A 103,666-nucleotide genomic window follows, 5' to 3' on the forward strand; every position below is an offset into this window, starting at 1 on the left:
CTGTCCAGTTTTTCATTGTTTCTACAACACTACCTTGTAAAATGTATGACATCATAGAAATGCAAAAATAAGTTGTCACTTGTAGAGAAAGAGAGGGCTAAACTTAAATCTGACTAATTAGTTTATGAATGATGCTGAAGTAACATTGTGGGGGACATTGGTGTGTACAGAACCATAGATGCTTTCATCGAAATCTCATTTGTATTTCGATGAAAAGCATCTATAACTTTAATGTGCATCCACGTCAGCTGATGTCTTCGCAATGTTACTCCAGCACGACTCTTAGTCTATAATCTCAAAGTGACATTGGATGATCTCTAAGCTGGTTTAGCTTAGCTACCGTCTTAATGCTTGGACATGTGGCAAACATGCATGACGTCAATACGAAAATACCCTCAAGTAGGCAGTCTCCACTCCACGTAGGATACGCTCCCATTTCAAAGACTAACCTGATGGATCCACCACAGCCGTTGGATTCTGTAGACATTTTTCTTGGGATCATTTGCTTATCATTCTTTAACTTAAACGATCAAACAATTCCCAATCATCTAATTATATACGCTTTTGATATATAAAACCTCCTAAATGGATTCCATTCAGCAGTGAGAATGAACATGGATACATTAGAAATCAAAGCAAAATTGAATGGAGGAACCATTTATTTGTTTCAAGTTCAACCAAAATCAATTTTTTTAGGATAAGGTTTTGATTAAGATCCATAGTATAAAATAAATTAACCAAACATATTTTCCTTAAAAATATATACATGTGAGATTTCTAGGAAATTGGTTTGATTCTCTATAAGCATATCTCATTGAAAACCACCACATGTTCACCCCTCATTTTCCTTTTTAATCAAACCCCATTTGAGATTTGGGCTCTCTCTCTCTCTCTCTATCGAAAACATGAACCTGCCTTTGGACTATAATCTCTGTATGTCATCTAGGGCAAAGAGAGGCCAATTTGTAAACTCGAATAAAATATACACGTTGGTGGCACATGCAAGACTAACGTTGTTGCCAGGTACAAACAGCTAAAATGGTACGTGGCGTTCAAACTTGATTCAACCGTATCTATCGTCCTCATAAACCGAATCTAGTCGTTAGGGAACTGGTCAAATAGTAGAGAAACAAAGAGGAGAAGAATAAGGTCACCCACATTCAAGCTCAATGATTTGAAACACATCACCTCCTCTCACTGATGTTTTCTAAGCTTTTTAATTTATGTCTTTGTATTAAATTAATCTATATTTTTTAATAATAATTATCATTTGAGATCATTTATTTCTTATACAAAATAACTTATTTTATGTTCATTTGAAGGATCATTTGCCTTTTTTATCATGCTTTTCTTTTTTGCTATGGAAGCGGGGTTAGTGGTCAATAACTAATAGGTGAAGGTGGGTTTTGAACGTAAACATCTCCAACTGTGTGTCTCAAATTGAGATGGCAATTCCAAATTTTGAAATAACTTCCCAAAATTGTGCTCCAATCTCAAATGTTCTCTTAAGTATAGCATATGTTAAAACCGTTGCTATATTTGGCATGATTTTAGCACATCTCATAATTTACTAAAATGGCTTTTAGATTATAAAAGATGTCTTTTGAATTTTCTTTTGACCAAATTACCATCCAAACAAATAAAAAAAAATCTTTTTTATTATATATTTTTTTAATCAAATTGTCATCTAAAACATATCAATGGCTTTATTTTTATTTTTTTTAAAGAAGTATTGACATTTTTACACTTTATTATCTCAAAAAATATAATTGTTAAAGGTAAATTTAACTTCATCATTGGAGATGTTTTAAATTGTGGTATCAACACTCACAGATTTTAACCAACTTATCAAGATAGCTAAATCTAATGTTGCATGGGCAACATTCTAAGGGCAGTTCGGTTCGATTCAGTTTTGATTCTTATTTAGTGGAACTGACCTATGTTGGTCATGTTCCAATTTGGCGCCAAGTTATACTTGTAATACACATAAGAAAACTTGCACGCTGGCCTATAAATAGGCCCATGTACTTGAGGATACGTCTAGGCTTAGAAATAGGTGATTTTTATTCGGCTTGGCCAGGCTGATCATTAGACAGTCTGAGTTTGGCTAGGTGTTTTGCTCAATTAGAATCGGAGCATTTTCAGCCATTGACTTCCACATCTAGAACCCTGAAACCCTAGTTTTCCCATACAACTTAACTCTCTTGTAACCCTGAAATATCCCTATAGTATAAGGGTTTAATACTTTATGGTTGTACAATAAATCATAATCATGAATTTTTACAAAAATTCATAAAATTCTCGGGCTAGTTGATTAAATTGGCGAATCAATGACTTAATCGACAACTTATCGATTAATCATGAAATATGATAACATTTTTACCCTTCATTCACAAAATTATATTTTTTTCAACATTTAAATATCAAGAACAAGATATGATTTTTAGGGAGGTTGAAAATGATGGGTTTGGTTAAGAAACCCAAAGGGCTAAGATATGATTTTTAGGGAGGTTGAAAATGATGGGTTTGGTTAAGAAACCCAAAGGGCTTAGACCTAAAGCTTAGTTGGGTTGACACATTGCAGAGCAACTTTGAGGTCATAAGTTCAAGTCCAGTCTACCCATAAGAAAAGATCATTGGTATTCTCCAAAATTTTCCTCAAATTTTACCCTATTTATCAAAATTAACTGAATTAAAACCCCACCAAATAATCACTGAATCCAAACTTTGTTTCTAAGCAATAAATCCCTAGAGGTCAAATACGAGGGAGTAATATGTGTGAGGGGTATTTTTGATATTTTTTAAAATGGTGGCATGTACCATCTCAAATGTGAGGTCAAATAAGAGTTAATGTTTTAATGCGAGGACTAAGCACATTCCGAGATCTAGATTTTGCATGACTTGGAAACATTGTATGCGAGTCTCGAAGTAGGACTCAGGGTATACATGCCATGGTACCAAGATTGAGTTCAGAATGGGTTGGAGTGATTGGCAATGGTGCCAAGGGTATAAAACGCACGAAATCAATGTGTGAGTTGAGAAAAATCAAAATAGCAAAATGACAAGAGAAAAAAAAAAAAAAAACCAAGCACAAGCACAAGCACAAAGACAAGGATTTAAGTGGTGTGGCAGTGTGCCTAAGTCCACGGAACAAAACAAAAACAATTATTATTTTCTCATATGTTTTATAGTCCTAGAGATCTCTATTTATAAAATAGAGAGATACAAAAATATGTAAATATCCCCCAAATAAGAAACCCCCAAAACATAGAAAACTCTTAAGAAAATATTACACGATTATCATACTCTTTACCTCTACATGGCTACAACTCTGCGTAGCGCAACAGAATGCAAGACATTTACACAGCACGAGTGGAGGCTAAATCAAAGAGAGTAGTTACAGTATCTATCTTAAAGGTAAAACAAATTATAAATAGGGAGAAAAACAAAAAGAAGATCACATTCCTAATGCATTGTTGAGTGACTTAGCGAGAAAAAGTGTTTTTGTACGTATAGTACCCTAGGTACTCTGAGAACTCAAAATTACAGAGGCACCGAGATCAAAGTCATAATGCAAATCATGAGATACATTTCAAAATTTTGTAACTACAGTAAGTATACAATGTGAAAAGAGCCCATATTTGACGGACCCAAGCGTTGAATTTTTCATTATTAATTTTTTTTTTTCAACGGGCCAAAATTGTCAAATTAATGTAAGATGGTAGAAATTAAACAGCTCTAAGCTGTAAAATCTAGGGAACATTAAAAAATTCAACAACACTGGACTATCAAAATTCGGTTTCTAATATTCGTGGGCCTTGGCCCATAAAATTTTATTGTCGAATTTTCCAATTTTCACTTTGTGTATATAATGATCTCTTTTGGTAGGATTTCAGGTTTTTCCCCGGCCGTATCACATGAATTCAAAACATCTTCAATGAGATCTTTCAGACTATGATTAGTTAGTATCATATGCTTATTAGAGAGGATATGGGAGTTTTTAAAGGGCCAATAAGTCAAATTAGAGTGTTTGAAAGTCAAAGTGAACTTTCTAAAATGCCTGGGTAGTCCAAATGATGATCACATAGGCTTGTGGAAGTGATTATTATTTTATTATTGTTTTTAATTTTTTTGGGAAGTATCATGCCACAAGTTCTCATGGTGCCATGTGACCTATCCTTATAACTAGTTAAGGCATTTGAATCTCTCAAGTTTGGACAAATTAAACAAAGAGAAGTTATGGGTTTCACTAGAAGTCCAGTGACTTTTAGTAGAGACATAGCTTTAGATAGAATTGAATGGAGGAATATTATAATTCTTTCATCCGACCCTACACTTCTAGGATAAGAATGACGAGCTTTTAGAGTGGAAGAACTCTTTAAGAGTTTGTACCATCTTGATATTCCTTTTGGGCCACATGGCAGAATCTTAGTGCCCAATGACGAATATTTTGCCACCTGATTTGGTGATCCAATGAATAAAAATTATCAACCTATTGGTGATTCCGGGCCATTGGTTATGAGCATTATCGTCGTGGGATTGTAATTCACTCTTGACTACAATACTTTTTAGAAGTAGGCAATATCAAGTCAAGCCGTTGTGTGCCAGTAGCAAACTAGAGTTTTTTTTTTTTGACACTGAATGGCGAACTCCCCATGCTTCCTCCCTCTAGCTATCATTTCTCCCTTCGCTCCTAAGCATTTGTCGGCCCTGACTACACTTTCTAAGTACACAAACGTGAGGGGTCAGTGGAATTGCAAGAGTACGCCACTAGGCTCTTGATGAAATTGGGAATTGGTTTTCAAATGAGCTCTGGTACAGGATCCCAACTCTAAAGGTTACTTTGAGGTCTTAATTAAAAGGTTGAATTCTTAGAGTAGGACTTTGAGAGCATTGAGAGTTGATAACAAATCTTGGAAAGAACTCTAACGTTTGGCTGTTTGTGGGAATCAAGTCATTATAGGGTACCCATTGCGACGTGAGGGAAATAGTAACCACAGCTAGAGTGGTCTGGGTGGCAAGATTGGTCTGGCAACCTTGGCATGATCAACGAGGATAACTTGGGAGTATTAATTTATAGATATATATTGAATAAATGAGCATGGGATACATCAAAACAAATTTTGATGTATATTATTAAAATCTGAAAGTTGTATATCATGATCTATGAGAATATTTAGGATTCTTTAATTAGAAAATATATATATGGGTTGGGCTCCATACGATATCGATAAATCTGAAATGGGAGGGAATTTCGGGTATGTCTTCAGGCAGTCCCTACAATTCAAACAAACGATTACTCAAATTACATCAACCAAAAAAATAGAAGCATATTTAACAAAAATGATTTCTTCAACTAAGACTGATCGATTTAGGTAGTTGGTTAGTATGGGCACAGGTGGGATTGTAATTTGAATCCTTTTAAGTAGGAGTTGTAACTCCGCCAAATTTAAAAGTCACGGGGAGTTTAAGAGTTACAAAACTTTCAAGTTCATGATCTAAATGGCCAATTGTAGTTAAGTCCAAGAGTTATAACACCAACTCCATCTTCCAAACACATCCTTAATTATGCTTTTTGACTCATCCCTGGATCAACTACAATAGATCCCAAAAAATTAAAACTCTTACCCATTGCACCAACGGTTTAAACTAGAGATTCCCATGGAAGATGCTTTTAGGGCCCTAGATATGCAAAAAGAAATGAGGAAATACCTTTTATGACATTTTTATGGTGTGAAAGGGAGTAGGTCACTTTAGCTCTTTTTTTTCAAAGAAGGAATTAATGATAATTTGGAGTTTGGAAGTTGTGGATGCCATGAGTATGGATGTGGTTTTATATAAAATATGTGGAGAGAGAGATTGCTCAGAGGTTACCAAACTAAATAGAAGTGTAGAACCTCTTAAAATCTTATGGTTATGGGTCCCTCTTCTGATCATCATTTATACCTAAACCCACATTTTTATATTGTGCAGCACATCTATTTTTTAACATTGCCTTTCCTCCTTCAGGTTTGACCAATAAGTGGCTAAACCAATTAAGGAAACAATTCCAATACATAAAAAGACACATACGTGTGAGTTGCACCAATTCAAACAGTACTCAAATATTGAAAACAAATTGTAAAAGGAGCTGTGCAGCACTCACATCCTACAACACTTTCTATAGTAATGGTTGTGCAGAGAACCATCGATCTTTCGCGACTGTACAACTGTTGCATATCGAGGAAAAGCATGTCAACCTAATGCGGGAGGAATTTTGTACAAGGTCATTGTTTTCATTAAAAAATTAGGAAAATCACACAATTTGGTAAGAACCAATTATAAAATTATGATTGAAATTTACAATTAAGTTGAATATAATAATAATAATAATAATAATAATGAGATCTAGAAAACTGTGGTATTTGATGCCAATTTGATAATCCGTTTGAGCTTAATAATTCTTAATAAGATTTAAAATCTTACTAATTTAATAAAGAAAGTGTTTCTCTAATAATAATAATAACTACAACAACAACTGCACCATGAATTTAATTGACCTGATGTTGACGAGTGAGCTTCTAGGAAGCTAGCTATATATATATTTTTTTAAGCTCCTAATGATTCTACTTTTCTGAACTTTTTTTTTTTTTTTTTGGTTTAAAGTTCTAAACGCGTACATAAACCCTATTAGTTTGACGGCACTAAGATATTCAGCAAAACACTTCCTTCGTTGCAAGTACCGTCGACACTTGAAAACACCTTAAAAAGTCTTCTTTTCCATTAAAAAAATAAAAATAAAAATAGAGAGATGCTATTGTCACACCAACTTTTGCTAATGTCACTATAATTCATAAGTAAGAATTAGCACACATTTAGAGTGGCATTAGTAAAAGTTGGTGTGACAATAGAAATTATCTAAGAAAAACACTCTTATCCTAAACGTAGAGGAGGCCCACCCAAGCTAGTTGAGGAAGTGGGCCTCAGCCTTGCAAGGCTGGGAAGCTCAGAGATATACATATTAATAAAAGCACTCATACCTATCAGATCGTGCATGGATTCTACCATCCTCTCTCATGTCCCTTATGGTTTGTTGCATTTGGACCCTTCTTTTAAATTGGCTTGAAGTGAAGTTGGCATGCTCATTCTACTCATTCCAATGCCCTTTAAAATAAGAGTGCTGATATTCTACCTAGAAAGTCTTCACTCAATCAATACTCGGCTAACGTGTTACAAAAATGGAACCATAGATATATTTTCTCGAGATACACAAAAGAACATCTTTTATAAGAATTTGCATTTGTGTATCCCGATGAAATGGATCTATGATTCTATATTCGTAACACATCAGCCGAGTATTGAAAGAGTAAGGACTTTCTAGTAAGAAAATCATTATTCTTAAAATAACCTTAGAAACACCAAACCTCTCTCTCTCTCTCTACATGAAAAGGAGAGTCTATAGGAAACCAATGTTCCATGCACATGCTTCCCTCTTTCACAACTTCTCATTCAACAACACCACAGTGGGGTACACCATGATTATACAACATTTTATGTTTGTACTTTCAATGCTTTACAACCCCATAAGCCCAAGTCTTAACTATCAAACCCTAACCCTAAGTACACTAATCAGTACAAAAAAATCATTTAATTAATACTTAAAGATGCAATGATAAACGCTAGCTTTACTCCTTAACTATAATCCGACTTATGGTTTTTTATACTATACTTTTACTAGTGTACATTAGGGTTTTCATTGAATAACAAAAACAACAGTTGAAGCCATGATCATCATCATAATCATTCTTCCATGCTTATCTCAATTACTAGTGTTGTGATAGTTGTCTTCAATCTAGTAGGTGGTTAATCACCAAGAAGTACTATTTTTACCCATAATTTCAAGTCAAAACTGGGTGCAAATTATTTTAAATATTTCATGTTTTAGGTGTATACATAATGTTACTCCTATGATTATAGGGAAGTGACATTGAATATGAAAATTAGGGTTTCAGGATTCCATCTGAGAGGTACCTTCACATCATTTCCTGCTACTTCCATTCATGTTATCTTTAATTTAATAATCCTATTTTAAAACCCTCGACTTGCACTAAAGCATTCTTAACTGAGATTGTTATTGTTCTCCTTTGCCCATGCCTAGATCATCTCAAATTGTTTTTTTCTTATTTGTCTCCTATAGAAAATAATCCAAAGTCTCCTCAAATATGAATTCATGATTTTGCCTCTCTTAGGCTTACCAATTATTCATCTACTAAAACATTAACTTCTCATGATCCACGGTTCTTTTGGAAAAGTATCCTCCTCGACAATATTCTCGGATATTAATTTTGATCGAGGTGGATTTTTCTATAATTCTTGTTATATACTATTAATCAAATTGATTGTATTAGTTATTAATTTAATAAATATAATAATTCTACTCATCCCCAGGTTAGCCATATATTGATCATAATCCCAATGAAACATGTGTTATATATATATGGGAAATGTTCAGCATCCCACCATTTACCCAACATTGCCCAACATGTTTTTTCCTACATGGGTTAGAAGTTTTGGAATGGGTTAATTTTTGGAGAGAATGATCTCTACGGTTAAAAGATCATCCTCACCAAAAATCAGCCTATTCCAAAATTTCTAACCCATGTAAGACAAAACATGTTGGGGCCAATTGTTGGGTAAATGGTTGGGTGCTGAACGGGACCCTATATATATATCCACGATAGAGATTGATTTTTAGGACAAGTTCTTTATATATGATGATGATGAAAATAAGGGTAGAAAAAGAGTGTACCCATTGATCGTACAAAAGTTACCGTTTAAGTGTGGAAAAATAGTGTATCCATTAATCGTTCAAATGCAACCTTTAGATAAGACTAATTGGTTTTTGAAACTCAAAGTGGGGGATGTGGCGCAAGCTAGAGAAACGAATTATCATCCAAGTTGGGATTTAAGCTTGCCCTAGGATTTAATATATAACTTCGACCCTAGGATTTTCTAATTGAGAAAAAAAGCAAATATGAAAGAGAGGAGGCGGAGAAGGGGTTTTCCTTTTGTAACCTTTACTTGATATAGTGAAAAAGAATGATCTCCTCCAAGGACGGTGAACCTTGCAAAAATCTATGTTTGTGTTTCTTCTTTAAATTGCATAGTTTGCTCTCTTTTTTCTCTTGTAAACTTCTGCTGCAACAAGAATTTCATAAATAGAGATACTATCACATGATTTAAGATAGGGACGACTAGTTGCACACCAACCTTAAAAAATCCTTCTTTTTTTTTTCCGTTTGTATTTTTATAACCACTATTTTAATCTACTACTTGCACTCCAATGCCAAACCCTTTAGGGTTTAAGCTTTATTTTAACTTTTACTTTTGTATTTTTTGCTCATGTTCTACTTTAATCGTGTTTTGTAATTGATTTTGTTCGTGTTCTCTTTAGCTCCAACTTTATTAAGACACTATTTTCTAATCATTGCTTAAAATTTAATTTGAATCTATATATTTCAATAGAACATAACTTTGTGAACATGGTTCTAAGACAAAAAATATTTCCTACAAAAATTATTGAATTAACAATACATCAAAAATATTTAAAATGATCATTATAATTGTTAGAGATAGTTATTTGAAGTTATAATGATGTACAAAAGATATGCTAGAAGTCTGTGATATTGGACTAATTTTTAAAACGAATGGAACACGATCAATTTATATTTCTTTTTATTGTAATATCCCCGAAATACTCCATTAATGGTGTCAAAGACATGCAATTCCATTAAAAGAATGTGACCTTCATGATTGGAGTGCAATGGTCCCTATGTACTTCAATTTCTATTATCTTTTCTTCCTTGAACACATCATCAAATCTTTCATCTCCATTAATGGTGTCTTTGTACTAAGGGTTTTATTATCTCCCAAATAAACTAAACATGCATTTAAAAAAAAAATTAAAACATGCAAATTGGTCACTATATTTCTACAGGATTTGATAAATTTAATATTTATTTTTATCTAATCATTTGTTAAAATATTTTGGATGATTGAAATCATAAATAGTATAACATACTTGTGGACATAGTTATATTAAGAAAAAAATCCATAGTTCTATAAAGAAAAAGAACAAAAACTCCAACATTCATAAAAAAAAAAAGAACATTCAAGACGAAGTAAATGAGATTTAAAAAACAAAACCTTCACAAACCTCAAATCTGTAGAGTCTTGGTAAAAAAACAGCAAGGAGTTGCGCTACTACGTCTTTTGTAGTGATGAAAACAGTAACAAAGACGAAGAAGGTGTGAGCAGGAGAGATTGAGAGTTAGGATGAGAGAGTGAAATAGAGAAAGTGCAATATAAACAAAGAGAGAGTGCGAGAGGAAGATGGAATGAAACAGAGGGAGATGTACAGTGTAAGAGAGAGAGAGAGGAAATAAAATCAAACCTTGGCGCAAAAAAAAATGGTGATTCCTCGTCGATTTCGCAAAAAACGCCACTGATTTCATGTTTTTGGCAACGGTTTGCAACAAAATCGCCTCTAATAGACGATTAATTTCTTTGGCTGATTTACATATGAATTGGGTGATGTTAGCAAAAGTTGGTGTGGTGATAGAAACTTTCTTGTTTTACTCCATTTAAATGAGTTGAGATTCAACTCTATGTATCAACGGATGCTTATCAGATCGGATGCAGTAATATCCGAATCCGAATTCAGATTCGAATCTGACAGATATTCTAAAACTCTATCCAAATTCAAATCCGATTATCCTATCGGATATAAGATAATATCCTATCGAATTCGAATTATTTGTATATATATATATATATAAAAAATATAACTTTTCCTTATCCAATTAATTTTTCATTATTAAAAATAATATATATATATATATATTATTTATATAATAAATAAATAAAATAAAATAATATATATTATAGTATTTATATAAAAAATTAATAAAATAAAATAAAATATATTATATATTACTTCGAATCGGATATTATCAGATTCAAAATGTAATATCCGAATTTGAATTCGATATCAAAAAATTTTGGATAATATTCGATTTTTCGAATTTGAATTCGAATTTTCAACTATCCATTTACACCCCTAACTCTATGAACATCTAAACCGAGTCAGGTTTTCAAGTGTATTTAATCAACATGAAATTTTACACAATTTTAAAACTCGAGAGCTTGAATCGAATCTAATGTCCAACTAATTCAAAAGGATAAAAAAAATTTAAGTCTACTTAGATGAAATAAATAAATATATTTAGCATATAAGTATTTTTAAGATACATCTCCTAAAATATATCATATATAGTCAATTAAATTGGTTGAGTTTTTGACCCAATGTGATTCATTTCTTGGGATGATTCGGTCGAGATGAGGAGTTGAGTCAACATCTGTCGAGTTAACCGATGTTATATTATTTTTATGCATACAAAATTAATCGAATTAATTAATGACATTTTTATAAACACGCCGTTATTCGTATGGTATTACTAGCGGTTTAATAAAACAATGCCGTTGTTTCATGTGTATTGGCGGCACATAATAATCGACGTTATATCATTTTCATGCATTAAAAATTAATCGAATTAATTAACGACGTTTTTATAAATACACTGTTATTCGTATGGTATTACCAGTGGTTTAATAAACAATGCCGTTGTTTCATGTGTATTAGTGGCACATACTAATGGTATTTTTATAGAAATGCCATTATTTGTATGGTATCCCCAGCGGTTATATAGAAACTGCCGTTGTTCCTTATGTATTAACGGCACATAATAACCGCTGTTATTTCTATTAAATTTATTAATGGTTTTTCTACATAAACGCCGTTATTTCTATTGTATTCCCCGCTTTTATATAAAAACTGCCGTTGTTTCTTATGTATTAACGGCACTTATTAACTGCCGTTAAATCATTTGTGATGCATTTAAAAATTCATTAAGTTAATTAACAGCGTTTTTATAGAAACGTCGTTATTTCTATTGTATTCCCGGGTTTTATATAAAAATTGCCGTTGTTTCCTATGTATTAACGACACTTATTAACCGCCGTTAAATCATTTGTAATGTATTTAAAAATTCATCGAATTAATTAACGGCGTTTTTATAGAAACGCCGTTATTTCTATTGTATTTCCAGCGCTTTAATCAAAAACGCCGTTGTTGGTCAACAATTAGAGGCGATGTTTAGAAAACGCAGTTAACATTCCGTCGCAAAAAAATGCCATTTTTGTAGTGGCATAGTTGAGAAAGAAGAAAAAATTATATAGAACAGGAGTGCAACTTTTTTATTATTATTGTTGGAGTGTAATCATCTAAACGGAGTATAAAGGGGATTTTTTAAGTGATGGACTGCAATTTGTAATGGGTGGTGTGCAACTAGTTCGTCCCTTTAAGATATTGAAGTTTTTCTTGAGAAATAATTTAGTTATTCCGGTAATTGAAGTGTCTTTGGAAAATATCCTAATTAAGGTAGAGTTTGAGGCATGTGAGAAAAAAAATATTGATCAAACTAATGTGTCATAAATATTGAGAAGTAGGGTTTTTTCAAGAAATGTCCGACAATAAGTATCCATTCGGGAACAAAAAATATGGAATGATCACTTAACAAAAAAAATCCAAACTTGACCCAAAATCGAGTCAAATTGACTATGTTACCAGATTTGTTCTTATACTAAACCGTGAACTAATATGAAGTAAGTCAGATCGTGGTATGGTTCACATTAGGTTTGTAGATACATGGGCATCGAAACTTTTGAAGAGTTTGAACTCATCTACACAGGTTTGAGCCCGCTATTCAATTAAAGTATGAATGGATACTATAAAAGTTTTTTTTTTTTTTTTTTTTAAATTTATTTTTTGACTTGTGTATTTTTTGCATCTTTATTTTCTACACACTTGAATAAAATGATGTAAAATTATGCAATAAATGAGAAAATAATTTTTTAGTATTATTGGCCTTAAATATATCTATATTTTATTTTGAAAATTATTGTTTTGATACAAATTCTAGATTTTTCCTCATAAATTGAAAATATAGATTTTTGATAGTTTTAAGATTATTTTGAATTTTTAAATTTGTAAATAAAACTAAAAGAAAACAAGTAAATTATTTTTTGTTTGCAAAGTTATTCGAGTCAGATTTGAGCTCATCCACACGAGTTTAAGAGTCGTCACATTCAATTAAAGTGTGAATAGACACTATAAAAGTTTATTTAAAATCTATTTTTTGGCTTGTAGTAACTCACATATCCAAATGATAAAGAGAAATTGTCCATCTAGAAATCTAAGGTAAGGAGATTCGATTGAGAAATAAGGAAAGTGTTAGGCACCTTGACCCTTTCATCCTAAGATAGTTTACCAATATATGACCATAGGTGAAGATTATAAAATCTTTTTTGGATTTTTAAAATAAAGACAGTTATAGAGAAAATTAAGAGGTAACAAAATTATAATCTAATTTTAAAAAATTAAGAAACTAAACTAATGAGTAAGCTATAATAGAAATATTGCTAACTGGAATTTTTTATGAGTCTAGAATTTTGGTGGGAATCCACAAGAATTTCACTATCTTGGATCATAAGGCTTTTTTGAGGGTTATGTACTCACTTGGGAGGTGTCCATGAGTTAGACCCCACCTAGGAAAGACTGAGAACCTTATGCATGAGTTGTGTCCATTTTGAGATTGTTTTTTATTAGCTTAGAGAAGTAGGTAGATCTCCTCATATTTAACACTAGTTATTTTAGAGAAAATATTGTGATTTGTATGCACATAATATATGCATATAATGGACTTAGAAAATGAAGATTACCTCTAAGAAAGGATTACTCTCTAGTTCTTACGCCATTAAGAAAGAAAAATGAAAATCTTTATTCTACAAATTTAAACTTACAAGAAAAGTAAAGAACAACTAATCTAAGAATTTAAAGTTTGTAAAAAAAAAAAATAAAAAACTAATCTAGAAATTTAAAACTTGCTAGAAAGTAAATAAATAATTATTCTAATGCTCGCGAGAACTTATTGGAGACTTATAGGAAGAGATTATCTTTAAGAGGTTTTACTCTTACCTCCATGCCTCAAACTAAAGAAAATAAAGATCTACATCACCAAACACAAAGTAATCTTAAAGGTAAAGAGAGGGAATAGATAGAAGAGAGAGGTTTATAAGGGGAGTTACATAGAAAAATCAAAAAATTAAGCTATACTCCACCTTGGTCTCTTCTTCTTCTTATTCTTGGCTAAAGCTTCTTAGGTGTTTGGGAAGGAATTTGGACAGAGTTTGGGTAGGCTAGAGGGCTTTGAGAAAAAAATTGGATAGAATTTTGAATCACTTGAACTTCTTCTCTCATTTGCCTTGGATGAGAGTTCTATTTATAGGATTTTAGGAGATCCTTGAGGATAAACTTGTCCTAAATCATAAGGTTCACATGGTTCTTCACTCACCTATAAATCTAATCAAACATGATGATCAAGATGATAGGATAGTAAAAGGCCATAGTTTCTAAATAATTCTTTGAGGATGGTAGAAAGGTCTTAGGTCATTGACTTTGAAAACTATGTTAGATGATATGTAAATATGGATTGAGATTTTTGACATTAAAGTCATCTAGCCCAATTGAATCACTAATAACCTAGGGTTAAGAATGGCTTTGCTCACAAGTTCTAGAGAATTCTATGGGTTGGTAAAATTGTTACAAACCATTAGTCTAATTACAAAAAACCTTCTAGGATTGAGAATATACTTGGGGGATATAAGGATAATCTATCTATATTTAGTTCTAACAAGATGGGTTAAGGTAGTAATTACACTCATGTGAGGACCAATTTGACCAAAGGTCTTTGTTGGAAGAATAGATAAATTTACAAGAAGACCAAAGTTATAGGATTATTGAAGAGTTAGAAGATGGAAAAAAGAGTAAAGTGGAAGGATTTTCTTGAGGGAAAAGTCATTAAGGAAAAGGGATTAAAGGGTAATAATCCCTAACAAAATTTAAACACACATAGGTTTGTAATAGAATTGACCTTGAGTGAATCAAAGCCTAAACAAAAATTATGCATGGTCGTGGGTCACCTTTGGATTAGGCAAAACTAACTCCTGATCATGGGTCACCCTTGGCTAGGCCAAAAATAAACTTGATCAAGGTTGATATACGATTAGGCTTAAATCCAGAATCCTGGAAATGACCTTCAGGCTTTGTGGTTGTGGGAAAATGGAGTTTTTGAATCTTCTTGAAAATTACTTTGGGTTAAATCCTTTCTCGAAAGGTTTTTGGTGCTCTTGAACTCGACCTAGATAAAAATGGGGTTGTACACAGGGTTCTTAGAGTAAAATGAACCTATATTATCCAATTTGCAAAACCCTGTCATCTAGTTCAATGATTTTTTTTTCTTAAGTTTGACTAAACAAATAATGAAGATATAACTTATTTTTCAGAGAATTTGATTATCACTCTTCATCTTCCTTTTTCTTCTTGTGTGTGTGTATAAAAGAGAAGCAAATGAGCAAGATCACGATATGGTTCATACTTGGTCCATGGAATAGAATGAATCTGCATTAACCAATTTGCAAAACCCAATCATTCTAGTTCAATGAATTTTTATTAGATTCAGCTAACCAAATTTTGAAGATACAATGTATTTTTCAAAGAAATTCAATTATGCCTCTTCACGTTCCTTCTTCCTCTTGTATACGTATAAAAGAGAAGCAAATTTGAAATTTTTTATGTTTAACTCATAGAATGTTACATTTAAACATTATAGTTGTATTTGTAATTTGCATGCTTGGATCATATGCGTACGCGCAAGTGATTCAAAACTAGTGAACCGAAAAACAAATATCCCTACCAACCTCTACCAACCAAATTCATTTTGAAGTGGTGAATCATGAACTAGAATTCAAACCAAGCGAACCGGGAACTAGGTAACATAGAGTTAAATCCCTTGACCCATGTTAAAAGTGGATCTCATGTCATGATCCAATCCTGGTCAAATGGGTATGGATTGATTTGGATACATCATCCCTTAAACCCCACCGAAGTTATAACTAGAAGGTTTTAATTAGATTGGAAGAATATAGACTATAGAGTAGGAATGAGAGTTGAATATTGTTCATTCTAGAGAGGCCGTGTCGTCTATCACATGGCAGCGTGTGGTGTGCCAGATAGTTGACAGAATGGGCTTCTAGCCTTTGTGGACCTAAAATACGCCCTCTGTAGTCTCTCCCAAGTGTCAATCCCAACGTGACCTCCCTTTTGGGTGCATTGCTCTATACTCGTCGACACCTTCTTCTGTCACGTGGTGTTCAATGAAACAGACATTTTTTTTGGGCTCAAAATACGGTTGACTTTAGAAATGTAACTCAACAATCCAACCGTGAGGCTTATCCTTGGGATACGTTTCAATGAAATAAATGCGTTTTTTAAACGTTCAAGATTTATTATTTTTTCGTAAGTCAACGGAACTCGCCCTTTCGTTTTTTCTCCTCCCATTAACGAGGGGCTCTTAAAGTTTTGAGGGCCAGCGCGGCTAACCAACCTTCTTCAAGCTACTTCCAGAGTCAGATATGAGGTGTCGCTTTCTTATGTCGCTGTCTAACATTTCTCCTCTTGCATGGTTATTTACATCTCATGCTCATCATGTTCGATGCACCTTCCCGACTATGATAGGATTTGACTATGATGACCATATTGATTGCACACGTTCAATGATCTAGATCATTCATGATTTCAACCAATTTTTGTAAATAATTATAAGTTTGGTTTTTTTTTTATATCTAAATTATATTTTATAATTTCTGTTGATCATGAGCCGCTGGATCCTGGGCCCACATGCCAACCAATATTGGGATTTGATGAAGAAAATGAAAATAGTTTCTCTATTTAGGTACTATAAAGCTCAAAATTATTTATAAATTTTTTAGACCAAAAATCATTTGCTAGGGTCGTAGGAATCTGGGGGCCGTAAAGATGAGATGGTGGAGATCTATTTTATTTATTTATTTATTTATTTATGTTTATAATAACAAAAAAAGAAAAAGAAAAAAAGGAATATTCTAAAAATAAATAAATAAAACACCCTTCAATCTTTTGATATAATAAAAAAAAAAAAAAATTTATTATTGTTCCAAAATTGATAGAAGAATAAGTCTGCCAGTTAGACTTCCTCTCATCATTTGCGAAGGACCTTAATCTTCGTTAGTTCCTCGACTTATTTATACGTCTTCAACTCCCTCCCTCCTTTACTTCAAATCACATTGCCTTCTCTTCTCAACAGCTCTACTTTCCTTAAAACCAGTTTATTCAATTCAAACACAAACAACTCACTCAATCCTCTTTGATTTCTCTGCTTCTCCCTCTCTTTAATCTTCAAGGACACATACATTATTGCTTAAAATCACCTACTAACATTTATTGAAAAAATGTTTCAAAAACCTGATCAAGAAGACTTATTGTCAAACCGATGCGTGTGGGTTAATGGTCCGGTCATTGTAGGCGCTGGCCCATCCGGGCTAGCCGTTGGTGCTTGTCTCAAGGAACAAGGTGTACCCTTTGTAGTCCTTGAGCGCGCCGATTGCATTGCCTCTCTATGGCAAAAACGCACCTACGACCGTCTCAAGCTTCATCTCCCCAAGAAATTCTGCCAACTCCCTATAGTCCCATTCCCAGCGGATTATCCCGAGTACCCAACCAAGAACCAATTCATCAATTATCTTGAATTGTATGCAAAGAAATTTGAAATCAACCCACGATTCAACGAATGTGTGAAATCAGCTAAGTACGACAAGGCTAGCGCGTTGTGGCGTGTCAAGACTATATCAACTAGTGGTGGAAGCGATGAAGTGGAGTACATTTGTCGATGGCTTGTGGTGGCAACGGGGGAGAATGCCGAGGGTGTGGTGCCCGATATTGAAGGTTTATCGGAGTTCCAGGGGGGTGTTATGCACGCTTGTGACTATAAATCAGGTGAGGGTTATCAAGGAAAGCAAGTACTAGTAGTTGGCTGTGGAAATTCCGGGATGGAAGTTTGCCTTGATCTTTGTAACCACAATGCCATCCCATCCATGGTTGTTCGAAGCTCGGTGAGTCATTCCATAAGAGTACTCTTTAATTACTACTCTTGTTCAAGCACATTTAATTTTATAAGTTTTTTAAATGCTTTACTAATTATAATAAAATATAAATCTCGTCTCAAGGTAATATGTCAATTGTCAGAAAATTCAAATCGAGACATTTGAAAACATTCTGAAAAATTCTTAGACGGTACAAAACTTTAAACCATGGATTATAATATTAATACTACTAAGTAATACTCTTGTTCAAGCTTATATGCTTAACTTTATAAACATTTTACAATTTTTGGGTTATAACCGTATGAATTAATGATGGTTCAATCCACAGGTTCATGTGTTGCCAAGGGAAGTTTTTGGGAAATCGACAATTGAATTGGCTACTACGATAATGAAATGGTTACCACTTCAGCTAATAGATAAACTATTATTGATGATTGCCTGGTTGGTGCTAGGAAACATTGAGAAATATGGCATAAAACGACCATCAATGGGTCCTCTTCAGCTCAAAAACAAGCAAGGAAAAACACCTGTATTGGACATGGGTGCATTTGAGAAGATCAAATGTGGTAAGATTAAGGTGGTTCCTGGAATCAAGAGGTTCTCAAGAGATGGAGTAGAGCTTGTTAATGGCGAATTTCGTGGGGTTGATTCGGTTGTTTTCGCAACTGGGTATCGCAGCAATGTTCCTTCTTGGCTTCAGGTGAGGGGGGAGGTCTTCTACTTAAGCTTCTTTATTTATTTATTTATTTATTTATTTATTTATTTATTAATCTTTTTTTTTTTTTTAAATTGACATATTTGGAAATTGGGTTTCTCTTAGATTTCATTTATTTTTAACTTGATTTTGATACCTATACCTATGATCTCAGAAGAAGTCAAAAACTAAAGAGCTGGTTGGATGGATTTGTGTCTTTTTTCTTCATGACCTTTCTTGAGAAAATGGATACATCCCTTTGTCTTTTAAGAAAATAATGGAAAGAAACTTCTAGTGTGATTTAATTTTTTACATTTTTCTAAAAATTCAAAACAAAATATTAGAAACTGAGTGATTAATTAGATTCGTTTTTTTTTTACCTTAAAAAAATCGAATACACTGTTTACTTCTCTTTTCCCTTTTTCGAAGAAAGAAAGAGAAAAAGAAAAGAAACAGTCTTGGAAGTTTCTGTTATGATTTTAGTCTCTTTTCCATACATTTTCTTTTTCAAAAAATTGAAAAAAAAATAAAAATAGAAATGTAGAATAAGATGGCTAAATCTGTTTTGGGGTGTTTGGTTACGCAGGAAACTGAGTTCTTCACCAAGAAAGGATTTCCAAGGGATCCATTCCCAAATGGATGGAAAGGAAAAGAAGGTCTTTATGCAGTTGGGTTCGCAATGAAAGGGCTCTCTGGTGCTTCTTCAGATGCAATGAAAATAGCACAAGACATTGGCGAAGTTTGGAAAGAAGAAACACATCCATCCTCACCTTACCAGCGCAGATGTATTTCTCAATTCTGACCATGAATTGTGTATAGTTAGCAATTCACAACTGATCCAGACTGATTAGGTGTGCTCCCCAGATTACATTTTCGAATCTCAATAAAAGTGATTATATTTAACTACTGTCACGTCCAAGCTGGTTGGTAGGTGCTGCCCAAAGCAAAAATAAGGAAGAGAAAATATGGCACATAGACATCGGCCCTCTCCAAATAAATAAATAAATAATTGAGAACTTTATCTTTTGTTATTTTAGAAGAATATGACACGAGTTAATTTGTTTGTAGAAATTTTTATATAAGAGTTCAATAAAATATCAAGTTAAATTCAAATGAGTACCCCTCTCTCCCTCTCTCTCTCTCTCTCTCTCATATAATTTCATGTAGCACCGTACACACAAACACAATTGGATGCCACGTGCAGATATGGAGCACAAAATCATAAAAATTCAGCAAAACCCTTTTATCTTTTGATCAACACATTTAAAATTTGAGAGTTCACTAGTCATCTATTTTCAAACTTTGATTAAAAAAAAAACTCTTCCTGTGTGGTTGTGTACAGAACCATAGTTTTTTTTCTTGGAATACACAACTACACATCCCCATAAATATGCGCAATTGTGTATCCCAAGAAAAAAAAATCTGTGATTCTATGCACAGCCACATGAAGAAAATTTGGGGGAAGGGTGTCAAATTATCATTATTCTTTTAAAAAGTAACTAGAGTTTGATTGTGCCTAATGACATGGGTATCTCCATTGGGATTAAAGGGGGTAGAATAATAAAAATAATAAAGTTTGACAAGTATTATTAGAAAGGGGAGGAGATGAAGAAAAACAATATATGAAAGTTGTAAGGGGTATTATTCTTAGAAAGGACAATAGATGGTGAAAGGAAATAAAGTTGGAAAGGTATGCTTAAAAAATAAGAGAAAAAGTAATAAAGTGAAAAAAAATTCACCAATACTCACCAAAAGATTAAATCACGACCTCTCTTTATTATATAAATTGATATAAATTTGTGGCATCCAACAAAGATAATTGTCATTTTTTATTATGATATAAACTTGGATCAAGAATAGGCCCTTCTCTCATTATGAAAACAAAAAAATTAAAAAATTCTTGACTAAATTAGTCAAGACGTTTTTCCTTACTAACCCTACTTGTGGCATCTAAAAACATGATTGAATGTTACAAGGATATTGTATAGGGAAAATATAGAGTTAAATCTAGACCCTACTTGATCTAAGAATGACTTGAAGATCGAGTTGATCCGACACCACCTAGACCTCTGGGACTTGTGAAACTCAACAACTTCATTCGTCATAGTTTGACTGAGTAAGCAGAGTTTCTACTATTCTTCAATAAGGATGTGCATACCTGAGTGGCATAACAGGACAAGTTGTCATGTTGTATTTGAGTTTTGCTTTGGGAAAATATCTTGAACTTCAAGGAGAGATTGATCACATCAATTACAACTTAAAGAGATAGTTTCTTGTTTTATAGGATCTTTCATTTAACCACCCAAAGGATTTAGAAGGAGATTAATCAAAATCCTTACGAATAAGAAGAATGGATGATGTATTAGAATGGGCAACTAAGGAAAGAGGAGAATCTATTAATAGGGAGAGAGATCTTGAGGGAGAGTACATTTGGACCTTTTTGGAGAGTTCTTGTGAGAAAGAGTTTTATTTGTTATTCTCTACAACTTGAATGTCCGAGGGTATTTGGAAAGTACCACACTTGTGCCTCTTTGTGTTTGTGAGGAGGGAAGGGCCTTCATCAAGGATGTTTGAGTTGTTCGAGGCAAATTGGTAAAAAAGCTAACATAGCAGTCCACAAGGGCCCGTGACCCTTATTACCAGAACATGAAAAAGCCAATATTCGATGGTCTAAGGCCGTCGACTTTCATAAAATTTGATGGACAAGAGGTCGAATCAGTGTCGAATTTTTTGTTGTCAACAGGTTGAACCATCAAATTAATGGAGGATGGGAAAATTTTGACGGTTCTAAGCCGTCCAATCTGGGGAATATAAAGAATTACAGAAGCCCTGGACTGTCAAAATTCGATTTCTTAAATTCATGACCCTAACCCGTTGAATTTTCTTGTCAAATTTTCTAGTTTTCACGCAGTGTAAGATTTGAAATTTTACTAAGGTAATCATGCCAGCCTCACTCTTATAAAAATAAGTCTGCGTGCGAGTGATATTACATCAAATGGGACATGGTTTCCCTCCAGTAAGAACATGTGAGGTTGTGACGTGTTGTTAGCGGGTCACCCTCAAAAGAAACTTAGCCCCGAATACCCAAACAAGGGATCCTCCAATTCACTGATCCGTACAGTTCAATAGCCGAACATGAAGTTTTTTAGCCATTAGAGTTTCATCAAGAGATGGTCTTTAAATTAAACGGTCCAGATCATTCGCTTAGAGGGCCACAGCAATCATAAGGGGTGGTGGTACTGCCAATTTAGGAGGATAGACCTCAAATCTATCATAGAAAACCACTAGTTATTCCTTCCAGTTGTTTTATCAACTGAGCTGTGAGAATATTGCAGATAAAGACTATAACAACAGTAGTTTACTATAAGTGAGATTCACACACCATCAAACATATAATCCATGTTCCTTATATGATTGAAGAGTTTATATTTCCACATCAACTTCTTTGTATAATACACCAATCATGTATGATTTTAAAACTTGTCACTGATGGAGATGACTAGGGGGAGTCAAAAGGAGAATCTATGTAAATTAGGGCTGTCAACGGATGCTTATCAATTCGGATACAACAATATTTGAATCTGAATCCGAATTTTTTATCTGATATCCGAATTCGAATTCGAATCCGATGTATGTTTTAAAACTTTGTCTGAATTCGAATCCGATCGGATAATATCCAATTAGAATTCGAATAATTTGTACAAACACACACACACACACACACACACACACACACACATACACACACACACACACACACTACCACAATATTTCCTTATCCAACTGATTTTTCATTATTAAAAAAAAACCTATTATATATTATACTATTTGTATAATGAATGAATTAAATAATATATATTATATACTATCTCGAATCAGATATTATCGGATTCAAAATGTTAATATCCTAATCCGTATCTGATAAGGATTCGAATATATAAAACTATCCAAATCTGATATTCGATATCCAAGAAACTTTTGGATAATATTCGAATTTTCAATTATCCATTGCCACCCCTAATATAAATTTCCCAATCATATTGTTTTGTCCCACGTGATGCCTAAAATGTTGAAAATCTTAACTGAGTCTTTGAAAGCTCAGCTGAATTATCTAGTACGCCTTGTGATGTTCATAATATAAATAAGAATAACGATAAATGCACACGGTTTTGGTATGTGGTTGGGTCTGCGGTTGACGTGATAAGGGTACAGAATCACATATCTTTCTCTTGTGTATCCCGATGGAAAAAATCTATGATTCTATGCTCTTACCACATCAACAATGTACCCAACCGTGTGCATTCATCATGACTCTATAAATAAGGGCCGTTCTATTTGCCCTACCATTTATTCTCATGCACCCACTCACCCCTATATACCCAGAGAGAGAGAGAGAGAGAGAGAGAGAGACGGAACAAACTATAAACCTTCAATTTCTTCCTTGATCACCTCCCTCTTCATTGTTTGGTCTGTTATGGCAATAGTTAGTGTGTCACAATATAAGCTATCAAATTTAAATATAATAGCTTTTCTAGGCTTAACGTACAATCAGGCTGACATTTTGACCTAATATTGTCCTCTTCCACTTAGAAATGTTGCCTTAAATTTCTAAGAAATATATGGATGGCACCCACACGCTTTCAAAGCTTATAGCTGAATCCTCCAAACCCTGCCCTCCACAAAAATCCTCTCCTTCCAATTCTTGTGGATGAAAATCTAAGTTTCAGGTGGTTATCACATAAGTGCCTTGACTTTTTTGAGATACGAGTGAAAAGCATATACAGTTATGTTCATAGTTAATAAATTTGCAATTGATTCGTGAATTAGATGCGAATTAGACAAATAATACTCTTCCCGATTAAAATTGTTATTGATTTCAAAGATTCAGATTAATTCACGGATCTTTGAATCCCAACGAATAGATCGTAATTTGTACATATATTCCGTAAGTACTTTAATAAAATATTTCGTATTTTCCTGTTCTTAGTTCTCATTTCAAAACTTAAGAGAAGGAAAAAAAAAATCCTAAGTTGAAAATTGTTCCCACAAAAATAATTAATCTTGAATAACTTGGGGAACTTGCAGAATATATTGATGATGATCGTGAAGAGTTTAAAAGGAAAATGAAATTATATCTAATCGTGAATATATTCTTTTTGACGAGCTATTTGGTCCATCTATTTCGCATTAATAACTTTTAGAAACGACAAGAAATTTCTTTTTGAATTTAATTAGGTCATACGACATGATGATTTTGACATTAATTAGGATATTATATTTTATACTTTTCATTTACATTGATTATTAGATGGATTAAAAGTAAATCTTTAATTGTAAATATATATTTTATTGGATGAATGTGATTGTGAATTGTTTACTTAAGATATTTTTAATTTAAGTATTAATAATATTAGAATTTTAGGTCATATCATATGTTATATATATACGAATTTTTACAAGTTTTAAAAATTGTTAGATCCAAATTATTATCGAATTATCTTCGTATCGTATTTTTACCTTCCTAGGTTTTTTTTACCGAATTTTCGAATGAACTGGTGCATCGTTATTCCGAATGGTACCCAATTTATTGTCGTACTGTTTTTTTTCTCGTCCATCGAATTGCTAATTATGGTTATATTCACACCTCTTTGTTATTGCAGTGAGAAATGTTCTTTTAATTAATTACGTGCAGGTGGTAATGCTATTTGATTGCACTTCTTGTACTTTTTTCCATTAGAGAGCACTTTCACATGATGGATTATTGTTTGTTAACGTATTTTATTGATATTCTGGCTTATTCGTGAAGTTAGATGTGCAACCATGTGAAGTTGATTTTTTGAACTTCTAATTCCCACAATTAAGGGAATCTAAACACAATTAAAATGCAAGTTTCAATTTATGATTCCACCCACATTAAAATTTAGAGTCCTAATAATGTATCCTCTACGTGGCATACTCAATTGACTCCCTGACGTGACAAGTTCGAGAATCGTAGATTTGTATGCCTCAAGATAACGACTGCACTTCACCATAAAAAAATGTATACTGGGGGAACTATGTATCCCGAGGTGTACATATCTACAATTCCCGAACTTATCACGTCAGGGAGTCAATTGAGTATCCCACCTGGCAAGTCATATTATCACAACTTTATAATTTATTCTTAGCATATCTTTACAATTATAATGAGAGAAGGGGGAGTAGAAGTGATTCAACAACAAAAGTTGAGTGGCCATAAATGTCCCCACTATTATATTTGAATTTAATATAATCAGGGTTATTTTAATATAAAAAAAAGGGTATTGTTAACATGTTACATGTTAAAGTGCAATAAATAAACTTTGAAAATTGAATTTTGTATCAAAAATATTTGTTACCAAAATACTCTCAAATTCTAATTTCCAAAATACATTTATCGCACTTTAGGGCACAGGTTAATAAAATCTTAAATTAAAAAATAATAAGAAAATTGTAATTAACCTATTGTATAATCACCACATTGATTAGTTTTCAAAATTATAAAAGTATCCTTTTCTATTATGGAATCTTCGAAAACCCATTAATCAATATTTTAAATAATAAATAAGTCATGCCACCTTCTAGTTTGAATAATTAGAATTTATCATTATGGTTATATTCTCATTACTTTGTAACGTTTATAATTATCTCTGGTTAAATTTCAACTAGAAAGTGGCATGTGCAAACCCACATGTATCCAAAGTGTAAGAATTTGTTGTTAAGAAATTTCAGTGCCAAACTAATGAACCAATGGTATGACGTTACATTCATAGGAAAAACAAGTGTATATTGGTTGGTGGAGAGAAAATTTAGGAAGAAATTTTTTGAACAGCTAGAAGTTTAGATTTTAAGTATTTTTAATACATGTAGCAACATCCCAAAGGGATTTTGAATATTACACTGTAAAAAATGATATTTTTGACATTTTAAGAACTAATCAACATGATTCTAAGGCGGCAATTTTATTGACTTTTTACCAAGATGACTCTAATTATATATTAAGCTTAAATGTAAAGATGGAGACATTTGTGGAATCCAAAATTTGGTGTCGAACTACTTCTACTCCACCTTTTGTCGTTATCATGCTTGGTTTTTTTTTTAATACCAAAATAACCCTGATTATCTCTATCAAGTTTAAATGTTTAAATGTAAAAGTGAGGGCATTTCTATGATCCAAATTTTGGTGTCCTACCACTTCTCCTCCCTTCTCTCATTCTAATACTAAAGCTTTCAATAATTAATTTTTACTTATTTATTATATAAAATTATTTTATTAATCATTTTGACATAATCCAGTAGTTAGAAGTAATTTCTAACAAATAATGATCCATCTTTTTTCCACATAGCACAACACAACACTTCTTTTATCAAACAATAATTTACCAAATTAAATGTATTCTCTACTTTTATTTTCAACATTTTCTCTATTGTTACAAAATAAGCCCTTATCATTCCCCCTAAGTTATTTTTATTTTTATTATTATTATTATTATTATTTTTTTTTTAAGGTAATTTTCTCGAAGAAGTTCACTAAAGTTTGACCAATGATATTACCAGGTATATTTATATTATTGCTGGCTAACCCTATGTGTAATAAATGCGTTTCACCCACATTTCAGTCATTTCAACAAATTCATTTCATTGCATTTTGTCTGTGACACATTTATTCTATCTTGCTGTTTGAAGAATAAGCCTGGCAGTACATCCATATTCCATGGTTCTGAAAATGGACAAGTCACCTCGGAATAAAGTTGAGTCCACTCAACTTGATAGAATTTGAGGTGGCTTGGTATATAAACTCCAAAATAGTTTTTGTACCAAGTGAACATGGAACTCAATGACTTGACCCAGAAATTCACTGTGCCAGATTAGGAACATCAAATAGTTATGGGTTCAGTTTATGATATCATAGACATTTGCATATTTAATTAGTTCATGGTCGAGTCGACAGACGATTCATCAAAACATCCCATAACTATTTGATGTTCTAAAACATTGAAATACACGAACGTTTAATCAACAAACAAAGTAACATGGAAGGAAAACAAAATACTCGAAGAAAATTGGTGAAGTGAAGCAATAATGATAACTGTGGTGGATATTTTTTGTAAAGACCAAAGACCAACACGTGGCACGTTGAGATCTGTGCAACCCCACGAGTTCCAAGGATATTATATCTGAGTCCGAACGAATGAAGTCTCTTGAACTACTTAGATATAATCCATCAGCAAGCTTGGAGCTCAGATGGTCAGGGAAGATAAGATTTGAATGAGCAAGAGATAAAGTAAGATGAACCAAAATCCCTAAAAATCAAGGATAGGAGGAGATACGAATTTAATCTGGGTCCTATATAAACATGAAAATATTCCTATAAGGGTAAATCCCTAAAAGGAAGGAGTGAATGAGGACATAATCCTGATTAGCTACATTTCAAATCAAAGATAACCTTCTAAATTAGGTAAAAGGTGGAATTAGAAAGCGCAATCTAAGGGAATCTTATGGACCAATCTTTATAAATACAAGATAAAACAAATCACAAAAGGAACTTTCTTTTTCCCTTTACTATTACTCTGCAACTTTTTATATTGAACCTGACTAGAGCGTTAAAGAGGTTGTGTTGCAGGCACACTTAGAAACTCAAGAATTATAGATCTGAAGCAATTCACGAGAATATCGAGGCAATGCAAGTTTTTGTGTCTATGGTAGCAATCTAAGAAATCAAGTAAAAAAACAAAGAGAAGGGTACAAATTTTACGTGGTTCAGTTCAACAAGATTACCTGTCCTTGGATAATGATGGGAAGCTTTTATTATTTTTGTTAAAAACAGGTTTACAATCTCATTTCAACTTACAAAAATAAAAAATCCTTCTCCCTAAAGCAAGTTGGCTGTGAATTCATAGTATATTTAAACGACGAAAAAGTTGTGCGACAAAATACAAGTCACAATCAATACAACAATACCAACCCCATACGGAGGATTCAAACAATGAAAAAAATTCTTTCTTCACAATGGTCCATCTACATTCTCCACCACCAAGTATTCAATCTATCAGAACATGGATGTGAGTCCATCTCAATCTTAAAATGGGCCACACAACAACCTGCAACTCTTTTCCTTCAACATGTTTCAAGAAACGTTGGATGTCTGAACTTCCCACTACTTCCACCTTTGGAACATCTCTACAACTTTATTTCTCTGTCTTTTCTATTTGGACATTAACATGCTTTGGTACCTTAGAGCATCTATGGCGGCTTCTATGACCTTTTCCAACCTCATACCCATTCTTTCTCCTTCCATTACAAGTTCCCATGCCTTCATATAAAAAATGGTAGGAATAATATTTAAATTCAGATCATACTTTAAGATATTGGCAATAGTGATAGTTAATTAATTTTAGTAGGAATTGAGTTAAGGAATGGTAATTAGTAAATAAATTAAAATCATTTTTTTTTCTTTTAATTCAAATAGGAAGTATTTTAGTTGAAGTCTATATAAAAGATGAGTGGTAGGGATATATGTATTTAGCCTTGTGAGATGTTGAAAGATTAATTTGAAAGACCCGGGAATATGGAGACAAATTTAGTAGAATTCCATGGAGAGATCCTTAAGAGTCCAAGATGTTGTGGTTTGTGGAGTCCGAAAGAAAATTTTCAAGGGCATTTTTATAATTTCCCTAATATTATGTAAAACCTTATTCAAGTTTCTTGGGATATTTATATTTCTCATTTTTTTTTTCTTTTTTTCTTTTTTTTTTGAAAGCTTTTAATATGTAACTGCAAGTTTTCTCTTCATAGTGGAATCGATGTGATCCATAGATGTACCTCAATCTTGAGGGAACCACATAAAATTTATGTGTGTCTTTGTGTGATTGCATCTCGTCTTATGCTTGTTTTTCAATTCGTTTTCTTATTTCGATTGCACCTGATTTCTTAACACAAGAGTCCGATCAAACGATAACATCTTTGAAATGAATCATGTTCCCTTTTGGGGTGAATTTCTACTTAATTTTGTAATTTTTTCTTGGGGGTAATTTCATCTTGGTACGATTTGAGTAAACTCGTTTTAGGATTTTTTATGAATGACTTTTGATTTTTTATATGATTCTTTTTTCTAAGCAAAGGAATGTGCGTTGATGGAGGTGAAGGTGGGTTCACCGGGATTTAAACTTGAGTCATGAGATCAACTCTCCTCAAGCCTTTACCAATTAGATAGGTGGCACCTTCAATAAGATTTTATAAGACTATTTAATCGGGCTAATTAGAGCATTTACAACGGATCGAATAAGTGTAGTTTCCAGACTGGTTCAGGTACTGAAATAATATGCATTGGACCACAACTTGAACATATAGAAATAGTTCCCTTTTTTATGTTTTACCTCATAATAAAAGAATCTTATACCCATAATATGATTTCCAACCATAGATTTAGGTCAGATCTAACCCTAATATTAAGCCTAAACTCAAATCTGATTCTTATATTATAAAATGAATCCCCGTAACCTTACAAAGTTAGTAAGGATTTCACCCTTACTAAGGGTTTTTGGACTCACCTCTTGGCATTCATAAACATGATCTGATATTTTAAGAAATTTTTTTTATTTTTCACCATTGAATTTTATTTTTAAGTTAGAAAGTTATATGAAAACTCACTAGTTGTTCATTTTCAAAATCTTAGACATACTTCAAAAGAAATTAGTTTTTAAATTTTTATTATTATTTTGGATATGAGATTTTGAAAGAAACTTAAAGAAGTGTGATGTTAGATTTCTAAGCAAAACAACAGTAAGACTCAAAATCTTACTATGTTAGGTTTCCCTTATAAAATTAGGTGCTAATATCAGTTGAATCATAAACCCTATGAATGACAAACTCCAAACCCCACAACCCAAGCAAAAGATGATAATTGATCTTGGCTGTGTCATTTTCCTATATGCTTAGGGTCATAATTTGAGTAGGTAGATGGACACCTATAATGAACCACGTAGATGAAAGCGACCCAAATGGACCCTAACCCATTTGAGCCCACTTGAGATAATGACAATTATAACTCATGATCTCAAAGTCCTTGTTTGCTTGACACGCCAATGGACCCACCATTGATATTGATGAGTATCAGCTGACACTTAACGGACACGTGGTCAACACAGTATCGCTTGGAGGAGAAGGAAGAGAGGATTTAAATAGCAGAAGTTGACATCAAAATAGGGACCAGAAACTAACCAACTGAAGGTTCCCGAATAGAGATAGTCATCGGGTACCCGAATTCCCGAATAGATGTATTGAAACCCGATTAGTCATGTTAGGATTTAGGAATTCGGATCCATCATTGACATGGTTCTAAAAACTGGGTTTCTTTTTTGGATCAGTATCAGGGAGTCCGGTTCAACTCAACTTATTTGAAGATGAGTCAAGTAATAGATTGTTTCTACTTTACATTATAAGCTAGGGTTGCAGCCTAGGCGGGTTGGATGGTAAACCCAGGCTCAACCCAAGTCAACTCAATCTGACTAACGGGTCTGAGTTCACTAACCTAAGCTTAATCCAAACTTGATCTTCTACAATTGGGATGAGTTTAGGTTAACCAGAGTTAGGTAATTTTGGACGGATTGATCGGGTTAAGCTCACGGAACAATCCTAATTTCATGTTGATTAGAAATAAATTTATATATTAAGAAAGAAATACAAAATCAAAAATAAAACAACTAGTAAATAAAATTGCATATAACCTCCAAACCCATCATTGAGAAAATATTTAGACAAATCATATAAAACGAAAACCAACATTAATAAAATCCAATTGTCTAAAAGTCATGATAATAAGATGGAATAAAAAAGTTAAATAAAAATTTAAGATTAATATAGAAATATTTATATATTAGTGTACAGCATCAGGTTCGGGTTCGGGTTGTTCGAACCCTCAATCTGAATTGAGGTCAGGTTGAGATATTCTAACCTAGGCTAAACTCATTTTCTAAATAACTCGGCGCAAGCTCGCCCATCAATGGGTTTGAGCCCGGGTTGAGTTCGGGCCAACCCACCCGAGATGTGGCCTATTATAAAATTGAATTAATAGATTTTGTTTGTTTTTTTTTGTTTTTTTTTTTGTTTGGGCTTATAGTGGGTATCTCCACAATCCAGTAATCCCAGGGTCACACACACCACCCCCTGAATCCAATAGGGTTTTTCTTTGGGTTTACGATTGGAGTCTCACAGGAGGGACTGTAACCCCCTCTATCATCGTATGAGGGGACGAGCGGTTAGAGCTTCCTCTCCTTGCCTTATCGAAACATAGGGCCTCATTCTGAACCTTGTCTTATCCGAAGCCAATCGGGGACAGAGTGAGGGGCGTCAATCTCATTTTTCTTAGTTTTTAAGTGGAACATTTGTTAATTATGATGATATAATAAGTAGTCGATTAGGAGGACTGCTATGTCACTACAGTCTTAGCTGCCTCATGTGTCATTATTCATATTTTTTGTCCTGGGACATAGAAAAAAGATCTTTCGAAAAGTGATTGAATTAATAAAAGTTACCATTAAGAATTCTCTTGCTATGTCAATCACAATTTTTAAGTGAAAAATGGTCTGAATATGTTGGCTCGATCAAGGTTTTATAAAATACGTTCATTGTCATAGATCGGGATCACTAGCCCAAGTCATCTCAGCATTATTCATGAATGCATAATCGCCATTACCCTTGTAATATATAAGGAATGTTCTAACCGACACGTTGTTCCTACTTCATAATCTCATGTCGACGTATGGTCATAAAATAGTTTAATTTCTAATTGAATACATTGCTTCCACTCCCAACATAGCACCGCTTCCTAGTATGTACCCAAATTAGATTTTGACGAAAATGGGGCAATTTGATGTAGAGACACTAAATTCGATCATTGGTCCATGGATGAACAGTTGTACAAGTTTGAATTAGATTGAGAGTGGTCCAGTTCCAGTATGGATACTTGTCACAACGATCATGGTCCCAAATTCCAGAGAAGACTAGTGTTTCAGACTTACAACCTAGTGTTCATGAAGGTCCATGTGACCTTCCCATGGGATAGCCAATAAAAAGATTTGGCCCAATTCAATCTCAAGCTTGATATAGATTTGTGGAGTTGTCACTGTTCATTAATGATGATCTAAGGTCCAACTTCATTAATTATGATCCAAGGTCCACCCTTCCATTCCATTTCTCTCTCAAGGAATGATTGGTTGACCATATTTAGGCTCATCATTTATTCCTTAATTTTTCTTATTAGGTAGAAAAAAAATTCAAAAAATTAAAAGAAAAATATATCTATTTTGCAAAAAAAATTCACAAAAATGTCCATGTATCTGATTTTATAATTATTTGTTTTTATCAAGATGACTATTGGATCATTTACCCTTCATGTGAACTTATTGTCAACTCAAGGGTATAAGGTAAATTTATCAGATAAACATTTTCTTGAAAAAACCAAATATGAAATTGGGTATGTTGACATTTTCGTAAATATTAAAGAAAATTACCGATATAACTTCTACATTTTTTACATTTGAATCTATTTCTTCTTAATATAATAATAATGAAAGTTTGAAGTTTCAAAATTTTAAAAAGCATATTGCATACAACAAGACATTATTTTCAAAAAATAAATTAAAGATGTAATGCTTAGTAGTATTTCAACATATTAGGTTGCTACTTTGAAGTTTGAATTCGAGGGTATAAGTCCAGAAAAAAAGTAAATAAATAAAAAAAATTGTTCTGAAAATAATATACGGCACTGAAACTGGAATCTTTTCATGGATCTTTGAAGATTGGAAAGATGTAAAACCCATCAACATCGATGCTAGTAGAACAATCACGATGATATTCATGTCTTAAATCCCTAAGGTGGTAGATAGAAATCTAAAGACATTTCTTGCAACTTCTAATTAAGATTATTATGAAACTTTGTTGCATATGACTAACCCATCCCAATCAACTTTCCCTTTGTTTATCATTCATCACAATCATCTCATTATTGCATATAATATTTGAACACGTTATGACAAAATTTGCACATTATTTGACAAACAAACAAAGTCCTCTACCTAAGCTTTGGAAGGAAGTCAGGAACATTAGACAGGCGGGATTGCGAGTGATAATCACCACACCATATCACATTTTAATGCTCAGGATCGTGTGTAAATAGATATTGTTGTGGAGTATAGCTCAAAGTGGGTCTAAAGTTTATATGTGCAGAAATTATTCAAGACATTTTAAGGAGAACGGGCAATCCAAAAAATTTTCTTTTTTTTAGGCAAATCTATTTATGCAGATTGGTAAAATGTGGGGTGAAAATTTCATCTTCTAAACCTCAAAAGAACTCCTATCTATCCTAGCTTGTAAGATTTTGAATCTTACTAAGGATCGTTGAGCTCACTTGTGGCATCTGAAAACATGATCCGATGCCACAAGGATGTAGAGGATAAAATTCTATTAATCTAAAAAAAATGTTATTTATTAGAAATAATGTCTATTGTTTTATGTTTTTTCTATTATTTTTATGTAAGGGCATTTACATCCATTCACACTTTTATTAATATATATATTTCCTTAGCACTCATTATGAGGCTGGAGAATCACTTTCTACAATTCTTCTTGGTATCAGAGCCACTAGAGGACCCATCATCCCCCCATTTTTGGTTCCCTCTTCGATTTTCCTTAAACCTAGAAGTCTCCTCTCTCATTTTTTCTTCTCCTCTCAACATCTCTATATCTTTAGACCTAGTAACCTAGGTACAGCTTCGTTAGAAAGTCTCCCTTCGAGAGCTTCTTTTTGCTTTTGATTCTTGGTATCTTTATCGCATGTTGCGATAGTTCTTTTCTACTTGGTGTTTACCCTATGATAGGGTTTTTATCTGCGAGATAAGTTTTTTTTATTTTTTTATTTTTTTATTTTTTTATTTTGTTACAACAGCAACTAGGATTGCTTTATATGCCATGCGATAGCTACAAGGTGTTGTGTGAGGTCCTACAACAGCAGCTAGGGCTAAGTTTATGACCTACGACAACAGTTAGGCTGCTTTATGGACAGTGTTACACCCTGCGACAATAGCTAAGGCTATGTTTATGACCAACAACAACAGCTAGGTTGTATTCTCGATTGTGTTACACCCTGCGACAGTAGTATATTTTTTTCTAGATTGTATTAGACCCTGCAACAATAGCTCGACTATTTTTCTAGGTTGTGTTAAACCCTATGATAGCAACTAAGATACTGTTGGATTGTGTTACATCCTGCAACAACAGCTAAATATAGTTTTTTGGGGTGTGTTAAACCCTGCAACAACAACAAATATATTCTTTGGGATGTGTTACATCCTGCGGCAGTAGCTACAGTAAGTTTTTGGATTGTGTTAAACCATACGACAACAACCAGGGTTCTATTGGGTGCATTTTTCTCTTTCTTTCAACTGCAGTAAGTTCGTTTGTTTCTGATATTCTGGTATAGATCTTCTTTCAAGCCAAATATACTTTTTTCTTGTTTGTTCTCGTAAGCATGACATCACATCAAGAAATCAAGGACTTCAACACTACTTTTGGGGCAAACTCCTCTGCCCAACGTATTATTATTGCCCTATTAAAGGTCGAAATTTTTCGTCCTGGTCTTGATCTATTAAATTTTATTTGGGTAGTAGAGGAAAATCTGCATGGCTTTTGAACACCATTACTAAGCCACCCCTCACTGATCCCAAAATTGAACAATAGGATATCGATAACTACACCATTCTTGGATGACTTTTCAATTTCATAGAACAACACATCTACACCATGTTTATGTATCATGAGACCGTCTCCTCTTTGTGGGCAACCCTCACTCAAACATATGCGCATGCAAGGAATGACTCAAGGATTTATGAGATTTATCGAAACATTGCCAAGGCTACCCAAGAAACTCAGAACGTCGTAAATTACTTTGGATTTCTTTAGTCCCGTTGGAAGGAGCTCTCTCACTATGAGTCTATGGCTGATTTGTCTATAGAGACAATCAAGTATGTAGTTCGGAGAATTACTCAACATCAGACATACCAGTTTCTCATGGGTTTACGTCCCGAATTTGAGGTACTTTAGACCCAGATCCTTAACACCACCACATTACCTTCTTTATTTGAGACATTTACAATCATTAATAGTGATGAAGATCGTCATCATGTAGTTCTTCTCAAACTCAAGCTCTTGATATTATCTCTGCTCCAACTATAGATCAGATGGCTATAGCAACCAATTCGGATTTTTCTAACTTTCATACTTAAGGATCTGAGAATAGAAGTCGTGGAAGCCATGGCCGTGGTGAATGAAATGGTCTTACTTGCAGCTATTGTGGGAAGATTTTCCATGAGAAGGCCCGTTACTTCCAGTTTTATCCCCATCTGTTGCCCCTTCTTTGGGACAGTTTGTTCCCCGCGTTACTACTATGGAGTCATCATCAATTCCTCCTACAAACACTCCTGTTTTTCTTGACATTTTTGATCCACAACAACTTCAGACTCAGATTGCTGTTATTGTACAAGATCAGGTCCATGTTCATATTTACTCATCTTCGACTGTGGCCTTAGTTATTACGCCCACAGGTACATCTTTTGCATTCCATGTCATTCAGTCTAGATCAACTCCTATGACTTGGGTAATTGATTCTGGTGCCTCTAATCACATGATCACCGAGTCTAGCTATTTTACTTCTTCTATTTTTTTGTTACTTATAAGGAGGTTCACTTTGTTGATAGGTCCCTTACTCGTATCCACAGTACAAGTACCATTCTTTTATCCTCTGACTTCTCTCTTAACTCTGTACTTCATGTTCCTAACTTATCTCTTAACCTTTTTTCTGTGAGTAGTATTACCAAATCTCTAAATTGCTTTGTAACTTTTTTTCCTACTCATTGTAATTTTTAGAACTTGACTTCGAGAAGGATTTTTGACAAAGGGTATGAGAGATGAATTGTACCTATTTGGATCTCAACCTACTCTTGCTCCGACTTCTGTGTTTTCATTCTCTGAGTGCCATCTTTTTACTTCTCAAATTTTAGATTTATGGCATGCTCGTTTAGGGCATGCTAATTTTTAATACTTATGTTCTTTATTTCTTACTTTCAAAACCTCTTATAGTGAACACAAGTTTCAGTGCTCTGTGTGTGAGCTTTCTAAACACACAAATATTTTTTATATTCCTCGCATGGATCGGCTTAATGCAATATTCGATTTAGTTCATTATGATGTGTGGGGGCCTTCCCTTATTACTAGGGGTGCACATTAAATTGGGTAAATCTGATAACCGAACCAATCTGAAGCTTTTTGGATCGAATTGAACATGATTTGGTTCAGGTACAAATTGTAAAAAAAACCAATTGATTTGGTTCGATTTCGAATTAGGGGTATAATATAATCGAACCAATTTATATATATAAATAAAATATAATCTTAAAAGAAAAAAGGTAAAAATATTCAAACAATAATAAGTATGTTGATGCTTTGATTATGCGTGTTGCTTTGTTTAATATTTATTTTGCTTAGTTTTAAGTTTTAACAATATTTATTTTACTATTGAAAATAATAAGTATGAGAACCGAGAACCAATCTGAACCAAGGTTGATTGGATTGGTTTGATTCTATAGGGTAATTAGATTGGTTCTGTAGACACCCCAATTTGCACGAACCGTTAGGAAGATCCAAATTTCATCGAGTTGATTCCGATTTAGAACTTAAGCCTCTCAATGGACCCGCATTGCCACTTGGCATCATTATTCATGCATACATGCATACATCATGTCATATAGCTTGAATGCTCAACCTTGTCCCTAACCCGTAACCATTCTCCATTCACCACTCCATCACCTAAATCTAAAGCCAAGCCCATTCTAAGCTCAAACCCAAGTCCATATCCTAACCCAAACCCAAGCCCAACACCAAGCCCACTCCAACTCCATTCTCTCATCCCTTCACAAGATGACACATGTTGATACTTCATAAGCCCCCAATACCAATGCATCATCTAATTGGATGGTCAACTTCCCTTTTGTGAAAACTCAAAATGCCCTTCTCAAAAAGTTTAGTCAAACCAAAAAAGTTATTTGGTCTTTGGTAATAATCCATAAAGGTGAGAGAACTTCCCATTATGCCCTCAAAAGTTGGGAATCTTCAAGTACATACATGGAGTTCTCCCATTGGTCCATTTCAAAAATATACTTCCACCCTTGCTTTATTTGTTATTTACAAATGAACCAAGATCTACTTTTTACCTACCACATCACCTTTACACATGTCATGCTCTCATTCGCCCTCACAAAAGCACTTTTGTTCTCCCATTGGTCCATTTCAAAAATACACTTCCACCCTTGCTTTATGAGTTATTTACAAATGAACCAAGGTCTACTTTTTACCTACCACTCCACATTTACACATATCACTCCCTTATTCACCCTCCCAAAAGTGCTTTTGTTCTCTCACCTCTATTTACCAAAAAACCAAGGACCAAAGAATGCTTTTAGGGTTTCTTCACAAATGTCATCTTTACCCCCATACAAATAAAAAATCCAAAAAGAAATAACCTAAACCTTATGTCCATTCTCATTATTTTTAGGGTTGGACCACTTTATCCCCAAAAGTTCTCCAAAAACTCTATAATACCCTCATTTTCTAAGAACAATTCATGCTCTCAAACCCCCATTTCTCAACCTAAAACTCTACCAAATTCTCTACTCATCTCTCATCTCTCAACCCTTTTTAACCCATTCTCATATCATGCATCACAATGTACACTATGCACACACCTCACACATGTTTGGCTATGATGAAGAAATGTGTAACTCTCTTGATGTGGTTAAAACACTAAGTTTCTAGCTAAACATGCATGCATTAAGGTTATGGATCTAAGGGTATTCCATCCATGGAATTTCTCTAAAATCCTAAACCAACATCTCAACTCATGCAAAAGTGTGTTGGCTCCATAGAATGTCTTCTTCCATAAGATATTTCTTATGTCAACACCAACATCAAATCCTCTTCTAAAGAGGTACATACACACCATGTGCACCCACCCACTTCAAGCATCTCATGCACTTTACTTGTTATATTATTCTTTTCAAAAATGGTCAAATATAAAGGTAACCACCATAGGTAGAGAGAATGGGGTGCTTAACACCTTCCCTATTCTCTAACTGAATCCCCTTACTTAGATCTTAGGTAGATCATACATTTTCCATGATTGAGAGTCACTACAATGCCATAAAAAATGATTTTCAAAATAATCGACTCGGGTGCCCATTCACACCCATTTACAAAAAAGAATGGTGGCGACTCCAAACCACGTAGCATTGAGGTTCAAAAGTGAACATTTCTCATGTCTACAGGTTCGATTCTAAATTTTTAGAACCGATCATGTTTGGTTTTGTTCCGATTTTGCCACAAATCTGAACCAATCTGAACCATGTTACTAATTTTAATGGTCATAGATATTATGTTACTTTTATTGATGATTATTCTCGGTGTTCTTAGGTTTATTTGATGCGTTCTCTTTTTGAGGTACTTCCTATTTTTATTAATTTTTTTAAAATAATTCAGACTCATTACAATGTCACTGTTAAATCCCTTAAGTCTAATAATATAAGGGAATATATTTCTAATGGTATTCGATTCCATCTTCATGAGCACAGTATGCTTCACCATTGACTTGTCCCTACATTCCATAACAGAACAAGGTTGCGGAACACAAGAACTGCCTCCTCATGAACATTGTTCATTGTTTTCTTCAGGATGCATGCTCCCAAGTAATACTAAAATATGGCAGTTCTCACTGTAACTTTTCTCCTTAACCATGTTCCGAATCGCACCTTAGGGGGACAAGTGCCGCTTCATGTTTTTTGTCATGATAGCATTCTCTTTCCCCTTACACCTAAAGTCTTTGGGTGCTGAAAGCGCCCTCGATCCGTCGGGTGCGCGAATCCACTTTTGACCCTTGTGGTTTGGGAGTCGCCACCTAGTTATTACGGTCTAGGAATCAAACTGACTCTAAAATGGATAAAAAACTAATCTACTATAGAAAAAACTGAATCCGGGGATCACATTATGGGGTTGGAAGGTGTTAGGCACCAACCCCGCTCGGCCAATGCCGGTCTCTACTTATCCCAAATATAACTACATCGCTAATGACAAAACCTAGATAAAAAAATAACAAAAACCTTACTTTCGATCTGCAAAGGTTCTATTCCCTCAGATCTGGTGAAAATGCTCCTTGTACCGTACTCCTTACTTCGTTCTGTCTCCGAATCTGATTTCTGATCTCCGAGGTAAGGTATCTCCTTCTTGAATCTGGGTGCTTTGAATTTATTGTGGATTTTAGGATATTTTTGAAAAGCTTTTAGGTGTTTTTTAGGCTAAAATCAAAGCATGGGTGTTAGGTAAGGATTTTGAATTTCAAAATTAGGGTTTTGGGGAGGTTGTGGAGGCTTATTCACCTACTTTTTCTAGGGTTTTTTCTTTGATACGAAAATAGGGTGTGGAGACTCCTATTTATAAAGTTTTTTAGAAGCATTAGGGTTTGATTAGGGTTTCTTTTAGAGTTTTAATTAGGGTTTTGACTTTAGTCTTATGAGATGGACTTAGTCTTTAGGGTTTTAATTTAGGGTTTTGACTTTAATCTTATGAGATTGACTTTAATAGGGTGTGGAGACTCCTATTTATAAAGTTTTTTAGAAGCATTAGGGTTTGATTAGGGTTTCTTTTAGAGTTTTAATTAGGGTTTTGACTTTAGTCTTATGAGATGGACTTAGTCTTTAGGGTTTTAATTTAGGGTTTTGACTTTAATCTTATGAGATTGACTTTAATACTTTGACTTTGGTCTTTCTTGGTTGACTTTTAATATCTTGACTTTAGTCTTACTTGATTGACTTTAGTCTTACTTGATTGACTTTAATGTCTCACTTTACATTATTTAATGATTTGTTTATTAATTTCAAAAAATTTAATTATTAAAGTTGTAAAATTACCGTTTTGCCCTCGGAGATTATTTTTTACGTTTTAAGTCATTTTTCAATGTTTTAGAATGTTTTGGAATCAATTTTTCATAAGGAATTCAATGGGAATGTTGGTTTTTGTCATTTATAAAAATTTTTGTGTCAAATGATCGTGAATTTTATGAGGGGTATTTTCGTAATTTTGTCGAATTTTGTGAAAATTGGCGAAGTGGTTTATTTGGTTTCGATTTGTTGTTTTATGTGTTTTGAATGGGTTTTCCTAAGCGTAACGTAGGTTCTAGGGTTGCTTTGATGTTAGGGGTATTTTGGTAATTTGATCATTTTTAGTGGTTTTTATCGTGAAGCTTCTTTTTGGTTTGCAAGATGATGATTTCTATGTTTCTGGGGTCGTATTTTCCTAGCGTAGCGTGGTTTCTAAAGTTTTGTCAGTTCGAGATACCTCATCCGGATTTCTGAAACATATCTGGTAACAAAATAAAGCATTGGAATAGACATCCATCATTGGGGAACCGTCGCGATTGGGTTGATGAGTTGATTAATCAGGCGGATGCAAAAATGGGGTGTCTACAGGTGCACTTGTTTTGTTTAGGACAATACCCCTCATTGCACAAAACTAGATGACAAAGTCACTCGGTGTGCTTTCTTAAATTACTCGTCTATGTCAAAAGGGTATCGCTATTATGATCTAATTTCTTATCGTGTAATTTATTCTTTAGAAATCACTTTTTTTGAAAATATTCCTTACTTCCGTGCAATATCTTCTTTGCAGGACTTTTTTCCTCTGTCGGATTTCTCTCTTGTAGTATTACCCTCTTTGATTTTCTCTTCATCCACATCTTCAATTTTGCCAACAATAAAGGTTTACTTTCGTCACCTCTCTCCAACCATACCTACCTCCTCCTTGGACTCAGGTATACCTTCACCTATACCTACACCTACATCTACTCCTATTCCCTATATTTCTAACCCTTGCTTACCGATTGCACTTCGTAAAAGTAAGCAGGGGTGTGTTACTAATCATCATATTGCCCAATTTGTTTATTATGAGGGACTATCTCCCTCTTATTGAGCCTAACTTGCTGCCACTGATTCTATTCGAGTTCTCCAATCTATATCAAAGGTATTACGAGATTCTCAGTGGACTAAAACCATGACTGTTAAGATGGATGTTTTGTAAAAAAATCACACCTAGGAGTTTGTTCTCATTCTCTCCAAGAAGCAGACTGTTGATTGTAAATGGATTTTCATTGTTAAATATCTCGTGAATGGCACTGTTGATCGGTATAAGACCCGCCTTTTTACGTAGACTCCAGGAAAAGATTTTGGTGTTACATTTACTCTTGTAACCAAACTCTCCATTATTCACCTCCTTATCTCTTTAGTTGCATGTCATTCATAGCCCTTTCACTAACTTGATGTGAAAAATATTTTTTTCTGAATGATGATCTAACTGAGGTTATTTACATGGACCCTCTCCTGGATTTCAATTTTAGATGGAGTATTCGGGGAAGATCTGTCACCTTCTCAAATCCTTATATGGCCTGAAGCAATCCCTACGAACTTGATTTCAACATTTCTCTAAGGTTATTTTATCTATGGAATTTTATAGATACCACTCAGATCATAATAATTTTGTTCGTCGAGGAATGGATGGTCGTTGCACCATTGTTTTGGTTTATGTGGAAGGTATTATCGTGACTAGAGATGATACACATGAATTGGCAAAGTTAAAATGATATTGGATCGTGTGTTTGAAGTTAAGGACTTGGGTCCTCTCAAGTACTTATTGGGGATAAAAGTGGTACGCTCTCAACGTGGTATTTCGTTATACCTCAACGTAAATATATATTGGATCTTCTTCAGGACACTAGGATGCTTGGTTGTCATCCTGCTTCATCTACTATGGATAAGAATCATCATTTTCATGCTAAATCGGGTGATCTTTTATTTCATCATTCTTCTTAGTAGAGATTTGTAGGTCGTTTGATTTATCTAACTAACACCATACTAGATTTGACCTTTACGATTAGTATAGTTAATCAGTTCACGCATGCTTCGCGTACTTTTCATCTTGATGTCGTTTATCGTATTCTTTGCTAGTTGAAATCTCGTATTGGTCTTGGACTTTTCTATTCATCTACTGTTCAGCTACATTTTTCATGTTTTATAAATACTGATTATGTTGATTCTTTTATAGATAGGAGATCTACTTTTAATTTCTAAAAGTAAGAAATGAAATGTAATTTCACATTCTTTTACTGAAGTTGAGTATCAGACTATAGTGGCCCTTGCCACTTGTGAGCTTATTTGACTTGGATCTTTACTGACGGAACTAGGATTTTTTATTTTTGATTCTTCCACTTTATTTTGTAATAACAAGTATGTCATCATGCTTGCATATGATTCAATTATACACGAAAGGACTAAGCATATAGAGGTTGATGTTCACTTTTCAAGAAGAAAATTCAATCTGATGATCTTCAGACAGTCTTTGTATCTTCTTCAGATCAACTTCCTGATATACTTATGAAGTTTGTAGCTCCTTCTATCACTAACTCTCATCTTTTCAAACTAGGTTTAGTTAATATATTTGCCCCAACTTAAGGGGTAATATTGAAAATAATGTTTATTGTTTTATATTATTTCTAGTATTTCTATGTAAGGGCATTTACGTCCATTCACACTGTTATTAATATATATATAAGGTGACATTCTTCTGACAACATCCTAGACAACATTCTACACAAAGCATTTTGTCTTATATGGGCTAAAAATTGCAGAATGGGCTGATTTTTTTGTGATGATGGTCTCTATAGTGAGAAAATCATCCTCACAAAAAATCAGTCAATTCTGAAATTTCTAACCCTATTTTATAAGATGAAGAATCGTGAACCGTCAACTTTTACCCTTAGTTTGTAACCACTTTTCATGGGGTTAGAAGTTTCAGAATTGGCTGATTTTTGTGAGGATGATCCACTGACTATAGAGATCATCCTCACAAAAAAAATCAGTCTATTCTGAAACGTTTTAGCCATACAAGACAAAACTTTGTCTAAATGTTGTTTAGGATTTTGTCAAAAGAATGCTACCACATATACATCCCCTTAGCTCTCATTATGAGGATGGAGAATTACTTTCTACAATTCTCCTATTTTCAACGTTAAATTTTAATTTTGAGAGTTCAGAAGCAGTCCATTTTCAAAAACTTGGATCAAGCCCCATTTTTTTTTTTTTGTGGGGTCTTGAGGTGAAATCTAAAGGGCTGTGGTGTTGATCCATTTGAGCTCAACAACCATTAGTAAGATTTGAAATCTTACGAAGGAACATGTACTCAAAAACATATGAGAATAAAAGCATCTACCTTGAGAGCAAGTTTATTACCATTTACCTCCCAAAACTTTCTCGAGCTTGACCACCGCTCCCAATAGCTATATCTACCACCTGCCATCCACTCGCTGTGTTTATCTTGCACCACCAGTCTTTACCTTCACCTGCATTACTTCTATTTATATACCAAACACTAATACTGATACACAACTCTTAGCTTTTTTGATAGATAATGTTCTGTTAATAAAATATGATATATTTCGTTTTACAAGACTCACTCAAATTCCATTTGAAGTATCAACAAGATTGCACAAAAATAAATCACAACCAAAGAAAAAATAAAGCACCCTATAAGTATATATGTTCTAACATATAATTATTTGCTTTTTTACAATGAAAATGGGAAGAGTGGAAGTACCAAGAATGGCTCAAACCAGTAACTGCCACATGCTTACCTTCCAACCTCCCTACAAAGAATGCTGACCCAGGTATGACAGAAAGAAAAATAAAATAAAATAAAAAAATACACTCGATGGGAGGGTAAAATATATCCCTGCCCCTCTACTTACCTAGCCCACCCTTTAGGAAACTTTACAAATCTAAATCCAAAGAATAATTTTACAGCCACGCATGGATGTATAAACAAGAGTTAATATATTTTAGAAATATAAATGGTGGAAATCTACATTGCATGACGGCTTCATCAGATAAAAAATTTGACTTTTACCGTCAAACTTGGAGAATTGTCAAGCAACACAGCCTTACTCCTGTAAAAATTGGAAGGCCGTATTTTTTAGAAGCTCTGTGGCAGGTTTGACATCGGAGAAATCCTTCTCTTGATAAGATTTTGATATGTCATCAGCCGAGAAGGGAATGCTGCATCAAGAGGCAGTGATTAGCAGGAATCAGAGAGTGAGTTTAAGTTTTGTAAAGGGAGAGGTGAAATTCTCACCTTGAATTTTCGTCCAACAAAAAGGAGTTGTTGGTAGCACTGTTGGAGTCTTCTGTCATTAGTATTCTCAAGCTGGAGATGACCTGTGGAAGACATGGTGAAATGAAGGGCAGGGATTTACAACCATTGGAGTACCAGAGAAGAGAAAGGAGATTCTGATTTATGTAACTTAAACTTACTTCTTGGGACACACTTCGAGTGTTGTAATTGTCATCCCTATAGAGAGTACATATTCTATAAAGCTGTTGGACACTAAGGACCTGAAACCAGCAAGTACCAATGAGTACGAAAAACTGACACACATACCAATAGGGTTTAAAATGGATTGGCTCGGATCTGAGTATATCCATATTCAGATCCAAATACGACTTGGATCCTACAAGATAAATATATCCAAACCATTTTGATTTCACTTAATCTGGATCCGACCTGACCAAATTACTTGATTTGGGTCAGATTGAGTGGGATAATTTCAGATGGTTCAAAAAAAAATTTCTTTTATACTAGTTTTCTAATTGTTATACTATTCTGTTTTACAATTATAATCATTTTATCTTATAAGAATTTATGTTATATTTAAGTAATAGAAAAGGATCTTTTGAAAAACCTAAAAAAATAATTTTCAAAAAGCAATATATCATTTGGATCTAGGCGAATATATGGATGGATCTGTATCTGACCCAGATCCAACTTGGATCATGGGACTTCAAACCATATTTGACCACCCATTTTTTATTCGGATCTACTCCAAAGACCCAAACCCACTAAATTTGGATTTTGGATCAAATCCGACCCATTTTATGCCCTACACTCCAAACACAAGAGAGAGAGAGAGAGAGAGAGTTACAGGGCAGAGGTCACTGGTAATTTCGTCATAGGAAATTCTAAATTTCTGATGTATAACCTGCAAATCAACCAACCAAGCAATGATAATAGCATCAGATGCTGAACATTTCAAATCAATTAGTTCAGATGCTCAAACAAAAACCAAAATATTCATTGATAAAATCAATGGATGCTCATATTTATCAAATATGCTTTCAAAATAAGCTCATGTCATGTCCGAAAATTAGTTTGCTCAGAAAACAGATTTATACGACAGTTTAATAGTTATGTAGTTTTTCTATGTAAAAACTTAAAAGGAGAAAGCTCCAAAAATGTTCCAAGTACCAACAAAATCATCAATATTAGTCTGACACATGGAATGACAGTGATCATTTCTCTTCATGTCAGGCCAGCATTGGTCATGTATTTTGAAATGATTATGTGGATATCCTTTAGGTATTCTCCAGGTCACAATTGCTCAAATTCAATAAGAGAGAAAATCTCATTCTCGAAAGCCTTCAAATCTCCAATTATAATACTCCAGGACTTCGGAATAGTTATTGGATCAATATGAACTTGGTACTTGGTAGTTAAGACAAATGAAAATGATATACAAAATTAATAGTTAAATAAAAGTACAAAATATCCTTACAAGGTCCAATACCAAACACCCTCCCATTATATAGACATAAGCTTTAAGCTCTGAAACTATAACATAAACAAGATATTAACTACTGGTCTGCTCAACTGTGTATTTATCTAATTGACTAGTTTTATTACTGTCTTTGCTAGTTAATAAACCGAGACATTCAAGTAATCAAAGTTGTCATACCCCAGAAACTCAATTGTTATGAAAAACTTAACCAAATACGACCATATTCACATTGTTATAATCTAATCATATTAAGCCTCAATAAAGAATGTGACAAGCATACCAAGAATCCAACAGCCTGCCTTATGTGCTTAAGTTCATCCCATGATGAGCCTGCATACTGCAATATCCAAGGAATCTTCAGAAATGAAAAACAAAACAAAAAATGCCAACATAGAAACCTAGGTCGATAGGCTCGTGAGAAACATGCACAAGAAAGTACCTCTTCTTTTGCATGGCAACACCACAACTCTAGTTCAGCTAAGCCAGCTTTCACATACTCTCCATTGCTGAATGTACAACACTCTCGGCGCAGGAGTAAACTGTAGCAACATAAAACAGCACCCGCATATATAATGTAAACCTTTGAATGAATAATGATAAAAGCCACCACAGTTAAACAGCTATTACCTGTTAAAGAGCTGGACATTGATGTAAGCGAAGGTCTGAGTAAAGATCTTCTGAATGAGAACAGGAGGCACCTAAAAAAACAACTAGAAGCATTACTGTGCAATAAAAAATAATTAAAATGATAATAATAGTTTAAACCCATGCAATTTTCCATCAGGGAGAAGAAACCATACAAAGTTTTGCTGCAATGTAGCAAGGAGTGTGTTAAGGCTCTCGATAATGCTCTGCCAATGACTAGTAGCAGAATTAGTGCCAAAAGAACGCCCAGATGCTCTCAGCGAACTTCCCCTTGACGTTCTTGGTGCCTGATATATCAGGGTTGCACATCATTGGAAGAAAACGGCAACTTTAGGAAATAAACAGACTAGAAGTCCAGATTTTTCTTTCTATAAGATATGTTTCACAATTCTCATACTTAAGTCATGCATGGTAGCTTGTAAAAATAATTTGAAAAGGTATCATTTTTCAGTGGAAAATTTACCTTAAAAATATTTCATTAAGAAGTATTACCAAATGTCCAAAGGTAACCTTGAATTATACATAGGAGTTCTCCATCAGTTTTTTATGTTTTGGTGTGCCAAAGATTGTTTTCTATTCTAAAATAATTACTTAAAAAACAAAATAAAAAAAACTATGGCATTCCACAACAAAAAGAAAATAATGGCTTTTTCGAGGAAATATTTTGCAAGGAAATTTTTCTGGGTTCAACAATACAACGCCGCCTTCAAAAGATCTTACAATTTTTTATTTAGGTAGACATGTGAACAGCTACAATATGAAACCTTTGACATGTTTCCACGGAAAATGGAACTCCAAACTAGTAGAAGAAAACTACAAGGCCAGTGAAAAAAGTACCCTAGCGAGAGAGAGAGCACCACTCTTGCAAAGAAGTCTGCTACAAGGTTTAAAATGTCGTTTTGAAGGAATCTTTCGGTCATGGAAAAAACCGTGACTAAATGAAACTTCCAGAATTTTCAAAAACACAAAACATTAAAATACGTTTAATGTTTCAACTTTAAATAATCTATCAAATGCACATAGCTTAATGAATAAGAATGTGGATTGCCTATTTTGTAGAGATTCTTGATATCATTCGAATCATTTTTTTATTTTCTTTTTTTCGAGATTTCCTAGTTTCGTGAAAATCTTTTTTTCTTTTTCTGATTTTTGTTTGTTTCGAAATGTTTCAGTCAAAACATTCAGATACAAAACAGCAATAGCAGAAACATTTAATTCCAGAAATGTCTTGTATCGAATGTTCTAAACTGATAGCTAATGGCCTATATATTCAGATATGATACTTTGAACCATGGTTTACCATATCAATATACTCCTCAACGACTAAATCCATTGGCCAGATTATAGATGCGATTGAGCACCTTGCCTCCACAACGGTCCTTTGCCCACCTATGGTGGCAACGAATCCTTTATACAACCCAAGAGTTAGAGAGAAATTATCCTTCAGGACTTTCAATAATTGTAATAGAATAATACAATTATCAGATGTCAACATTCTCTTTTAAAAAGAAGAATAAATAGCTGAAGAGCACAGTTACATGATAAACTGAAAAATCTTCCTGAAACCAACTTTCAGCAAAAAGAATATGCTTCATACATGAATCAAAATGCTCTTCAACTCTGAAAAATCTTACTAATTTAGACATACTAAGTCCATCCTTTGGATAAAAAAATTATTCTTAATCAAAACTAGTGTAAAATATCCAAGTTATATCAATGCAAAAGAACCACTTTCAAGAGACAAGCCATCAGATTGATCAAAAAATAAATGGAGACAAGACGTCAAAAGAATATACAATGGCTAACTCAAGTTTTTAATACCTGAATACATGAGGAAATCAATGATGTCAAATCTTTCTTCAAGTTGTCTCGAATAATTCCATATATTTTTTCCACATATGCTGTGAGTTGCTGCTTGAAAAGCAATGCTGGGTACTTCGCCTCAACTTGGCGTACAACATCTGGTGCACCAACAGCAAGGTTGGCAGAAGAAGGAGATGAGCGGAATCCCTAACAAAAAACCAACAAATATTAAGAAAAAATCAAAACAATCAAATCATTAATTTGCAAGAATGGAGATACTTAAGTCAGTGCAGGATGCGATCAAATGTCATAAGAGAACATGAGAGGCATAAAAGTTCAGTTACTTGAGTCATCCTCCCAAATAATGATGTTGCAGGGGGGGGTTTCCGACTTGGAGTTGAACCTGCACCAGCGGCTTTTAAACTCCGTTGTAGCAAAAACAACAGCGTAGATGTATTGGAAAGCCAGTAAGCCATATGGTCATTGTTCTCCTGATTCTGTAGCAAAGACAACATATTCCAATTAATATTTACACTGCTGAACAAGGGCCCCAACGTAAGCACATAAAAGCATAAACCAGGAAATAAGAGTAACTGAAGCAAATCACAACAGATGAAGCTTGAACTGTATAAGAAACAAATAAAAAGAAAAACATATCATGGTCTATCAATATAAACACATTGAAAATTTATTAGAATTCTCCCCTTATTTCAAACTTTATTTAAAAGGCTATAAAATGGTGATAATAACAAAGTGCTAAAGGAAGAATAGAAGAGACGCAGGTAGCTCAAATTGCTGTCTCATCTTTTAAAGTCAATGTGATGAATCACTTCACAATGGATTACTTTTTTAGAGACTCGATGGAGATGCAATAAGCAGTGCACCATTCAAATAAGCATGAGGAAATTTTATAGGTCATTCAGAAAGACAAAAAGAGCAAGTTGGACAAAAAAATTCAACCTTACCGGCATAAACCACAACGGGAACACTTGAATATGGATATTAATCTTGAGGAAAATAGGATACAGAACGTGGATGCAAAAAAAAAGAAAAGCAAAAATAGGATGATAATGAATGGCCAGAATTTCTCCAAACAAAAGAATGAACAAACATACACACATTGTTGGTCTACATCCTTCGTTGGCACCATTCTCATTTGCAACAGGTGTGTGAGAGAGACATATAAAGACACTAATGAATGACCAGTAACTTTTCAAAACAAAAGAAATAAAAGCTACATGCTGTGCTAGCTTACATCCCTTGTTCTGACCACTTTCAAGTGCATTAAAATAATATATCTAGTAACTCAATATTTCATAGAACACTGAGCCAAGATTATGCAGTCCATCACAATATATAAGACACTAACAGCAGAATGTGAACCACCATTAACCAGGGTATTAAAATTGGACAAAATTACCTCCAAATTTCAAGTTTCATGGAACCAACCACACAAAATCAGTCATTCCAATATTCTTAAACCTCATGAAAAGATGATTTCAAGTTGAAAAGACTGGAGAATTAAACTATTACTTTAGGTTAGTACTGATAAAATAATGGACTATTTTTGGTAATGATAATAACAATGGTGGGCACGAGCGTTGAAATTAATATCTGGTCAATTGGACATTAATTCCAATCGATCATGATCAGCTATGCAATACCAATCAATCAAATATCTCATACCGATCGATCAGATATGAGTTCCAAATCGATCGGCCAATATTTTCTTAGTCGAATTTTTTTATTTAGTGGTGCGCATCCAGTTACCTCAATTGCAGAACCAATCATTTGGATAAGACGATCAAAGACACTAGTTCTTTCAGCTTCAAAAGATTTCCAGTAGAGAAGACATTTGTACATGGTAAATGCTGCAACTGGCTTTCCTTGACTGAAACCAATATCTTGCATCACACATTTGATAAGAGCATCAACACTCTCCTGTACCAAGAAACATCCCCAAAGGACAGAATGAATCTAAAGAAGAAAACAAACCAAGCAGAAATTGACAAGACTGGTGAACTAGTTTCCAATTTTATGACACATACATGTTGTCTCTCAATATGGGATCTCCTCAACTTATCATCAGATTCTGTCCCATACTTGTTAGTAGGTGCCGCACTCAGATTTTCCTGCAGAAACAACTCTTTCTTGTGACCATAAACATAAAAGAATATAATTCAACAACATTTTCCCAGATAAAAGGGTATCAACAAAAATATTTGGTTTAAAAATTACATTGGCTTTAGGCCCTTCAACCTCACAATGACCATTAGCCAAACTCTGCAAGAAAAGAGATCGTACAAATAAACTAAGTTCCTGAAAAGATAATAAAATGAACAATCTTATATCTCAGCAAGTATGGCATTATAACCTTAGCCGTTGGAATTGCTAAATGCTCTGATATTCGTTTTACGGGTGAATTTAACAACGCTTGCTGCCGGAGAATTTGACTCTCAGATTCCACGTCTGTAAATTTCTCTTCAAGCCTAAGACAAGAAAGAAACAAGCTGCACTTCAATACAAGATAGATAACAAAGACATGAAGGAAAAAAAAAAAAAAAAACACATAGTTGAATAAAAACATAGCCATGAAAGAAGCAAAAGTGACAAGATTCTATATGATGCCCACATGGTAAAATCAATTTAACTTGAAGCTCAATGAAATATAAAAAAATATCTCTTACGACATTAAACCAACCTCTGCATAGCAGTCTTTAGCAGAATTAACTTTGACTCTGTCTCCAAAGCCTGCTTCAACCTTTCTTTACTAAGTTTGTTTGATTGCTCATATTTTAGCTCTGTTTCGCTGATTTTTTTTTCCAGTGAACTTACCAAAGCCTGTTTTGATCAAAGAAAAGCATGTAAATATAAAATACAATACTATTATTTTTGCCCACATGATTTATGCACAGTTTCTTGAACTACTGTGTTAATCAGTACAGGAGGGCAGTATCCTCCAGCAAAATGTTGAGTACAGCGAACTTACTTTGAGTTTTTCATTTTCAACAGTTAGCTTATTCAACATTGCATTATCAATGACAGGGACTTTTTGTATGACTGGGACTTTCTCTATTGCCTTTTTTGTAGCCTCACGTTCCATTACTAGCATTGCTTTAGTTTCTTTGAATTGAAGTTGCATCTCTTGCAAAGCAGATTGCAATTTTGCATTTTCTTGCGTTTTGGCCTCCTCCATGTCGGCCTAAAAACATAAAAGATATGGACTAGATAAACAATGTATATAGTTGGAATAATTTCATAATATCCAAGTTGCAGCAGATATATTTGGAGAGAGGTCATTATTTGAGAGACAACCAAAAAAAAAAAGCAGAAATAATGTGATTAGACAAGTGATAATGGAGAAGAAAATCTGAGAATAAATACAAATAGATGCCAGCCCTATTGATAAAGATGTTAGCTTTTCATAAGTTTGAGTATTATACTTGATTTTTTTTTTTTTTTTTGCTAAGTAAAGATTCATTAATAGACAAAGGAGGTCGACCAGACTTTACCCAAAGTGCAACAGAAAATTGAAAGAACAAATGGGATTGGAAGAGAAAACAAGGCAAAGCAAAGCCAGGGGCAGCTACATGGAATTCCTACAGATGAGCACCCACAAAAAAAAATTCCTCAAAGGAAAGGTCCTTGAAGTCAATAAAAAAGCTTACAGAAAAGAAAACGACACCTAAATTGCTAATGATAACCTAGTGGAATGAGATGGTCCATACCATTGAAAACATGTCTATTTCACTCGTTCCAAATACCACAATAATACACAGAGGGAGTCAAACACCATAAGATCCATTTTCTCAAAAAAAAATGTATGAATTGCCAATTTTGAAATGGTAACGAAACGGATCAACACAGATCCAGTTATATCAAAAAAGAGAAAAGAAATAAGACCAAATATCACAGCCAAATTTGCAATGATACAAAGATGGTATACAAATATGCTCCTAGAAGTCAACCACAATTATACCCCAAGAGATCATGTGATCCACGAGAAGAACTTTGGCTAATGCAGCCATCCAAATGAAAAATAAATAAATAAATAACTACCTTAGATGGAATAGAATCCCAAACGGTTGAGGCTAGGTAATCAGGAGGCAAATGGCGAGGGACTGATAAAAGGATTTGATTGAGAAGACTTCATCACAACTTTGCATTTCATGTCCAAACCCGACAATCATCATCAAAGAGGGGAGGGGGGGTGACCAGAGAGAGGGATATCAAATAATCGTCTAATGAGGCTCGCAAGACTACAAGAGACTCTACCTCTGAATCATAAGTGTCTCCCAAAACTCAAGTCTAGATATATCAAACCCCCCCCCCCCCCCCCCCCCTTTTCCACTCCCACACACACCCCACAACTGAACCATGACATCCTCAATCAGTTAGTTTTTCTCGTTAAAGATAGAATAAAAATTTAAGAAGAGAAACACTACACCAGAAGTCTTCCAAGGATCAAACCCTGTTCCCTTTACCTATTCTAAATGCTGAATTTTTCCCAAATTCAAGGAGCACTTTTTTTTCGTAGGGTAAATAGGAACTGATTCCACAACATCAAAGTTGCCTTGCAATATGTCAACCAACTAAGATATGGGTCCAAGCCTGTTGAGAAGAACTTTTAGAACACCACAACCAGAGGTTGACATCACCTCTCCTCTTTCCCGACCCCATATTTAGAACGACTGAGTACTGACTCTCTTCCAAAAGTTGTTCTAATCAACATAAAATTTCCCCCGTCATTCACCAAACCACAAAGTTAATGAACTTGTTACTGCAAAACCCCAAAACCTCTACTCTTTGGGAAAACAGATGGTCTTCCAATTAACTAGATGAAATTCCTGGGACCCAGCTTTGTCATTCCGTGCCTCTCTACACTCCTAGGAATGGAAAATAACCGGGGGAAACACAAGTATATAGGAATGTTGGCAAGGATGCTTTTGATTAAGTTTTCTGCCCTTAGATAAAACCCCATCTTCCACAAACTTAACCACCTACCATTCTTCCATGACTAGATCTCATATGGCTTTACTACTCCTATGAGCAGCACCAAGATTGGTCATATGATATCCTTGTTTCATGTCATAACTGTTTCTCTATCAGTCCCACAATTTCAGTGTGACTCATCAGCTTTATCCCACGATAATTAAAGTAATTTCACACAGCGCTCTTTTTTTTTGTAAGAATGTCCCATAGAATTTCTCCTCCAGTCTTATAGCATTCTCTTAGTCTTCAAAATTTTATTAAGCTAAATTAACCAGAAAAATCCAATTTCTTCTATGCACTTCTTAACTCATCTAGATTACGATCGAGGCCTAAAGCCCTTCCTACCTTTCATCTTAGCTAACGCCTATTCACTTCTGTAATCAAAATCCTGTGGAAGTTTAATTTGTTATGGACAAGCAAGAATATAAGAATGCTGACTGTCATAGAGTAAAATTATTACAAAAAAAAAAAGATACTTACCCTAATCCGTTTCTCCAACTGTAATCGCCATGTAAGTTCTTCAACTTGCTTTTCCAGCTTATTTTTGGCTGCCTGGAGCGCACCAGTTTCTTTTGCAGCCTGAAGACAAGGACAGGATAATCAGAAAGCCTTGAAGTACACTTGACTAGCAAGAAAGAAATAACAAGGACCAAATTACTGCTTCAAACAGGCAATGAAATCAAGAACAAAGTCATAGACTGAGCAGAAAAAAAGATAGAAGCGATATTCAGCAAGCAGTCAACATTTTCCAACATTAGCAAATTATCCTTTTGAGCAGAACTCTCTCTCCAAGAAGCCGGCATCTTAGAGTCTTATGTTATAAGAGCTTCTACATGCAAATGGAACCATATCAAATCTCTCTCAAAGACTAACCAGAGGGTTGGTTTTTTTTTTTTTTTTTTTTTTTTTTTTTTCAAGTTAAGGATCGATTATACTGCTAAGGCAAATGAGCCACAATGCAAAATAATAATTAAAAAAATTTGAATAAAAAGTCTCTACACAAAGAGCCGCTGGTGAGAAATTTCAATCAGAAACGAAAGGCTATACAAAGCAGATACAAAAAGAACTATTTAAATGCAAGAAGAAGTTCAGCCCGTCTAATGAGAAAATCCTTGAATTCTTTTTACAATGGCTGATGAAAAAAGATGATCCCACATGCATGAAGACCAAAGAGAGCAAGATGTCGGTAAGGTTTTATGAGGATTGACAACACGACCTGGGTTCAAAACCCACCCTCACCCACAAATTACTGGCCACTAACCTGCTTGCCTATCAGGAAAGATAAACAAACAAAAAAAACAAAAACAAAAAACTAACAAAATAACAAAATAACAAAAAAAAAATTATTTGAAAAAGAAACACGATGTGGGTATATAGAAGAAGAAAGAAAAATGGGGGAATTGTACAGCAAAAAAACCATTGAGGCTTATTTTAATGAGCAAAAAGAAAACTTTCTACCGTTTTGTGCACCAAACAACACTGCTGAAATGTATAAAAAAATCCCACGCATGTCTTCTACCCCAAAATGATTATAAAAAATAAAAATCTGCCCAAAAATGGCAGAAAACTTTTCCACGGAAAAGCCTCCCTCCACCCTCCCGGGGCACAAAAACATTGTGGAAACATGGGAAAATTTCCCAGACAAATGTTTTCTACCACAAATTGGTGAAAAACATTCCCATCATAGAATGCCCTAGCTCTCCCATCCCTCCCTCATCTCCATCCCCTGTCAACTCCCTTAACATACCCAGTAACACTCAGATATACAAAGAGCTGACAATTGTTTCAATGAAATATCCTCTTTATATTGCAAGTGCTCTAAATCCAACACCCATCAGAATTTTCTAAACAGCGTCTAAGTGACAACTGGTAAGTCCTAAAGGATACTATAAGGTAAGGCAGAGTTTATTCAATTTTATATATTTTGAAATAAAAAACTATACATATAATACAGGAAAAAATATAATCCAACCGAGTTGTAGACCCTACTTAACAAATATAACAAATGAAGGAATAATCACGTTTAGGGTGAAATGGAAGAAATTAAGCATGCATCAAATCTCCCAAATTAATCAACCTATCCAAATATCTAGCCTTAAATTGTGTGAATGAATCCGTAAATGTAGTACTTTTAAACATATTAAGTGTTGTAGTATGTGGCTCATATTGAGTGGAACACGTATATAGAGAAAGCAAGCAGATGCCGGAGTGAAACCGGAGTGGAGAAAGGGGAGTGTTGCGTTCCGAGCATAGTGAGGAACGCATAACGTACCAAACGGAACGAACCGGAACGACAGCATCTGTTTTTGGGATTGTTGGGAACAATTAATAGGCACATAACGTACCAAACGGAACGGAGCGGAACAACGGCATCTGTTTTTGGGATTGTTGGGGACAATTAATAGGTTAGGGTGTTGCCCCCGCGGTACGGTACAGGGGTATTATTGGAATTTTCTAATATCTATTGTACGGCTAGGGTTTACTATAACTACATATGATGTAACCCTAATTTGACATATAGTGAAAATTCAGCTTCTCGTTCTTGTGGATGTAGGCACACCACCGAACCACATAAATCTGTGTGTGTTTTTATTTCTTTCTTGGTTTTCTCTTTCGTATTATTCATCATAATTGCCGCACATAGCACAGCATTAGGTCCATTAGAATAGTTTGTTTCAATCACCTTAATTTATTTTCCTTTTTACAAGTATAACTTTTTTAATAAGAAAGGAAGTCAAGGAGACCTGCCTAGATACAACTGAAAAAAGAACCAACTATCCTGGATCCAGGCACAGAAGACCCCATCTAAAAAGGATATCCTTAAGAAATTCAACCACTTAAATAAAATAAGGGGACAACAGAGATTACATTTACTAAGTCAGGGACATGTTAGTCATTATATTTTCAAAGAAAATAATATATACTGAAAGTGTGGGAAACCATTAGGCAATCCACATCCCCCACCCCCTGGCACCCTTTTCTGCCATTTTCTCTTCTCTCCTTTGTGGTAATTTTGTTTTTTATTTTCTGTGACACCCCAGATACCAAGCTACATGGGTCTAAAATAGAAAATGACAGAAAAAGAAGGATATAAAATGTCACCATTTTAAGTTTTCGTAGTTCTTTTCGAGCAACTTTTCCTCTCCATACACATTGCGTGGTAATTGCTGCCTTCTTTATCCTCATATACTGTAAGCAGGCTACGTATTGGCGATATTGACTCTGGAATAAAGAACAAAAATTATTTGTAACTCTAGCTGCAAAGTAAAATAGAAGGGACTAAACTCCAGTCAAAATAGATGTAAATAAACCCCAGAAATAGCCCCCACAGAGTTGTTAAACGGTAAAGAGCAAGCATAATATTGACCTTTGTCATCCTGCTTCACATTGTCTGAAAAGTATAATGGTGGATAACAGGAACTCAGGCCTATCCGAAAACCAATAATGTATCAAATCAATGTGTCTGTTTACCTGGATAACAACTGCGGCTCTTGTCTGCCGTCTTAATCGAAGCTCTGCACGTACCATCATCCCACGCATGCCTGTTTGAATTGAGATTGCTGAAGAGTGCAGTGTTCTGTAAGCTTTCCTCGCAAGATACATGCGCAAATGTTTCTGGATCCTCAGGCAAGCAACTTCTCTCCTCATGTTCTCATAAAGTTGCCGAGCAAGTTGTCCTACAATTAGCACAAATAAATTTGTAAACAATTCAAATGTAGTTTTCACTTCCGTAGTAGAAAGATGACATACTTATCTTGAAGGTCATGACTACAATGCATATAATTACTTCATGAGTGATGTATGAATCTTTCAAGATATATTAAAAGTATTTAATACCTCTGCACGCAGCTTGAATACGTATTGCTGACAACCTTAACGAATTAAAACTTCTGCGTCCCAAATACGAACGGAATTTCCTCTGGATGATGCAAGCAGATTTTCCCAAAACTTCGCTCCTTCGGGCATCTAGTTCTGCCATCTGACCAGCCCTAAGAAACACCTTTGATTTACCTATCTGCAAGATTAAACTTGATCAACTAGAACACTTCTCCAAAGGCAGAACTGGAACTTTTGACGACAGTAGTTAACAACATTGTAGATGGTATTCTCCTAGGCAGTCATCAAAATATTTCCATTTTCAGACTAAAGAAAATATACCACTATATATACCACAAAAGAAAACTGTTCATTTCTGGACTAACCAATATACCATGGATAAAAATTAAGTGCCTTGATCATAAATCACAATGCTACACGGCAGATGTTGCAATACTACCCAGAAGAAGCTAATCAAGTTGACCATGTTGTTTTTAAGTAGGCCATAAGTTGCAATGCTAGCCAATAAGTGCCCATCAAATTGACCATGTGTTCTTTAAGTGGTCAATAGTCCAAGAAATATTTTCTTGCCTAGATAAAATAATCAGGGTTGACCATTTGACTAATATGCAGAAAATTATTGCCATCGTGTGCTTCCTTTGTAAGTAAGTGCAGAGTCCTTGGGCCATCCACTATTGCAATGTTCCTTTATTAGCAAAAGTTCGAGGGACTTTTTCCATCTTTTGGGATCAATTTAGCTATGCCTGATACTTCTATTGAGCTACTTGACAACTTATCTGCTGAAGCTTTCTGTAAACATGGATGTATCCTTGCCGGTAAAATGAAGTAAAGAGTGGGGGGGCTTATCATTGGAGAATCCTTTCTTCCGTTATTTGTTAATCCGTTTGGAAAGGAAGGGACAATATTATCTTTGAAGATAAAAATGGTTTCATGGGTTGGTTATCAAAAAGGTTAAATCATCTCTCCACCATTGGTCCATTCTCAATAAGTTCAAGGATTTGAAATTGGTGCAATCTGTATTTAGAGGGGATAAGACTATTGGTATCTGTACAAGGCTCGTACGGTTAAATTTTGATTTCTATAGTTTGTGAGGACCTTCCTCACCTTTTCAGTTTTGGTTTCTTGTTCATTTGGATTTTTCCTCTACTCAGTAAAGAAATGACACTACTACTACTTTTGAATTATATATGAATGTCAATATTTGTCCCCAGCAGTATTGATTTTCCTGTTATCACTGTAGTATCTTTACTTGAAAATTTATAACTCAAAATAAATTAAAAATTACAAATGGATTGCCACAAAGATTCTTTCCAAATAAACATATAAAAAAAAAGTGCTGCTCAAATAGGACATTTTGATAAGCAAGTTCTTATCCTATTAATTAAAATGTCTTACCTGATAGCCTTTAAGATCCACCCTCTCTAGCAGCCTCTTCGAAGCAGAGACCTCATCACAGCTACCATAAATGAGACATGAAGAGTAAATACAGTATAGTAAACAAATGGCTGTCTCAAGTGTGAGGAAGGGTATAATCAAGGTACCTCCCATCCAAAACATCAGGTGCAAGGATGCCAAAACGGTCAAGAAATTCAAAAAATGTTTTCCTAGTAGGATATCCAGCACAGCTTATCCTAATTGCTTCCATGACTCCCTGCAGTAGACAAACATTAGGTCCAACTTGTGAGCAAATGCGGCTCATATTAATAACATTATATCATTAACAATCATAAATGAATTAATGAAATACCTAAAGGTAGAAACCTTCTTACCCCACAGCGAAGTTGTTGCAGAACATTACTATTCTCAAAGATTGCTGGCTTAAGAAGGTTATTGGGCTTTACACAGCGAATATAGTGTGGCTCAGTGGCACTCAGAGTTTCCAGCAAAGCTTGCAATTGTTGCTGCAAAAGTAGACGACAAATTATCATAACTGGGCCACAAAAAGCACAAAACATGAACTAAATCAAATAGAGAAAAATTCCATCAGACCTTAAAACGTGAGCCTATTGATGAAAACTTTGATGTTTTTGATGACTCCTCAGGTAGGGGTGGGAACAAACCAGAAACAAAGGAACAATTTGAAGCACTCAAGAGTGCTTGATGCTCAGCAACAACATAATCTTTGTTCTTGTCAAGGAATAACTCTGTTTGATAAGTCACCTGAAAAATAAAAGAAAAATTATGACATATATATAGGTTCCACAGTTAATTATTTTATTTTATTTTATCTTTTAAGGCATAGATTATATTTTCTGACCAATGCTTTTTCTTCCAAAAGGAAGCTGATTTGGAGGTTAATCTCGGTTGTGATTTTATGAGGCCTAAGTAAGGAAAAGGATATGAGGGTTTTTTAAGGCGAGGAGGAAGAGATTCACAGTATCATCCTTGATATCAAGGACTCTTGTTTCAATGGTCCACGCTAATTTAACTACCATAGGGGATTATCCCAATGGACATGGCTCTAGATAGAATTGAATGGAGGAGTAGGATTTATTCAGCCAACCCCCAAATCTTTGGGATAAGGTTTCAATGCTAATGATGAGGGGGTTATATTTTGAAGATTTCATTTTAATACATGATGACATTGTGAATAGAGTGAGATAGGCGATATCTTCTCTTGTTTTTTGTTTTCCCTTGGAAGGCCACCTCGACTTCTCTGGTTTGATTGTATTTCTTCCCTTTTTTCCAATATATTGTATACTTATCAAGAAAAAACAATAAGAATATTATTAAGTAGGTGGACCATACTCACATCACCGGCATAGTGACAAATGGTGAAGTCACTACGTGAGAGTTTTGGCTTGCTAAACCGCTTATGACTTTTAAATGTCTGGTACAGCTTTTGAGCAAATGTTTCATGTGTTGATCTTGGAAACATACTACAAAACATAAGCCTCAACTGTCTTACCAATAAAATCTCAAACAATAAAAATTTACAAAAGCAACACACTAAATGAACAATACTTTTATACACTGATATATAGGGGGGAAAAATCAACTTGTTAATATAGTAATGGACCAGGAGAACTGTAACCCCACAATCGAAGCAAATCCTTATACATACCAAGCCTCATCCAAAAGAGCAATGATGCCACCAGGTTTCTGGGAATCAGAAAAAAGTTATTAGAAAGTCAAAACCCAAATGCATCACTAAAGTACATCAAATTCATTGGCCAGCAATCCGAGAATAATCACATACTGACTTTGCTTGCACTTGCTTCAACATTGGAGGGAAATTTTGACAACAGAAGCAAGCTGTAAAAAGTTGCAAAATTATAAGTGGTTGAGAGCACAAACCTTTTCAATGAGATCTAGAACATCTTTATTATCAATGAACTCAATATAACTCCAATCAATTTCTTCTTTTGTATATTCTTCTTGCTCCATTTTGAAAACATGCTGTTGAACAAGACATGATAATGTGTCCAAATTCCAGTAAAATAAGCTGACAAAATGTAAAAACACAGAAGAATTTAACCAAGTAAATTCATGCTCGAACCTGATTGAAATGTTGTTGTAATTTCTCATTCGTCAAATTGATGCAAAATTGCTCAAAGCTGCATGAAACCAATCAATCACTTTAGAATCTGAAATAAGGATTAACATCAAACTAACATGACAGATAAATTCAACTCAACATGTGAGAAAATCCTTATTTACATTAAACAACTTCAGCCCATCTGATGTACTTTACAGAATAGTGAGGCCTAGGCACAACTCATCCAAACTAACCTAGGATAGACCATCATCCAAAGAGTAATGAGGCTGCCAAAGCAAACATCAAGTCCCCCAATTCCAGCCTAACACCTGGGAAAACCAATCCCACCCCTTAATAAAACCAAATTTTGAATTATGCATGGGGAAAAATGAGTTGAGACTTAGTCTTACACTCCTTTGAATCTATGAAAATTTCTAGTTTGGTCAAGTTTTCTAGGAAGTGTGTTATGACCCTAAATGACGGTTTCTAGTCTCTGGGTGATGTTTTTGGTGAAAATTGGGGTTTTCGAAGGGTGTGTACTCTTAACAAGTGTTTTCGATGATTTGGCCAAAATTGCCAAGGAGTTTTTTTTGAATGCACGATTGCCTAGGGTTTATATTGTTTTGACCTAAATAAGATGTTTCCAAGTCCCACAATGTCAATTGGGATTGTTTGGAGAGATTTTTAATCGGATACCCCTTCTAGGACGTTTTCATAATTTTACCTAAGTTCAGGGATTTTGGGTGTGGAGCCTATGTTTTTCAATTTTATGAGTCATAATGTTGTACTATGTCAAGTTTGATTGAGTTTCTGGTTCATTTGCTCAGCTCTCTCTCCAAATTATCCTTTTCTCCGCAAAATTATCATATTATCCTCATTTTCTCTCTCCTCTCTTCCGATCACACTTTTTCTTTCCCTTTGACTCTTCGAATTATGGATTCAGATGTCGTTCAATTTTGGGGTGTCTAGATAATCCATTTCACTATTCTAAGTGGTTACACATTTGCAAAATACCGTCCCAATTCATTTTATTTCAACATATTCGAGAAGTGATATGATTCCCAAGGATGAACCGCAAATGAATAGTTCCAATAAGATTTCATTCTTGAAAACACAATTTTGAATCTGAATAGACATTTCACAAAATGGTAGCTAGATCTTGTATCACAAGGGATTTTCCTTTTCTATTGATTCCTATGGATTTGATCAAAAAAAAATTTCTTGAATGAGGTATTGAACTCTAGGGATGAATCGAAAAAGAAATCTTTAACCTTGCCCAAAATTGACCCAAAAGGGATGGACATTTCCTTTACTTTTGGGGGTAGGAAAATCTTGATCAAGATAGCGAACCAAAGACAGCGTACCTTGAGACAAGATCCCCAAAGTTATAGATTTACAATTAGGGAACATTTTCAATAACCCCTAGATTTACAATTAGAGACAGAATTCATCTCATCGCACGGGATAAGGCTCTCCGAAGCTTCGATTTGGAGGCATGGGCTGGAGCTTAAATAAGCTAGTTGGACAAGAGAAGGCTGACCAAATTGTTAAATTATACCTGTCCTTATACTCCATATCTAAATTCATTTTAGTGAGGAAAAGACAGGGGTTTGGTGAAGGCCCGATCAAACTGAGTTAGGCCGAATTCCATGCTTTACGCCCTAATAGAGGTCTGCAACAAGCCCTTGCATCAAGTTGAGTCGGGTATTCCTAAAGAAAGACTCCTTGAGCCATCCAGCTCTCCCAACTACAAAGAGAAGACAGCCTAGCGCTACTAGGCAAGAAGAGGAGCTACTGGCAACCCATCTCCTTCCCATTGATTTGTTAAGACTTACTAAAGGAAGGCGATCCACATCTCTGAATTTATCTGCAAGCGAGCAAACAGAAACGAATAAAGCATCTAATGCACCTGCGAAAGGATGGGTTTACAAAGTCTTCCTTCGAAGGTAAGAGGGGTTCGGGTTTTTGGATTACCATACTCTGTTATCTGCTTCCCACAGGCAAATGAATCGAGGGGTAGCAATTGTACGGGAGGCCCTGAAATTGACAGATTGTCCGAAGGAAACAAGCAACGAAAGGGGCACTGCACTCTCTACACACCACTAGGCTTCACACAAACCCAATGTTTCTCGGCTGTTGATGAAGCAGATTTAGTTTCTGCTGTTGAATCATCGCTTTACGCTGATCTTGACTCATGTGACGCTCTATTTCATCTATCGGTAATAGGATCGCGAACATGGGTTGACTCGGTAATTTATATTGCATGAATGTGGCATACAGATTGGTCAAATCTCCTTTAAACATAGGATCCTTCGTCAAGCTTGTAAAAGCTACAACCTACATAGAAATGCATCATTCTAGATATCAAGGCCCTTTTGTTTCACTGGTCTAAATTGTTCATTGACCGTAAGAGGATTTTTCTTCTGCCAAGGACCTTGTATGGAAACAGGTGACACTATTTTTGTGGGTGGGATAATATCCCATATTCCAACTTGGTGGCTGTGCTTCAATCTAAAACATGAAAGGGCTTAAATAATAAATATCTAGTAACTTGAGCATGCCAATGATGATAGGTCTTATTCAGTTTCATAGATTAAGAAACATGAAAATCCCCTTAGATCAATTGACAATAGACATAGTGGCTACAAAATCCAAGGCCTTTCGATTAATGCCCCTTCCAACACACAAAAATACAGGGTTTTCATGCAGGTAACTGCAAGAAATTAACCACTGTAAATAATGAAAACACAAAAGCATACCAGTCAAGCACCTGTTTGTCTTGAAACTCTCGAATCCATAAATATCCAGCACCCCAATTAAGAACTTCGAATCAGGGTCTTGACCAATTGAATTGTTGATCTTATTCACAAGCCTGTCAAAAATCATTGCTTTAATCATGTCTGAACTGAAAAAAAGTAACTAACTAAAAGTAAAATCTGACAACACATCCTACAGAGAAGTCATTCGGAAAACGGGATCAGAACTTACCAGTCAAATAACCTTGAATACACAATTTTTGCCAAAGCATCTCTACTGACAGTCGCAGAGTCTGGATCAAGCCATTTTGTTATGGTCTCATCACGAGTTACAATCACACGTTTGCACAGTGAGTCTTCAAGAGCCTTCACATCACACCTATAAAAAATTTGCAGAAATTAAGAATTTGCATTTACTTCTCCAAAGATTTCTTATATTGAAGAAAAGAAGGAGAACCTTTATGGAAAATCAGCTGTTAAAAATAACATGTTTCTTTGGTCTAAGATCCATGAACTATTCAAGAGGTCCTCTATGAGGATTTCGTCTTTTAGTGGGACTCAATGTTACTCAGGATACGTGACCTTTATGTATTGTGGTGGAATTCTTGTTAGTGGAATGTGAATTATTGTCTACATTGTTAATTTTTTTGTTTTTGCATGTGCATGCGTGCGCATGACCGCGAGGGGGGGTTTGTTCTCTAGCTCCCCAGGTTTGATCACGTTAACCTCTTTGATTGCATGATTGCAAAAGTATCTTCTTATGTAATTCTCTTATTTATTTTTGTGCTTAAATTATACTCATCAAAAATAAATAACTAAAAACATCATATATTGATACAAATCATTTTCATGTGAAATAGTATATGCAGAAGTGAGTGTTACATGAAAAGCTCAGCAGCAGTTCTTAGATGGAACCAAGATTTTTGATCTTTGGGCTCAGACGAATCCATTTCCTTTCCCTTTGCAAATTCAATGTTTCCAAGATGGAGAATTGCAGCCACAACTCTGAAAATCCCATCCTGTAAAGGAAAAAAACAAAAAAAAAAAGATAAGGAAAACAACACAATAAGCATATATCGTAACAGTCTGAAAGAGGCATCCTCGAACACTACCTGTTCATCGGAACTGATTCCAACAATATCCATTGCCCTTCTAGTTTCTAGGTATTCCTTAGAATCATCTATCCCATCCAGCTCATAGCAATTTGATTGATTTAGATAATGGAAAGTTCTCGGATTTTCCAATTTGTACCTCTTCACATCCTGATGAGAGAAAACAAAGATACATAAAAAACACGAGATCAGAAATTTAGAGTTTCAAGTGAAGTTCGATACTATTTCATCATAATTAACAGTGCCTTATCCCAACTATTATGGTTGTGTATTCTAACATTCAATTCTATCTAGAACCATATCTTCCCACCATTCAAATACTATCATCTCTTTTTTAAATAAAATAATTCAGTAAATATGACTGATGGCTCATGGAAGTATCAATTTGTGTTCCTATTTTACACTAAGCAGTAACACAAGACCTGTATTCAGTATTTAAAAAGTTTTAATGCCAACAAGCTGGCATGGAAATATTATTCTACTACTATGGTTACAGCATTTTTGTAGATTCTAACATATGCCAAGGGTGTAGTTTCATGGAAATATTTAACCATACATTCCATGATGATCATAACTTTTCAATGGCTCATAATATATGCTTATGCCAGTCAGCACTCATAAGCGTGACCCATGGCATATGTTATTGTCTTGAAGGAAGTTCCGGGAAGCTGAATGACATTGCACTGGCCATCATGACAGCAGAAGACTATTTATTGACCTCAAAGCATGTACAATGCCAAGAACCCATCTTATGCTAAATGCAAGAGTGCGTGATATTTGCAGTGATGGTTTCTGGAAGTTATCTGAACTTGAGTGATAAGATGCTCAAAACAATTTTAACCTTCACACACATGGTAATGGTCTAAAGTTCCATACTGTCTCAAAATATTTTCGGTCGAGACTGAAACGAAACATTGACCTCCAAATATTCATGAATGTTTTGTTTTGTCTCAGAATGCTTAGGAATGTCTTGATCAACAGTCTGGTTTTTCTCCTGACCCTTGAGACGAGATTTTAAACCTTACAAGCACATACTATAGATATGCAAATGAACAAACAGTCACTAACATTCATTTGAAGTGCAATGCATCAAACCCCTAATTCATAAAGTAAGTCGATAAACACCAATCAACAGGCCAGTACCTCTAGTGGTGCAGCACAAAGCATGTAGAAACAGTGGTAATTTCTCTCAGGATCAGACACTTGACAAACACGAGATCGTTCTAGTAAGTAGGTTCTGATGGCAGCTCCTGAAATCCTCCCCCCCTGGTCAAACTGAATCTCCACGAACTTACCAAAACGACTGCAATATGTAATTATGTATGACATGAAATTCAGCTTGACTTAAACCCAAGTAAAAATTATTCATCCAAAGAGAAATAAGTAAAAGACTGATTTTATTTTATTTTATATTTTTGGATAGATCGCTATAATATATATTTGCGAAACAGAAATAGGGGAATTTGCTGTATGGTCCCATTTCATGTCCCTATTCCTAATCTCTAGTCATTTTCTTTCTTCGGTGATCTCGCTTTTTCAATGTTGACAATGTTGGGTCTTTTTAGGAAGAGAGAGGATTCTTTAGCCCTTTGCATTCTGTTGGGTCCTTCAGAATGAGACGAATTCTCCCGTGGTCAATGGGAAGGAACATTCAGTGCAGGAGCTTATCATTAGCATTTGAAAAAAAAAAATCTGGTGCAAGTTATTTGAGGAGTTTAAAGTGTCTTCTTCGAAGACTTTCTATTTAGATGGGATTCAGTCTATAAGTCTCCGGGCTACCCTATTACTTTCATTTTATTTTGATGACTGTCTCGACCATTGTATTCTTAATTTAATTTCTTTTTATATATTTCAAAAGTAAAAAAATAAAAATAAAAAATAGTAGTGTCTTCCAACCTTGAGTTATTGTTTCTGACAGTCTTCGCATTACCAAATGCTTCAAGAACAGGATTGGACTGCCGAACAGAGAACAAGATGTTAATAAGAACATTCATAAATATGATTTCACATCGACCAAATGAACTGTATAAACAGAAGTAACAGACAGGTGATAACTAGGAGAAGACTAAAATTTCAAGCCATGGAATCCATAAGTTCTGACACAACATACTTATCCAACCAATAATAACACTGTGGTGTACATATTAATAGCAATCCAGCACCTTTCACTGATGGAACATGATCAATTAGTAATGAGCACAACTACCCATTGCATTGGAATACACAACTGTAGAATGGGCTAACATTGTACTTGGTATAATGAAAGGGACGAATTATTGAACATTCAGATTATTCAAGAATAGAAATTAATGAAGTAACTACCCATAATTTAAAAAGGTTTTGTGATTGTTCTGAGTATACAACATCAGAATCACTCACTATTGTTAGAGTATATATTAAGAGTAGGTTAGAGTTTAAGGGTATTTCTGTCTTTTCCTTTCTTTTGGGTATTCTTATATATAAACCCATTCTCTTCTTATAATAGCTTAGGGTTTTCTGATGCAAACAGGGTATTCAGCGTGTTCGTAAGCCTCCCCAGAAATTGGGATTCTCTAACTCTTGTTACTCTGATGCATTTTCTTCCTTATTTAGTATCTATTCACAATCTTTTTTAGCCAACCTCCTATAAAAAGGTTGTTCTTGATCCCCTTTGGCAACAGGTTATGGATGAGGAACTCTCTACTTTGCATTAGATAGGCACTTGGGATTTAGTATCGCTTCCAGCCGGCAAGCGTATTGTTGGATCTTGTTGAGTTTACAAAATCAAGATTAAGTCTGATGGTTCTGTCAAGAGATACAAAGCTCGCATAGTTGCAAAGGGCTTCACTCAGCAATATGGGTATGATTACGAAGAGACATTTGTTCCTGTAGCCAAATGACCACTATTCGCACTCTCATTGCAGTTACATATGTCCATCAGTGGGCTCTCTCTCAGCTTGATGTCAAGAATGCCTTTTCGAATGGGGATCTCACTGAGGAAATTTACATTACCCCTCCTCCTAGCGTGTTCCATAATCCTGATGAAGTATGTAGACTCAGGAAGGCATTCTATGGTCTCAAACAAGTTACTCAATCTTGGTTTGAGAAATTCTCTACCATTGTGGGTTCTCTTGGCTTCTGCTCGAGGTAGCCACCTCTCCTAAAGGCTATCTCCTCTCTCAATCCAAGTACACTGCTAACATCATTAAGCTCACTCGCATGACTGACTCTTGTACTACTAAGACTTACCTTGAGCTTAATGCATGGTATACTCCTTCTGATGGTCCTCCTCTACCTGACCCTAGTCTCTACCGCAGCATTGTTGGCAACTTGGTCTATTTTACCATCACTCGGATATTGCATATGTTCATATTGTTAGTCAATTTGTTTCATCTCGTACCATAGTTCAATGGGCAGCAGTCGTTCGCATTCTTCGCTGTCTTCAGGGGTCTCTACATCAGAGTTTATTATTTTCCTCCACGTCTACTTTGGAGCTTCAAGCTTACTCTGATGCTGACTGAGTTGGTGGTTGCTCTGCTCGCAAGTCCACCACTGGCTTCTGTATTTTTCTAGGCAACTCTCTCACTTCCTAGAAGAGTAATAAGTAGTTTGTCGTTTCTCGTTCCTCCACAGAGGTTGAGTACAGTGCTATGAACTCCACCACTGCTAAGATAGTTTGGCTATGTTGGTTGCTTTCCAATGTGGGTGTAACTCTCTCCGACCCCACTCCTATGTATTGTGATAATAGGAGTGCGATCCAGATTGCCCACACCTCTGTGTTTCATGAGTGCACTAAACATATAGAGATTGACTGCCATCTCACCCATCATCATCTTCAACATCGCACCAATCACCTTGCCTTTGATCTCTTCATCCTTGCAGTTGGCCGATTTCTTTACAAAATTTCACACCATTCAACATTTCTGCTTTCTTCTTGACAAACTCTCGCTGCTCCTAGCCGCCACATCGCGGCTTTGAGGGGGGATGTTAGAGTATATATTAAGAGTATGCCAGAGTTGAAGGGTATTTCTGTCTTTTCCTTTCTTTTGGGTATTCTTATATAAATCCATTCTCTTGTAATAGCTTAGGGTAATGCAAATAGATCTTTCTCTCTTCTTTCTATTTTGTCTAACAATAACGAGTTCTAAACCACTTTGGCAAACACACTAAAATTTTTTAATTTTCTACCTCTAGTACTTTCTGCTCCACGGTCCGCCCCTCTGCTGCAGCTCTCCCACCCATGTAAGCAAGATAACGCATTAGCATTTTTGTGCTTTCTGTTTTACCCGCTCCACTTTCTCCACTTACTAGAATTGATTGGCTTATCCCCTCATTCTTCATCATTCTGCATCCAGAAAAAACACTAATGTAAAAGAGAAATCCTTAAATTTCTTAATTAATATGCAAGTTAAGGAACAGTACCTGTATGCGGCATCAGCAACAGCAAAAGGATGTGGACTGAGCTCACCAAAGGCTGCCCCTTTATACTGTTCCATCATGTGGATATCATATAGATGAGGTAATCTTCTGAAAGGGTTTACAGCAATCAATATACTCCCTGTATAAGTCTGGATACATCACATAGTGGATTAGCTTTATTGTCAAAATATGTCAGAGAGACTGAAAAATAACATGAACATGCAATGAAGGCATACAATGTGTATGATATTATTGAGAAAAGTTAAAAAAAGTTAATGGCAAGCAAACCTCTGATAAGAAACTCACATAAATTTCATTCATATCATATCTAGATCTTATGTTCTGCAGAACTCCTGGTTCATGCAAATAAGCTAGCTTCGTCATGTCATCCACACCACATGATGGTGCTTCAGCATCTTTAGGGTAGACATTGGACACATTAGTAACAACCTGCAACGTAAAATGAGGACCATAATTTTCATTAACTCCATGATAATCGTCTTAGTTACTAAATCTTACCAAATGGAAGGAGGAGTAGCAGTAAAAACTTCGCAGACAAACAATTATAGTGAACTAGAAGCTTTTCAAAAAAACAATACAAAAAGATCCTATTGTAAGTAAATTATAGATCAGGATTAGAGCCCAAAAATGGAAAAGTACCAACTTAACTACTAATTAGTAAGAATGAAATGGAAAAACTGCATGTTGAAATTCCTATTTATCAATACTAACATAAAGCAATAAACATAAAGTGAATAGCAAGCCAAGCAACCCCTATTGACAAGAATAAACCAGATAACAAACTGGCACTAAAGATTACTATTATTTTATTTTACTTTTTGAACAACACGGGAGATTAAATGGGGACAACAATAAAAATGAACTGGCATTAGATAGAATAAAGATTTTCTTTTTTAATGTTCAATTTTCAAGGATAAAGAGTGAAGTTTACAATGAAAATGCTTAGTAAGAGCACTTACCGTCTTCCCAGATGTGCAGCTAATCTTGATTTTCTCACCATTCACCTCCAAAACTTCCCCATCTACCCAAGCCTCGTCAGGATCATCCACCCAAACAGGAGATCCTACCATAATATTGACGGAAGTATCCTGTAGGACAACAGAATTAGCAACTCAGAACAAAATGTTGACATGACAATTCCCTTGCATGCATGCAAATGAACATATGGAAGTAGATGTAACCAGTAAGGACGTCCAAACAATGTCAAAGTCTTCTTCTCCAGAGGTACATCATTTTGGAGAATGCTAACATTTGCAATTTGTTGGGGTCTTTACAAATAAAGTAACATGAGGACTTTGAGGGTAAGAACAATATGGTTCATGATATTATCCTCAACGTCAAAGCGTACACGTTTCTATGGTCTAGATTTCACACATAGTTCCAGGATTTTTTTAGGATGGGATCTAGTGGATTTTGGAGATAGGTAATCCTTCATTTTTCAGGTTTCTTATGTTTTTGTGTTGCCTTTGATGTCTTTTTATATTCCTTGGAAGGTGGTCTTGACTTCCATATTCTATATAATCTTTTGTTGTTGCTGTGACCTATCAAAAAATAATAATCTTTTGTTGGGCTTAGAAGTTAGACCCATAGCTCAGTTGGTTTGACATATTGCAAAAAACAACTTTGAGGTCATGGGTCCAAGTCCAGCTAACCCATCAAAAAATACTAATAATAATAATCTTTTGTTGTGAGTTTAATGAAATGTATCAACATAAGAACAAAAAAAGGACTCAAACAAATAAGATGAAGTTTTATCACAGAGTATTGTGGTACCAAACCGAACAAAATTAAAAGACCAGCAAAACCAACAAAGCTTCTTGAATATATATATATATATATAGGTCCTCAATATCAATTATCAGGGATAAGCTTTTAATGCCACTTCTATGGTCACATGCTTCAACAATTGGCATCAAATACATCGATGCCATCAAGCAATACTTATAAGAAAAAATGCACTAACGCCATTACTCACTCAAGTTGACCTCGAAACAAAGAAAATAGTTTTAATCAGGTTCGAAATCAAAAGCAATTCGTTATTGCGTGACGATAGCTCAGCAACTTCAGGGTAAATATCAAGAAGTGTATAATTATAGTATTAAATTTCGACATTATTTCCATGAAATATACCAAAAATGGAAAGTGTGAAAACTAGCTTAAACTTTCTCAACATAGTTCAAACATAAACTAAACATTCCCATTTTATCATATTGACATCAAATCAAAATTTGAGTGCAGTTACTTAAATTTCAAGTGAACTTGGCTACTCCTTACAACCACTAGAATAAGTTAACCGAAAGTGAGGGTCATAGAACTCAACAAGTTATGATCTAAACACCAATTTTCAGATAAATAAGGGAAATCATTTTTATTGACTTCCCAGTGAACTTCAATACAATGTACTGGACAGCAGGAACTGAACACTGTAAAGTTCAGTTTTCACATTTTTTTTGGCAAAGATAGTGGTTTTACCAATTTGAAACGAAAATAAGCATCAAAATCTTCAAAATTCAGCTCGGCTAAAACCATTGTGGAGCTGAATTATATAGCGGAGATTCCGCTCCTACCAACAACCAATTTCTAAACAGTTTCATCTAAATATAAACAAATCAACAGTTTCGAACTCTAATCATTTTCATAAAACCTATAATTTTGAGCTCCTAAAGCATAATTCCACATTTCAACTTCGGATTAAACACACATAAGTGGATCACCATCACAAAACCATAAAAAATCACTAAATTAGCAAACAAAACACGAATTTCAATTTTCAAACAAACCAAACCAGATTAAAAACTTTGAAAACAAGAACAAGTCAACAAAATTGAGGATATCTGTGAAAGTTCATACCATTTTTAAACGAACTTGATCGAATCAGAATCAGAATCAGAATTCAGAACTCAAAACCTCAACTGTTTCCAGATCTAATTCTTGAAATTTCTTCAAAAACGATCATCAGACTTTCAAGGATTGTCGAAAAATGATCCAACAAGATCCAATTTTTGCCCTAGATTTTCCCTTCGTTTGCCCAGTTTTTCACTTTCTTCTCTTCTTTTGAACTTCAAATCAATACGTCTGTTTTTAATTTTTTTTTTTTTTTTTTATATTTATATTATATATTTAACATCTATGTATGATGGGAGGGCTTCTCCTTTGAAAAAAAAAAAAGGCGGCGGAGTGGTCATACAGGAAGTGTTGCAGAGGCTTCGCCAGTCAAATATCGAGTACCAGCCGGTAAACCCTTCACTAACACAGCTGTCCAAAACCGGACCGGCCAGTCTTACAAAGAAGAAACATTCCTCGCAAAGTGCAACCTTTTTCTTCTTGTTTTCCGATCTTTCTTCGTTATGGCTTATGAGCGCGACAACAATTTTTAATTTCCAAAATTACCCCTCATCTCTACCTAAATTATAGAAAGTGCCCTTCTACATTTATGATTTATGGTATAAGATATTCTTAGATCCACGAGACTTCATTGTCGACTATTAACACCTCTACTTAAATGCATGAAGGTAAGGTTACTTCATTTAGAGTCACAAAAAAAAATTTGAAGGGAGTATTCCACTTCAAAATTTTGAAGGAATCATCTTCTTTCGATTACACGTGGTATTTTTAAGGAAATATTCTAAATTTTAATGAAAACGTAAGGGTGTGAAATTAATTTATTAGGCCACCATCCAAAATTTGATTAACCATCAACTAATCTTGCTTACAAGTAAGAATTTTCAAGGGAGCAATGTGTGTGACTAGATTAGTCTCATTCGAATGGTAGGGATGCCCACATAAAATTATAATGTGTTTTATCTTATATAGGCAAAAAGGTTTAGAATAAACTTATGATGAGGAGATGGGGTATTATTGAAAAAATAATTTGTGGATAATATTAAAATTTCAATGAGGTCTTGAACAATTAGTATTCTCATATATACATATCAAAATACAACATATCTTGTAACGATGAGGATTCCTTCTGTTTATTTTAAAAAAATTGAGGGAACTCTTCTTGCATCATGATACATAACTTTTTGATTTATTTTAAGTTTTTAATTTTTTTCATTAGTTTTTGCGATACCTGTGAACACATCATGTGTCATCTAATGAAAGGAATTTCTTCAAAATTTTGAAGTGGGATTGTCGCTTTAAAGTTTTTTGTTTCATTTGTCTTTCTCTTATTTCTATTGTAGGTTGGTTTTGATTCATCCTTGGTAAAGTGGGTGAACGTTACACCGGAGAAGCCAAAATTCATACGATTTGTAGCTCGAAGGTATTGTTGATATTTTATGAAAATGTGTGGGCTTTTTGGGAAAGTAAGTAAGTTCATATCGAAACGCTTTTGTTCGCGCGTACAAGTGTACAACTGGACATTTCAGGTAACACCGACGGTTAAGAACGACATATGATTCCTCGAGATTGCTAGATTTTAAAATACAACGGTTTGGATTTAGGGAGTACTGAACTCCTTCAATTATCTGAATAATTAACGACATCACGCGTCTTTGGAACTTTGCTTTGGCGGCATAAAAGAAAAGCGTATTGCGTATTGCGTACGCCAGCTTTATTTTTAAGTTATAAAACGAAAAGGACAATCAACGGTTGAAACCAGAAACGTCAAATTCGGTGCAACTCTAACCGTAGATCTCAAGAGAAGGCATAATTATTAATGTTACAAACGACGTTGGACACAAAATCATCCAACTAAGTGCCATGTGTATCCCTAACAGAGCAACTGCTTTGTGTACCGTTGTGTATCGCTCTTCGCGTCAATTTGTGTTCCAACGGTCTTAATCTGATTGACTCATTAGGTTGACGCGTTAAGCGACTCAGACAACTTAGCTCCTTGATTGGATTGACTCCCCAAAGTTGGCAAAGAGATTTTCTATTGCCACACCAACTTTTACTCGAAGGACTTCAAGAATTGGGGTGCTCAAAGTTAAAGTTTATGTGGCAATAGAATCACTCAAAATTCCCTTTCCAATTTTTTTGGCGTGGGCTATCTACAACCATTTTTTGCTTACCGCACACACTTAAACATAAAATGTCAATTGTATAAGTACGTAAATACCCTTTTAAATTTTATTATGTTTTCTTGCATACACACACACCTAACACTCACCAAACAAACACAACTTTTTCATTCTATTGATTCAAAGCATGTCAAAACATCCATGTCGAAATGTCCTATCAAAATTCAGTCGAATCCACATAACCAACTGATTTTTCTTCAGAAAATCATCAAACGATCGTGTTTTGATCCATTCATAGGGATATTATTCATTAAAATCTAATTATTAGTATTATTACCATCATTTGGTATAATTAACCATTATAATAGATGAAAGTGAGTTTTTATCATTTATTTTCATCATCTTTTGTTTTTGAAATTGTTTTTAATTGTTTTTGCAAATGAGCAATGCTAAAAATCAATTTTATCTTTTATCATTTGCATAAATAAATAAAAAATTCAAAATTTTCAGTTCGTTCAATAAGTCAGTATCAAACTCATCAGCACTATTTTGATAGATAACTGTTCGGTACCTACCTACTATATAATAGCGTATTTTTCAATATGTTTCTATCGAATTTATCGTTCTTAGATCAACAATTACATACCAAATAATTCTTTACGCTAGATCCCATGTGAAAAGCGTTCAATATGTTATTACCAAACCTTTTTGAAAATGTTTGGCTTGTTTATCAACAATTATTGAAAGATTTAATTGGTTACTGTTTGTTTTAAAATAAATCAATGGGTCAAACTAGCAAATGATTTTTTAGTGCATACACCCACACTCTAGTGGATTTAAGTAGTATGTAGCGAGCAAAAAAATGGGTGTAGATTGTGTGCCTCTTTTTTTTTTTTTTTTTTTTTTTTTTTGTAAGGCTACAGATCCACTTATAGATTGCATTGGTCAACCTGCAAATCAATCAAGACTAGTAATAATGTGATGGACCAATCGAAGGGTTAAGATAAATTCATAGGTTATTTGGGAATAAAAATATAAAATAACTGTTGATTTAGATAAACCCTTCATATTTTGGTGAATATTTGAGATACCCACCCTTGTTTTAAAATTGATGACATACCCCTTGACCTTAGACTTTTTAAGATTAATGAAAAATGATCTAAATGCCCACTCTTTCAACATGTAGTCAAAAATCCTTGTTTTATCTTCTCAAAATCAGTCATCTTCAACCTCTTGATTACAATATCTTACCTTGGTCTTCAATCTCAACATTTTCTGTACTCCAACATTCATTTTCTCAAAAAATTTATATTTCTGAGAAAATCATTTTCTCTTGAAAATGAATTCCTTACCATCATACAAACCCTTAATGCGGAGATTTTAATCAGGCCTATTAAGGATTACAAGATCAAGTTCAACTCTTTTCTCAACATCTCCTTGCAATTCAAACAAATAAGACTTAAAACTAAAGTAAAAGGGTTCACTTTATGTCCCTTAAAGTGGATATTTCACACATGGTACTCTTTCATTTCAGATTATTAAAGATTACTTTAAATAGAAGATGTCACATGTAAAAAAGAACTCATCTTCTAACTATTAAAAGGGAAGGTGACCTTGCCTTTTTTACATGTTAAAAAATTATAAAAAAAATAAAAGTCAAGAAATTGGTACTCTTTTCATTTCTTCTTTGAAATTAAAAGATGGGATCTATCATATTATTTGTTATTTATAATTAAGGTTTTAGTTGGCACTAACTACCTAAGGCTGTGTTTGGATTGAAAGAAATGGAGAGAAGAGAAAATAAATGAGTTTTCTCCATTTCTCTTGTTCAGTGAGAAGAGGAGAGAAAAAAAATGTGGATTTTCTTTTTCTTTAAAAGTGGAGAGAAGATGAGAGAAATCCTTTTAAAATATTATATAATATCAACTCTACCCCTAGATTTTTTTAAAGATATTTTAAAATTTCAAAGTTGTCCCAAATTCTCTCCGGTCCATCCAAACATGGTGAAGAGAAATTAAATTTCTCTTCTCTTAATGAGTTTATCTTCTCTCCACTTTTTTCAATCCAAACACAGTCTAAGAGAAGAGAAGAGAAGGGAAGAGGAGAAAAGAAACTCAATTTCTCTCCATCATGTTTGGATTGATAAGAGAGAATTTAAGACAACTTTGAAATTTTAAAATATCTTAAAAAATATCTAGGGGCAGAATTGAAATTATAAAATATTTTAAAAGGGATTCTCTCCAACTTTAGAGTGAAAGAAAACTCATCTTTTTTTTTTCTCTCCTCTTCCCTCTAATTATTTTCTCTTCTCTTCTCTCCATTTCTCTCAATCCAAACACAGCGTAAAAAAAAGCATACAAAACTTCTAGTATGCAAAACTAATCGTAAATGACAGCAATTTTTGCAAAATATAACAACTATCAAAAAAAGCTTCTCAAATTTGCACTAATTTGCATGCCTATGTATTAGAGCCTCAGTTACATTGCATTGAATTAAAGTGTATACAGATGCATCAAATCAATTGATGTGGTTGGAAATACTTAATGCAATACAACATAACTGATACTCTAAACAGCAATTTCATTTGCAATGAATGTAATTGCAAATTTTTATAACTTTTTTTTTCCTATGTGACAATTGCTAAAGTTGAATTAATTAAAAATAAAAAATAAAAGATAAAAGAATAATGATAAATGAGAAAGCACTGCATGACTTTGGCGTGGGTCTTGGTAATAATAGATTTTCGAAGGCACTCATAGACTTTTTGATGCAAGACGATGAGGAAGAAGAAATAAAAAAATCCAAAAAACATAAAAATAAATTTTAAATTAAATAATTAAATAAAAATAAAATCTACCGTTCAAACTTTGATGTCCTCGTCACATTTCCAATGTTTTAACCCAAACAACCTACTTTCGTAATTCAATCTTATTAATATTTGAAATCAAACATGCTATTGAGTTTTAAGGTAAAATGGTTATTAGTTTCATTATAATAAATAAGAAACAAAATTATACTACCAACTTACAATAGTTCTTTCTAAGGTGGATTTTCAATTTTATAGAGAGCCATTTTACGATTAATTGACACCACAAGAAAATGATTCTCATTGGGATGGCAAAATCCTAATGTTTTTCTCTCACAATCGGCCTCCAATCCACCCGTAAAAACTAACTCAATTTTCTAAAGAAATCAATTTTCTCGACCGACTTTCCCAAAGAAAACATTTACTCCACAATGATCAATATTTTAACCACCCAATCCAATGTTATCAAGCGGTAGAATGTGCAAAACAGCAAATTTTAGGTGACATTCTCCAATTCTACACTAAAACTCTTACCAAAACCAGAAAATCCAAATTCTATAAGAATCTACAAAATAAATATCAAGAGGCAACAATTCAGAACGAGTGATGAAAGTAACATAGTAGTTTGATTGTTCAACATAATTAGTATGAAACTCAAAGTTCCGGACTTGATTATATAATCCACAGTTGAAATCTAATATGCATCATAAAGTAAAACAAATTTTGGGAAAAACCAAAAATCCAAATCCGATATGGGAGCACCAAAACAACCCTATTGTTGATTTTAAATAAGTGACAGGTTTGGTCAGCACATTAGAAACTATAATTTTGCATTCGAGAACAGCAGACCGAGCCAATTTGAGCAAATTCAATTTTAAACCCAAGATAACGACTCGGAATACTCGGAAATTGACCTAATTTTTATCCAATTAGATCCTGTGATATAGAAAGAAAAAAAAAAAGTGCATTATTGGAAAGTGCTCTATTATACAGATTCAACCTTTATCCGGCGTTAATAGTGGTGATCTAATGTAGGAATGGAGATAAGCGGGGATCCGTACGACATGGAAGACCAGTCCGTGCTCCCAAAGCTCTACACCCCAACGCTGCCTGTAATAAATGCAGAGCATGGAAAGGTTATGAATGAATTTACTTCGCACATTATACGTCGCAAGCATATATAAAAGGATCGTTACCACTTGGGCTGCAAAAGGAAGCATTGTCTCTGGTGGCATTTCCACACATGTGGCTAACAAACAACACAAAAGGATAAGAATCCATACCCATACACAGTGACAATTTTAGAAAAGATGACAAGTTTACCAAGAAACATCTTTGTGGAAGAAATAAATACACTAAGATCGGTGTAATTGGCCAAAAAAGTGAAGGAAAAACAAATGATGCAGCTCCATAATTTTAACAAATAGTGTAGAAAAAAATAAATAACACTTCAACATACCATAAAGAACTGCACCAATAAATGCATCTCCAGCACCAGTAGTGTCAATAAGCTCTGAAGGTGGTATCTTCTCTGCTGTTCCAATAAGTAACCTCCCACTCACTGATCCTATATCTTTTGCATTCAATCTCATTATAGACTGGATACAATTGAAAAAATAAAAATAAAATAAAAGGATTACTACATCTCCATAAAATTAAAACCTCGATACTATGTAAATAATGAATAATATCACAGAGAATGAAAGTCGATGCATTATAAATTGTTGGGAGTAATCAAGATAAAGCCAGGTCAACAGCCAACACTGCCTTCTTTCAAAACTAAAGAAAGCCGGTTACAGAAACATGCAGAAAGATGTGTTGATAGAAGTAAATGTCTAAAATGGAATGATTTTTTACCAGCATATTCAGGTTTGGGTTTGTATTTTTAACTTATAATCAGTATTTATTTTCACACTAATTTAAGGGGGGCAGTTTAACCATATTAGTAATAAACAATATAAGTCACAAACATAAGAGGTCTCCTCTTATATATTAAAGTTCAAGCATCTCTCTCTTTTTTGTATAGGGAAAAATATATTTTATTAAGAAAACAAGAAACGGTGGTCAAGGTGACCATCTTTCTTTTCAAAAAAATTTAAATAATAAAATATTAATACTTTCAAATATTTAGAGTATAAATGAAAATTCTTTTTTTTTTTTTTTTTAATATCTAAATGCATGTTAGAATCAACTTTGGAAGAAATGATAGGAGAGTTATATGTGTCATACAGGGCCCAAAGTTCAATTTCCCCATAATTTTAAAAAGTTGAAATATATATACCATAATTTAAAATTTTCAATGAAAATACACTATTTCAAAAAAAAAATTGCAGGAAATTATGGATATTTAATACCTTGGGTGGGATACAAGCAGGCATGGCACTATTAACATCAATCCTTTTCTTCAGCAATTCTAGCAAGCTGTCTACATCCATCTCTTCAGACTGAGAACCTCCTGCTAGAGGTGATGTTCCACCGATAATTAGAAATTGTACATAATAAAGGTTTTTTTTTTTATGAATAAATGATAGAGACAAGGCACAGGCATACTCACCATCTATACTCCTCTCAAGCATTATGCATCCATCCTCTCCAAGGGTTACAATCACAAATTTGATATTAGGTAGTCTCAGAAGCATTGATACAAGTGCAGTTGGAACTGACGGTGCTCCGGTCCATGCCTGCCATAAGACAAATTTGAAATATGCACTTTGGATACAGAAGTCAGTAGCTTCGTATCCAAAAAAAGCAGTTGTCGAGTAGTGATGGCATATAGAAAACCATAACTTTGGAGTCATTAACAAGATATGGCAGGATAGATATGCAAAATATTATTTATGGCAAAGACCACCAATATGTCCAATTCGGTGAAAAGTGGACTTGGGAAGTACATCCTGCCAATGGTCGTGTCCAAGATTACTTAAAATGGTTCAGTCAGGATCTAAAGGAGTACCATTCACAATCTAGATTACCTAAAACTTTTACAAGATGGCCATCCTTATAGGGCATAAAATGGGTCGGATTTTATCCGAAATCCAAGTGACCCGAATCCGAATTTCACTGGTTTGGACCCTGGAGTAGATCTGAATAAAAAGTGGGTCAAATATGGGTTGATGTCCCTTGATCCAAGCCGGATTTGGGTTGGATATGGATACATCCCTATATCTGCCTAGATCCGAATGAGATATATTGCTTTGAAAATTATAGTTATATGTTTTTTCTAAATATCTTTTTTCTACTACTTTAAATAACATGAATTCTTGTAAAATAAAAGAATTATAATAGTAAAATAGAATGGTCTAGATCCAAATAAAAAGTGGGTCAAATATGGGTAGATGTCCCTTGATACCAAGTCGGATCTGGGTTGGATACGGATCCATCCCTATATCTGCCTAGATCCAAATGATATATATTGCTTTGAAAATCATAGTTTTATGTTTTTTCAAAATATCTTTTTTCTACTACTTTAATATGACATGAATTCTTATAAAATAAAAGAATTATAATAGTAAAATAGAGTATAGCAATTAAAAAGAAATATAGCACACAATGTTGAACGGTCTGAAATTATCCAACCCAAATAAAAGTAATTCAGTCGGGTCAGATCTGGACCCGGATTTAGTGAAAGCAAAATTGCTCGGATATGGTTTTAACTAACATGCCTGAGGGAATTTCGCTGAACAGACAACATAATCAGCCAAATTCAGGAGATCATCCAACCCTTCCCTCTTCCTTTCTGCTTCAACTAAAATAGGTATTTTCCGGTGAGATGCCTGCACTGGAAAAATTCAAGAGATTCAGCTTAAGGTAGTTTATCAGTATGTATATTTTCATGATGCAAGCAATTTAGTAAAAGAAAAACTTGCATTCATGACAATTTTACTGGTAATATGAGACCAAGTTTCTGGACTGACACGCTTTTGTTCACTGCTTATATGAGGCTTTAGTGACATGTAGTATGCTTGGTCATCAATCTAGGCCACAAAAATATTGAACCAGCCCATGGATCGACCAAATACAGAAGTTCATACAGCTAAGGCCCAAAGACTGTGTGGCTTCCAAATATAAACTGCATTCAAGGTCATTAATTTGGACATTTTTTCTCATACTAAAGGCCCCTTGTATTGGAAGACAACCAAAAGGGGCATCTAGAGGCCTAACAATTGGATTTTGATTGATAGAAGAAGGGAGCAACTAGAAATGCGTTTTTCAATAGGAATTCTTTTTATTAATTGGTTTAAAGCAACGGACTTTCTATGTAATTGGGAGAATTCAATTAACGACAGAGAATGTGGGTTCTAATTCGTGGGTGGTTCTTTGGTTTACTCTCTTATTGTTTGATCATGATTTTGTAAAACACCCTCCTCCCCTTCGTATGTACTTTTTCACCATACTAACATAAAACCCTCTTAGTAGAAAAATACATTAATTAGGGAAAAAAGGAAAGAAAAAAAAAAGTGAGTAAAGCTCTAGGTTGTAGCAGCCCTTCAATGCTCAAATGGAAAATAAGCTTCATCATCATCATCACCATCATCAATACCTCATCCCAAAAATATGGGGATCAACTAAACAAATCTTGTTCCTGCACTAAATTGTGTTAAATCCATCCAGATGGAATAAGCTTGTGTTGACCATTGCTAAACTTCATAGAGTTTGCTTGCAGCCTTGCACCACCATATATACTAAAACTCAATGAGAAAAAAGGTATCAAACTAATTGACCAAGAAATTTAAAATGAGAATTACCTCTTTGGCAACAACTAAAGCAGTCTCAGGAAACCTTCCATCAAAATATACAAGTCTTACTCCACTCAAGGCCGATAAAAAGCTTGATTCTGAAAGATCATCTGGCACCAATGGTGGGTCTCCTGGCGTGTGAATACAAGTACGGGTTTTCCTAGAAACAATCTAAAATTAGTCCACTGAATATGATGTATGAATTGTTTCTCCATGTATACATGTATGTATTTCCAGGCATTAAATTATAATACGATGTTATTAAAATCACTTTTGACATCACTTAAGAGTCAAAAAGGGAATAAAGCCATGAGGTGAACTCTCCATAAGGTGTTTTTTGTGTTCAGAAAGGCATCGCAGATATTGCCAATGTATACACGAAATCCACAATTGGTTGATTGCTGTTATAAGAGATAGATTGATACTATAGGAAAACTTGATGTGCTAGAACTCTATTTTCTGATCGGATTTCTTGACTCTATTCTTTATGGAGACATAAAGTAGCCCTCGTCTCTAGATACTTCAAGAGGATTGCAAACCAAGTTGTTTTTGAAAATAATTCTTAGAAGGATCTAGAATGATGGAGAATGGACCGATTGGCTAGTTTTTTTTGCTAGCTTAAAAACGTAAACTACATTAGCGAACATGAAAGATTGGCGTAATTGGAATTGGGATTAAAGCAACTATGGAACAACCTTGTTAGATTCACTCATATTAGGATATATCATAGTACACTGGGATACCATATGAGGTTGATTTTGAAGTAATGAGAGCGCTCTCAGACAAGCTTGTTTTTTGTATATATAGTTCTTCTATACCAGGTTATGTCCCCTTTATATTAATATAGTTCTTCGATAATAATATGACTAACCATGAAGAAATAAAAATTTTGCCAATTTTGGAATTAACAGCCCACTTGTCCAAATGCATGAAGCATGAGCTCCTCGTAAATGTAAAATCAAAAGACTACACCCCGCTTAAGTATAGCACACAAGCATAAAATGTGAGAAACTTAACATGTCAAATATATAAGTTCTAAGATAGAACTACACGAGGAGAGAAGTGAATATCATACAGAATTAAAAAGTTGGATTATCTGAAGATTGACAATTTGTAAATTCTTGATAATCAAAATATAAATATGATGCTAGATTTCAGAATTATTGAGAACCAAACCCAAAAAATATCTTATTTGATATTTCCAAAGAGTTATCGTGTTTGAAATTTTGACCAAGCATCCAAAGCATAGATCCTCACGTTTGGCTGTCAACAATGATATATGTAAATGGTGAATTTCCCTCCTTCGAAACCTGGAAGCAAGAGAGACGGTGTTAAAAATGATTTTCTAGGCCAAGACACTGCAAGTGCAAGTGCTACACTTCATAGGATGTTTTTTTTTTTTGATAACCAAGTATCCCTGTAGATAGCAGTCTGGGCCCGTATCTGGGTTTGCCCACTTCATTGACCATGGTCTTGTCCAAGGACTAGTCACGGGGCACGTGCAACGCCCGCACATCACATGCACCAGGTAAGTGAGGACGCGCCATTACATGGTGGCCCCTGAGGAATTAATGCTCATACTGGGTATCGAACTCACAAACTACGGGCATTAACTGCTTATCAGTCTGAAATTGCCCTTGAGCCAACTCCTCGGGGTTTGCTTTCATATGATGTTAAATGAATAAATAAAACACACAAGGGACAAAAGTTCCCCAACAACAACAAAAAAAACGTATGATTTTACATTTAATTTTCTTTTGTGAAATAAAGTCCTACTGTTCTCTAATAGATAGACCTTTTTTTCATCTTATTTCCATAAACGCAATGTTGGACCTCATGATCAGGTGGAAGGTGGACATACTAAGTGCAATGGGGAAGTCTTTCATTTTCCACACGCTGGATATTTGAACACAACACAAATTGAGGTTTACAATGATAGAAGCACAGAAGTTCCAGATGTACGCTTAGTAGGGGGTGCACACTTATGGATCAGTCAGAAGGCAATCAATGTACTAAGTGCACAAATTTTTTGACCGATTGGGAGGACATCGTCTCTGAGGAGTCTTCTTCTTTGTAATATAGCTTTTGAATAAGTTGATCTAGTCCAATCATTTTGCTTCCTTACTTTTCTTTTGTTATTCTGAAAGGAAGACCCTAAGTAATGTGGCTGGAGACAGTGAGAAAGTATATATGAACTCTCTTAAGTCTCAACAACAAAAGACTTGACCTTGGACATGGTGGAATTGAGGAACATAATTCGTTTAACAAACCAAAATCTTTGGGATAAAGCGTTGTTGTTAATGATTATATTTCTTCTTTCCTTCAATAAATTCTCAGCTACACATTGAAAAAAAAATATATATATATATATATATATATATATATATATATATATATATTGTGTGGCCGTCGTGCTACAAATTCTAATAGATCACAGAACAAAGGCAAAACAGGGCCAGAAGGCAAAGAATTGAGGGTTTATACAAAGAAACATCAACCAACAACCGATCCACCATTGCTAGTACCCCTTTCCACAGACTCGGGTAATAAATATTTTATTCCTTCCTATATTGCTCCTTTGGTTGATGATTCACATCTTTTTTATTGCTATTTCATAGGGAAACATGTGTGAGTACTTGAGATATCAAATATCTAACTTTGTTTCCTTCTCATTCCTAATGTCCTTTGTGGATGGTGCAAAATGAGAAGGCCCACTGTTGGTGTGACGTAGAAGATGGTGTGGACATGTAAGTAACATGGTGCCCTTTTATTGTTCTGAGAATCCACCTAAGCCGTCATCGATGACATGGCAACATCCAGGTGGGATGTCATGGTAGGGTGTGAGCTAAGGAAGGAGTTTGTGTCTCCTTGCTCAGCAACCAATAGGAGAATGATGCGTTGCGGCTAGAGATTGGATAAGGGGGAGCTGACATGGCATCAAATAATTGGAACTATCTTGGAGAGGGACTTTTCAGAAGGCTATAAATAACATTTCCCAAAAAGGAAAGAGGAGAATTTTTTAGAAGCCTTATCCACTGCAAATACAGTATTTTGACCCAAATAAATAACCTTTCCCTCCTTATCAGTCCCTGCTTTCTTTGTATCATTTCAGTCGATGTTTCAGACATTCTCTCAATCCAAGTGAACGGATGCTATGTAAGAATAAATGAAAGGGGTGGCGTTAGCAAAAGTTGGAGTGACAATGGTAGCTCTCTAAAATAATTCTAATCAAACAAGATAGTTGCTTTAGTAATTAGATCAAATGAATGCAAAAACATCATTCTCACCACAAAATGAGAAGTATCTACACCATCAGCTTCTAGTTCTTCTAGAAGACCTCTCCCTTGAGTATCATTAGCTACCTGATGAGAATTAAGAAGTTTTTACACATTTGAATGAGAAAATTAAGGTACTTGCGTTGAGTGATGAAAGTGAAATCTAGATTTGATTGCATAGTTGAAACATTCAGCTATTCATGGTTAAACAGAAAGATAACTGAAAATGTACTTAAGCGGTTCAACAATAAAAATGAGAAGTTTGGAAAACAAATGATAAAAATCAAATTCTAAACCTTAGAAATCATCCTCGGATTCAAACCCAAACGAGCAGCACAAGTTGAAGCATTCCCAGCATTCCCACCTCCTGAAACCTACATAAACAATAAACCAAAAGAAAAGAGTATCAAGTTAGACACCTTTGGAGCCTATTTGGGCAAGCGCAAGACTTGCACATGAAGATACTAGTCAATTAGTTCGAATGTGATGAAACTTGGGATAGGAAATTACAATTATAATTATACGTTTCGATAAAACAATTTGTCACATATAGTAGGAAATTGATAATTTTAAAATGTTAACATGAAAAATATTATTTTCAAGTTGGGTGTCACATTTTATGTTTTCCCAACAATTCGAAAAAATTGTGTAATACACGAATAATTCATGATTTTGTCAACAAGGGTGAATATCAACTATGTAGTAAACTTTGAATGAGAAAAGACATCTACCGCGAAATTGCAACATCAATATGCACTTTGCACATCAATCAAAAAACAATATGTACTTTGCAGCTATTTTGCAAGTGGAGTGACTGATGAGGTGCACATTGAATGGGTCCAAACTCACACAATATGCCAACTAGCACAAAAATATTCAAAATTAATGCAACCCACATATTGTAGTCCGTGTAAATTGCCACATGGAATACTATCTATATTAGATTCTGTTTTAAGATTCTATGATCTTTGCAAACACACATGACAACTACAAAGACCCAAAAAAAAAGTGTCCCTAAGCAAGAGCAGTAAGTCATTCAGTAATGCAAAAAATGAAAAGCTCAAAAAGCCTATACCATTTGTAAAGCAAGACAGTGAGGGGAAAAGAGGAAATTAGGGGGCTTTAGGGAATTTGGTTTAGGATTTGGGCAACAATAGGAAACAATAGGAAAGGAATTTCCCAAATCCCAAGAAATGTAAAACACAAAGCTTTCGAATTACCACATTTTGAATTATGATTAGGGGGGGTTTAAGAGTCTAGGGATTAGGAGAAGGTCTAATGATAAGCCAAGAAGATCACAACGTGTTCCTAAGAAGAATCCAAGGTTCCTAACATGAGAAACATGCAGAGTACGTGAGACGATCGTGCAAGGAGCTATTGGGGATTATTAGCTAGCATAGTTCCGTTAGAAAACTTAGTCTGAAGTTGTTAGCTATTATTTTGCTATTTGAATAAGTATTAGCTATTTATTTACTAATAGTCATTTGAGTCCTTATTTTTAGTAGTTAAGGTCATGAGTTTAGGAGAAGGTTGTTCTTTTTTTCCTTATGTATTCCGGTATGCGGAAATAGGGGTTCATTCAAAAAATCCAAATACTGTGGTTCATTCTCGCCCTAAGAAGAATTCTATCTACTTATTTATAATAGCTTTGACTGGGACCTACCATTGGTATCAGAGCTATAGCTATAATACGATGGCAACTAACAAGGAAAGAATCAAACAATTGGAGGCTGGGCTAGGAGGACTTCAAGATGGTATGAGTCAGATGAAACTTGGCCTTACTGACAAGTTGCATCAAATGGAGGAAACCATCAACAGGTTATCAGAAGCTTTGCTCTCCAACAAAGAAGGATCCAATAGCAACGCCAATTACCGTAATGGTTGTTTCCGCAACAATAGAGACGACTCTAAGGAACATACGGAAAGGGGACAACAAATGTTCTTATCCAAGTTGCATCAAATGGAGGAAACCATCAACAAGTTATCAGAAGCTTTGCTCTCCAACAAAGAAGGATCCAGTAGCAACGCCAATTACCGTAATGGTTGTTTCGCAACAATAGAGACGACTCTAAGGAACATACGGAAGGGGGACAACAAATGTTCTTATCCAAGTTGGCAAAGCTTGAATTCCCAAGGTACTCAAGCGATGATCTAACCGAATGGTTCAACGGAGTGGACCAATTCTTTGAATACCAAGGCACCATGACAGCACAAAAGGTGTCATTCCATCTTGAGGGTGAAGCTAATCAATGGTGGCAATGGTGATGTCGATCCTACAAAGGAGAAGGGAAAGAAGTGACATGGGCAGATTTTGAAGAACTATGGGCTCGTTTCGGACCTACGGAGTGTGACGATTTTGATGAGGCTTTATCAAGGGTGAAACAAGTGGGCTCACTACGAGACTATCAGAAAGAGTCTGAAAAGCTAGGAAATCGGGTGTAAGGATGGACACAAAAGGCGCTGGTTGGAATGTTTATGGGAGGTCTTAAATCGGAAATTGCAAATGGCATTCAGATGTTCAAACCAAATCATTGAAGAAAGCAATCAGCCTGGCGCGAATGAGAGATGACTAGCTAAATCACCAACGAAGATTCACATGGCCTCCACAACCCAACCACTCGCAGCTTGACTTTTCTACCCAAACGAAATCCAAACCAACACCATCCATGAAACGTCTCACTTGGGAAGAAATGCAGAAAAGGTGAGCACAAGGCCTCTATTTCAATTGTGATGACAAATTCACCTTGGGTTAAGTGTCGAGGACCTCAACTCTTGTTGCCAGAGGGGAGCTTCAGCCTCCGGTACAAACAAGGAAGATGACACGGATGAGGAGGAAGAAGAGCATGTTGCCAAGGAACAAACTAAATCCGAAATCTCCTTCCATGTTCTAACTGGATGGTCAACTTCCAAAACCATGCAAATTACAGCTAAGATCAGACATCATGAGGTGGTTGTCCTCATTGACAATGGTTTCACACACAACTTTATTAGTGAGAAGGTAGCCAATATGTTGCACTTACCTGTGGTTCCAACCGAACCATTCAATGTCAAGGTAGCCAATGGAAAACCATTGAAGTGCCAAGGGAGGTTTGAATACATGCATGTGTTACTTCAAGATATCCCCTTCTCCCTTACTCTCTACTCTTTGCCACTAACCGGGTTGGACTTGGTACTAGGCGTACAATGGTTAGAACAATTGGGAACAGTTGTATGCAATTAGAAAAAAATGACAATGGAGTTCCACTGGGAAAATCAAACTCACAAGCTACAAGGGACAGATACACAACCCATTCAAGTTGCATCCTTGAAAGTTGTTTCAAAAGAATTACGGCAAGGAAGTTCTATGTTTGCGGTCTACCTACAATCCGCAACAAATGAAGTACAACAAGATATCCATCCGAACATGCAACAACTGATTAAAGCATTTGAGGAAATTTTTCAACAGCCAAATCAACTACCTCCGACAAGAGAGATTGACCACCGAATCACTCTGAAAGAAGGAACCGAGCCCATCAATGTAAGACCTTATAAGTATGCCTATTTTCAAAAAGCTGAAATTGCATGACATGTTAAAATTGGGGTTTATAAGATCAAGTACTAGTCCTTTTTCATCACCTATTTTATTGGTTAAAAAGAAAGATGGGATGTGGTGCTTTTGTACTGACTATAAGGCACTTAATGCCGTAACCATCAAAGATCAATTTCCAATTCCTACAGTTGATGATATGCTAGGTGAGCTCCATGGGCAACTTACTTTACTAGGCTCAATTTAAGAGCCGGCCACCATCAAGTACGGGTACACCCTCCAGACATTCCTAAAACTGCTTTCCATACTCACAATGGTCATTACGAATATTTAGTCATGCCTTTTAGTCTTTGTAATGCACCATCTACTTTTCAAGCAATTATGAATTCTATACGCCGACCTTATCTCCGCAATTTTGCGTTAGTCTTTTTTTATGATATTTTGATTTATAGCCCCAATTGGAACATGCATCTTGAACATGTTAAACAAGCTTTTGAAATATTAAGGCAACACCAATGTTTCGTTAAATTTAACAAGTGTGCATTCGACCAGCAGGAGTTATTTGGGTCATATTGTTACTCCTCAAGGCGCAAAAGTAGATAAAGGCAAAATTAAAGCAATGCTAAACCGGCCAAGGCCCACTAATATTTCTGAATTGCGTGGATTCTTAGGCCTTACAAGTTACTATAGGAAGCTTGTTCGTAACTACGGCATCATTGCTCGGCCACTTGTCAATTTGTTGAAAAAGGGACATTTCGCGTGGATAGAGGATGTCGAAACTACCTTCCAAGCACTCAAACAAGCTATGACTTCAACTCCTACACTTCCTATGCCCAATTTTAATGAACCTTTTGTCATTGAATCTGATGCTTCAGGAGATGGGATTGGTGCCGTTCTAACTCAGCAAGGAAAAACAATAGCCTTCATGAGCTGAGCCTTGGGAATGTCCAAAAGATCATGATCCATCTATGCCCAAGAAATGTTGGCCATTGTTCACGCCATGCAAACTTGGTGACCATATTTGTTAGGACGAAAGTTCTATATCCAAACAGATCAACGAAGCCTCAAATACTTGCTAGAGCAGCGAATAACAACACTGGAGCAGCAAAAATGGGTGGCAAAATTGCTTGGATATGACTATGAAATCACTTACAAACCAGAACGGGAGAACTCGGCAGAAGATGCACTATCAAGAGTGATAGGCAGCCCTAGTCTTTAATGCTTTATTTGTTTCACAAGCTCCATTGTGGGATGAAATCAAAGCCGAGGCTATTGGACATCCATAGATGGAAAAAATTGGCAAATTGGCAATTGAAAGACCAGGTGTTATACATGGAGAAATGGGCTGGTGTGCTATAAAAATCAAGTGGTGGTACCCCCAAATTCTCAAGTAATCAAGCAAATCTTGCGAGAATTCCATGATTCTCAAATCGGTGGCCATTCAGGGGTGTTACCGACATACAAAAGGCTGCCAACTTCCAACGACAAGAATACAATCCTTGTGGTGGTAGATCGCTTGAGTAAATCAGCACATTTTTTGGCCTTAGCCCATCCTTTCACTGCAAAAATGGTAGCTGAAAAATATGTTGATGGATTAGTAAAACTTCACGGCATGCCCAAGTCCATCATTAGTGATCGGGATCCAGTGTTTATTAGCCATTTTGGTAAGAGTTCTTCAAGAATGCAATACAAGGCAACCCCTTCTTTGAAGAGAGATTGTAAAGGCGAGGGAATAGTTGACAAATAGCTGAGTTTCCACACCACAAATCCTCCCAAAATCTGATCTTGTCACCCTTACTCACCCTAAACTTCACCCAACTTTTGAACTTGGGCCCCACCTTCATGATACCTCTCTAAAAGCTATACCCATACGAAAACTTGACTTCCTTGCTCTCCCCCCCATACGTACCGATTCACAAAACACCTTCAATTCATCATCCATGGACTCAATTTCCTTCCAAGGATCATCGCTCTAATACCAATTGTTACATATCTACTTAGATCGGCACACAAAAATAATAATAATAAAAAAAAGGACTGAGAATGGTCTCGTTCAAGGGAAATTGGACATCCAAAGTTAACCAATTCGAGATAATCAATCTCTAGATCTAAAATGACTCATATAATAATTCCCTAGATAATTTCATTAAGCTAAAAAGTATTGTAAATACAAGAGAAAATATAACTACCTTAACTACACATTACCCCATTCTCTCACTCCTACATGAATTACTTCTCTAAACTGCCCACTCTCCACTCCTAAAAACCAATCACATGCAACTCTCTAATCCCATAACTCCAACCACACTCCTTTACAAGTAATGATTTCATGCTTCGCACACCCAATTAACTATCTTACTCCCATATAAGAAATTATCCTATACATCCATAAACAAATTAAATTACTCCATTCCCCATATGTGTAGGAACGTATCAGAAATCAAGGGTTGGCAAAAGGTTGAAGATGGGGCTATTTTGGTCCTTTCTAGTCACTGAGTCGACTTGAGTGAGCCAAGTTTCAGGACAGGGCGAGTTACGAGTTATCAAACAAACAGATGAGAACCACTAAGTCAGAGTTGCAAATCACACGAAAATTAGCTGTCAAATTCAACTCTTGGTACACGGTATACTACACCCACGGCGCATGTTATCAAAACTAATTACTTTTACCTTCAAACTCGTGCTCCGAATCTTGTCATCCGGCTTAGGATAAGCATCCACTGTCGCCAAGTAATCCACCGACGAAGCCCCAACCCCTAACTGCTAAAATACACCTCCGCTTCAGAAAAAATGCATCAAATTTGCTAACATGCGCTGGAGGACACGCAATCCATCAGCGCATGTTAGAAAACACTCACAACATAGGAAATAACGGAGAGATTGAAATTAACGGAAACGTACAACAATGCGATTCTCTGGGAGAGGAAACGAAGGAGAAGCTTCAGAGGATGCTAGAATCGATGGAGATGACATGTTTATTCTGGAAATTTTCGGGAAAAAAAGAAAAACAGGAAAAATGGTTTTAATTATATAATTTCTCTGAGAAAACAAGAGAGATTCTTCTTGGTAATGTACACCAGCGGCGCATGATAGATATATTTACCTTGTTGAGGAGGTAGACGAGACCATGGGAGGGAGAGATGATGAGAAGTCGCAACATTGCATATACGTGGCATTCGGAATTGTTGACAGTGACAACATCTTTCCTGCGCACAGTGCTATGTGCGCACTCCCAATAAAAAAAAAGGAAAGAAATAGTGTTCTGTGACTGTGAGAGGGCAGCATTATGGATTTGGTTCTTTGCGTTAGGGTTATGAATTTAGCCTGCTAACCCGACCTGACCCGCCCCAAAAGATTAATGTTTAGGGACTTGATCTAGAGAACCCACAAAGTAGGGGTGTTCAAATAATCCGGAACCGATAACCCGGAACAACTCAGACCGTTTTTGTTGGCCTAGAAATCAGATCCGAACCACTAACCTACTCACACCATGACCAACCTGTCAACATAGGTACAGTTTCAAGTTAGGTGTTAGAAATCGGATTGATGAAAACCTTGAAATCCATATTGAAACCCTTAACCCAATATTTGACTGTGTGGTACCACTCCAACAGTCTTGAGATCGTTTTGACTTTGAGTTATAAATATATATAAATTTTATGAATTTTTTATCAAAACCCAATCCAAAATTGGATTGGCTTGAACCCGATTTTATAGGGTTTCGGGTTCACCTTCAGGACACCGGTCCGGGTTGAACCTGACATTAGTTAGTTTGGTCCAAGTTTTGGTTTACCCCTCAAATCAAACTAAAATCTGATAAATCGATTTCAGTCCGATCCAAATTACCCGATTGAACACCCCTGCTGGGTTAAAATTTTTTGACACACTAAATATGGGTAAGACTAGGACCTAGTGGTGTCAAATTCGAGTTGACCCCTATTATTAGTATATTGTATGTATGTATATTATATGTAAATGTAATAAAATAATGATTTTATAACAAAAATAATTAGAGCAGATGGTAAAATAATAAATTTATACTTTATCCCTAATTATTTTTCATCTAACAAAAAGATTAACCATTAACAAAAAATGACTGTCAAACTGTTGAGTTTAGTCCCACATCATACACAAATTGCCTTATGACTTTACTATTTTTATAGAATTCAAAATCAATCTGATTTCAACCTAAGCCTTTAGAATCATGCTTTAGCTAATTATTTAACTCCAGTATGATGGGGTTTGGGACTGATTTAAGGTATAACCCATGTCTTTAGGACTCGATCTGAACCCACTCTTTGATAGCTTGATTGTGATTTAAAATTTAGACGAATTCAAGTCTACTTGGGTGATTCAAAACAACTTTCTACATTAAATTGTGAGTCTAAGTTTGGTTGTAAGATTTTAACACAGCTGAACATTGATATCTTGAGACTTGGAGTGCTTCCATAGATAGTGTTAGTTCCACATTTTGTCAATCTTAAGACTTAAGTTGTATGTCGAACCAGTTTACATTTGAAGACATGTGAAGACCCCGATAAAGTCGCTCAACGTCAAGCACATTGACAAAATGCTCATAATGTGCGTGCATAAGACCTAAAAGGTAATGAGACCACCTAAACCATTCCCCAACACTTAGATAATTGTTAGGTCGACTCATATTGATAAATACCTTGACCCATTCATTTATCAGACCTTTGGGGAGCCTTAAATGATCATAAAAGGTATTTTGGTAATTTGACTACCTTTAGACCATCACCCACCCTTGGTGAGATCTTATATAGGAAAGATCTTTTAAATCCTCGAATCGTTTAATCGCTAGACTTCCTAAGAGTTCAATTTGGTCTAAAATGACTAAAATGGTATTTTGATAATTTTACCCACTTTGGCCATAACCCACCCCTTCGTAAAAGTTTGGAGACCTTCTATTTAGTAACATCTACAAAATCTCTGAACGATTTGCTCATCAAAACTTTTGAGAGCAAGATATAATCAAAATGACCTAAAAATAGGATTTTGATAATTTCGTCAGGGGTGGGTCCTGGTAGCAAGGTGCATATTCCATCATGGGCATCGAGGTGTCTACTGGCACCGCCAGGTAAGTACTTCAACAATCCAAAAATTGAAAATATGATCGTTGGAGCAGATGCCACCAGTAGGTATTTAACTATACCCAAACCTGACCCAAAGTTGGGTTCAACCCAACGGGTTCGATTTTTGTCCACCCAAGTTGTATCCCTAAACGCATCCACCACAACCTATCAATTAAAAACCTACTTCTCTTACGATGAACCATTTTGATGTGTGCCAATTACATACAAACTATTATCTTCAATCAAATTTGGGTCTGACTAGCCTTGCTAAGTTATTAACGATTACACCTTTACTAAGGGTCCTTGGGATCACCTTGTGGCATCCAAAAACATGATCTGATGCTTCGGGGTTGTAGAAAAAAAATTCTATGAACTTTGAAAGAAAAAAAAAATTCAAAATAAATTATTTTTCACTATAGAATTTCAATTTTAAGTTTGGGAGTTATGTATCCATTTTCAATACCTCGTATCAAGTTCAAAAGAAATTATTTTTTGAATTATTTTTTATTTAAGTTTTTCGATGAAACTCAGAGGGATGTGTTGTTGGATTGCTGATGTGGTAATCCATTCGAGCAAAACGACTATTAAGGCTTAATAAAAATCTTGCCATGTTAGTAAGTAAAGTGTTTCACATCATATTATTCTCACTTAAAAAAAAAATATTTAGCTATTTATTTTCAATCAATATGAAAAGGATTTATGTTGGAGGTGTGCCTTTCACAATCCACGTACTAATGAAATTAAGTACACAAATTCTCAATCGAATTCTTTAATTTTCAGACTCACTTTCTCTTTCCTCTCTTTTGAATTATTTTTTATTTAAGTTTTTCGATGAAACTCAGAGGATGTGTTGTTGGATTGCTGATGTGGTAATCCATTCGAGCAAAACGACTATTAAGGCTTAATAAAAATCTTGCCATGTTAGTAAGTAAAGTGTTTCACATCATATTATTCTCACTTTAAAAAAATATATTTAGCTATTTATTTTCAATCAATATGAAAAAGATTTATGTTGGAGGTGTGCCTTTCACAATCCACGTACTAATGAAATTAAGTACACAAATTCTCAATCGAATTCTTTAATTTTCAGACTCACTTTCTCTTTCCTCTCTATTTGGATCGACTAGAATTCTTATGATTGATGAAGATTACTACTTTCAGAACCCTATGCATATGTTTGTGCGTCTCTTACTATTATTACTATTATAGGGTATCGATACACTCAAACAGATGGAGATAGAGGGCCTAGACATCCTCTCTTAGTAAGATTCATATCCATCAAGATTTTCTACTAAAATTTAAAAAGTATATTTCTAATTCTAATGATATAGGCTATACGAATTAGGTTTTAACATGAAAATCAAGTGTATATTAGAAGATATTGACACATCAAATAATCGAAATCTTGAAAATAAAATATGTTCCAATTAGCTTTATAACACAAGTTGACCCAAGGACAAGGGCCTAGATCCATTATTGGAAGTCCTTAAAAATATGTAAAGGAGTCTCTTTAAGTACATGTAGGGTTTGACCTTTGAAGTATGAAAAAGAGAAAAAAGATTCCTCTGGTTGTTATTGGGAAACACGTAAAAGAGAAAAGAGGCTGGACTTTGTGTTTATGGATACACATAAATCTTATAAGTTGGACTTGTGTTTACAAGGTTGGGATCATGAGTCTTTTGAAGAATATAATTTTCCATGGTCTCGGAAACCAACCATGATTAAATTTATAGAGATTCTATTGCCACACCAACTTTTGCTAATGCCACCTCAATACATACGTAAATTGCCAAAGAATTAATACACATGGCATATTCAAAATACTCTCCTAGAGTGGCATGTGCTAGAACCATAGATTTTATGTCTTGGGATACACATCCCCGTAAATATGTGCAAACGTGTTTCCTGAGGTAAAAAGAACTATGATTCTGGCACATGCCACGTCAAGAAAGTTTTTTGAGTATGTCAGGCGAGGGAGTTAGAAAATCATTACTCTTATAAAAATCTTAAGGTTGGGATCTATTGAATCATGATAAAAATGTAATTCCGAGAATTAAAATAAAAAATACAATGATCGAGATATATAGTAGGGATATTGTGTCTTTAATATGCATAATTTATCACAAAATCTAATGATCGAAAAAACAAAAAATCTTCAATGATCAGAATTTTGTATTTTTTACAAGTCAATGGAATAATCCCCTGATCTGTATCTAATAATTTAGTTCCCTTTACTTGCCAACTTTTGCAAAATTTGATTATTTTCAGGATGATATGAGGGTATTAATCCTCTATCTTTCAAAATCTTATATTAATTTCAAAACCCATTTTAAAATCTGACCAAATCAAAGATTAAATTTTCAAAATATGAGAAAGTCAAGAAATCATGACTCATGAGAGACAAGTCTTAATTTTTTTTTTTTTTTAACTCAGGGAGGTTAGACTAAAATGCCATATTAATGAAGGAGATCAACACGCACTGCAGCACAATAAAGTTCTGATGCGAAAACAGAATGTGCTGGAGTTTCTGATTGGAAGTTTATGAAGTGGGCTCCACAGTTTGCAGACTTTCTTGCAAAAGTGTGATTCTAAAAATAATAACAAAACTCGTCTGTCTCACATATAATGATGTCCATCAGAAACATTAAATAAAATTAATAAAAAAAGATTCGTAAAGATATTGAATCAGTCGTTGTGGGTCCAACTTACAAGGCATTTGCCAAAATTAATTTTCATTTGAGGATACATTCAACCCATGACATCATTTATTCATTCTTGTATTATTATTTTTTATTTTTTTAACATAAGATTTATAGAATATACTTTAATTTAGATAATTATTTTAGATTATATATTTTGGATTCTATACTCCATAGTATAAATTGCGAAAGAGTTGCGACGAAGTGACCTCAAGATTGGATTTCACATCGCACACCTTAACGTGAAAGTGGATGAGAACCATAGATATTTTTCCTCATATTGTATTTCTTGATGTGAAAATGGATAGGAATCATAGATGTTTTTTCACTTGTATCTCAAGAAAAAGCATTTATGGTTTCCATACACATTCACATCAGGGTGTGTGTTGTAAGATCCAATCGTGAGGTCATTTCAGCATTATTCAATGTGGAATTTCCATCTACTTAAGACAATCAAAGTGTGACATATCACTAATGTCATCACAACACCTTATTTATAAGGAGTTATTGTAGATTGATTTTACTTCAGCACAAAAGGATGATCAAAAGTCCAGAGACTTATAAGATCAACCTTCCCTATTTAGAGGTATTTACCTTAAACCCTAATCAAGTAATTTGCTTCCATTATTACATCATTCTAATGATAATAAAGTTCCAAGATTCTTGTTGTTAATTACGCTTCTGGGCCATCATCCCAAGAAAGACGAAACATACATGTGGGAGGATGAAATTTTTTGTCACTCACAGAATACAAGATCCACCAATCACATGAGCTCTTATGTACTAAACGACACTTCCAATTTACAAAACTATCCACATTCGGCATGATATAGCAAACATTGGACAATCTCTGACCATTGTGACAAAAAAAAAATGTGAGCAAAAATCTCTCATGGGAGATTATATCATATTTCTAAGAAAACAGATCATCCAGACAATGGACATAAATATCTACATGATAAAACTCAAATGTTGGTCCCACTCCAACTATTATTTTGTGGGGGTATAAATGTCTCACTTCATTTTTATCGTCTTTCCTCTCCTATCACCCCCACACTTTTTAATAATATCCCTCAAATTTTACTATATTTCATCTTTTAGCACTTTCTCAATAATATCCTTTTAATTTTATCACATTTCTTTTTTTACATCTTTCACTCCAAAGAAGATGTCGTCTCATAGGCATGAGTTAACTTTAGTCTATATATTAAGACATAATGGGGGACCCCTCTCAATTATAGTTTTATGAGGTAAAAAATTGAGATAAAAGAGTGGGATCACACAATCGCAATTTATTATCTTTCTCCTTCTTTCTCTTCAATGTTATTGTCTTTCCTCTCATCCCTCTACTCTTTTCTTTTCAATAGTACTTCTCTAACTTTATATTTTTTTTCTCTTTTACCCCTTCAACCCTAACGAGGATACCCATGTCGTAGGCACCAACAAACTCTAGTAGTCTGAATAGGTGAAAAATATTAATTATTTTTATATTTAATATGAATATTATTATAAAGATGGTCTTGATTATTGTTTTATTTTATAGTAAATCAACATAAATTTGAAAATTACGAAAGTAATTTTAAAATCCAAATAAAATTAATAATTTTAAGTTTTAACAGAGGATACTCACGCCTTTCCACATGTTTTACTCGTGCTCTTTGAGGGTCCCACTCTTGCTTTTGCTAAGAGCAGATAAACAGTGTTAGTCGGCACACAGCTGTCAACGGAGTCGGGCTCATGTCAGGTCAATCTATAACATTTTATTCAGATCTGGAAGCTATCCGTACTTATTGGATCAAGTCCTAATTGATTGGGTTTTCTTAGATGGTAATATTTGGATCCAAATATGATCAAATCACTCTATTATACATGAAATATTTAAACAAAATGTATAATATAATACCTTTTTTATATATATATATTTGTCATTATATTTGATCCAATGACACTTGGATTGAGACATTTTTAATCCAAAACTGATATGTTAGATATCGGATTTCAGGTCTGATCCAATCTTTAACATGTCTTGGTCAGACTCAAAACAAGATACACAACCGAAGACTTAAAGATCAGCTGATTGGACTTTGGTGTACAGTTCATCAAGACTGATGGTACCAATTTTTTTTTGGGATTTTTTTGAAAATGTGCCCAACTTATGCTCAAATTCCATTTTTTGTATAATGTTTATTTTAATTCTCAAAACATGCATTTGGAATGAATTCATAATCAATGAATTCGTTGGTACATCTACGAATAATAATGTTGAAGTGACCTTAAGATTGTACTTTATATTGCACATCCCTTACGTAGAAGTATGCAAGAATCATAAATGCTTTTCATCGAGATAAGAGTGAAAAAGCATTTATGATTCCTACACACTTTCCTGTCAGGGATGTGCGATATGAGATACAATCCTGAGGTCACTCCAGCATGACTCGTCTATGAATTCATAGATATTAAAAGTAAGTCATGATCTCACGAGTTCGTAAGTTTATAAAAATGATGAATACATGTTTTAAAAATTAAAATAAATATTGTATCGAAACTTGAAATTTTGTCATATTTAGTGGACTAAATGGAGATTCACCCTTTCTTTCTTTCTTTCTTTCTTTTTTTTCTAATTTTCAAGAGCCGCTATTGGCACCCCAACGTTTACTTATTACACCCCAAATTCTTAAATTATTTATCTCACTCCAATTAAAGATTAAAACACATAATTAGAACATTACAAAGGTTTAGTTCAAATTATAATCTCAACATTACAAAACATTATAACACTTGTTCAAACAATTTCCGTAGTGGTTGACGGTTATGATTAGGTTCATATAAAATCTTAAACTCAAAAAAAAAAAAAAAAAAAAACCCAAGCGAGCTTCTATTGGCACTTTAACTTTTATTTATTCTAAATTATTTACTTATTTTCTTTCGGATGAATCTCTCTTTCATGAGTTGAATGTGATGAAACCTGAGTTTGGTACACTGTTCATTTTAATTCTCAAAACATGCATTCGTCATTTTTATAACCTACGAACTCATGAGTTCGTCACTTTTAATATCTACGAATTCATAAATATACGAGCGGATTCATTGATAATAAAAGTGATGAATTTACTTGAAATACATGTTTTGGGAATTAAAATGAACAATGTACTGTAACCAGAATTTAGATATAAGTTGTGCATGTTTTGGGAGAAATCCCTTCTCTTCATTTTTTCTAATTGATGTGTAATAAGTAAAAGATGAGAGCTGCCAATAGCTGCTCTTGAATTTTATTAGAGATTTATCCTCACACGCATGCACCAGTTAAACATTGGATTCTATGCCCTGGAAAAATTAAAAAAAAATCCACATCAGATAGTTCAAACTTAAAATCATCCAACCACAATCCACTAATGGGGATAAAAACACATTATAAAAGTCAAACCCCATATAATCACAAAGGTAATAGATAAATTTGGGGAATGCTAACGTATGGTTCGATGGACGTTAGCAACATTCACAACATTAAGTTTTTTAAAAATATCTTTAATTTTTTTTTTCATTATTTCATCTTTTAATGAAAAAAAAAAAAAAAAGTTACAGGCATCATTGTATAACAATTTTATAAATATTAAAAAAAAACCTTTAAAAAACTATTTACAAAAAATAATAGGCACAATATCAAAAATGTCCATTATTTTTTTTTTATTAAAAAATAAAATAAAATAAGAGATATTTTGTACGAACATTTAAAAAAAAATTCGTTTGTAGAGATTGATAATGTTCTCATGAGGTCTAATTGACATTAACATTCTTTTATAATTATATAAATAAAAATAGAAATATACAAAATATAAAAAAAGATTTAGGTGATTCGACAATGCCTTATCCACAGCTAGGCCTTATGTTCTTGAACACGGTTAAGATTCATATAATGAGTAGTTAATTGACGCAACCCTCCTTTATTCGATCGTGTAGTATCCAGTCCAAAATCGAAAGAGTTGTGTGGTCAAAATATTATAATTAAATTCTCCTATTTTTAATGAGTCTTGTTGGATTGATATTGTTTCACACGTTATCGTGGAGGTGTGCATAGAATCATAGATGCTTCTCACTGTATCTTGATGAAAAGCATCTATGATTCTGTACATAAATCCACATCAACAATGCGTGAAATGATGTCAATTTTAATGTCACTCTTAACTTTTTTCATTTTTAATTTGAAATTCTCGGGGCTTTGTCCCCTTCTACTCTAACAAGATGCTACTTCATGTTCAATATAACCTCAAAGTTGGATATAGGTGTAGCATACTCTCTTAATAATTTGTACATTGTTGATAAAGAATAATAATAGAATAATGCTGAAGTGATGTTAAAATTGTACCTTATATCACACTTTCCTAACATGAAAACGCGTAGGAAACAGTAAATACTTTTCATCTACACACTTCTACCTTAGGAAAGTGTGATATGAGGTACAATCTTAAGGTCAGTCCATCACAACTCAGAATACTATTGATTCTTTCTTAATATTCATTACAAGAAGCTTGAAAGGTATTAGTGATGAACATCAAAGTTTTCTTTTTTGAATTATTGGAAGAGCATGTCAAGGGTACGCTCCTTGTCAAACTTCACGACTCACGAGACACTAACATTAATGATTAAATTACTGATTGAGGAAGCCGGCCTAATTGTAGAATAATATCTCTGAGGCTGTCTGTAAGGAATTTATAAGTCTCTCTCTCAACATCATCCTCTCTAGTTTCTTCTCATCCAACTCCAACCTCCACCACATACTCTCTCTCTCTCTCTTCATTATTCAAGAAAAGGAGTGATGGGTAGTAGTGTGAGCAAGAAGAGTAGTAGTGAGGGTGATGATGACACATACAAGAGAGGATTGGAAGAGAAGATAAGAGTCTTAGAAGAGGAGATGAATGAGATGAGGTGCAAGAGAGAGAATGGAAGTCATGAAGGGTATTATGAGAAACAAGTGAAGGGTTTGATGGGTAAGAAGAAGAGATTGAAAGAAGAAGTTGGGAGGTTAAGGAAGAAGTTAGAAGAGAAAGAAGAGAGAATTAGAGGATTGGAGGAAGAAATGGTGGAAGTTGGAGAGAAAAGTAAGAAAGAGTGGCAATTGTTGATGGTGGAACAGATTAGGGAGGAACAAGCACGTAGGGAAGAAGCTGTAGATAAGTGGAAGAGACTTTACCTAGCAATCAAGACTGAACTAGATCTTCTTATTCATAGAACCCATCAAAGTCAAAGTCAAGTTCAAGGTTAGATACCTCTCTCTTTGATCTCTTTCATGCATAAAGACACACATGTCCATGACACAATTACATACTAGGAGACATGAGAAAATACAAACTACATAGAAATTAATAATATATGCATCTACATAGGGTTGAGTTTCAAAATTTCGTTTTGTTTCCGAATGTTTGAAACTTAGATGTTTCATGGGAGGATTGTCCCAATGTCAAAAGTTAATTTATTTTAAACATACATATATGTATACAATTTCGCACAAGAAAATATGAAGTATGTAGAAATAATACATCTACATAGGTTCAAATTTTAAAATTTTGTTTCGTTTCCAAATGTTTGAACCAAGATGTATCATAGGAGGGTTATCTCAATGTTAAAAATTATTTCATAATGGTTTCGTTGGACCCATACTCCCGACCCCATCAACATAGGTTTGAATTTTAAAATTTTGTTTTGTTTCGAAATGTTTGAATCAATAATACATCTACATAGGTTCGAATTTTAAAATTTTGTTTCGTTTTGAAATATTTGAACCAAGATGTTTCATAGGAGGGTTATCTCAATGTCAAAAATTATTTCATAATGGTTTCGTTGGACCCATACTCCCCACCCCATCGACATAGTTAATTTATTTTAAACATACATATTTTGATAGGAGATTAAACACATTGAGATGTAAACTCCTACCAAAACATGCCACGTAGACACCATTCCTATTGAATTCAATAGGAACGAGACACCGGTCTGAATCCTGATTCGTTATCTAATTAAACGTTCCAAATGCTAATAGAAATTATCAAGACATGATCTTTTGCCTTGTAGGGGAGAGAATGTGTTTAGGAGTCGAGAATGAGATGTTGGAAAGGCTACAAAGGGAGCTAAAGACCAAGGAAGAAACAATGGAAGTCTTGAAAGCACGAGTAACTGCTATGGAAAAGGAGGGAGTCAAGAGGGAGAGGGAGATCGACATACTAAGGCAGAGCCTACGAATCATGGGCGACACAAGGAAGATGCCACAAGTTAACAAGAGCCACTCTCGAAGTTTGCATTTGTAGAATAGCCGGATTATTATAGCATCATACTATAAATGAGAGAAGGAGAAATGTATATCTTAAGTTTGATCAAATGAAAATATGGAGTTCATTAAAGAATACTAATAAACACGTCTAGTCCTAACCAATGTTTTAAAATTAGAAAACTCAACTTGATTGAATGTGAAAGAATCAGATTTCTTAGATAATCAATTACAGAAACTCTAAAAGGATTTATATACAAAATTCTCTTTAAGGTTAAACTCCGTCTGTCCAAATCTAATAATATTTTTAATCAGGATATGGAAGTCTTATAACAATACATCCTATTACAATGCATCAAACTTAATTACTCCAATATTAGGTCAAGTCAACTCGATGACTCACAAGGTTGCAAAGCCTATAAATTTAAAAATTAAACATATTTATATATTAAATATCTTAGAGAACTGCTATTGGCACCCCAACTTTAACTTATAACACTCCAATTTCTTAAATTATTTGTTACGTCCCAATTAAAGATTAAAACACACTATTCAAACATTAAAAGGTTTGACTCAAATTCACAAAAATTATAACACTCATTCAAACCATTTCAATAGTTGTTCACAATTATTATTAGGCTCATGTAAAATTCCAAATCTGAAAAATAGAAATCTAGCCGGAAAAAAAAAAAAAGAAAAAATTACCAGGGAGATTCTATTGGCACTCCAATTTTACTCTACTTATTCTAAATCATTCACTTATTTTCTTTATTTTTAATTGGGGTGCCAATAGCAGCTCTCATATTTTAGCATTAAACATTTTTATTTGAGTCCCGATAATATGACTCACCAAGTGGCATACTCAAATGACTCCATGATGTGAATAAGCTCGGGAGTCATAGATATGTACGCATCGGGATACACAATTCCCTTGGGATACACATTTTATGGGGAAGTGCAATCATGTATCCTGAGACATACAGATCTACGATTCCCAAACTTATCCACGTCATGGATTCATATGAGTATGCCATCTGGCAAATCATATTATCAGGACTCTTTTTATTTTGTTCATAGAAAATAATTGATAAAACTACACTAACTTTTAGTTTACCTATCTAGTAACCTCAAAATTCCATCAAAGTGACGACTAAGGTCAAGTTTTAGAAAATATGATTCAAACCATTTATGGAGTTTACATGGAATGAGAAAGTTATTCAAATTCTAAAATTTTGATTTTCGTGTGAAAGTGTTTTTCTATGCAATCATGCACGTTAAGGATAATTGATTTTTTCGGAATCAATTTTGTCATCTATTTTTCTCTTAGATGATGTAAAATGTGCGTTTAGCAACAAAATTAATATTGTGAAAGAGTGGGAAGTTTCTTTGGTAAAAACCAATTCCCTTAACTAAATGGAAAAAAGACAATGTACATTATGAGCATTTAACTGACAATAGAACCAAGTTATAAACAACTCTATTAAAAACAGATTAACCTAATCTACCCGAATCTCCATCTAGTTGAGTCAAGTTGGAAACTTGGGAGTCGTTTCAATGAGTCAAATAAAAATATATTAAACTTACTTACCAGTATTTAAAAGTATTTTTCATATTTTAAAATAAATAAAAGTAATTATTTTTGGTTCTCCACAAAAATGAAATACATAATCTCCTACTTGGACAAAATTGAGTTGACTTGACCAATTTGATGAGTTGATTTAGTA

The 103,666-nt window shown here is 34.5% G+C and overlaps 4 protein-coding genes across 9 annotated transcripts; 2 read left to right on the forward strand and 2 right to left on the reverse strand.

The window, feature by feature from the left end:
* Window positions 1-17,263: 17,263 nt before the first annotated feature.
* Window positions 17,264-19,796, forward strand: LOC147402002 (putative indole-3-pyruvate monooxygenase YUCCA8). Its single transcript, XM_086441597.1, has 3 exons — window positions 17,264-18,084; window positions 18,404-18,775; window positions 19,356-19,796. Exons 1-3 carry the CDS (start codon window positions 17,425-17,427, stop codon window positions 19,569-19,571), a joined length of 1,248 nt encoding a protein of 415 aa, XP_086297723.1. The 5' UTR covers window positions 17,264-17,424; the 3' UTR covers window positions 19,572-19,796.
* Window positions 19,797-43,345: 23,549 nt separating this feature from the next.
* On the reverse strand, window positions 43,346-71,907 carry LOC147402003 (myosin-6-like). Its single transcript, XM_086443504.1, has 39 exons — window positions 71,435-71,907; window positions 69,544-69,672; window positions 68,870-69,013; window positions 68,567-68,712; window positions 68,333-68,489; window positions 66,062-66,120; window positions 65,309-65,468; window positions 64,166-64,315; window positions 63,936-64,072; window positions 63,286-63,432; window positions 63,068-63,169; window positions 60,319-60,376; window positions 60,117-60,218; window positions 59,884-59,921; window positions 59,572-59,698; window positions 58,809-58,979; window positions 58,589-58,720; window positions 58,361-58,470; window positions 58,215-58,275; window positions 56,820-56,997; window positions 56,454-56,659; window positions 56,085-56,204; window positions 53,463-53,561; window positions 50,980-51,192; window positions 50,692-50,831; window positions 50,365-50,479; window positions 50,229-50,273; window positions 50,039-50,122; window positions 49,761-49,931; window positions 48,335-48,487; window positions 48,009-48,197; window positions 46,343-46,474; window positions 46,170-46,240; window positions 45,982-46,081; window positions 45,823-45,879; window positions 44,910-44,966; window positions 44,242-44,322; window positions 44,063-44,145; window positions 43,346-43,986 (listed from the first exon to the last, which is right to left on the reverse strand). Exons 1-39 carry the CDS (start codon window positions 71,435-71,437, stop codon window positions 43,872-43,874), a joined length of 4,542 nt encoding a protein of 1,513 aa, XP_086299630.1. The 5' UTR covers window positions 71,438-71,907; the 3' UTR covers window positions 43,346-43,871.
* Window positions 71,908-77,107: 5,200 nt separating this feature from the next.
* LOC147402004 (uncharacterized) lies at window positions 77,108-91,151 on the reverse strand. Of its 6 annotated transcripts, none has more exons than XM_086443508.1 (13): window positions 90,995-91,150; window positions 90,793-90,871; window positions 90,562-90,651; window positions 84,662-84,739; window positions 84,378-84,452; window positions 82,348-82,400; window positions 81,100-81,250; window positions 80,017-80,127; window positions 78,909-79,035; window positions 78,709-78,809; window positions 77,814-77,952; window positions 77,551-77,603; window positions 77,108-77,464 (listed from the first exon to the last, which is right to left on the reverse strand). In XM_086443508.1, exons 1-13 carry the CDS (start codon window positions 91,090-91,092, stop codon window positions 77,381-77,383), a joined length of 1,239 nt encoding a protein of 412 aa, XP_086299634.1. In that variant the 5' UTR covers window positions 91,093-91,150; the 3' UTR covers window positions 77,108-77,380. The 6 variants fall into 6 exon arrangements, with proteins under 6 accessions (XP_086299634.1, XP_086299633.1, XP_086299632.1 ...); XM_086443507.1 differs by having other exon boundaries at window positions 78,709-78,812; XM_086443506.1 differs by having other exon boundaries at window positions 90,562-90,654.
* A 9,199-nt stretch (window positions 91,152-100,350) lies between these two features.
* On the forward strand, window positions 100,351-102,113 carry LOC147402005 (uncharacterized). Its single transcript, XM_086443511.1, has 2 exons — window positions 100,351-100,938; window positions 101,750-102,113. Exons 1-2 carry the CDS (start codon window positions 100,497-100,499, stop codon window positions 101,980-101,982), a joined length of 675 nt encoding a protein of 224 aa, XP_086299637.1. The 5' UTR covers window positions 100,351-100,496; the 3' UTR covers window positions 101,983-102,113.
* Window positions 102,114-103,666: the final 1,553 nt, after the last annotated feature.

Source organism: Akebia trifoliata, chromosome 5 (assembly GCF_017979445.1).
Source record: "Akebia trifoliata isolate Shusen 1 chromosome 5, ASM1797944v1, whole genome shotgun sequence".
Lineage (NCBI taxonomy): Eukaryota > Viridiplantae > Streptophyta > Magnoliopsida > Ranunculales > Lardizabalaceae > Akebia > Akebia trifoliata.

Coding starts and splice junctions, on each gene's coding strand:
- LOC147402005 (XM_086443511.1), top strand. CDS start 100,497: ATGGGTAGTAGTGTGAGCAAGAAGAGTAGTAGTGAGGGTGATGATGAC. Junction 100,939..101,749: donor AAGTCAAAGTCAAGTTCAAG/GTTAGATACCTC, acceptor TTTGCCTTGTAG/GGGAGAGAATGTGTTTAGGA.
- LOC147402003 (XM_086443504.1), bottom strand. Junction 64,316..65,308: donor TTTGTGCTGCACCACTAGAG/GTACTGGCCTGT, acceptor TTCTCTCATCAG/GATGTGAAGAGGTACAAATT. Junction 49,932..50,038: donor CCCATATTGAGAGACAACAT/GTATGTGTCATA, acceptor TTCTTGGTACAG/GAGAGTGTTGATGCTCTTAT.
- LOC147402004 (XM_086443505.1), bottom strand. CDS start 91,092: ATGTTGTCACTGTCAACAATTCCGAATGCCACGTATATGCAATGTTGC. Junction 90,872..90,994: donor TCGTCTACCTCCTCAACAAG/GTAAATATATCT, acceptor GAAAATTTCCAG/AATAAACATGTCATCTCCAT. Junction 78,813..78,908: donor GCTTGAGAGGAGTATAGATG/GTGAGTATGCCT, acceptor CATCACCTCTAG/CAGGAGGTTCTCAGTCTGAA.
- LOC147402002 (XM_086441597.1), top strand. CDS start 17,425: ATGTTTCAAAAACCTGATCAAGAAGACTTATTGTCAAACCGATGCGTG. Junction 18,085..18,403: donor CCATGGTTGTTCGAAGCTCG/GTGAGTCATTCC, acceptor TTCAATCCACAG/GTTCATGTGTTGCCAAGGGA. Junction 18,776..19,355: donor ATGTTCCTTCTTGGCTTCAG/GTGAGGGGGGAG, acceptor TTGGTTACGCAG/GAAACTGAGTTCTTCACCAA.